Genomic DNA, 122,085 nt, shown 5'->3' with positions numbered 1-122,085 from the left:
TAACATCTACTCTGGCTTTTGTGTGCACCCCAAACAGTTTTAAAGTTGCTTTATTCAATGTTTAGACACTCCATGTTACTCCATTCAACTTCAAACTCCCATGTTAGCCATGTGAAAACACACTTCCCTGCTTCTGGTGACTGATGTTTATTTTCCTAATGCCTGAGGGGACAGTCATTTTTTCAATTCGTTTTTTCATTTATTAATTTTTTGTAATTGCTTTGAAAATGCAAAAATAGAATACATATTTTTAAAAGATAATTGAAAATGATGGGCCCCTCACACATTAAGGACATTATCATTCACCAGAACCAGGGACGTGTTAACATTGGAGTTTGAAGTTCAATGGCTGAGCTTGTATATAGGAGGGGGGCATGTATGATCAAATGAAATATCAAAATATTGATTTAAGCAACTTAAAAACTGTCATCTGTTAGATGTTAAAATGACCTCGGAAATGTTATAAAGTGAAAACCCCCTTTAAGGATACAGTATAGTATAGGCTTATGCTATTTTTAATTTAGCCCATAATGGCATTCCCAAAATGGAGACACCAGAGTTAATGTGGTGTGAAATTAGATTGAACTGCATCTCAAATGTTAAAGTAGCAGCAGACCATCCTAAATGTGGATAATTAACATAAGACACGGCAGAGGTCGTACATTTTATTCACAAAATAGCATGTCTCCAAGTGCATGTCTGTATACTGTATATACATACATACATACTCACAGCACACTTCCAAGAACAACTTATAGGGGCTTTTCCCCCCTGATGAACATAATCTCATCCATATACCAAAACTATAAAAGGTTTTACACAAATTAATTTGGTCTAAGCGTTCAAAGAATTTGAGTTTCAGTGGGTGGCATCATCTGGAGTACGTGTATTCAATGTAGCGGCACCAAGACATGATGAAAATGAAAATCAGAATTGCACAAATCCTTACTAACTACGGTGTACTGCAGAGGGGGGGAAAAAGTGAATTATTTCTGCTCAACTGATTAATGTGATGCCTCATTGGCCAAATTGCTGTCATGCTGGGAGGATTGCATCAAAATCAATGTCAAGAATGACTTGCATAATGTCATGAAAAAAATGCAATATTGTGATTTTTCTGGGAATTACTGGAAATTATGATCATGAGGCCCTTCTGTGGGCGGCTGAGTACTGTTATCATTACCCTTGTGATTCATCAGGCCTTTCAAAACTATTTAAAATAATAGCCTACATGGTAGTCTTAAATCCTGAAAAGCTGATGTTTCACAGATACATGATGATCATTTGGGTAGATTCGCTTCACCAGTAGGTCCAAACCCGAACAACTTCAGTCCAGACATCATATACTCTACTGCGCTGGTTCTCACCGTCGGGCCAGGGGGCCACCAGCGGTTAAAATGGACCCTTACGGGTCTGTAACTTTGAGAGTGTACAATGGAGATAATTATCTCTGGGACCCCCAAATCTACACCGTAAAATCCACAGTGTTACTTTAACTCTGAGAGTGTACAAACGGAACCAAATGGACCCTTACAGGTCCATTTGTTTCCGTTTGTACACTCTCAGAGTTACAGACCAGCAAGGGTCCATTTAGACTCGATGTTGAGAACCAGTGCTCTTAACTGTAGCCAGCTATCAGATCACAGAATAAAGTCAAGATCAGAGTGAGGCTTAAGTATCTCACTGAGATCCTTTGTCGATGGAAGGAAAGGCATATATAAATAGCATGGCTACCTTGTCTGTTTCTCATTGCTTCTGTTATTTCAGTGCCGAGGGGAAAAGGAGGTCACTTGATAGCGGCAGCCGGCATTGTGATAAAGAAGTCACTTCAGACAGTTGCTTCTCAGATAGGACAGAGTGTTCAGTCTAAATGTCCTTGCAACCGCTGAAGCTAGAACAGCATGATCTTTTTTAAGATGCCCCTGATGTGTCCATGCTTGTTAGGGCGGGGGGGATCCAGGGGGGAGGTCCAGGGTGGTGATAAGGCAGGCAAGAGAGTGAGGGAGACCTATAGCACTTAGCAGACATCTGGTCTGTCAATGGGAGCAGTGGGGTTTCCTCATACTATCCCATAATGCCACTGTAAAACCAAGCTCAGGTCACAATGATCTCTTCCTCCCTATACACACTTTGTGTAGATTTCTACGACTTGCATGTGGGGATGCACTCTCAAACACATACGCTCAAACATACAGAATACGTTTCCTTTCTCATTGTCATACAAAAACAAAAAAACCCAGAGCATGCCAGTGCTTGCCTTGTGCCAACAGTTTTTGGTGAGAGCTCACATGAGCCACTGCTCTTTCTCTTTGTTGAACTGTTCGGCCCAGCGGCGCGTGAGCTCCAAGTAGTGCTCGGGTCCGTGCGGCTGGTAGTCCAGGTACAGACGGGTCACCGTCTTCCTGGGCACCGCCCTCTCTATCTGCGTGCCCTCGTGCCACTCGTTGAACGACGTGATGGTGACGATTTCGGGCCGCACGCTCTGCGCCGCCTGCAGAGCCGTCTCGTAGTAGCGTCCGTTGACACGGTTGCGCGTGTTGTGGTTGTTCCACGGCCGTATGCTGGTGTCGATGTAGCCGGGGCCCACGCTGGGAATGAAGATGAGGTTGTTGCCGTCGCAGAACGCCTTGATGGCCTTCCAGTTCTGGTGCGAGGAGCCGAAGGAGAAGCCGTTGGAGGCGAAGTAGGTGTACATGCCGTCGAAGCCCCCAGAGAGGATGTCGTGCTTGTGGCGCTCCTCCACGACCAGGGCGATGAAGACGGCATCGTATGCCGAGCCACGCAGACTGTGGGACCCAGGAGAGGTCAAGAGTTCGGCCCAGGACTCCGGAGGGGTCAGGTAGGAGTCGTAGATGTAGAACAGAGGAAGGCTCTTCCCCGTGCTCGTCTTGTACTTGTAGAAAGCTCCATGGTCGCCATACCTTAAAAAGAATCATAATAATAATACATTCATTAATTCAGGTCATAATTGTTATGTTTGTTCTTAAATGTTTGACAGTTTCAGGAGCTACACATACAGTACAATGGCCAAAGGTAAAATAGGTCTGTACTTATGAAGTCATCAAGCAGACCTCAATTATTATGGATGGCTATTCCAAAAGACAATTCTCTCAACAGTGCATGAAGTCATAATGAGGTTCTCTTTTTCTCCCCAGTGATGGAGGGTGCACCTACCTGTCAATGATATATTTGACGTTGTCATGGACTGTTTGGTCATTCCTTCCTCTGTATGGCTGGATATGAAACGCAACCTGGAAACATGGGCAGATACAGTATGAGTGCATCATCAGTTTTGCATTTGTCAAATTGCTGTCAGAAAAAAAGATGCTGTTGAATAAACCATATAGAGCATGTTACTGTTAAACCAATTGAGAAACTGTGTAGAAAGTAAAATCCTGAGAGCTAATTTAACTGAGTGTAAAACTGGATCTGTAAGGATCCATATTTATACTCCCAGTCTGTGTAGGATATGCTTGAAAAATGAGCGTTGCTTGAACTTGCTTCCGCTCCATTTGAGTGGCATGATAAGTGCCGTGCTGCACTATGACTATGTAGCACAGCATCTGCCCTAAATGGTCGCCCTCAGGAGAATGTCAGTTAATGGCTCTGTTAGAACTAGCTGTTTGCCAAAACAGCCAAAGTACACAAGACCGGCAGTGAAACATACGTAAAGATGTGCTCAAGTTGAATATTTCAAGGCAGCAGTGGAGAATTCCATGACTGAATTATATATGATCAAAGCGAAATGCTTTTGTGTAGCAGATATAGTACACATGGGACATGCCGCGTACAAGTATGGCTTAAAGGGCAACTTTGTTTTTTTTACAACCAAGGTTTATGTTTTAGCTTGTAATTAAAGTAAATAAAAGATGAGTGTTCAAAAAAAATCATTTACTGCTTTCTGTAGTTTTAGCAATTTTCGCGATATTTTTTACAGTGGGCGGGGGCATTCGGGCAGGTGGCTAAATATGTCTTTTTAACACAATAAAAAAGGACCCGTGGTCTTTGATGGCCAGATGTGCGTTATAGGGGGCTAGAAGAGCTACTGTAAATAATAATAAAGCAATCGCCGGGTTATTGTGTAAAAAAAGACATATTTAGCCACCTGCCCGAATGCCCCCACCCACTGTAAAAAATATCGCGAAAATTGCTAAAACTATAGAAAGCAGTAAATGAAAAAAATGTAACTCATCTTTTATTTACTTTAATTACAAGCTAAAACATAAACCTTGGTTGTTAAGAAACAAAGTTGTTCTTGGTTGTCCAAAGCTGAGTATGGATGCCACCACCATTAACCACTCTAGTCTTAGAGAAACAGAGAGTTACAGCTGTACTCTGACCGTTTTTTTCTGTCTAAACCAAATCTCTTCGCCAAAAATAGCTGATCTACCAGCTATTTTGGTGAATGTTCCCCCCAGAATAGGCAAGTGGTTAACCACTTGAATCCTAGTGTCCCTATTCTAGGGCTAACATTTGGCTATTTTTGGTGATATATTTAGTGTTGAGTGAAAACAGGAGGGAGCCTAGTATAGAGCCCTTGGGAATCTGGTCAACTAAGTATAGGGTGTGAAATAGCCATTACTATTTTGATAACTTTAACTGGTTCAGGATGCGTATTGGCCATTAAAGTGACATCAGTGGGTGAGGTTCATTTGAAAAAGAAACAAAAGCCCATTGAATTTTCTTTAACGAATATAAATGGGACTTCCACTGACAGTGAGCGTGTCACTATTGAGTAAGTGCAGTAATGGATTAAGCTGGCTATAGCTTAGTGTGGTATTTTAAACCCTGTGACCCTGTATAGATAATCCAAGAGTTGTAGACAATAAAAAGCAAATCACTGCTGTCACTAATTTTTGGCGTTAGAAAAATAAAAGTGCATTTTGAGGGTGTCAGAAGCTCCCTGTACATTTCAATTTGAACAGAGAGGGAGAGAGAAAAGTGGTGATGGAAAGAGAAAGAAGGAGAGATCCTGACTGGCTGAATAAATCAATGGTTAGGAATCTGTGATTGAGGAGTCAGAACTCCTGGTAATCTGATTAATGTGTCTGCTGGATTTCATATAACAGCACAGTCTGCAGTAATAAAGTAAGATAAACCGCTGAATCTATTTCAAATGGGCATGCTATTACAGGATTTTTAGGCCTTTTTTTTCTCCTATGTAATTATTTTCCTTCGTGAAAAAAGAGCTGTCGCGGTCTCCTGTCCGCTGCGGTTGAGTGCAGCGACTGGAATGGCCAGCTCATGCTCATTTTCCGGTCTTGACATGCTGGGTCATTACACCGTGGCCATTTATTAGTAAATGAGACAGAGCCAAGCATTTCAGGACCACACAAACATAGACGCCATGAGCTAAAGCACACTTCTCGCATGAAATGTGCCACGGCAGAGTGGAGTTTAGTGGCCATGTCATGCAATTAGTATCATTGGAGTGACTCTGACTCATACACTTTCACAGCAAACCCAGACACAATGAGTGAAATAACGCTCCATCATGACCTTTGAGGTCACGCTTCATAACATCTACTGGCATCTAACATCATTGAAGACTGTCAACTTCCCTCCACTGTCAAAGGCATTACACACACACACACACACACACACACACACACACACACACACACACACACACACACACACACACACACACACACACACACACACACACACACACACACACACACACACACACACACACACACACACACACACACACACACACACACACAGCATTACATGCCAACTGTGGGTCATACAAATGAATGGAATCTAGCTGGATTCCGCTCAGTGCAGCTGGATGCCCCGGCTGATGGTATTGCTGGGGCATCCATAGGCCATAGTTCCCCTTTTGCATGCAGTTAATGTGGCCTACTTACAGGCTGGGACATTTAACAGTGCCCCCAGGGCGCAAATTGTTCGCGGAAGCAAGCTGAGTCAGAGACACCCATAAGGCACACCCCCACCCTCCTCTCTCTTCCCTGCCCAGTCTCCTTCACCTTTGCCCATTTTAGCCCAGCTCCATCTCCTCTCTAAGCATTTTGATTTTGTATACATCAAAAAGTAGTCATGTTCGTTGCATTACCCAATGTGAGGGCAGGGGCACTTAATTTGTTAGCAGCATAGTGCTGCAAAAGTATGATGCCAATTGGATTTGCGTCATGCTTACTTGGCAAGTTAAGTTAAGAAATTCAAAATTATTTTGCATGTTGCAAGGAGTTGCGTCGCGAATCATTGGTGTGGACTGGCCTTTAGTGTTCGACTGGTAATCAGATTTTCAGGGTTGGCCTGAGTGGGGAAGTGAATCTCTGACCCCAGCTGTGTTCTCTTTCTCTGCCTGCTGAGTGACCCACATGACCACAGTGAATCACACGCTGTGTCTTGGTCTGATATTGTTCAGTCAAGCGGGCCAGACTACTGTATGAAAACCCATTATTTTTTTCCCATAGAGATCTCTGAAAATATTTATATAGGTTTATTGTGGTTGCATTTATATTATATTTATATTTTTTCCAGGCTTAAAATAATAATTGGAAATCTCTATGGGGAAAATTAATGGGTTTTATATCTGTGACACCACAAAATGGCCACCACTGCTATGCCCTATATACTGTAGGTGCACTTGCTGCTCCAAGCGGTGCTGCTAGTTGAATGACAGCAGAACATTGTGCGGGTACTTAGTTGGCAGATCCCAGAATGTGTATAGTTGTACAAATGTAGAACAAAAGTTTGGCTGTAAAGAAATCATGCTAAATCAGCAGATCTTGCTGGGGAAAATAAAGGTTTTGTTATTATTTGATCAGTCCCTTCAACAATGTAACTTCATTTGAGGAAAGTGCAGCCTAAACTAAACTCCTTATAGGCCTGATGCCGCAGCTTTACAGCCGAGAACGCTCGCTTTATTCTCCGAAGCGTCTCTCGGATCAGCAGGCGACCTGCTGTCTCCTTGCTTGCGTGTTTACATCGGATATGTTTTGGGCCTGTTGCCATGGCTCCCAGAGCCATCTCTTTCTGCTGATCCTACTCGTGTGTCCTGGTGAGAGAAAAGTAGCCTCACACAGGCCGTTATGTTTTACTCTCTCAATGGACCAGAGCAAGGCAATTATTGAATTGTTGCATTAGCAAATTTGCATTAGTGTTCCAAATGAACAGAGCCAGCGTTTTTGTCCTCGTCAGCATTTTGACAAGATTATGCAAGGGTTTTAAAGCACTCCAAAGATAAATGTCCTTGTGTGCAGTGGCAGTGGGAGGAGTTGGTCAAAATGGAAAGATACCCTGGAAAATGATATGTAGAAGTGTCCCACTCAACATCATATATTATGCACTGTACTCTGAAAAATGTGTCTGTGGTCGGTTGCCTTAAGCATCTCAGATTTCTCCTTAAAAACAATGAAAAGGTTTCCTTAGAAGAAAACTAACCTTAGAAATGATATAACCCTTTAGCGAAATCTAGCAGAAAAACTAAGTAGGTTTTGTGCAACCGACCATGCTTTTCTCACTTGGTCACTGCACTTTTGTGGGACTGAGTAAGTAAATCCCCCTTCATTCAACCTGAATGAGCCATGATATTATGACACACAGTGTTCTTTTACAGGGTGGCCCTGCAGGAGGCTAGCCATCTATAAGAGGGTCGGTGGGTGTGTGTGCATGTCTGTGTGTCCGGAGCTAATCTCGCAAACCTCTGAACCGATCTGTGCCAGACTTTGTATGCACGCTGCCAGTATAGGCCACAGAGGTATCTCCTCCACGCATTCATCTTTTTCACATAGTTTCATACTTTTTTTAATATTTAACTTTTAATTTAATTTGATAATGGAAGTCAATGGGATCGGATGTGCCCAAATTTGGTGTCATACATACATTGATACATCATACTGTATATGAGTGACATCACAGGCTGTCTGAGATCCACAAAGGAGCCAGGCCGTTCCCATGTGGATCCTGAGATTCGCATGATGAACCCCCATACATCATACAGCTTGATGGGGTCATCGCTGACAATAAAGCGTGGCTTTAATGCAGCCGAATACATTTTCTCCTGACAGTATTATGCCTACAACCACGGCAGAGTCGTATTGCGTGCCTAATCTTTCCTTTCTTGCCTTTTCGCTCCAGCACAGATGCATTATTTCTGTGCCTGCAGCCAAACGGTGGAAGAAATAAATGCGGTATCGGAGCTGACAGACAGGGTTGAGAGGGTTTGCTGGCCTGACAAACCACTGACACTAAACAAAGTTGATTGCAGAGGACCAGGCCAAATGCTTCTGAACACATATGTTGTCTGCCTATGGGCCAGGTCATTTTGTTTGCATTGCCATATTTTAAAACCTGTACTCTATCCACGAAAAACGCATTAAACATGGAATGCTCTTTTTCAGCAGATACAAGCCTTTGACTGTTTCCCCACTCAGATTGTCCCCAGCAAGGCCACGGTATTCTGAGTGACAACCTTTCAGCCACAGCCTGCTTTTAACCTTTAGTAGGGTACCCTTGAATTACTTGCATTGCGATGAATCGGTTTGCTTTGTATTGGATGCGTCCCGCTCAATTTGTTGATGACTCTGCTGCATGTTGAGTTATGGATGTGCATACTGTTACTGTGCATTGCACAATGCCTCATCATCAGGCTCGTGTGAGCAAATTTGCATTCAGAACACATTTACATTTACACTCGGCTGCTTGGTGTAAATTGGACATGCACTCTGCTTTTTACATGGCACTCATTCTAACCCACTAGGCTGAACTGCACTTCTAAACAGAAATGCAGGCTTAACTCTATCCGTGCAACAGTAAATTCATTTGTTCATTCTTTATTTTGAACTCAAATGATCAAATGTCATCTTTTCTATCGTCGGTGTGTAGCCGCATCCAATCCAGACGTGATGTGCTACCAGGCATAAGGACTGGAGTCTCCAGTTCGTTGTCTGATACTCTGATTAATACTTGGTGGCGCATCGGGTTGCGAATCTATCTACAAGCTCACAGTGCACAACTAAGTTAAATAATAAATCAGGCTTTAGGCAATACTGACATTTCAAGCATTCTGATCCACTCCTGTGTCAAACTGGAGCAGCCTTGAGGTAGGATGGCAGAGGGTGACTTCTTTCATACCCGGGCCGCCTCATGTCTTTGTTTAACCCATTCAATCCGGGAAGAAGGCATCTGTGTCATTTTAGATTTCTTTGGCTATTCAAAAATAGCAGATATACAAGCTCATAGGGCTCATCGTGAGCTTGTAGATCTGCTATTTTTGAAAAATCATGAAGATTTGTGCAAATCTTTGAACTTTTGTCATTTGTCAAATGTTCATTTGTCAAACATTTGACAAATTTCTTCTAAATCCTAACAGTTTTCTGAAAAACTATTGTTGCCATGTCAGTGGTGCTCAAACGTTTTCACAAAGACCCCCAAAATTATGTTTTTGGCCACCGACCCCCATCAAAATATGTTGTCCCAGGGGACCCCCAGAAGCAAAGATTTGAATAAAAAAATGTTGTTTAAAAATAATTCAAAGATTTGCACAAATGATCAATATTTTTCAAAAATAGCAGATCTACAAGGTCGTAGCGCGGCACTCTCGCGCTACGACCTTGTAGATCTGCTATTTTTGAATAGCCAAAGTATACAATAATGGTTATAGCTCAAATCTAAAATGACAACAGATGCGTTCCCGCATTGAATGGGTTAAACATGTACTGTGTTGAACAAAAGTTGTTGCTACATTATTGATGGTGCCTGGCTTAATGGTTAGGGGGGAGTTACAGCACGGCGGTGGTTTACACAGACACAAGAATAGCTTTTCATGCATACTGTATGCGTAAACATAAGTACACTTAGAAGTTGATTGTTTTTATGGCGAGACGCCCGCCAAAGGAGCTATAGAGAAGAGTGGTTCCATGGGGTCCCCAACTAAATTAGTTGATATAGTATCAAGATCAGTTGAAACATTTTAACCCTACTGTATATACATCAGCTATTTGAAAATAATGGCAACTATATATTTTATTCATATTATATATTTAAAAAAAGAAAAGAATTGCAAACAAAGAAAAAAACACAAATCTCGGATGGGGGTCCCTGGCACAAAATATTTTCAGATGGGGGTCTGTGGCCAAATACATATTAATTTTGGGGGGAACCACTGATGTAGAAGAGCATTTGTCCGTACGTACATAATATATTATATCCCGTTCTGTCTCTAATTTATTCATTATAATGGTTTTCAATGGGGTCTGGGGACCCCCAATAGGTCCTTGAGGAGTTAAGGCTCTGTAACACTCTTTTTCCAGTGTAGATAGGGGTCCCAGAGATTACAAAATGCATCAAACTGCGAGTCCTTGAAATAAAAAAGGTTGAGAATCATTGATGTATTATCTCTCTCACACACTTTCCCTCTCCCCTCTTTCTTTCTCACACACTTCTCACTCTCTTTCTCACACACACACGTCTCTCCTATCTCCTTTCCTTTCTCTTCCTTTCTCACTTCAGCATGGGTGTCTGACACAAATACATTTGTTTTCACAAGCTGACAGCCCTGTAAAGCTACTGTTTACAACAGGAGCACAGAGGTCTCTGTTTATGAAACACTGCCAGTTATGTCACCAACGATACAGTAGGCTATAATGGGGTCACAGCTGCACACATCTGTCTATCTCTATCTCTCACTTATTTTCTCTTTAGTTTTCTCTCTCCCTCTCATTCTCTATTCTTTCCCTCTCTTTCTAGAACTCCTGCGTTTCCTTACTTTTTCTTTCTTTCTGTCTTTCTTTTGTTCTTTTATTCTGTCTTTCTAACTGTCCTATTGCTGTACCCATCCATTTATAACGCCCAACCCCCCCCCCCCCTCTCTCTCTCTCTCTCTCTATCCATCTCCATTGCTATATCTGCAGAGCATCTGACATTGAATATCGTGTTACAAGGAAGCGGTCCACGTAAAACTTTTATGAGCCTTCAGCGCTGTGACAGAAGGCAGAAGAGGAACCAGATATTGGAAACGGTTGTTCTTCCTCTCTTTGCCTTGCCATTTTCCAGCCTAATTGGCAGGAGGTCATGTGGTTTCCCCTCTATCCCCCATCCAGCCCATCTATCCCACTGACGCGTTGTTCCCCAATTGATTCATTCCCACTGACAACTCATTGAACAGTAGCTCTTTCTCTTTGACCTCATTTTTGTTGGTGGTGTTTTTTTTTTTGCCTGGCTAGTGGTGGGCGCTAATGATGGCAAGGCCGGTCGAACTGTACATCCAACACTTTGGTCCCTAACAAAATCTCAAAAACTACTGGCTGGATTATCGGAGGATGAAACCTACTGGTTTTCCTCTAAGCATTTTTCCACGAAATGTCCTGAACATCCACGTCAGCTACGCGTGTACACCTAGTCCACGGCCACGCCTAGTTCAGACCACAGCGAGCATCTGGTTTCTTAGTGCTTTGTCTCGCCTCAAACCTCGGCGAAAACGTTTAACTTTCCTCAACGTTTTGTGGTTGTGCGGTTTTTCAACTTTTGTTGAAACACGCATGAACCAGCTGTATTAATTTGCATCATCATCCTACAATTCAACCTCCGTCCGAGTTTGTCTTTCGCTCTCAATCTCCTCTTTTAATCTTTAGTTGTCCGGGGAAGATATGGACATATTGTCTTTTTTCATGGAACACTAAGCTTCATATTTATTTTATACTGTAATTCGCAACATTCACACCTGGAGTGCACGTGTCCTTACATACTGACGCCTATTAATTAGCTGCCATTGTTGAAAATCCTGCCACGGACAGATGGATACTGAAGGCTTGGCCTCTCAGTCAGCCCTGCGCCAGCTGTTCTGTACTGGTGGACTGACAAACCTTTAAATCGTTGCTGTCGGGTGGAAACCTTGTATGTCCATTCCTTTTGTATTATTATTTAAAAAACATTTTAAAAAAATAGTGAAAATAGCCGATCTACAAGCTCACAACGCGTTGACACATTGTAAGCTTGTAGATCTGCTATTTTCATTACTTTTGTGTGACACTATTGTATGATGAAATAAAGCATTAATGAAAAAAACATTAAAAAGTATGGAGATACAAGGTTTCTGCCCGACGACAACAGACTTTTGGTCGAATGATGCCAGTCACTCTTTTGGCAGTGGTATTGTTGTGTTTTTGTGATTGTTTGGTCTGTAACATGTGATTTTCAATTATAGTAGTCACATGTGTTTTGTTGTTTATTATTCTGACAAATTCCAGTATTGACAATGGCAATATTCTGCAAATGTTTTCTTTTATTTTTTTCTTTCTGGTTTATATTCATTTGAGATTCAGATGCCTGTTTATTTCTGTTTTATAGGCAAATCAATTATTCAATCCTTCAATTATTCTACAACCACTCCTGTTATATAATATATATACTGTATACAATAACTGTTAATACCATTCAAGGGACATACAGTAGCAATTGTGATCATTGTGCCCGACCAGCACACCCATTGTGTAATCCAAACTGAAACTGAATCCCTTTACCCTATACCAACAAATTGCACTTTACATTTTAAATAAGAACAGTAGTAAAATAGTAAAATATCAAATCTCAAAACATATATTAGCCTATACCTGATTTGATTATTTGATATTTTTCACTTGATATCATATCAAATATGCAAAGTGCGTAATAAGGACAGAGTTCCTGTTTCTCTCCACTGAGGCAGAAATGCTCTGTACTGCATGTTGAGATTGCACGAATGCATCTTGTTACAACCTTTTTACATCTCATTTCCTACTATATTATTCCGTCTTGCCCTCTCATACGCACACATGTTTACACAGTAAAATACTTTGTACGCTCTTTGGAGTTCCATGAACTCTAAGGATTTTACTGTGGGCCCGACAGCGGTCCGGGCTACAATGTAGTGGGTTCGAGTCCTGATCCCGACGGCCTTTGCTGCGTGTCACTCCCCATCTATTCTCCCCATTTCCTGTCAGCCTACTGTCCTATCAATAATAAAGGCATAAAAGGCCAAAAATAGATCTACTGTGTGTGTGTGGAAAGAACGTGACTACGTCATTTACCTTCAGGTTGTGTCTGTAGGCGGCATCCAGTACGGCTGGCACCACGTCCTCAGTGGGTTCTCCGTTATCATCAGGCACACCTTGAGGATACCAGGACACCACCAGAACCCCTGAGGAAGACACACACCATATTATAATGCAGTGGTTCTCAAAGTGGGGTCCAGAGACCCTCAGGGGGTCCCCAGCAAAATGTGTTAATACATCATCAAATCAGTTTTAACACTTTAACCTTATTTTATACTTCAGCTATTCAAAAATAGCCTTGTAGATTGGCTACTTTTGAAAGATTTTGAAAAATCTTGAAAGAAAAGTAGAATTTAATTGTTTTTTTAACACAAATGTTCTCTTCTGGGGTCCCTGGCACAACATCTTTTCAGATGAGGGTCCGCGGCCAAATGCATTTTTGAACCATTGTTATAATAATGCCCCCCAGGAAGACCCAAAGACGTTAACCTTGAACCAAATAATCTAAGGGAACTATCTTCAGAATGGAGGTGAAGTAAAGCTCACTCACATAACCACATGCGTGGTCCCTAGCGGTTGAAGCGTCCCTATTCTGGGACGAACATTCTGCAAAAATCGCAGATCTACAAGCCCACAACGGGTTGGGCTATTTTCGGCATAAAGATTTGGTGAAGAGGGGAAGAAAAGGAGTGGATCCCCTGGTGGTCGCCAGACCCCCACGTTGAGAACAGTGGAATTATGCAACTTGTCATTTTGGGACTATTTATGATGTCTTTGAGGGTTTCAGCTACTGTCTCATAAATACCCCTGGTGCAGAAAACTAGGATGTTTGACCATGCTAAAGACAGCTGGAGCTGGGAAATGCCTTCATATCTGACAGCTGACATACAGTATGTGGTGGAAAAAGTACTCAAATTCTTTACTTAAGTAAAAGTACCAATACTGCAATATAAAAATACTCTGTTACAAGTAAAAGTACAAAATTAAAAATGTACTTGAGTAAAAGTACAAAAGTATTGGCATCAAAATGTACTTAAAGTACCAAAAGTAAAAGTACTAAATATTTGAAAATAGCAGACCTACAAGCTCACAACGCGTCGCATCGCGACGCGTTGTGAGCTTGTAGATCTGCTATTTTCAAATAGCCTATGTATAAAATAGGGCTAAAGTGGTTAATGTATGTTTCATTATATCATAGTTTATATCTGCAAAGTAACTAGTAACTAAAGTTTTCAAGTAAATGTAGTGGAGTAAAAGTACAATATTTGCCTCTGAGATGTAGTGGAGTAGAAGTAAAAGTATTGGAAATTGGAAATACTCAAGTAAAGTACAAATACCTCAAAATTGTACTTAAGTACAGTACTTAAGTAAATATACTTAGTTACTTTACACCACTGAGTATCACCCTGGCCAAGACACAGCAGCCCCACTACTGCTGGCACACCGACTCAGCTCGTCTCCACTCGGAGCTGTGCGGAATATTTGATTACAATATCTAACAAGTCATGTCTGCTGTATACTGAACAGTTTTGACCATGGCCATTATTTTATATTTATGGTGCTCCCGGCCATGAAGCGTTGTACAATCAGTCATCAACCCGAGCAGTGCTCTTTAAAATTTGGCTGGCTATCCAGGCCTCTGTCTGTGCCAGCAGGCTCTGATTAAATGGATTGTTTTTAACTAAGTGCCATTAGCTGGCCCTCCAATTGATCCATATGTTACTGTCATGCGGTTTCAGAGCGATGGGTGGTCAGGTCATCATTCTGGATAATAAGTCCCAAGACAGATATGTACATAATTATGTTCAACTGGCGTGGCCTATCGACCATGCTCACTCAGGAACTTCTTCCAGTGTGAATATTACTGTAAGGTGTGTTGGATAGCCTATACAGCTGTGCTATTTTAAGAGTTAGTTTCACAAGAACTTACTACCTGGAAAAAACTGCTGTTGTCTCCTGGCATCATTACCTTTGTTGTCCGCCTGATAAAATATAGAACCTATAGGAGAAACCATAAATGCTTCTAATTTTAATACTGGGTATTGTGTGATTCTTGTGGTATCTGGAATTAGCCAAAACTACTTTACTGTTTTAACCATTAACCTTTGTTTAGGACATGGACACTTTGTTGATAGAAAAATACCTTGATTATCTGACTACATTAAAGGCATCCTTAAAGATTGTACCTCTTTTTACAAGTCAAGAAACTTCCAGGATGACTCAGGAGTCAGGACTGCATGGGGCATATGAGAGCAAGGAGCTGTCCGGTGAAGCTGGTGCTGAAAATGATTGTGCATATCAAGCATGGAGGGAACAGTTCAACTCTCTCATTCTACATTTTCCTCCTTGAAATGTAAACGTTTGAGAGCCACCAGTGGTGTAAAGTAACTAAGTACATTTACTCAAGTATTGTACTTGAGTATAATTTTGAGGTATTTTTTTTACTTTACTCGAGTATTTCCAATTTTCAGTACTTTTACTCCACTACATCTCAGAGGCAAATATTGTACTTTTACTCCACTACAATTATTGGAAAACTTTGGTTACTAGTTACTTTGTAGATTTTGATTGTTATTACAAACATACATTAACCACTACTACAGCCCTATATACATTTAGGCCATTTGAAAATAGCCGATCTACAAGCTCACAATGCGTCATGATGCCAGCATTGTGAGCTTGTAGATCTGCAATTTTCAAATGATTTGTATATATTTGAAAACATTCTGCATAATGAGTACTTTTACTTTTGGTACTTGAAGTACATTTTGATGCCAATACTTTTTTACTCAAGTACATTTTGAATTCCGGACTTTTACTTGTAACAGAGCATTTCTACATTGCAGTATTGCTACTGTTAAATAAATGTTAGTACTTTTTCCACCACTGCTGGAGACGCACAGTGACATCTTTCCTATGACAGTGGTGGTGGTGATCCCTACCTGCTGCGGATGCTGCGATCTGCTCCATGTGCGACTCCAACACGTCCGGATCTCTGGAACTGTAGGGATTCAGCTCCGGGTAGAAGCTGGACCCCACGTCCTCCGGCGGCATGTGTCTCCCTCTCGGGTAGCTGGCGGCGATCTTAGGGTCCCAGTGCGGGACCAGGACGTGATCCCAGTGCACGTACTTCCCGTCCATGTGCGGGGTCCCATACCAGATATAATAAAACATATGGACGTCGTAAAACACGGTTCCTTCGGGGCTGGAGTTGGACAAAACTACTTTGGCGTTGCGGGCCGGGGGGGACACCACCGCCGTATCCTGCGGTGCCGAGCGCCGATGATCCATCTTCCCCCCTCCTCCGATCATCGGCATGAGTTCGAATCCCGGAGCCAGATCCGGGAAGCCGTCGCTCGGTTTCAGGGTCTTCAGCCCCATCATGGTTCCGAAGACGAACAGCGTGAATAGAAACAAGGCTATGCATGCTTTCTTTCGTAGCCGTGCCATCTTCAGGCGAGTCCTCTCTGTCTAGAGCAAAACGTGGACTGGATGGATGGGGTGTAAACAAGTCGTCCCTGTCCCTGTCCCTGTCCCTGTCCCTCCGCACCGGCTTGAAGTTTGATTCACAACCTATAGGCTTGAACGTATCGTGCTTGACATGATCCAACGTTGCTGTTGATATTAAGGACTATATCTACAGCATCTCTATTAATTGATAACTTGAAAAAGCAGTTGTTACTATACATGATTGCAGACGTATATAGCCAATAGATTCTTTTTTGTTATGTCGCAGTTCAATTTGGCTAAGGGTGTTTTTCCCCCCCTCCTTCTAAGACATATTCAGTCTCATATTTTCTTTTTCTTTTCTTTTAGCTTATGAGGTCTTTAGGGAAATGAATGATCTTCCAAAAAGTGCGCATTGCGTTCCATAGATAATCCCGTATACGATATCCTTGTCTGCCTGTTCTTCTTGCCTTTCGCCAAGTGGAGAGAAAGAGAGAGAGAGAGAGAGAGAGAGAGAGAGAAAGGGGGGAATACTGCTGGATCGAGCCCTCTGATCGTCTCCGTGTTGTTTTACAGTAAGACGTTCCGCCCATTGATAATTAAACCGCCACGTCAGAGGCTAGTCTTCCACTGCGTTGCTCGTTGGCTGCATTCTCCTCCCGTCCTGCTCCAATGCATTGCGGTGCTGGGCAGGAAAATCTGACAGATGTAGTAGGCTAGACCAGTGGTTCTCAACCTGTGGGTCGGGATCCCCAGGGGGGTCCCCATATGATGGGGGGGGGGTCCCAAGATGACAGTTAAGTGACAATTTAAGGACTTAAGACCTTTTTAATACCTAAAAAAGACCATTACTGCATCAAAAGTAATCAACAAACTACTATCAAATCTGGTCAAACATTGGCCAAATTGTCAATTAATATAAGTAAGAGGCAAACATTTTGAAAATAGCAGATCTACGAGATCGACTTGTAGACTTGTAGATCGACTATTTCACGTTTTTTTTGTACTTATTTATCTGTGGAAAGTTGAATGCCTCAACTCCTACATTCCAAGTGCTTATCAAGGTGGGGGGTCCCCAGTTCAAATATGATTATTTTGGGAGGTCACTAACAGCCTGAAAAGGTTGAGAGTGAACCTGTAGTAGTAGACTATAGTGCGCGCAGACCGTCCTCGTCCTCAAGAGCAATCTTGCATCATGGTCTCTCAGGTCGCTGTCCATGGTAGCATTTCTCACCATCAGTGATCGCTCTTCATACAGCCTGTAGGCCTACCTGCTATACTGTATGTGACAGTCTGGAGGCAAACAGGAGAGTTGGTCCTGCATGCCTCAATGACTTGCATAGCCGAGAATGTGACGTGGCTGTCTGAGTATCCACTATGTAACAATGAATGGGTTAACTTAGCCTCGGATCAAGACTGTGATAGAAGTATTTGATCGATTTTTACATTTGCATATCATAGATACGAAATGCATACCATCGATAAAATACATATTATAGTCTTGATCCAAGGCTATAGGGTCAACTGGACAGCATTTCAAGAAGCGCACACTTTGGGGTGGGTCTCCAATTCTCATAAATCTTGACACCTGTAGGCTATTGCACTCCTTAAACCTGTTAAGTACCATTTATTTGTAGAGCACCTTTCAGTCACAAAGTGCTTCACAGGTTTAAAATACACAAAAGCATATCATTAATCAAATTAAAAGACCCAATAAAGCAATCACCAGCCAATGGAACAGCAAATCACAATACAGGATAGGCCCATTATTTCAAATTAGAAGCGCTTTTAGATGTTTAGATGTTATGAGAGGAGACTATTTAGAAAGTTATAGAAACGTTTTGTAAACATGTTTTTATGACAGCTATGACATGCTAAACATTTAGGAGTAGCCTAAGGGAAATAGATTAAGGATGCAAATCCATGTACGGTAGATTCTCCAAGCACTAAAAGAGCTCTGGCTAACAGATAGGTTCTGCTCATTAAAGTGAATACTTGGTTGTTTGGCCTACTAAATTGTTTGCACAGTCACGTGGTGTAAACTTGTCAGTACGCTTGTTCAAGAAATAAAGCTAAAGGTTCCGTCACCACTGGGTCATCCTGGCCTGGTAGTCAACCATCACAATTTTGACAACTTGGTTCAGAGAATCTCTGTATCAAAAGTCATAGCAATCTTTCACGTTTGAGTTTCTGCTCCTGATATAACATTCAGTGAGGTAGGCTACTAGGACTACCAACCAAAAGAGGTATTGCAGTGGTTCTCAAAGTGGGCTCCAGGGGCTCTCAGGGATCCTTGAAGGGGTTCTAAATTGACCCTTACAACAAGTCTGTAACTCTATTTGTATGCTGTCAGCGTTAAGGGGGATGCTTTAAATCTTAAACGTTTGAGAACCACTGATATACTGCCACCTAGTGGGTTGTTATATATAACACATACAGCCTAGTGTGGTGGATATCCTCATGGTTTGTCATCATGACTCATCACAGCGCCAAGGACCTGAATTGCCAGTATCTGGTATTGACACTAACTAAAGTTTTCAAAAAAAAATTGTAGTTGAGTAAAAGTACAATATTTGCCTCTGAGATGTAGTGGAGTATAAGTACTGAAAATTGGAAATACTCCAGTATTTCCAATTTTCAGTACAACTTGTCCAATACTACTGGTATTTTTGCGATATGTTTCGTAAGCAATGGTGTAAAGTAACTATACATTTACTCATGTAGGCTACTGTACTTTTACTTATGTTACCCCGCTATAATGATCAACAGGCAGGACTCAAGTATAATAGAAAAATATACAATCTTTATTAGCATTTAGTAAAAATAAGGAATTTCAATAAAACATAGTTTTATTCCAAATTAATTTAAAATCTGAAGTGAGCAATGACATACAACATAACATTTCCCCAAATGCTTCCCACAAAAACCAGCTTGCTTGTGCTCCACTCCTGAGAGGGGAATCAAATGGGTGAAATCACACGATAACACAGCGCCTTACACTTGACCTCAAGGCCAACACTGCAACCAACACTGCAACTCTATAGAGCACAACAAACGAAAAGGCCCAATGCCCTGTTTGCACACGGCAGTCCAAATAGTGTACAAAGCCCCTCACCTGTATGGCAGCCTAATACAAAGGGAGTTCAAGCAGAGCTGGGTTACAAACAAATATAACAAATAGAAATTTGGTCAAACCAGCCAACCAGCGCCGCACTCTACTTATCACCATAAGTCTAACTCTAGGAGCAAAACCATGCTTGATTGCGGTAGCCGGCCAGCTGATTTGTGCCATGTACTCAAACTACAAAGGAAACACTATCAAGAAAAAGGAACAGCGGTCAAACCTAGGCCGCTCACTCCACATGACCCTACAAACAAACACCAAACACTGTTAACTCATAATACACACATACTGTATCCAAATAACATATTAAAAGTAAAGATAAAACAAACTACATTACCATGTGACTCTGTAAGGTTGCATGAGTGACTTGGTTCACAATTGCCACACTTCCTCAACTGCAGCTGTACACTGAATGTCAGCACATAAACATGTAGAATGTTACACAGAATCACACATCACGTGCAGAAATGTATAAAGCTCTTTTCCATGTACATAGAATTATACTCACATTTCATATCCAGTTTACATGCACAATTCCCTGGAGAAACACTCCTTGCATGTCTCAAACACATGAACGGTACACACCTGATGATATAAACATTTTCCATTTCCCATGTATAACAACAAAAGTAAACCAACACACTGTAAAAACAATAAAACACCAAACAGGCTTACCACGCTTCAAGTTGGCACTCAAACAAAACCTCCTCCTCTCACAACACAGTAACCGGCATGGTGTTGTGGGGACCCACAGATTGGCAGCCTGAGCCTCGTACCTGCCTGTTCAGAAAGGCCTTATATACCTGTGTCATAAGTGACCTGTGTCACTTATGACATCATATAATCTATGCCTCCCTCTAGGGGCTACACTTACATCTCAGAGGCAAATAATTGTACTTGTACTGCTATACAATTATTTGAAAACTTTAGTTACTAGTTACTTTGTAGATTTGGATTATTGCAAAACACTAACCACTTTGGCCCTTTATACATTTCTGCCATTTGAAAATAGCCGATCTACAAACTCACAATGGTAGCATGCACTGTGAGTTTGTATCTGCTATTTTCCAAAGATTTTTATACATTTGAAAACTTTGGCTTTGGATAAAAGCGCTATATAAATGCACCATTTACCATTTATATCGGCTGGCTTCAAGACCTATCCACTTATAGAAGAACTGTCTGCTCCTCTCCGTTTCTCTGTCTCTCCGTTTGTCTCTCCATCTCTCCATCCCTCCTTCTCTCTGTCTCTCTGTCTCTTCGTCTCTCTCTGCCTCTCTCTCTCTCTGTCTCTCTCTCTCTCTCGTTCCCTCCACACAGACAATCTCTGCCTACAGGGCGGGTTGATATTATAGACAACTTTATCATCGGAGATGACGTAACGATTATGTCATCTTATGTCACCCTTAGCACTGCCTGTGTCCTATTTATGCCCATGTATGGAGTTCCATGTTAGCCATTCCCAAATATGGAGTCCAGGAGGCCAGTCTATGACATCAGTACTATAACATCATATTAATGACATCAGATCTGACTGATGTCCCACCAAGCCCCCAGAACCCCAGTGGTTGGATTGAAGCGAATTGGACATGCTGGCCATTCATAGGTACTGCAGCTTAAAACGGCTGGGGCCACTGTACATGAACGAGCGAAAACGGTTTCGACCAATGGGCTCGACTCACGAGCTTGCACACAAGCTTGCGCACAGGGCTGCGCACCTCTGTGACGCAAAACGCGTCACTTCTGTGACGCAAAACGTGTCACAGTGGCCCCAAATAGGCTAAGCCCATCACACTTTCCAACCCGGAAGAAGGGGTGAATTCGCCTCATGCGCCAGGTGAGCAACTCAATGCAAGTGGATGGGAGGGGATATCCGGTGCCCTCTCTATTATTTTTAACTCTATGTGTCCCCCTGTACGTCACTCCCTCAAGCCCCCGGTGATACGCATGATGATTCAGACCGGTCAGACGGTTCTCAAGATATACGAGGACACACAGACAGACACACGGACAGACACACAGAATCTCTTCCGTGTTATATAGATAACAAGACCAGGAGACCTGGTTCTGCCAGACCCAGAATAAATTCCCTTTTATGCCCATGTATGGACGAAAGGGGGACGAAATTCAGAGGTCCCTTTTATGCCCATGTATGGACGAAAGGGGGACGAAAAAAAGACAGACTTTTATGCCCATGTATGGACGAAAGGGGGACAAAGCCTCATGTAGGCCGACCCCTTGGGTCTGGCAACAAAAACAAAGCCTCATGTAGGCCGACCCCTTGGGTCTGGCAACAACAAAGAGGGACAGACCGACCGACCGACCGACCGACAAAGCCTCATGTAGGCCGACCCCTTGGGTCTGGCAATGATAAACTAGGCCGATGCCGGGTGGGAACACATGCCCCCCGGTTATGCAATACCTGTTGTACCCGTCATACTTCTCAGAGTACCAGTTGTACCCCTCTGTCTGTCTGTGCCCCTTTTATGCCCATATATGGAGATCTCTGTATGTCAGTTTCGGAGCGTTAGAACCTTCACGCCATATTAGGGCATCAGCTTCCCTGATTGGCCAAGCTTCATGTGGTATTATACAATATAAAGTGGTAGTCCACCAATGTCTTCAAATTATTCTGGTTGCAACAGAAATAACAAGCCTGATACTGAACTGAATTGCATGTGCGTTTCCCCCGTAACTGTCAGGAACGAACCCCTAAAGATCTTTTACAGAGTGAGATTCAATTCAAAATCACTTTGATCCACAGTGGTGCTGGTGAGTGAAATGTTTGGCCAGATGAATTCTGTAAAAGGAGCATCGAGGACGTTCTGCCATGCAGCCGTGGTGGTGGGGAACAAGGTCTACTCCTTTGGAGGGACACAGGGGTATGGAGCTCTGTCCTCGGGTCAGATTGATGTGCACATCTTGCACACTGATAAAGACTATTTCTGCTGGGAGACATTGCCCCCAGGGATTGTTAACAGTGAACAGCCTGAGGTTCCCACTAAGCGCCTCCAACTCACGGCTGTGCTCATAGAAAACACCATCTACCTGTGGGGGGGGTATAAATACGGTGGAGAGAAATCTGGGACGGAGGAATGCAACCAACTGTGGGGATTTGATGTCAACACTCACACATGGTTAAAGCCTCAGACTTCTGGGGATGTTCTAAAGGTGATGTGTTGCCATTCTGCCTGTGCCCTGGATAAGGTCATGTATATCTATGGAATTTGGGAGGAGTGGCAAAAAGACTATTCCTCCATTGCACATATTACGATCTACAAGTTGGACATCGCCACAATGATTTGTACTTTAATTAAAGCCAAAGGCGACCAACCACCTGTTTCAATAAGCCACTCTGCCACCATGATCGGGACAAAGATGTTTGTATTCGGGGGCTCCTCGAGGGGCGAGGACGGAAACGGCTGGTACAGCGACATCACAGTGTTTGACACAGAGACCAACGACTGGAAGAGCATTCCTGTACCTGAAGATGAACAAGTTCCCACAGGACGTGATGTACATTCAGCCTTTGCCTACAAAGGAGAGCTGTACATATTTGGTGGCAGGAACTACGAAGAAGAAGAGTTACAGTTATTCAATGATCTGTGGAAATTCAATCCAGAGACCTCCTCCTGGAAGAGGTTTGAGCCCAAGGGGAATGGCCCATGTGTGAGAGAGGGGATGTGCTGTTGCATGGTGGGAGGTCGTATCATCTTCTTTGGAGGAATTGAAAAGTCAAAGGATGTTAATGATGATGTTAATGACCAGGTTTCATTATCATCATCCAAAGAGGATGATGATGACCTGTGTTTCTTAGATTTGGAGGCCAGGTTTGACAACGCCTTGCAATTTGCGAGCTTGCGAGCAAGATCTTGGAAAGAACACCAGCCGCACAGCTTCATCACATCTCCAACCACAAGCTCTATGAACCTCTCCAATTTGTCAACAGAGCCCACCACAGCACGGAGACCCCGTCCAATCTGCCAACAGATTGAACCATCTCACTGCTACTGACTCAGGCTAGCGTGGTTCTTCTTGGTCTCTGCATTCCATCCTCCTCAAGCACCCACCTCAGACTCACCGGATCCGTTCTCATGGTTCAACTCATACTCATCCAACAGGCAACAGTTTGACTCCATCAATGGATACAGCTCCCACGTGCCACAAGGTTCTGTACTTAGTCCCCTCCTTTTCACCATTTACATGATCCTCCACCATGGTCTAAATTTCCATTGCTATGCTGTTGACACCCAGCTGTATCTCTCAGCACTACACCAGCCATGTGCTCCCTCCACAGTCCATTGTAAACTGCCTACTTGGAATAAAAACCTGGATGACCATCCTTTTTTCACCAGACTGACTGAAGGACGCTTCTGTGAACAATGTCAACTGGCACTGGTTTCTCATCCGGTAATCTGGGGTCTACTCGTGGCGCCCTGAGTAAAGCTATCAGGAGGTTGAAAGATGGCTTTCACTGCAAAGATGGAAGACCAGTTCAACAGCGGTGACATCAGGGGCACGTGGCAGGCAGTACACACCTTGACGGACGGCAAAGCAAAAACAGAAGTGAAGTGAACCCGCATGTGTCCCTCCTAAACAAACTGAACATCTACCGCTGGTTCGAGACCAGTTCCATCTGCGGCATCCAACCGGGGTCATCAGCGACTGAGAGCACTTACATAAACCAGACAGCCAGAGACCTATAGCTACACCCAAACGACTGGATACTAGACTATCTGACAGATCGACGCCATGTGGTGAGAATGGGCAGCATCACATCTGATCTTTGTAAGAGAATTGATAGAAATAGAGCTTTCAGTCATTTGCTACAGTATGTATTGAAAAGAGGATCAGAGAAAACACAGTATTGTTAAAAAAAATGATTTGTGTAAGATATAATAATAGAAGGGTTTGTCTGTAAAATAAAATGGAGAACCTAAGTATCGTGATTCTAATCATACCGTGAGTTGAGTGAATGTTACATGCCTAATTATATATAATTTAACCATTAAGATCTGAAGCCGATTCTACAAATGTCTTCTGAATCCCAACAGTATTCTGAAAAAACGTATGTTTCTATATCAGTGGTGCTCAAACTTTTTCATGTCAAGGACCCCCAAAATTACATGTATTTGGCCACCGACCCCTATCTCAAAATATTTAGTTCCAGGGACCCGCCAGAAGCACAGATTCGAGTTAAAAATGTTCACTTTAAAACAATATAATATTCAAAGATTTGCACACATTTTCACGATTTTTCAAAAATAGCAGATCTACAAGCTCGTAGCGCGGCACTCGGTGCCACGCTACGAGCTTGTAGATCTGCTATTCTTGAATAGCCAAATAGTAAAATAATGCTTTTTAGCTCAAATCAAAAAGTGACACAGATGCAGTTCCAGGTCTTAATGGGTTTAAAAACTGCGAAAATAGCCAATTTACAATCTCATTGTGAGCTTGTGGATTTGCTATTTTCACTATGTATATATTTTGTTTTTGAATAATTCTTCATGAATGTAATCAAGGCATAAGGCCAAACTAATAGAGCGTCGCAGTTCCCGCCCACTTCCTGTTTTTTTTGGTGCCGGAAGAAAAAACTCAATGCATTTTTCCATTGACATTTCCAAAAATATTTATATCTATTAATTTAAGCCTCGAATCAAGCCATCATGACATGACATGAATCATGACCATAAACGTTTGATTCTGTGATTTTTTTTTTGTTGAAAACGGCAAAACAAAGGGTATTTATTAAATATAGTATATCATATAATTAAATATAAAATAAAAAAAAATCACAGAAAAAAACGTTTTATGGTCATGATTCATGTCATCTCGTGATGGCTTGATTCGAGGCTTAAATTAATAGATATAAATATTTTTGGAAATGTCAATGGAAAAATGCATTGAGTTTTTTCTTCCGGCAAAAAAACAGGAAGTGGGCGGGAACTGCGACGCTCTATTGGGCTCTGAGCTGGGTGTGACTGCAGGTGCCCAATTAGCTCAGCACAGCAGCCATATTGGAAAAACGTTGGGCCCCTTCCAAAGATACTAATGAAGGCTCTGTTCCATTCTGGTCAAACACAGTCAGGGTGCTAATATTGTGCATGTTGGCTCACAGGAAACACTCTATTAGACCAGTGGGTCTCAGAGTGTGGTCCTGGGACAGGTGTGTAACACTGAGAGTGTACAAATAAGGGTACATTTGGTTCCACTTGTACTCTCTCAAAGTTTTGAGGGTCCTTGAAATTTAAACGTTTTAGAACCACTGTGCTACACTAAATGGACCAGAGCCTTCATTAGCATCATTGGTAATGCCTGTGAAGAAAGTAAGGAAGAGGCCCAATTTCTTTCCAATATGTCTGCTGTGCATAGAGCCTATTAGTTTGGACTCAGGCCAGGTGTGATTGCCTAAATCAGCCACCACCCACACCACACTGGTTTATTTCTACATAGATAGGCTTGCACTTTTGAATGTATTTTGATACATTCGCTATGATAATGTATTTTGTTTTTGTTGATTATTTACATTTCCAACTTGTATACATAGTCATGTTCATAGACAGAGATATGTATGAATAGAAAAATCTATAGTTATCAGTGAATGCATATAAATCAATGTAAATGCATGAAACTTTTAGCATTACCATAAAGTGACATCTCAACCGTTGGTAGAGGCCTATATTTGGAAAACTGTTGGGTCTGTTAAAAAAAAATGGATTGTTGTTACTATTGCCCCAAATAAATAAAAAATGCAAAGAAATAATTTTTCCAATGATTTTTTCTTGGGGTGACCTTTAAAGGGTTAAGTAAAGAAGTACGTTTTTCCACCACTGTGTTAATGATAATTATATGATTATGTGTTGTTTGGAGGTATATGGCTCCGCCTCCGGCCCTCGTGGGTTTGGGCCTATGCCTCTACCCACAAGGGGTCGTCGTGGCCGTGGAAATGAATTCCACAGGTCACAGAAGTGGCACTTCTGTGGTGAAAACAATAAACAAAAATGTACCCGAAGCTCAATGTATTTATGCGTTCATAAATAAGATGTTTAATTTATTTCTAAATAAACATGGCTTTGTGAACTAACTTTCTTTCCTAGGGCCTATCTTAATTTATTTTTATTTATTTTGTAATAAGCATGCCTACGTTGTGGTCTCTATGGATACAAATATATAATAATAATAATAATAATAATAATAATAATAATAATAATAATAATAATAATAATAATAATAATAAAGTGTGCTGGATTATACTAATTAAAAGCTAATTGAAAAAGATAAATTCGTTTTGGGAAAACTTTTTCACCACTGCATTTTTTCCCCTACTTATTAGATTTAATAAGACTTAATATTACTGCTATTTAATAAAAGTCTAATATTTATTTATTCGTTTATTTATTATTGCTTGTCATACTCATTTAGACATTTTTTTGTCTGTCTGTCTGTCTGTCTGTCTTTCTTTCTTTCTTTCTTTCTTCCCCCTTTTAATTCTATTCCAAATCATTCCACTTTTAGGTATAGGCTAGGTTAAAAAAAATCACTCCCTCTGTCTCTCTTTGCTTCATCTATCATTCCACAAGGACAAGAGTCAACAGCCAGCTTAACATAATGTAATCAATCACTATTGATCCGTGAATTCGTTTGACCAGCTTGGTTTGTTTTAGGTTACAATTTTGGCCAGATTGTATGGAAGGAAAACGAACTGGATGCTTCGTTTTTCGTTCAAACAGGTGTTGGTTTAATTCCGTGTTCATGAAGTTATCTCGGATATTAAAGCAGCGCCTTCTTTAAGTCTCACAAATTATAGTCCGTCGCTGTTCTCCTGTATAAAACCCTTCCCCCCTCCATGGTTCATGATCACTCCAAACCATTCATTAGAACAGTGATTTTGGGGGCACCATTTAAGGACTTATAAGAACTTTTTAATACCTCAAAAAGAAAGAAAAGAAAAACACCATTAGGCTACTGCATCAAAAGTAATCAACAAACTATAGGCTACTGTAAAAAGTGGTCAAACATTGGCCAAATTGTCAAATAATATAAGAAAGAGGCAAAAAAAATTGAAAATAGCCTCAGATCTACAAGCTCAGAACGCCTTGCAGGCATTGTGAGCTTAGTTGTAGATCTGCTATTTTCACAATATTTATCTGTGGAACCGAGTCAAACTAAATTGAATGCCTCAACTCCTACAATTTCAAGTGCTTTCATAGAGCTGGGTCTAAACGTGGAGAAATGGAAACGTAAAATGCTGGACCCCCTTGAAAAATTACACCTAAACATGATTGAGAAATGAATCTCCCTCCTCTCTCCCCCAATGCTCTCCCTTCAGGGCACCGTTTCCCAAATAGCGGCTCGGGACCCATGTTTGGGTCGCGGACACATTTTTATGGGTCGCGAGTATAGGAATACGTAGGCCTATCCCCCTTTTTTAAATTTCCTACATTAAAAAAAAACATATTTATTATTTCAAAAGATTTTAAAAAGTTGAAACAAAAAGAAAAACATTTCATGAATTAAAAACAATGCCAACATTTAAAAAGAAATACCTAAAAAAAAGAAAATCGAATAATTTACATAAATAAATTAAATGTAGCCTACTCACTCACTCCTGAAAATAGCCGATCTGCAAGCTCACAAGGTGGTGCAAAGTTTAAGTGACGCATGTGAGCTTGAGCTAAAAAGTTTGGGAACCACTGCTTCAGGGGACAATACTTTTTCTATGAACTGGCTGGATGTTTTGATTTTATGTTTTTAGGGATTTTTGCTTTATGTGTAACCTGCAGAATTGTGTCTGATATGTGTTTATGTTTGTGTTTATTTGTCTCTAGGGGACAATAAAGACACTGAACTGAATTATGTAGTTAAATAACCTTCCAACTCACTTTTGCAAATTAACCTATTGTTTTGGTTTATGGTGACTTGAAATATTATACTTTTACTCCACTACAATTATTTGACAACAACAGTTACTAGTTACTTTATATATTTTGATTATTATTACAAAACATACATTAACCACTTCAGCTCTATACTCTGTATATCTACAAGCTCACAATGATGCGATGCATTGTGAGCTTATAGATCTGCTATTTTCAAAAGATTTTTATACATTTGAAAACTTGTGAAATGAGACATTCTGCATAATGAGTACTTTCTAATGTTGGTACTTTAAGTACTTTTGATACCAATACTTTTACTTAAGTAAAAGTATTGATACTTTTACTTAAGTAAAAAGATGTGAGTACTTTTTCCAACACTGCTAAACAAGGAGATCAAGGGCAGGACATGATCCAGCCCAACAGTTATAGCACTTTGGACGTCTGGCCAACTCTCTCTGATCCCTCCTGACCCCCACCACCCACACACACACACACACACACACACACACACACACACACACACACACACACACACACACACACACCCCCACACACACACACACCCACACACACACCCACACCCACACCCACACCCACACCCACACTACCACACCCACACCCACACCCACACCCACACACACACACACACACACACACACACACACACACACACACACACACACACACACACACACACACACACACACACACACACACACCACCACCACCACCAGTCAGGACTGTAGATTCACTCCCCATTTTCCACCACAGTCTGAAAACTCACCTTTTCAGACTCTAGGGGTCCCCAAACATATAAATGTGGTGTCTCCATAGGACTCAAGCTTTCAAAAATACACTAGGAAGTATTTCAACACACAACATAAATGTATATGTTTATGTATTTATCAAGATTTATGATTCTTTTGAAAAACGTTTTTTTTTTAAAATTATTATCTGAATTTTGGGGGGGAAAATATCTTTAGCCTACAGCCTACACAGTATATAAAACATAAAAATCGTGAACCATAAAAATTGTTCCATGATCCCATATTGTTTGGGAAACACTGCTCTAACTCCTCACCCACCCGCTCTTATTTCTTTTTTATTATATAGTGTTGCCTAGATCTAGATGCTTATATGTTGGCTACTTGTGTTATTTAGACATAATTGCTTGTTCACAAAGGCTAGGTATGTTATTAAAGGTCAGGAGAGGAAAAGTCATGCATTTAAAATGGGATAAACAGCCCCAGAGTCAATGACAAATTAGATATTACAGTGACATTAGATTTCATGTTATTTAATAGCAGGTGCTGTTTGATGTTTAGGCTACCTAATTCAGTATATATATAGTGAGGTTTTTATAGCACTTACTTGTTTTCTTTTTACTTGACCATTTGCCCTGTCATTTGTTGACACTTTACTGTAATATATATGCACTTTGTAAATCAATTTCAATTCAAAGGACCTTTAGGCATGAGAAACATACGTTTACATTGCCAAAGCAAGAGTCAAAATATTATAAAAACAGTTTGTTAAATAAATACATAAATACAAATAGATACCTTAATTGTAAATGGACTAATAGCCTGTGATAGCTGTAAACAGCAACTTGGATAAGCTCTGCTAATTTTCTCTTTTTTGAATAATTGAATACTTTATTACGAGTTTTGCTTGGTCACTGATTGGTCACTCTCCACATATGACTGGTCACTCTCCACATATGGGCCCTTCCCTTTTATAGAAGATTCAATCAATCTGTATAATCTGTGAATCACGTGGACATAACAGAGGCAGCAGGGGTGGTCCTGCTGAAGATGCCAAATGGTCATTCGTATTGACCAACAGCACTGACCACCACAACATTGGAAAGGGGGCTTAAAAAGACGTCTCCTTGGGGGTCCCGATCGGTGAAACTGGACTAAATTTCGAGAGAGGGACCAAAAACATGGCAGAAGGTAAGGCTCATACATTTTGGACAGAAACTCAGTATTTTTGGGTTATTTTGTGAATGGATGGAGTCAAGTGACTCTAAGGGGGGGGGGTTGGGTTTCCTTGCATTGTCCTTTAGATTTTGGGGGATTCTTCAACAAATTCTACTGCAGTGACCCCCCACCCTCATTGTTTGGGGGGGAGGGGGGGGGTGGGTAGGTTCCCAGCCCCCTTTTGTTTATCTCGCTCTCCCGCTTTCCCTCTTGCAGGGTAGCTTCTGCCTTTTCAGAACATTTTGCATGAAAGTGTGGATCTGTGCGGATTACTTGGCGTGAGGGTGTAGGATACTGTAGCGTGGGGGCTCATTGTGACTCAAGGCAGAACCGAAGACATGGGCTCCGTTTCGAACCAGGAATTTCCAGGTTGAGTAGCAAACAAACTTAATGTATTCCTTAACCTTAGCGTCTTTTTTTTTTTTTTTTTAAGTTTCTAAATTGATCATCCTGAGCAGAACGCATTATTATTATTATCAGGGTAGAATGTGTAGCGCGTTCAAGCATTGTTTACAAACGAACATGACGTTAATTCACATGGATAAATAAACTACAGGTGCTTGAGGTTATTATTGTTTTTTAAGTCGTTGGAGCTACAAATAACACATTTAGATGCTGATCATTGTATCCGTTCATCAGATTAATTGGGCCTTTAATGAAATATCGCCTACATTCGTTGGCAGCCTATAGCTAAACCACCCATGCGTTTGTATGGTAGGCTAGTATGTCCGTGTTTGCTTATATGGATCGAAGAAAACTTTAAAAGTTTCTTCACCGAAAGTCCAAACGTTGAGCACAAGGTCGGATCGGATTCGGATCGCGCCCAAACCAATAGGCCTGCCGTTTCATTCAGAATCTGATGATCTCTTATAATGTGTGTGAAAAATGATTTACAGGAGTGTGTAAGACGGAGGAGGATGAGGGACCGAGCGCCGAGGAGGACTCTTCTCAGTCGTTCCACGGGCAAGGCGTGTGCAAGTGGTTCAACGTGCGCATGGGGTTCGGATTCCTCTCCATGACCAACCGAGAAGGAGCCCCCCTGGATGAACCGGTTGATGTCTTTGTCCATCAGGTATGGGGGGTTGGGGGGGGGCAATCTGTCTTGTCTGTCGGAAGATCCTAATTATAACGTTATTCAACCACTATCAAAATGGGAAACGATGATCAGATCAGCCCAGAGTAGTGCTGGGTGGGTGTTACTCTTCTCAGGGGCAACACGTGTTTTTCTAGGTCCCTCATGGTTGTTGTATGGATATGATGTAGGCCAGTGGTTCTCAAACTTTAAAGATTTCAAGGACCCCCCCTTAACTCAGTATACAAATGGTATACAAATTGAACCAAATGGATCCTGACGGGTCCATTTGGTTCCATTTGTATACTGTGTCAGAGTTACAGACTTATAAGGGTCAGTTTAGAACCCCCCCCCCCTAATAAGAGAACCCTGAGAGTCCCTGGACCCCCACTTTAAGAACCACTGATGTAGGAAAATTTAGCCTACTACATGTTCAATTCAGTCATAAGAGGGCATTTTGATTCCCCATCATAATAACAGGCAGGCAGCAAACACATTTCCTACTGTAGCCCTACACAGAATTCTCCTCATAGTCTTTTATGGAGTTATATATGACAGTATGATGAAATACAATGAATAGGGCCTGCATGTTTAACGTATGAAACAACCCATAGATTCTAATCTAGATTCTTCTCTAGAGGTTGGGTTCTGCGAAAGATGGGGTACATTGTGTTTGGCCTCATGTGCTTCCCCCTTCCCATCTTATAGTTGAACGGTAGCCCACATTCCCTATCTTTATTCAGTTTCAGTCATTCTTCTCCTCTTGCTTGACCAGTGGCCCTGGCCTGTGGAAAACTACTCAGTTCTTCCAGGTTTATCCAAAGCCTCCATTCACCTTTTTTTTTGCTAATGGGGGAGGGGAGACACTTCTCCATAGTTCCCATGTGTGAGTGAGTCCCTTCTATGGCTGCATGATAAGATAAAGGCGTTAGTCTGTGAATGAGAGGAACCCCCATTCATTCACCTCAGGTTCCTGTCATAAAGTGATTAAAGGCTCTTTGCTGTCTGCTAGTGTCTGCCTGGCACTGCATGTGTAAAGAGTTGGAAGAAGGGAGGGAGATTTGGGGTGTATCTTAAACCACTTCAAGCCATATATAGGCTACTCGTCGTCTTACAACAAATTGTGAAAATAGCCAGTGTACAAGCTCGCAACACAAGTGCTTGTATCTGTTATATTTTTGAAGTGTAGATTTGGTTGTTGTTGTAATTTTGGCCTAAAGTGTATCTTTACGCACACACTCACACACTCTCTCTCTCGCTCTCTTTTCCCTGATGTTGGTGCTTCCAAGTTGTAAAGGTGTTGTATCTTTCTCCAACTTGCATGGACTCCGCATGACCCAGGTTGGAAGTCAGACTGCAGTGACCGAGTCACTCTGATTTGTTTGTCCGTTTCCTCTTATGAGCTCCATGTTTAAGCTAGTGTTTGGTGATGCATATTTATATGTACGTTTTTCTGCTCCGTGATTGTGATTGAAAAGTATTTGAGAAACCGGAAGAAAATTGTGGTGACCTGCATTGCCGAACTAGGGTCGAGGTGACCAGGCCCGTGGATAGTAAGTCAGTGGAATCTTACTACTCTATTTTTTTTTAGGTTTGTTTCGGGATTCGTGATTGTTTTCCCCCGGTAAAGACGGTGAACCAAGAGATACTGTAGGAAAGGCAGGAGAAAGAGGAGGATAACATGCAGCAAAGAGCATGAGATCCGGGTCAGATTTGAACCGGGGCCAGCTGTAGGAAGGACTGTAGACTTCTTTGTGGGGTATGCTCTGGCTCTTACCATGAGCCACTGGGGCTACTTCAAAAGATGTCTTATGAATCAAGAATCCAAGTGTGTGTGTACAAGCAGCAAAATATTGATGGGAGCTGTTCCGCAGAATTGTGCTCTGGCACAGTTATGGGCATTTTAAGTCTTTATACATAAACACAAACAAGCAAATGCAGCAAGAGTGAACATTAGCAATGCAGCAACCTTTGGCCAACCTTTCTCAGTGCCAGACAGTGAAAACCACCTTTGCTTTTATGTCTTATTTTAGGCTGCCACATACTTCATGCCTGAAGGTGGTCTATGAACAAAAGCTTGCTATATAAAAAAATGAAAAATCAGATTTTTCACAGCTTTGAGTGTGTGGTGGCAATTTGGTTTCTCTCACCAGATACTCAATAGGATTGCACAATACACACCCCCATAACCCCCAATCTAGATTCCAGACCTCACAGCTAGACCAGAGAACTGAACACTGCTGTGCTGACAAATATTTTGTTTAACCACTTAAGCCCTGTACTTCGTCGTACGACAAATAAGCTAAAATAGCCGATCTACAAGCTCACAATGCATGGCTTTGCGATTTTATTGTAAGCTTGTAGATCAGCTATTTTCGCTATATAAAAAAAACACCAAAAGATATTTGAACATTTGCCCCAAATAGGGATACCAGGGTTAATGTGGTTGTCATTCCCTCCAACTGTGACCACGCTCGGCATTCCCTAAAAGTGGAGCGTGTCCAATGATTTCCTCCCCTATCTGTCACCACGCCCGCTGCCATCAGAAAAGATGGTAGCGCGTGTGTCAATGACAGATGTATGGGAGTTATGGCAACAGCAAGGCCCTGGCCCTAGGAGGAGAGGGGAAAAAAATGAGTGGCCGCGTGCCAGGGAACATTAACTCCCGGGGTCCACTGGCCTTTGTGCAGGTGGACAATAGAGCCATGCATCCCACTGGAGCACTCCCCTCGGCCGTGACCGAGCCCCTCTTTGTCCCCGCGGCAATCCTCCTATTGTCTCCTGCTGCCCTGTGATGTCTTTCTCGGCTTGCAGACCCTTTGTGGGAAAGCGCACAGTAGACCCCCGGTGTTGCTTCTTGCCTCACCACCGGGTTCTCCAGGTTTAATGTTATATATCTTGACCCCTCTACCTGTGTGTAAAACGTCTCTTTGCTGCGTGATGGTGGGCTAATGGGAGGAGACGCAGCTCTTATTGGGGGAGGGGGGGGGGGGTCACACATGTGAGAGGAAGCGGGTTAACGGTCACTGGGGCTAAAATGGCACAATGGAGTACTGAGCAGGGCCATGCTGCTGGGCAATGTTATGGATGACCAATTGCGTTCCCTTCTCTTGTGACTTTGCAGCAGATGCTGATCCTTCTCGTTTTGTTAATGAACGTCGGAGGCTTAGCGGGCCATGGCACTTTCATTTTCTCGCCACAGACGTTGGTGATGCTTTCCTAGTGGCACACAAAGGCCAAGAACTGTTAATATGAATGGCTGAGATTGATCAACGAGTCACTATTGACTGATGCATCTGAAGGGGAATGTGCCTTAACTAGATAGGTAGCCGAGTTGAATGCCACTGAGAGGGTTGGTAATATAATGCATTTGAGTCCAGGAATTTCTCGTAAGTAGAAAGAGTTGTAACTGATGCTTATTCAGCTGTTGCAAGTCAAGTTGGTCAAATGTCATAAAGATGACCGTTGACTTTCCTCAGAAGGAAATCCTTTTTCCTGACATGAACTTTAATGCTCTTATTTCGTCTGCTAGTGCTTAATGAAAAATGCACTGTGGAACCATATGAACTCACTTCCAGCCATACACAAAAGATAAATACGGGTGTGCATATGGAAAAAAAACAAGTTTCATTGATAATTTGCCTATCAACCGTTTGCTGCGTTTGTGGCAGTTGAACCTCACCTTACAAACAAGGGGCCTTTAGGGGAGGGAGGGGTTTCATGTGTTACAGAGTCGCTCTGTCTCTGGCTTTAATGCCCTAATGCACACCATACCTTCCTTCCACTCATTCCTCTCTCTGAAGTGGTTCCTTTTGTGTAAAGACCACTACCGTCTTGCAAGAAACATTTCCCAGGTCATCTCAGGTGAATGCAATGGAGGAAGCTTCTTGAATACCAGTCAAGCCTAATTTATGCTTCAGGAAAAATGTTGCATTGATTTGCACTCTTTCCAGCTGAAAAGACATGTTTGTTGTGCGATGTGTCACCACCACACTTTTACGCCAAAGCATTCACAGACAATGCCACAGTTGGTTAACTTCCCACTGTGTTGTAGCCATTCATCCAAAAAGCTGTGAAATTAAATGGCTGCCAATCGTTGAAACTGAAATGGTTTGGGCCAGTTATTATTTACCGCTCTCATCAAAGCGAGACGTCAATCATTTCGATCGAGAGTGTGCCTGCTATCTTACATGCCTCTCTTCTAAACAACAATCCGAGGAATGTCCAGCAGACCCCCAACCCCCCATCCTTTTCTAGCCCCCATCCCCTCTCACCCTGCCCCCCAAGCCATAGCGCTGCTATTCCTTGCATCCTGCAGTTTAGTAGTGGTGGTGGTCAGTGTGTTAGTGGAGCTTTGTGAGGTGGGTGGGAAGAGGGCTGGGAGGGGGGTGGGGTGGGGAAGGGGGGTGGTAGCAGTGCGGAATGCTGCTCTTCCAGAAGGGGGGATGGGTTGAAGGTTATATCCTTGTCAGGTTTACCACTCTCAAACACGGAGGAAGCACAGCGGCGGTATTGGGCAACCTGCACCATTGTGCAGGCCCAACGAGGACAATCTGTCTGACAGGGTGACAGCCAGCTTTGTAGTGTTTGTTTATTTATGAGGCGAGACTAAATGGTGACCGTAAAATAGCAAATGCCTGATAAGTGCTGTCCGGGCTCTGATGTTATCACTGGTGTTGAGATTCAGTTACTTTTGGGGGGGGGTTCTCGAGGGTCAAAGTCTCCCAGCGCTCGGTGCTGATTTGATCTCTGATGCTGTAAGATGATGTGGGCCTGATATTGCTTTTGACGTACGGCGTTCTATCAATCACACACAATAACTTGGTGAAGTGTGTGAAAGGGTTCCGAACTCATTGGTCTTCGTTCTGTGATGCTTCTCAAATGGATTTTTAGATTAGTCTTTCCACACACCCCAGCACAAGTGGACATTGCTTTTGGTATAACATGATGGTATGGACTGCATTTATATAGTGCCATCATGGCCCTCTCTCTGAAGCGCTAAGTGTTTTGCTCAAGGATACTGACAAGTAGCCAGGAGGAGAAGGGGATTGAACCAGGAACCTTGCAATTCCGAGATGGCCGCTCTACCTCCTGAAATAGTTCTGTTGCATGCATGAACACAACAATGGGTAGACGGACATTGGCATTTTATGCTTATCTAGGCCGGTGGTTTTCAACCATTTTCATATCGAGGTCCATTATTTATTCGGTATTTGAGCCATTTGATGAGATTTAGACTCTCAGACCCAAAACTTAGAATATTTTGTTGTTGTTGGATACGATTTTGTCCACAATTCCATGCTGTATTGATTTGGTACCATAGGAGAGATAACAGGCAAACGTTGATGAAAATAACAATTCTTTAATTAAGTAAATGCAGATGATTAACAATAATTTAACTCTTGAGAGCGTAAAGTTTAATTTTACGCTCTCAAGAGTTCTAAGAGATCTATAAGGGTCCATTTGGTTACCAGCGCCATCATTTAGCTGGATGGTCCCCAGACCCCACTGGTTGAGAACCACTGCACTAGGCCAATGCCTGTTGGGAACACCCCCGCTTATATGCAATACCTGTTGTACCTGTTGTCAGAGTACAGTCAGCCATGCCCCAATGGGAGTACAGGCCAGTCTATGACATCAGTACTATCATGTCATATTGATGACTATTTATGGAGAACTGCTGATCTGACCGCCTTCACACCAGGGCACCGCACTCCCTCTGGTCCTCAGTGATACGCAAGCCGAGTTTGAAGAAGATCGGTTGAGCGGTTCTCGAGATACGCCTAGGACCGATGAACACGCGCGCGTGCATGCATGCACACAGAGACTAGGCCAATGCACGTTGGGAAATGGGTTTCAATAGGCATTTTCTGGCCAGCCAACGTGGCTGACCAGATGCTATTTTGCCGGTCAAATGTTAAAATCTCCAGCCATAATGTAATATCCTATGTCCTGTGGCCATGCGTGTTTGTAGATGCTAATGCTATACGTGTGTCACGTGTACCACCCAACTGACAGCTACCTCATTACTGTAGCACATAGAGTACAGTGCTTCTTTCCACTACTTTATCACATGCACTGCCCTGTTCCATAGTTTCCTAAAGCATAATATAATAATCATGCAGGGGTGTCACTTGCTAAAGGGAACAGAAAGTTGTCAGGAAGGACCAGTGATATATCTTTAAGTTAAATCAATTAGCCTGGATCTGCTCATTTTGGTACGATACTCGACACCATCATACTACAGTATAAACCAACTACACAACTACTGGACATGTTTCGGGCTTTGCATCTCATTAAGCCTTAATGTAGTAGCCTATGATCAGCTTTTATGTTTACTTTTTCATAATCCTTTATTGTGTCGCCAAGTTTTGCCCCACCTTTATGCCCATATGGAGATCTTAATCGGTCGGCCATTTCTCGAGATACACGAAGGACAGATACACTCAAGGCGCAGAGATTTCGTGCATTGATGGATAGATTTCAGATGGTCAGTGTCGAGAGACGGGAAGCCCAAGGGCAGAAGGATCGAGGAAAGACAGGACAGGAACCCGGGTCCTCGCATTCACTAGGAGCACATGGTCTGTGCATTTAACTGGCTGAGCCACGAGGAACCCCCTGTGATAGGACTTTTAGATTTTCATTTAATCCCTAACCACTAACTAGTCTCTCATTTTCACTCTGTTGACACAACAATTCATGAACAAATCCTTCCCAATTCTTGTCCCGTTCAGAGTAAGCTGCACATGGAGGGTTTTCGAAGCCTGAAGGAAGGCGAGGCAGTCGAGTTCACCTTCAAGAAGTCGTCGAAGGGCCTGGAGTCACAGAGGGTCACGGGTCCAGAGGGCACCCACTGTGTAGGCAGCGAGAGGAGACCCAAAGGCAAAAACGTCCAGAAACGACGCTCTAAAGGAGATCGGTAAGTGCGATACCCCTTTACCTGTGGTCTAAACAGGGGGAAAGCATGCATTCATAAGTGTGTCTACCACGCAATGTAATGTGCTACAGGTTTTGCAATACAATAGATTCTATTCTAAAGATGGTGCCACAATGTAACAGTACAGGGGTGTGACATAATAATTCCAATTCAGAGGGGGCAGGTCAGGCCTCTCCTGCTTTATATCACATTGATGCATTTATAGGTAAAAAAACAACAACACATTTACATGATCAACGTAATCAATGATTCGCAGCGGCCCTGCATATGACAGTATAGCGATGCTTCGCTCATCAATGTTTCTCATGTAAACATGATGGTAGCACCATCAAAATAAAGATGACATATAATGATCACCTTGATCAATGATCAACTTGATCACCAGTAGCACAAACCCTGTGAAAGTTGTGTATGGTCTGTGATGATAAACCATGCACCACGCTGAAGCCTGATGTATAAATCTTTCCATTGTATCTGAGACCTACACTCTTTTTGAAACGCTCTGAACCTTGTAGGTTACATGTCAACTATATACTATATACTATAGTAGTAGACTCCTGTTACTGAACAAGCACTCTATAGCAATGAGTAACATCAGAATATAGAGCAATTTTACACTTATTTTAACAAAAGAATGTAACTTACTCTACGATTTTTAATTTACACTGTGAAAGAAAGGATTAGTGTATTTTTACATAGCCTCTGTGGCCTTCTTTCTAATGTCTACTTTCACTCCTACGTGTCGTCCATGGATGCACTTTATCAATACTAGATGGTATTTCGCAAAGAAGCAAACCTACAAACTCTCAAAGTAATCCATATGAAAACACAAAGTATGTCTTAGTATGTTACATTGAGTTGGTCCTGTGGCCCAAGAACTGTCAACCGTTATGCCAGGACCGAACAGATGGAGTGGTCATTTTCTTCTACAGATCATCTTTATTTTCATTGCAATTACAAGTTTGGTCTTAAAATTCATTCTAGGCACGATAAAATAACAAAAAAGTCTTACATTTAAGTTTTAACTTCATGACACCTGCACATACCCTGAACTGAAACACTCAACGTCATTCGACCATAAGGGATAGCTGAGAGGTCAGTCTATAGCGTCTTTTATCCACAAATGCCCCATGTTGGATCAGATGTGCAGCAGTGTTTTAGGTCCCCAACCCCCCCAACCCTGGTTCTAGCTGGGGTCACACCAGCAGGTTTGACGTATGACCTGGATCAATAACTGTTTAAATCTGTAGGCCCCTGGTGGATTCACACCCACTGGTTCTCTTCTCCTCCAAAAGCTCTCCCCACCAACAAGCTTTGTTGCTCCAAACCTTGTCCAGTGGTGAACCAGAGCAAAATGCACATCTATGTTCAAATAACATGACCATTAACCACTTAAACCCCATATTCTTGATTGTACATCAAGTAGCTAATCTACAAGCTTAGCGTTGCAATGTGACTGCCATTTTTGGCGAATGTTCGCCTATTATGACATGCCCGAAATAGGGACGCTATGGTTCTTGTGGTTAATATTGTTCGCCTATCTATCAAAATGGCTCCTCTTTCTGTAAATGTAATCAGGCCTAGAGTCAAAGACGTGTTGGTTTATTCCAACAGCTCTGATAGAATCAAATATGTATCATGTTGCTAGTGTACCAAACCATCTGCACCTCTTACTTTTGTATTTAGTATGAAGCAACCAAAACCTTCACTTGTCATTACTACAATACCACATAAGCCTACCTACCACGTGTGACAGTAGAAAGCCTACAACATGTCCATGCTGGTGCAGAAAATGTTGCTCCAATTATGTGTGATCTCATGTTTTGTCTTGAACTGAACTTTTTTTATGGGTCTCTTAGAGGTTAGAGCACGTTCACGAACGTAGGGTCCAAGGAAGCCTTTTGATTTTCCAAAAATATGCAGTCAGTGGTCAATGTGAAACGAGGCACGTTCTTTTTCCACATATTGGAGACATGTTTCTTTTTGTTCTTTTAAAGATACAAGCTGAGTGTGGGGGTTGGGGGCATGATGTGTGGGGCATGGTTTTGGGCCATTCTTTGGTTATCAATATAGCGCGGGGTTAGAGGTGTATCAACTTCGCCCCCCTGTCAGTTGTGATTAGAGCCAGAGAGTAGTCGTGTGAGAGCAGAGATCATTACCGCCTCAAAGAGTCCTGGGAGGCCCTCTGAGGCTCAATACCTCTCCCCTCTGGCATATTACACTTTGCAAAGGAGAATAGTGTCTTTTAGGTTGTTTGTTTTTTCAATGTTGCAATTTTGTCGTGATTTTTAGGTGGTGTTTGTATTTTTTCATGGCTAAAGATATGTTCAAGACAGCCTTTTGGAAGCAGTAGGAACAGATACAGTTTTAGTCTGACATAGAATGTGTGTCTTGTGTTCCTGGCACCAGTGAGCCACTGTTTCTACATTTCGTAGACCACCTTAGTGTGTGTGTGTGTATATATGATGCAGGGAAGGGGAAAAGAGCTCCTGTCCGTTTAATTGATAACAGATGCAGGAGCCCAGGCAAAGGAGGGGGGGGGGGGGGGTGAAAGGTCAGTGTTGTCATGGCAACCATATATGAGTAAATGCAAGAGAGGATTGGGGGCTGGGATGGGGTTGGAGGGGTTAGCGGACCTAAGGGGGGGGTGGGGTCAGGGTTCAGAGGTCATTACTGCAGATTTTTTAGAACAAAGGAGCACTTCCCCTTTCCTGCGCTCGCTCCCTGATCGATGCAGATGTAGGGAGCTTCTGCTGTGATGGTATAGACCTTGACGCCAGCCCCAAACGGCCACTGGTATACAAAGACCAACAGACTGACCCATCCTCGGCAGCCGCCTTGTCAATGCCTCATCTGCTGCTACAATAGTGTAAGGGGTTCCGCAGTGGCACTGACTGACCGCCCCCACGCCCACTGCCCATCTGTCTTTCGCCGCCGCACGCGTGGCCTTTCTATAGTCCATGTTTGAACAGAGGTGTTTGATGGAACCCCCGATGGCTGCCATTGACCCTCTCGCTGTGTCCACTACTTTGGTTCAATGCAGATGAAATGGATCTATTACTGTGGTACAATGGAGCGAAATGGGAGGCAGGAAAGACAAATGGGGCGATCTTAAACTGAAAGCTGAAGATGATATAGGACAGGATGTGAAGATCACGCCAAGCCTCTTGCAATGTTGAAGCCCCTCCAAAACATGAGTGTCAAGTCCCGCTTGAATTCTGCATTGCACTTGCTGATCAATAATGTTTCATATCTATGAGTTCTCAAGGCTAACCACTGTTTGAAAAAAAAGTTACTGTTGTATTGCAACTATACGTAGTGGGTAATCAGATTTCACAACATCTGCATAGATTTGATGCAACTAAAAAGCCTTAGACTCTGATGTATCAATGTGCTACACTAGCTAGTGTGACCTGGAATGCCCTTGCAAGACCATGACTAAAAGTTGGAGCTTCAATGCAGACCAAGTAGAATATTGCCATCTAGTGGCTAACTGGAGGAGCAGCAAATATTAATTTGTACCACAATTGGATATAGTAAAAAGGATTGATCCTTTCATGTGTTGTATATTCAAAAGCTTTTATTCAGTTTTCATCAATCTACATCAAGTAGAGCAGTAATCACAACAGGAAGGCAATTATCAAATTCAATATCAAATGAAAACTACAGCAATAATGGTAATAACCCACCCACCCCCTGAGACACTGGCCAAATTCACACTTAGAAACAAAAAAACTAAAATAAAAAAACACAGTAGATATGTCAAACAGAACTAAAATGCAGATTATTGTAATCTTTCATGTGTTGTAATACAATGCTCTCTCATCCTGTAGGTGCTACAACTGTGGGGGCCTCGACCACCATGCCAAAGAGTGCAAGTTGCCTCCTCAGCCCAAGAAGTGCCATTTCTGCCAGAGCATTGACCACATGGTCGCCAACTGCCCAATCAAAGCACAGCAGTCCTCGCCAGGTTCTCAGGGAAAACCCTCCTCCTTGAAAGGGGACGGAGAGGAGGAGCAGAGCCACGCTGCCCCGCCTCCCGACGCCTCTGATTAAACAGGGAAACGTACCACCGGTAAGCCAGGTGCCAGGAACACAGATGGCAATCAATCTGCTTTACTGGAGAGACGGGGGGTGGGGGGAAGACCAAGTTCCCCTTTCACCTGCTGAAGCTGCTTTTGGAACTACCTCAGGTTGAAAAAAGAAAAAAAAATCTTAACGCTGATGAAGAATGTTGCTGAAGTTATTGTTTTCTTTTTGGTGTAACACTCAGGAATGTTCAGGAACAGAAAATACTGCTGTATTATTGCACTCAGGAAGTATTTTAAATGTTTTAGTCACTGCTGTTGATTGAGGGTTTAAGATTGTAAGAAATTATGCCATATGACAGATTATTATTTTTTCTGTATTTTCTTTTGTGTAATACTGTGCCTGTCTTGGACTCTATTGATACATACATATATCTCTCGGAGTCAATCGTGTTGAATATATCGCTACGCTTTTGCTGCCTTACCATTCTTTTTTTTCTTTTTTCTTTTGTCTCTTTCCTGATTGTTACACCTCACTATCCGACAAGGCAGAGATATGACAGTACCTCTGTAATGAATGTTCGTTTGCATATCGCGTATGGGAAACGGGTGGGAACATGAAGTGCACGTGGGGCGGGGGTTGAGGGTATAATAGCTATAGGCAATGTATTGGTATCTGCCAATGTTGCAAGTGACCATCCAGATTTCCTGGGGCCAAATGAATGTCAGACCAGAAGTCTTTGCCAACTTTTGGTTGAAGTTATTTGTGTCATTTTATTATTTGCGGGCCAGCATTTTGTTGGCTTTCTTATGATGCACGGCCTACCTCATTGGTGCATGTTTGGTTTGCTACTCGGCTTTTATGACGACCACTGATAGTAAACCGAATACTTTGCTCATAGTGCAGCTTTAGAGATTGTGATGTGAATTGGGATTAAATCAAATCCTTTTTGCGCTACAGTAGTTTTAAGTAGGCATGTGGATAGTAGTGATACAAAAATTGCAAAGAAGGTTTTTTTTTTCCTTCTGGAAACTGAAAATGTTGTGGCTCCTGAACAGGTACCAGTACCCAATTTGTACAAACTCAGAATCCAGGAGTTTGAAGTCACGCAATCTTTATTGGCTAAACGCCGTCCCAGATCCTTACCCTGACCTTAAATCCAATCGACAAATCATACCTAAACTTAACCACTTAAACCCTATACCTGGTTGATCACAGTCCCTCAGGGATACTAGTGACTTTTATGTTTTTGCTCTAAATTAAATATCTTCGCTGAAAATAGCCGATCTACATGCTCACAACGCGTGAGCTTGTAGATCTGCTATTTTCTGCCAGAAGTTTTTCCCAGAATACGGATGCTTGGGTTTAAGTGGTTAACCTAATGCCGAAGCACAACCATTTCAACGTACCTGAAGTTACGTCAGCTCTGTTTGACTCTGGAAGTTTGTGCAATGCATCGTGGGTATGTCACTGCCGGTTCAGGAGCCACCATCAACTGAATATACGAGCTAAACCAATGTAATGGCACTATGTTCTCATAGTTATTGCTGCTGTGTGAAATGCTGCCACTTTCTAAGTATTTAACATTAGGATTTGATAGAATTCCAAACTTAAGTGATACTATGCTATACTATACTATAGACATGTATGTCACCTCTAGTAAGATACTTGACATGGACTGAGTGAGTTACTGAGTGGTTCAGCTAGCTCTCCTCTTGATACTTGAATAAACTGAAGGCAGAATCAGACACAGTGTTGCTAGTGGGAAGGCGGGGTTTGTCTTTTCATCAAGTGTGGTCCATGACTAGGTAGACGTTTTAAAGGCATTTCATCCTTTCACCATAGTGGAGGGTACTAGGACAGGATCACCGGCCCTGTGCAGAGAAGCATGTAGAACTAGCTAGCTAATCAGCAATTTCTCCCGTTTTAAAGGAGAAGCTGACAAAACTTGTACACTCAATTAATATATTTACTGTATGTAAAATTATTTTAAAGCCTTTAAAAAAAGAAAGAATAATCATCCTAGTTATTTATTTTCATCCAAGTGTGCTGCAGCTTCTCCTTTTCGCTTCTCCATTATAAGCCCTCTCTGCGATGAGTGTTCTCTACTAGTTATCAGTAAACTGCCAAATGGCATTCATAATCATAACGATATTTGACTCAAGCGTTCATTTGGGTCACACATCTAGGCATTCATATTACTATGTACAAGTATCAATATCTGTACCTGGTAACTATTGTGTTATTGAGTCATTGTTGCTGTCATGATAATTCACTGCTGTGTGAATGCAGTAGGCTTGATAGATTACAGTACAATAGTTCCAATGTACTTGCAAAGTGGGTACACAGTATTATGAGCTCCTAAGTGAACTGTGACTTTTATTTTTCATTGTGTTCTGTTTGCCTTGTATGATTTCTGTTTATGCACAATGAATCCTCCAGAAAGGGGGCACCCATTGTGAATACCTCTCTTATCTATGCCAAAACCAATGCAATGTTACTCTGCACTACTCGTGTATGATGCATTAATTTCTTTTTATATATAGTATATATTCATTTTAATCTTCTTTACTTTATACCTTTTTGGATGTGTTCCATGCGTGTTTTTTTTCTTTTTCTTTTTCTTTTTTTTGTAGATGATTTTGCTAAATTACGTACAGTTGATTTCTGGTTACAAAAAAAAGAAACAGGAAAAAAAAAAGTAGAACCTCCACTCTCAGGCTTGTCTCAGGAATCAGCAATCTGAAAACTCAGGGAATATTTCAGGTTGTTGGAATTGATTGTTTATTGAAGGAGTTAAGTAGGGTTCATTCACGACAAAATAGGAATGCAAAATATTTGTCTATTAGGGTTTGTGTTAACCACTTATGCCCTGTTTTATACTTAGTTGTACGAAGGTGTCGCCTAGAAATGGCAAAAATAGATGAACTACAAGGTTGTGAGCATGTAGATCTGCTATTTCACTATTTTTGAAGCGTTTTGAAAACTTTTGCCTATAAATGACATGCCCGAAATAGGGATGTCAGGTTGAAAAGTGGGAAAAAGGAACACATGAGTGTTCCAAACTCCAAAGAGATGGACTTGTGTCCATTTTTGAATGTCTTAGCTTATCACCAGTGTCCTGCAGAAAAGCAAACCAATGCTGGTCAAAGAATCATGTAGTGAAACTGTTGAGATGATTTACAAGCATATGGATTTTTATGAACTTGTTCTTTGTCAACTTTGTCATCTTAACAAGTCGGCTGATGTTCTTTATTTTTCTCAAGCATTTCTTTGACATAACTTGCCATGATATGAAGAAAATGTTCCACTATTGTATTTTTCCTCTGTAATCGTCGTAGATGGGGATGTAGTAGAATATCGTTATGGGATAGGGGCTGACAATATACAAATCGGGGGTCGTCTCATCTCAGAACATGGCAAATACATGGTATTGCAGACTATCAATGCTTATGACAAGAAAGAATGTGTAATATGCATTCCTGTTTCATTTCCAGAAAAGGCTGTTGGGTGGGAGGGGTTCACAAGTTTAACAAAATTGAGCAAGCAAGGATATGAAAGTGAGACTCACAGTAAATGCCCTGACTTGTAGGAAGGGTGTACTTTTCTCATTGTTTCAATTGCAACACCTCTGAACTAAATGCTTTTCAATACTTCAGATTAAAGGGGAGACTTCATGAAGAGTTATGTCATTTAGTTTTCAGACTTTTCAAAGCTGTGAGACCGATACATACCCCTATTCAAAATGTAAACTGATTACAAAAGGTTATTCTGCTCCTTTTGATATCTATTGTTTAAGCTCAGGTGACTGAAACTAACGGCAGCATATATTGTACTGTTTGTAAAATAATTCCACCACAGTGATCCAATGTAAAGTCCATGTTCTAATCCCCCAAACCCATTTTGACTCCCCATTTAACGTGTTACTGTGATTTAATTGTTGGGTGTTAGATGGGTTAGATATACCTTAAAAGTTTCATGGACATGATGCTTAATTTATACTCTGTATAAATCAGGCTTGTGATCTGTGTGCTCAGGGTGATGTTTGAAGCGCATCAAAGCATATATCACATTTTACCTTGTGTTTGGCAGATTCTTTTTTTAATAAGATCTTGTTAGTGACCATTGGCCATATGATTTGTGATGTGTCTTTAACATGTAAATGGCTGAAGCTATTTCCAAAATGAATGTGTGCAGTTATTACTGAAGAATGTATTAATATTTACTGCCAAACTAAACATCTAAGTTGATCTCAGGCAATTCAATGACTTTGTCGACGGTAAGCAGCATGTAGGCTGTTCCAAGTATAAACTGTGATTGTTTCTATAAAATGTAAAGATCTTCTCAATTTCCTAATAAATATGTCAATATTCACATACCGTTTTCTTTTTGTCTAATTGAGTGAATTTATTGTGGCGGTAACATATGGGCACCTCGATGTAAAATTGGCTATTTTGCCCAAAATGTAAAAAAGAGAAATTGAAAAATGGTCTTAAGCAAAGTATACATGATTAGAACATACTTAATCATTCGACAATTAAGGTCTAATATTTATACAATTGCTACAAAACCTGTACATTCAGTCATTTTGGGGCATAAACAAGAAGTTGAAGGATAAAATGAAGTCTGACAATGATGTACCATGCATGTTCACATCATGTATACTTTACATTACTTAATATTTTATTTTATTTTAAATTTTGGACACAATAGACAATTTTACATCGAGGTGCCCAGATGTCCCAAGTGCCCACTTATCCTGTATCCATCGTGACGACCCACTAGAGGCGCTGTTCTCTCCATTTTCGATAACGGCATAAAATGGGTTAATCCAACATGGCCGCTTCCTACACTTCATGAGCGGTGTAAACAACAGTCATACAGTCGTAAAAATGAAGCTCCCTCGAGCTGCACGCTTACTAATTCAGAGCAGTTGTTCCAGACATCAGACAACTTGCAGAACCTTCGCGACTGTTGTGCTAAAACAGCCAGTTACAGCAGCAGCAGCACCACATAGTAACACATGTTCAGGGGTTCATACACAGAGGTTGTACTCCTCTACTGGTCCTACTGGAGGAGGACATAGTAACACATGTTCAGGGGTTCATACACAGAGGTTGTACTCCTCTACTGGTCCTACTGGAGGAGGACATAGTAACACATGTTCAGGGGTTCATACACAGAGGTTGTACTCCTCTACTGGTCCTACTGGAGGAGGATGCTGCTCTGCACTGGTCTACAGGAACCATGGAGACCCTGCTCAAGTTGTACAGTAAGTAAGGATGTGTTTGTAATGGTCTTCTTGACTGACAGTCGTGCACTTTATGTGATTATTATTCATGTGGCTATGGGGTCAAATAGAAATATGCATTTTAAAGGTAGGATATTGTGATAGTGTTACTGATGTAACTGATTGTTAAAAGTTTTTTTTTTAAAGTTAGAGCTCAACATGTTGATCATAATCATAGAGCTAAATAATGTATTTGAACCAAATCTGCTTATAACACTATAATTGCAGTTATAAGCACTTATACATAATACCATCATATTCATAACACATTATGATAATCCCTTTGAATGAATTTATAAGGTCAAGTATCATAATGCTTAGTAATTACTGGTTACTCCCTTTTTCTTTTTGCCAGGATCAGTGTATTAGGCTATACATCGCATAGTTGTACAGTTAGTACTACAATATAATATTTTTTATAATGCATTATAATCACTGTTATAATTATAATGCATTATATTATGATTATAGTGTGAAGTCACTAAAAGTGATGATTGCTTGGTTTAAGTAAGGTGAAAAAATGTGCATTAAATCTATGTAAGAACAACAGCGACTACTGTACCTTTCTTTTTGTAAGTCGATCTGGATAAGAGTAGCTAAATGTATAAATTGTAAACACCAAACATTACTTTACTTAAAGCACCTAATGACAACTTAGTGACTTATGTACTTAATGTTTATAATGCATTATGGACGTGGGCTTCATAGGAAGTGGTACCCTACGTTTTCAACAAGGTTTTAACATGTTTGATGGTTGCCAGGTTGGAGAACGTGGACCTGCCCTCCATTGGTGCAAAAGATGTTCTTGTCAAAATGCTGGCAGCCCCAATCAACCCTGCAGACATCAACATGATTCAAGGTACTCAAATCTGGTAACTTTGTGGAGGTTGACATGTGGTTGTATTATGCTGATGAATTGAATACATAGGACCACAATGGAAACAAGTCCCCAGGACTTTTTTTTGTGTTATCCTTTTAGCCTAAATGTCTGACTGTACTGTGCTGTTACATTTCTGTCTAATAAAGTATTCAATCAAAAGGGTAATCAATTTGTAGCTTATTTCTCCTTTGAATTTGTTAAACTTCAGTGTAAGTCAGATGTCATGGTCGGATCTTAGGGTGTGGGTTGGGTTAAAAATGTTAGACGACAGTGTGGAATTAAGAGTATTAGTGATTATGATTTTTAAAGTGTGGTTCCAAAGAATACATTATAATCCCTTCATATTTGAAAATACAGTGTTCGCTTTCAGGGAAATTTGTTGTAATTTGACTGTCTATTGAGAAATTTGGAAAATCCACACTAATCTAGTCCCTAGATAGCAAACAGGAAGTCTTGGGAAGAAGTGTTGCAATAGTAAACCTTTTAGCTTACCAAAATGTGTCAATCCTGACAAACACCTATCTTACAGGGAAGTATGCCAGTGAACTGATATCCTAGTTCTCCTAATTTCACTTCACTATTTAGCTCATAGAGAAGTGATAATTAGACAAAAAAAACATTTAACATTTTTACCTAAAACAACGATGATGATATACTGTAAATGATGATGATTTTCACCAAAATAGAGACACCAGGGTTAATGTGGTTAACTTTCTGTTGAACACTGAATGGATTGTTTGATTAATCATTTGACCCCCTTCTTTCCAGGCACATATGCTATCCTCCCTGACTTCCCAGCAGTGGGGGGTAATGAGGGCGTGGCTGAGGTTGTGGAACTGGGGAGCCAGGTGAAATCTCTCAAAGTGGGAGACTGGGTTATTCCCAAAGACACTGGGCAAGGTAAATTACCAACGCCATGTACTATTGATGCTATTGATTGATGATCCAACCCAAAATATATTTTTATTAATCAACGTTGTGGCCAGTTGACCCGCCCACCTGAATCCGCCGATAATTGCTTGTGAAGCTTACCTGAACCCACCTGACCCACGGGTCAACCTGCGCATCACTACCATGTACTATCATAGTAGATAGAATATGAAGTATTTTCTTCGTTACATTGTATGTGGTGTCACAACGCAATTGCCCCTAAGAGCTTTGATTTATTGTAGAAAAACATCTTAAGTAGATGTTTGCCAGCTAATACATCTTAAAGCTGCGCCTCAACCCATTTTCAGCTTTATCTTCATATAATTGGATGGTACCATTTCTGTCTGCTCGCTCTGCATCTCAGAGGTGGCCTGTGGACAGTTCTGAAACCTGCCTACCAATGACATCATCGGTGGTCATTTCAAACCAAGATTTCAAACTCTTTTTTTTTAAATTATTGATGCAAGGGCTTCTATTTCAGCAAGCCAACTTTCCAGGAAGAGAAAGGCTGTAGTTTCCATTAGTTTGGACTCTCCACAGATTATGTAATTTGTAGGCAGGTTTCTTAACTGTCCTCAGCCCACCTCTGAGAAGCAGAGTGAGTTGACGGAAATGGTGCCATCTTAGTATAATGAGCATTAATGAGGACCAAATAAACGAAGATAAGGTTGAAAATGGGTGACATGTTTTTTTAACAGCCAGGCCATTAATTCTTCAACATAGCATTTTTCTAGTATGCATGAATATTCTAGCGAGACGGGAATACTGTACATGTTATCACGGTCATGTGCACTTTGAGGCTTTGAAACCTGCACTGAGTCTCTTCTATTTCTGTCTTTGTATGTCACTCTCTGGAGCCAAGTTTCAACTACTGTAAATACCCAAGTAGTTGTTAGTCTAATTGTGAGACTTGATAATGAATTGTATCCAGGGACCTGGAGGACAGCAGCAGTGCTAGCAGAGGAAGATGTCATCTCACTGCCAAATGACATTCCCTTGTTGTGTGCTGCCACACTGGGGGTCAACCCCTGCACTGCCTTCAGGATGCTGGCTGACTTTAAGGACCTCAAGCCAGGTAATTATAGTCAGCTGGGCTCCTACAGCAGTCGGTGGAGTTTCTTTTCACAGCCGGCAGCATATTGACTCAATGAAGGTTCAATGAAGTTCAGTTACAGTTAAATGTTTTCTTTTTCATATATTTAAGTTTAATATAGGCTATATACTTAATATCTTTTCTTTTGTATTTCAAAAAGTTATTTGTGTTTATTTGTTTTTAATTTAATTGTTCTCAAATAGAAATTGTTTTTGAAAATGATTTCAAGATTTCACACTTTCTCATTTTGGGTTATTTGTTTTTTGTCTCTAGTAATGTCAAGCTGCCATGAAAACCCAGTAGAGTCTTTAATATAATGCTGTTCATGTGTTGTCCTTTCAGGTGACACAGTGATCCAAAATGCATCCAACAGTGGAGTAGGTCAGGCTGTTATACAGATTGCCGCTGCAAGGGGAGTCAACACCATCAACGTTGTACGAGACAGGTAAACCTCACACCTGACTAATGCGCGTAAAAGCACGATTCCGTAGCAAATATCTGTCAATTAATGACTGGCTATGAGTTTGACCCTCCACACGGCAGTTTAAGTCCATGAAGTCTTTGTCTACTGATTAGCATGTTTTCAGTGCCTAATATAATCATTAGCTGGGGGTTATCAGTCGGTCGCTGTTAGCAGTGTTATTGGCGGCAGGTGGGGTCGTCTGTCAGGAACTATCAGCGCAAATGTTTCATGAGTGTACTGAACTTCCTCATTGCATCTCCGTCTCTTTGTAGGCCAGAGTTCACGCAGCTCAGTGACCGGCTGAAGGCCATGGGGGCCAGCCATGTCATCAAGGAGGAGACGCTAAGACGGCCTGAGATGAAAGAACTATTCAAGGTCTGCGCGTCCATCATCATCTGCATTTATAAAGATACATTTTTTGGCTTTTTGTGCCTTTATTGATAGGATAGTGAGTTGACAGGAAATGGGGGGTGACACGCGGCAAAGGCCGTCGGGATCGGGACTTGAACCCGCGACGCGCTGTCAGGCTACGTTTGGAGCCTAGGTGCCCGGACCACTACGCCATTAGTCCGGGCCATCATCTACATTTTAACCACATTCTGTGCCATTCTGGGCATGTCATGTAATTACATGACATAATTACAAACATTTGTCGAAAATAGCAGATCAAGCTCACAACACATCACGTTGGGGGGGGCAGATATTCCATTGTGAACTAGATTCCAACTCTGCCTCCAGGAAGGTGAGGTTATTGGTGTGTTTTATCAACCTTGCCATTCCCTAGTTCGTCCCTCAACTTGTCCCACTCTGAATTATTCACAAACGTATTTGATTCATTTCTTTTACGAATCAACCCCTGGGGGACCCCGGTCATTGTTGTTTACTAAGGGTCAAATACCTAATGGTCTCGATTTGGTTGATATTTCTCTTTCTAAAAGACGTGTTCAAGACCCAAGCTGGCACTGAACGGCGTTGGGGGCAAGAGTGCAACGGAGCTCCTCCGTCACCTACAGGTTGGAGGTTGCATGGTGACCTATGGAGGCATGGCTAAACAGCCTGTCATTGTACCTGTGGTAAGACAAGCTTCATGTTGTTTTTTTCTAGGGCTGGGACTTGATTCAAAAAATGTATCTAATTAATTCTAAAGGCTTTGTTGTAATTAATTAATCGCATGTTTAAACGCATATCAATATTTCACCTGAGAAGCCATTTATTTTCAGTTAAAACAGATTTTGGTATACGAGTGAATCAATGAGTGAATACATAGGTTTAAGCAAAAAATATGTAGTTTTTTTTATCAAGGTGGTGCTAAACAGATCGACAAATCAGTGCAAGTTTTACCATAAAGTGCAGCAATTTTAGGAATATATTCAGAGATTCAGGTAGCCTATATAATTCAAGGACCTTCTGTAAACTCAAGCACAAGTAAAGCACAATACTTTCAAGTATATTCCAGAACAGTGGAAACCCTGACCATTAGGAGAAATAAAAATAATGTCTTGATTGACCTTATTGTCCAATATCCTGTATGAACAAACCAGACTAACAAAAACAAAACTCTCTGTTGCTTCAAAGGCCATAACACTACCAACAATTTGGTTAGTCCATACTGATTTTAAAATAGAAATAAGATAAGACCCCATCAGTCCAACTCTCCCTCAATATCCTTGGCCAAAATACGCCTGAAACTCGTCCAGTGAGAAAGGTTCTGTGGTGCAAAAATGAAGTGCGATTAAAATGTGTTAATGTTTTTAAATGCGTTAATTTTCTGTAATTAATTAATTAATCAGTTAAAGTCCCAGCCGTATTTTTTTTCATAAGTGGTGTGATAGTGTTGCTGTGTCCTACATCCTCTAAACTAAGTGACCTTACTTCCTCCAGAGTGCTCTCATTTTTAAGGATGTGGAAGTGCGTGGCTTTTGGGTCACACGGTGGAAGAAGGATCACGCAAATGGTGAGTTTGTCAAGAAGAGAATGTGTACAAGTACTCATTATGTACTACTGTATAAGCAGAACGTCTTTTAACACAGTGGTTCTCAAACTTGTTCATGTTAAGGATCCCCAGATTTATATGTATTTGGCCACGGACCCCCATCTGAAAAGCTTTGATTTGTGTTAAAAATGTTCCAAATTATTCAATATTTTTTAACAAATTTAAAAATATTTTCTAATATAGCAGATCTACAACGCATTGCATCTTGATCAGCTTGTAGATCGGTTGTTTTTTAATAGCAATAGTATAATATAGGGTTAAAAGTGGTGAAAGTGATTTTGATGGGGACCCCCTGGAAACCCCCTCAACCCCCCTAGGGGTCCCTGGACCCCACTTTGAGAACAAACTGTTTTAACCCATTCAAACCGGGAAAGCATTTGTGTCATTTTAGATTTGTACGTTGGCTATTCAAAAATAGTAGATATACAAGCTCACAGCTTGTACATCTGCTATTTTTGAACATTTTTGGAAAATCTCGAAAGTGTGAGAACTACTGATTTAGAAAGCATTTGTAGAATTGGCCTCAGGTCTTAATGGGTTAAGATGCATCCCAAACAGGAAATTCTGCTATGTTTAGTTATTTTTCTTATTTTGCCTGTCCCTAGACGAAGGGGCCTTCAGAGGCATGCTGGAGGAGCTGTGCTCCCTGGTGCGCCAGGGGAAGCTGACCGCACCGGGCTGTACTGAGGTCAGCCTGCAGGACTACCGCACAGCCCTGGACTCCGCCATGCAGCCTTTCATCTCATCCAAACAGGTCCTGGTCATGTGACCCGTTTGAGCTCTCCCCGGAGCAATAAAAACTGCACTGTCAAAATCCCAGCGTGTGAAGAACCAAGACCATAATGTATTATTGTTCAAAAATAAGTTGCTCAAGCACACAATCAATAAATGTTCATCTTCTGTAGCTCAAAGTGCACAATCAGTTGCAATGGCACTTGAGTTGGTTTACAGGCAGTGATCAAAAACACTTCCTGTGGAATTACAGGAATAATCTAGCAGCTATGACAATAAAGTCGTAATTGGCAGTTGGTTTATTGTGTATATAGCACTGTATGTTCCTCAGGTAAGAATGCACTCACTTACCATATTTGGCTGAAAAACAAATGGCCAATATGTCAAAGCACTTTTCTGTTTTCTGCTTGAATTAAACATGCGATAAATGATTTAAGAATATTGAAGATAAATGTGCTGTTTTCCTGGTATAAGTTACATTTTACACATACCTGACTGATTTCAGCATTCGTGTTGCATCACTGGGTGAAAATGCATAATTGGTAGCAGTGGCTACCAATTATTAAAGACAAATAATAATGGAATTATTATTTAACAATAGATTAAAGACAAATAATAATAAAAAAGACATTGCTTATATCAAAAGCTCTTTACTTGAATCGTATGATATGGCAGGCAATGGCTCACTGAATGGCAAAAGGTTCAGTGACAGGTGGTAGACTGGGATCGGTTCGCTTTGCAGTTTGCATATCTGGTCTAGAGCAATCTGGGAACCCAGAGCCAGTGAGAATGAAAAACAGCGCCCTCTGCTGTTTGTACTATCTCTCACTGGCTCTGGGACAATGACGACGCAGCACCTGTGCGCAAGGAAACCGGGGTTTTAGTCTGCCTTCACGCTCCACTTCCGGGTGGTGCGACTATGTTTTCATAACCACTAACAATATTTCTACACGGAACACTAACACCACTTCTCTCAGAGAACATGGATCGTTTTGGTTATAAGCCCACTTGTTTCTATGATGAAAGAGCAAGTTAAAATGTGAATATCTTTCCGTGGTTTGTCTGCTCCGCGGACGCTATTGTTAAATTAGTTTTGGCTTGTTTCGAGTAGGGAAGGATCAGCGGACACGTAAATCCCGCCCACTACATTTGATTGGGTAAAGCGCGGCCTGCTTCCTGATCTGAAGGCACGCCCACGCCCACACAGTGCGTACACGTTATGACGAACCTTCACGACAGATTCCAACGCAGAGCAGAATCTGTTCTTGAGAGATTAGGTCTAGAGTGGATACAGAAATGGACTGTTTTTAAAACTCGACCCACCCGTCCAATTATGAGAGACCTACCTGACACGAAAGAATGTGTTAAATCAATGAGGGAGTGGTTGACCCGTAGACTGACCTGCGGCGGACAGTAGGCCAAATGGGCTCTTGACCAGATATGATGATCACTGCACAGCAATTAGAAACCAGTCTTTCCACAGGTACTGCAGATGGCCTGGTGATGCAAGATTAGATGGGTGGTGATGTTTCAACTTCAATGCTATTTTACAAGTAATTCAAGACAACACCGAATGCCACAGTGAGGACTGGCAGCAAGGCAGTATGAAGTGAAGTGGCTCCTTCTTTCTCCAGACAGTGTTCATAACTGTCAAAGTCTACCTCTCTAACAGCACACACGTGGTCAATACGGCAGTCACTGTCGCATTTTGTCAGGTCGTAGTTGACTGAGTTGAACTCGTAGTATTTCTGTAGGTAGCTGTGGTCGTTGGCCATGTTCTCCAGCACCTGGTGCATGGAGGCTGGAGAGGCGTCTGCCACCCTGAAGCTCTCTGTCAGGCGGTACTCCTGCTCCCAGTGAGCCTGGGCTTGGTTGGCACGGGTCAGGTTCAGGTAGTATGTCACCACATCCTGTGGGAGTTGATATAGGAAAGGCCATGAATGAAAATTGGACTACAGTATGCATGAGCAGATTCTACATACTGTGTACATGGCACGGTTACACATTCATGGTCCCTCAGTCAAAAAAGGGTGTACTTAACCCCATTAACCCTCTTGTCCCTCTTTTGGCACATTAAGTGAAGAGAAAGTCCTTTTCTTACTTTAACTAGGAGTGTTTGAGTGTCGTATTCAAAGATACGGATCCCAGGGTTGTTGGCTCCATCTACGACCCCAGGCAGTGTTGTCTTCCATGGTGAGACCCCTGGGCTCAAGAACATTGCACTGATAGGAGAGCCTGTTGCAGAGAGAAGGCAACATATTGAAACTCCCTAAACATATATACTGAGGCTGAAATTAACAAGACCATTATATGAATTATTGTTCAAAATGAGTTGCTCAAGCACACAATCAATAAATGTACGTGTATCTTCTGTAGCAGGCTCAAAGTCCACAATCTGTGGCAATGTCACTTGAGTTGACATACGGTCATTGCCAGTGATCAAAAACTGTAATTGGCAATAGGTGTCATTGTTAAATAGGTTCACTGGTGTAGTAATATTGATGTACATGGACTTTTCCACCCTCATAAAATGAAATAATTAGGTCTACATCCTCATATAACAATTAATTACTTAAACCTCAGCATCCATATTGTGGGGAAAACCTTCACAGAAAATAGCAGATCTACAAGCCAAGTATAGGGTTTAAGTGGTCAATAACAGTACAATTATTTAGAGTTAACTAAGTGCATAGTTGATCGTATTCCCAAGGGCTCTATAGGCCCTCTCCTGTTTTCAATCTACACTCAAAATATTTGATTATATTCTAGTGACAATAGCCGATCTACAAGCTGTGAGCTTGTAGCTATGCCATGTTTGCCGATTGTTAGCCCCAGAAAAGGGATGCTAGGGTTCAAGTAGTTAAAATATTGGATTTTACTTGAATCAAAGCCAATGCATACAAAATAATAACAAAGGAAACAAATGTATATGAATACCTGCAGAGTTGTAGAACATGCGGAAGCTGTCAGTGTGATGATGACCAAAGAACTGGCCAGCGATTACAGAATGATGTTTCAGGATCAGCTCCAAATAGCGCTTATTGAACTCCGCGGTAAACCAAGGCATACTCCTCTTCTTCTCAAAGAAACCTGGAGGAACGTGGCCAATGATGTACACCTGAAAGACACAAGACACAATCTGGGAGATGCTATAGAGTCTATAGATATATGATTCTCATCATTTTTCATCTCAAGGACCCTCAATTTAATAATAGTATTATGCCACGGAGCTCGACACGATACTTTATGTCTGAGATCCCAATTCATACTGTACAATTCTCTACACACTCAGGTCATTTGGTAAAATAAGAATTCTAAAGTTTCATTTACTGTAGATGCTGTACTGTTTTGAGTTTCACACGGAAGAGAAGGAAGTTTACCTTCTCCTTGTTGTTGCCTGCCTCTGTCAGAACCTGATCAGCCCATTTGAACTGGCCCACTGGGTCTGCCATGTTCTGGGTCTGCTTGTTCTGACTGTAGTGCAGGTTGGTGTTTAGGACCAGGACCCTGAAGCCTTCTCGATTCAACAGCTTCTCACTGTAATATCCACCTATACAAAAGAAAATGTACATGTTAAATTCAACAGTGCATGAGCAGTTTGTACATACTGTGTACATGCATGGCAAGGTTACACATCCCTCAGTCAAATAACTGTAGATACTTTCAATTGTTAATATATATATTATTTTTTTTGATGTACAATAATAGTCTACTCATGCTAAATATATACAGTTCTTGATATCATGTGAGCTTACAAGTGTAGATCATCTATTTTTGCAACATTTGGAAAAATGTTGAAAAAAGGTGAATCATTTAGCCATTTTTAACATACAGTAAGTCATCTCTTCTGGGGATCCCTGGCACAAATCCTTTCCTTCAGAGGGTCTGCGGAATTTATACATATCAATTTGGGAGTCCTTGACGTGAAAAGGTTTAAGAACCTGCTTCATACTGTTGTAAATTGGTTATTTTCGGCACACAAATAAACTATATATCAGGCTTCAGGCATCAAGTAAAACTGTACATCCACCGTTTTTGAAGGTTTCAAGTGACTTTGTCTCCATCCAGCCCTCCCACATCTGTGCAATCCGGTCATAGATGTAATTTGGTCCAGAAGGATGCTGGTTCTTAGGGTGGTAGTCATGGTTACCCAGGGCTGAGTACACCGTAGTGTCTGTGAGATGATAACCAAGAGCATTTGACCATCAGTTCCTCAATGTGAACACAAGTGCCTGATGATACGTTTTATCTGCTTAAATCAAAGGATTTATCTCTCCCAACTTTAGGCCGACACCATGTAGCCTAATATCCTCAGCGTCAATTTAGCTCAGAGAGTAAAGCATTAGTATAGTTTAACACAAGTTCTGAAGGTCAAACTGGTATCAGGACAGGGCCACCTTCACAAGATGAGATCTACAGTATGAGTTAGAGATGTACCGATACCATTTTGTCCTTCCCGATACCGATACCGATTCCGATACCCATAACTTGCGTATCGGTCGATACCGAGTACCGATCCAATTAAAACGTTTGAGAACCACTGATCTAGGAATAAATAAAAATGTATCAATATATATATAAAACAGCAGTGCAACATCAGCTGAAGCATTCAAAATACAAAATAATTGATTACTGTAAATGACAAATTATGTGGTATGGGAACCACCGATTTTAGGAATTATGGGCAGCTTTTCCGATACTGGTATCGGTATCGGAACAACTCTAGTATGAGTGAACAAACAACTCAAATCAACACTGGAGTCAACTCCAAATAACCGAATTAGTTAGGAAATGTGTATGAGGTGAACCTGACTTGGAAAGAGTTGATTTATGATGTGGGTGAGATTGCTGACTATGTAGAGAACTGCCTCTTCTCCCAGATCCTCATTTGGAACATGTGGGGTGTCATCTCTGGAAAGGTAAACAACAGATGGTGTAAATTAGCCTAACTGAAAGCTTAACACGTCTACACGTGTTAATCTTTGTTATTTTATGGTGTTACAGCTGTACCCATATATTTATCCCTAAAGCAGCTAGATCTACATACCCCGTCCAGAAGATGAAGTCTGGCTCTGGCAGGATGTTCTTCATGGCATACAGTGTGGAGTTAATAAGGGTCCATGGTGCATCACAAACATAGTCGCCAAATTCCCCCGCATTGTCCGCAGGACGCTGGCCACTGGACGCACACACCCGTTCAGGCTGATCGCTGGGGTCATAAGTTGGGTCCCAGTGTAGATCTGTGATGTGCCAAAACTTCCCTGCAGTAATGAATGCGTGATTACAGTATATCATCATATAACCCAGCAATTCTCAAAATAGGTCTTAAACACATATTAGCTCTATTTAAATTTTCAGCTACTCAAAAATAGTAGATCTACAAGCTCACGATGCCTCGCAATGTGACGTGTTGTGAGCTTGTAGATCTTCTGTTTTGTAAGAATATTGACACATTCTTCTTATGGTGATCCTTGGTACAAAATCTCTTCAGATAAGGGTCCACGGCCAAATAGGTCTACACATCAATTTGGGAGTCCTTCCTTGACAGGAAAATGTTTGAGAAGATATAGCCATATCTAAGTTGCTCTGGTAAATGATAATTCCTAGCTAAGTATATATGAAATAATTTGGTTAAAATCTACCATATTTATACTAGCATACTACTCACCAGACAACGCAAAAGCTCCACAGCGGAGAAGTACACATGATAGGAGAAGAAGGCTCTTCATTGTAGGCATGTTAACAGGAGTATAGGCTAATCTCGAGAGCAACACTGTTATCTTTCTGTTGTGTCCTGGTTTAGTCAAGATAAGATACAACGTGACACTTCAGAGGGCGTACTCACTATTGTGCAGTTTCTGCAAATATCTCACCTGCCTATTGTAGTTTAAAGTCACATGCAACATCTATAAAGTAGCGTATAATATGTGCAATATCTACAATAGTTACTATATTTCTGATCTAATTCTAAAATGGTGAACCATACACTTCCAATACTGTTCACCTAAGTGTTTCATAGTGCATGTACTCGTACATCCTTGTGACAATAAATCTCTTGAAATCCTGCTTACACTTGGTCTGACCCTATATTCCTTACTTTGTACTTAGCCTGCTATATGCCATATACAGTAGCGTATCATGTTTCTATGTGTCACTACAACCAAGTAAAATTCCTTGTAGGTGAACACTAGATTCTGATTCTAATTCAATTTGACTTGCCTTTAGACATGATATCAGTAATTCAATCAGATGCAATAATGACCATAAACATTTAATCCTATCTGTTTATAGACTCACAAGCCAGTCTCTAAACTCTTCACTCAACTAGTCTCCCAGCCTTCATTGCAGAACCAGTCCAAAGTCCTTACCAGCCCCTTGCCAGCACAAAAGAGGACCAGGTAGTGGCAGAGAGAGAGCCCCTCCACACCGGACATCCCTCCCCTGGGGACTGCCTCACAGGTGTTCATTATATTCTGGTATTGTGTTATTATTTGGAAAGGCAGGGAAGTTCGCACACTGTAGCTCCCAGTAGAAAATGTATTTAGTTACAAACAAACTTTTCCGATACTGGTATCGGTATCGGAACAACTCTAGTATGAGTGAACAAAAAACTCAACACTGGAGTCAACTCCAAATAACCACATTAGTTAGGAAATGTGTATGAGGTGAACCTGACTTGGAAAGAGTTGATTTATGATGTGGGTGAGGTTGCTGACTATGTAGAGAACTGCCTCTTCTCCCAGATCCTCTTTTGGAACATGTGGGGTGTCATCTCTGGAAAGGTAAACAACAGATGGTGTAAATTAGCCTAACTGAAAGCCTAACACGTCTACACGTGTTAATCTCCCTACCAAATACATGTTTTACACGAGACAGCAGGTGTCTCATTGTTATTTTATGGTGTTATAAAGGCAGGGAAGTTCGCACACTGTAGCTCCCAGTAGAAAATGTATTTAGTTACAAACAACGTTTCGACCACTGTGGGTCTTCATGAGGTCTTCAGAGACCTGCTACAGTGTGCAAACTTCCCTTCCTTTCTTCCTAAGTACATATTGTTGTGCACGTGCTTCCCTCTGGACTCTATTCGTTATTAATTGCCATGGGGGATGCGTTGAGGGGATTTGTGATGAATGTTGTCAGTTTATGTAAACCATTCAACCCTGTCCTGTTAGTACCTAGTCATGGTCTGTTGTAGTCTGTTGTAGTTTTTGTCTAAATGTTTCCCTGAAAAATCTCAAAATAAATGATTGAAAAAAAAGTTAACCATTCATTTTATAGGAGAAACCATGAGTGTGCTGAGAGGTTACCCACTGGGGGCTGATGACAACAAGGTAACTGCATCTATCAGAGGAGGCAGGTGGGCATGTGGTCTGTTATCACTCCGTCCATGTTCCCTATGAACACACACAGACAAACTGGATAGAAGAGGGAGATAGAGTTGTGTATAGTCCAGAATCCAGAACTATTTTTATCAACATTATTCAGACTCAGTGTTTATATTCACAGACGACCTCAAGTCATCAAGTCTTCAAATGCTTTCAGGGTGTACATCAGTTTATACAGTATATCACAGTTTGTGAAATAAGAAAAGATTATCAGACCAATTTTGTCAGTGGCCTATTGGCAATATTATTGGCCCTGCAGTGGATAGCTTTAGTTTCCAGAACTAGCTAGATCTGGTAGATCATCATCCAGAAGAAGGGTTATCAATACAATATTTAGCATAATGTAGGCTACAGAATGAAAAGGGGTTTTCCTACATGCTTATATGGGTTCCTGCTCATGTTGGTGTGGAGGGAAATGAGCAGGTGGTTATTCTTATCTGGTCAAACAAACAAATTAAAGCAAAGGTGAAGCTAAGCCATTCATTAGGACATGCTCAATCAGTATGGCAGTATGATAATAAACTGAAAGACATATAATATAGGCCTACAAACTTTACAAAAGGCTTGGAAACGAAGGAAGAAAATATAACTAATCTGAGAGAAGGCTCAATAGATCATACAGGTCTTGAACTATATAGAATGCAAGCACCCAAATGGAAAAATGAACACACCATTCGAACATGAACTAATTAATTTCAGTGGAATCCCCTTCAGTCACAAAACACCACAAATTCTCATTGTCAGGTCTCAAGTTATACAGTCACATTATGACATACATAATCTCACTTATGTTTGAAAAAGAAACACATTTAGTTAAATGATTTAAAAGAGCATGTGGTTCTCAAAGTGGGGTCCATGGACTCTCAGTGTTCCTTGAGGGGGTTCCAGATATAGTGTAGGTCTTTAACTCTGAGAGTGTACTAGACAAGTCCATTTGTACACGCTTAACATTATGCGGATCCTTGAACTTAAAAAGTTTGATTGATTGAACAGTTTGCAAAAAGTACAGTTGCACGATTATATAATGATGATGCTAACACCCTAAGGGCTTGTTTCCATTGTGGTCTTGTCTATCAAGACATTTAAAGACATACAATAATATACAATACATCATCAACACTAGTAGCAATAAACGTATAATGTACAGTAATAAACAGTTGGGGGGAGGGGTCATTTAACTCATTTCTGAAGTTATTGTTTTGCTTTTTGTTTTGGAATCTTTTGTTCCACACTCCAGTCCAGTTGGTGGCGGTAGTGCAACTCTAAGCTGGTTTGCCACGGAAAACTCCAAAGAAAAAAAAAGAGGCGTGTGGTAGCCATGACAACTGGGTGGTGTAGGTAGCCAATCGCGGCACGACCATCCTTTGGGCTATGGAATCTAATAGCATAACTAGGTTATCATTGGACAAGAGATTTCGCGGCAGTTCTGGAGCGCGCATCAGGCGCGCATGCGTCCCTTGTGTCGACTTCAGTGTTGCCATGTCTGATTGTTATAAGCGACTTTGGTCTAGTTTTTCTGTAAAGTCTCTTGTAAATATTGGTTAGTTGCGGTCTTGCGGATTGCGTTTTTTGGGCTTGTTTCTAAAGTGTAGTTACTTATTTGGGCTTGTTTCCTAATGTTGTTTAAACCAGTGGTTCTCAAATATTTTTATATTCTATGTCAATGAAGGTCAAGGACCCCCAAATTAATATGTATTTGCTGTCTGCAGACGGTAGACCCCCATCTGAAAATATTTTGTGGAATTTGTGCCATATACCCCCATACAAGATTTGTGTCAGAAATATTCCACATTGTGCCCGCCCCTTTCCCCCCAATATTTCTTTGAAAATAGCCAACGGCGAAGACCGGTCTCGCTTCTTTTGGGCTTGTTTTCATAGACCTGGTTGTGTGTTTCTGTCTCAAAACCTGGCAACACCGATCAACTTAGCGCGCGGAATTGTAGTCTGAGGAAAAACAGTCTGTCTGTCAGTCTTCTGATCACTTACCTCTTCTTTGAGCTTCTATCGTTTAAACTAGATCTCAACATCATGTGGAATCAAGGTAAAGTTACACACATGAACCGTTGCTGCGTGTTTACGGGGAATAGGATGATTTGTTGATGTCTAAAATGATCCTGGCTAGCATTAGCCAGCACGATAACAACATACCCTTTGTTGAAAATAAACAACGTTGTTGATTAATTTGTTTAGCTCAGTGGTTCTCACACGTTTTAATTTAATGGGATCCCTGTGTGGGTCCATTTGGTTCCATTTGTACACTCTCAGACTCAGTTACAGACATGTAAGGGTACACTTGGTTCCTATTTCCTAACTATCAATCATTTAGTCAGGTGAACCACCTCAAGGACCCCTGTCACTCTCAGAGATCTGTAAGGGTACATTTGGTTCCATTTGTACAGTCTCAGAGTTACAGATCTGTAAGGGTCCATTTGGTTCCATTTGTACAGTCTCAGAGTTACAGATCTGCAAGGTTCCATTTGTACAGTCTCAGAGTTACAGACATGTAAGGGTACATTTGGTTCCTATTTCCTAACTGTCAATCATTTAAGCTGGACCTGTGGACCACCTCAAGGACCCTTGTCACTCTCAGAGATCTGTAAGGGTCCATCTGGTTCCTAAGTATCTATCATTTAAGCTGGACCACCTCAAGGACCCCTGTCACTCTCGGAGACATGTATAAGGGTCCATTTGGAACCACCCCCAAGGACCCATGGAGGTCCCCGTGACCTCACTTTGAGAACCACTGGTTTTTAGCTAGCCATGGTTCACATGACGCTTGTATACAAGCGTCATGGTGCCGAGTCCCCCTGGTCTAAAGTTGTGTTCGATTTTTTCACATTGCCATCTCTCACATAAACATAAACGTTCAGATTTCAAATATAAAGTGCTTACCACCGAGCCACGGATGTTACAAGGCGATGCGGACCGCGATGAGTACCCGTATCTCCCGTATTGTTCAATAAAAAGCATTTTAATCCCATCGCAGGCCATTTTCTCCAAATTGTCTCCGATACTTTCAACCATGCGACACTAATGGTTGGGAGGTGTATTGCACTCTGATACATTACAAAACAAAAAAAAAAGAAAAAAGAAAATGGCCGGCGATGGGATTAAAATGCTTTTTATTGAACAATACGGGAGATACGGGTACTCATCGCGGTCCGCATCGCCTTGTAACATCCGTGGCTCGGTGGTAAGCACTTTATATTTGAAATCTGAACGTTTATGTTTATGTGAGAGATGGCAATGTGAAAAAATCGAACACAACTTTAGACCAGGGGGACTCGGCACCATGACTGTCATGGTATGACAGTCATGTTTCAGGGCTAGTTTTTAGCTAACTCTAGGTCTGTTTTCAGTGGTCAGTTCAGTTGACAGGGATGTCATTGTTTACAGGAGGAGGAGGAGGAGGAGGAGGATATGGTGGTGACTCCACCATGGGTGGTGGTGGTGGTGGTGGCTACACTCAGTCCCCAGGAGGGTTTGCATCGCCGTCCATGTCCCAAGGAGGGGAGAAGAAAGGGGTAACGTGACATTCTTCTTACTCAATTTAGCTTAATTTTACTCTGAGAGTCTTAACAATGGATACATTAACATGATAGAGGAGTTTACTGTGCAGTGAGACGCATCAGACTTGACAGTTTGAATACTATTAAACAAACATTGCCGGGTGGCGCAGTGGTTAAGTCCCTGCCCACCGCCACGGGAGGTTGTGGGTTCGAAGCCACCGTGGTGCATCCGGCTTTGTCGGGCGTCTTTTCGAACACAATTGGTCCGTGTTCGGGGGAGGGAAGCTGGGGCGGGGAGGGTGATATTGGTACTGTACGTACACTCCCCGCTGACAGGGCGGCAGCTGTCAGCGGGGAGTGTTGGGTGGGAGAACTAGGACGAAGGCTCTACGTCCTCCTGGTGGGGGCTCCTCACTAGCAGGTGAGTCAGTAGGGTACAACAGCAGTGACGGCACAGAAATGTGTGTGGGAAGGAATTAATTGGCATTACTGCCAAATTGGGGAGAAAAAGGGGTAAAAAATAATAAGCTACTCTAAATTTAGGGGAAAAAAGAAAGAAAAACAAACAAACATTGCTACCACTTATGTAACATAACTGCCTTCATCCATTCTAGCCAAGCACCCAACCCAAGAATTGTTGATTCCTGCACTGTAGTTCTAGCCTGGTAAACCCTCCCTCCGGAAATCTCATTTCTATTTGATTCCTGGAGTGAGTCTGGCCTGATCCGCCTTTCTGCAATATTGGCTGTGTATGCCAAACGGCCGAGCCTATCAGCGTCGTCGCTCATTGTTCTGTGATTGACAGCTTACGTTGGCCAATCAGGTGGCGAGTTCGAGTGAGCCCAAAACACGAACGGCAGCCATCTTTTTCTTGTGCGGCCAATTCTCCGCTATTTTTTTACTTCAAAAAGCTCTCCAACTTCTATTTTGAGGCACGGAATTTACTTATAAGATATCGTTTGGATAGAATTTAGTTGTTTAACTTCATATATGTGGTCAATTAATCATGACAAAGCCTATTTAAAAATAAAAATTTAGAGAACCGGTAGGGGCGGGCAGTGACACCATTGTATCCGAAAAAGGCAACCCATTTTGGGTATGGCTGTCTCAAAAGTCTCGTTGCGTCACATTAAGACTGGTGAACTGCTGATTGGCTGAAGGGGAAACATTATCATTGGCTGAAGGGGTTGTCAGTCAACGGTATTACTCCCGCCCAACTCCAGCACAGCCAATATTGCAGAAAGGCGGATCAGGCCAGACTCACTCCTGAAATCAAATGGAAATGAGATTTCCGGAGGGAGGGTTTACCAGGCTACTGTAGTTCCAGCAGCTGCACACATTTGGTGAGGGATGGAAGTGGCCCTTACACAGCAAGTTTATTAACCTGTGTGCGTTTGTGTTTGTGTCCACAGAGACAACGTGCAACACAGATCATCCCGTGCACAGTGTCTCAGTTAATGTCTGCTGCCCAATCTGACGAGGTCTTCAAAGTGGGAGAGGTGGAGGTTGCCCAAGTAAGTTGTGACGGGTGTAGCACTGCCCACTGCCAAGACATACTGTATGTAGATTCTTCAGAAGGAAAATAAACTGTTGTCCTTGATACTGGCCCTGTGATTGGGAGGTTTCGCAAATCATTTCATTTGAATGTTTCATTTCCAAAACCAAAAAGATTGATTTCTAGTTTGCCTCTGTAGTGTGGTAACCTTTTAATAATGGTATGTAAGTGTTGAGGGAAGTAGTGTAGCCTAGTGGTCTAGCTACTTCATGTCTCACACACTCTGTTTGGAATTAATAAGTCACAGCAAAGAGGATACAAAAAGTGATATTAAAGTTAAGTAAACGCAAGAGGCTTAAAAGAGTGAATCGAGTTCAAGTTGAATGATGGACTGCTGTTTTTCATTCTAACTGCTGAAATGCATATGGATAAATCTCAAAACCATGTGGCCTATTATATTCATAAGATGATCAGAGATACGGTCATATTAAAATTGTCTCACCCTGTAACGACAACTCTCCAGAATGATTACAATTCCATCCTGTGTTCATTGTTATGTTAATTGCCCTAGTGAGTAGTGACTGGGAAAACAAGGTGTGTTAATGTGAGAGTGAGACAGGTAATCCATTTATTCTGGAAAGAGAATTGTACTGTATATAGAAAAAAAAAAGATTTTGTATCATGTTAATTTGCATTGTATATTGATGATTATTTTTAATCATACATTTAGGATGTGGTGTCGTATTATTTTATTGTTCTGTGACTCTTTCTTACGATGTAGTATTGTAAATACTATGAAAAAACACACGCAAAAAACACTTTGCCCCTAACATGATATCTCTAAAAACGTAGGCATTGATATGAGCGGCTGTGCAATTTATATGAAAACCGATAACGAGTCTGAATGTATGCTCTTGATTTGGGAAAGTCACGTCTATACTGAGTGACCTCAACTGTTGATCTTGTTTCTTGGTGTCACTCCTGAATATCTGCTTTACTTCCAGGTTACTGTTGTGGGGGTTATCAGAAGCATAGACAAAACCATGACCAACATCCAGTACAAGATCGATGACATGACGAGTGCTCCTATGGACGTAAAGCACTGGGTCGACGCAGAGGTGAGTGTTGGCTGCTGTCTGTGGCTCTGACCATTTCTCTCATTAATGGTCCCTTATATAGGGATGGGGGGTGGGTACACGGTTAAGCATGTACACCAGTCGTTCGGAAGGATCAAGGATCCCCCTAACAAATGTAACTATAAATAAAAAACATCAGGTGGATGCACCTGGGACGTATCATCTGTGTTGTAGGCTGGGGTCGACGGGTGTTTCGGGTCTCGCAACATACACCCTCGCCCCGGGTGACCCAGCCGGGGTTGATCAAGCCCCGACTTAAATCCCAGTAGCTACCCACGGTCAGTCCTCTTAGGGAAAGACAGGGCCCCTCAGTCCGCTTCTCCGGAACTACTCTGCCAGGACCGGGGGAGGCTCTGGCTCTGTGGATGGCCTCCTGTCCGGGCCCCTCCTTCGTCTCACCAGGTCCAGGACCTGTGCGTTGCACCAGACTCCCCCGCTCCAAACATAACGTAACCAAATGGACCCGTAAGGGTTTGTGCACACGAACTGTCAGCAGTTCTCAGACTGGATTTAACACATGAATTAGTTCTAGAATTGGTCCTTGGTTCTAATATGGGACGCATCCTGCTTTTTCTACCAAAGCGAGGTAATGCCGACGTCCACCTCTAGTGACGGACCTGCAAGGGAAATGGTTGCACCAGGCTTTAGGTCTCTGATGGGGTATGTTGAACCGTCCTGCTCGGTCCATTATGTTAACTTCAAAACAAGCAGAAACTACTAGGAGTGTCACGAAAACCGATCAATGAAAATGAGAGAGAATTTGAACGTGACACTAAAATCGAAAGTCAAATTGCTTTCAAGAGCTTGAACGGCACCTGCTGTTTGATGTGAAGAGTGTGCACTGCAATTAGGAAAAAAGCCACTAGATGGCAGAAGGGTACATCGTTTACAACCGAGATTCTCAACCCTTTTCATTTCACAGGCCCCAATTTGATATGCATGGTTAGACTACAGACCCCCATTAGATTTGGTCTCTTAAACCCGTAATCAAAGATATATTTTTTTTATTGTTGGATATGTCTTGGTTCAGAATTCCATAATCGTCTGTATTGTAGATAGAGAGATAATAGTGAAACTATTCAAAATAGACAATGTTGTACTTTTTCTAATTGTGCTTACGGTACTTGAAAATGGTAACGCAATGATGAAGTTTAAGTATCATGCTAGGGAACCCTGTCAAGGACCCCATGTTGACAACTGTGTGAGCAAAAAGCCACCAAGATAGATGGTCTTATAAAAATGTTTTGACAGTGTGAGTTTAAGTGAAAAATTAGATCATGGTTTTGGAGAATCGTGACGACCCTAATAGGTCTGGTGTAATTTTACGAGACTTTAAGTTTCTTGTTCTGATCAGCCATTTAAAGTTGTCCTGGACAAAGGGTGTGTGTGTGTGTGTGGCCCCTTTGGTAGGAGGGAGTCATCTAAAGGGGCTGTTGATTGATTGATTTTTTGTAGTACATATTAAAATGATCTGGACTGGCCCAGACGGTTGGCGTAACCGTCTGTGCACCTCCTAGGCTGGTAATCCAGAGTGTCGCGTGTTCGACTCCCGATCCCGACGACCTTTGCTGCGTGTCACCCCCCCCATCTCTCTCCCCATTTCCTGTCAGTCTACTGTTCCTATCAATAAAGGCAGAAAAATACCTCTATATATATATATATATATATATATATATATATATATATATATATATATATATATATATATATATATATATATATATATATATATAATAAAAACAATTTTTTTTTTAAAGAATTCTGGACTGGGATTCTCAAATTTAAGCAGTTTGCTTGCAGTGTGAAAGCTCAGAGGAATGAGTTGATATATGTAGTACCTCTGGAATAAACATAGTCTAATTTGAAAGCCACTGTCCTTATTATCACATGGTTGTCACATTTGTTTTTGTGAGAAATAATTCTGAAATCTAGAGTGAACTGGTTGTGAGGGTGCAGTCATATTGCCCTGACGTTAACTTGTATTTTTGACCAACACAGATCAATGGGACTTTTTTTTATGTAAAGATCTTTCAGCCCTGGAGAAAAAAACTGTGGTGATTGTGTCTCCTTCTTTCTTAGGATTCCAGTGTGGACAGCGCTGTCCTGCCCCCTGGCACTTACGTCAAGGTCTCCGGCAACCTGCGATCCTTCCAGGTGAGTTCGCTGTCTGGTGGGAATACGGTAGGCTCTATGCACCGCAGCCGTGTTGGAAAGAAATCGGGCCTCTTTTTCTGCCTTCACAGGTCTTACCAATAATGCTAATTAAGGTTGTGTTACATTCTGGTCAAACAGAGTCAGGGTGCTGATATTGTGCATGTTGGCTCACTGGAAACACTCCAGTGGGTCTCAAAGTGTGGTCCAGGTACCCTCATGGTTCCTTGAGGGGGTTCCATATAGTCCCTTACGGGAGTGTAATTACAGGTCCATTTGATTCCATTCGTATATGCTCAGAGTTATGCGAGTTCTTGAAATTAAAGAGTTTGAGGAATTAATTGGCATTACGACTAAATGTGGGTTTGAGAACCATTGTGCTACACTAAATGGAACAGAGCCCAGAGTAAGGAATAGGCCCTGCTGTGCTTTAGCTAGAAACCGAATACTATTACAGGTCCTTTAAAAATGTTTTAATAATAATGACCATTTGACCACTTATTATATGGTAGGATGGATGGGATGGATCAGGCAGCCTTAAAAATTATCAGTCCAAACAACCTTAAATACATTTTGAAGACTCACCTCTTCAGACTCCACATCATCCCCTAGCACTCTCCCTCCCTATACCCCTTCCTGCCACCTTCTGCCTCGATTGATGCTAGCGATTGACCAACATATGGCCACCAACCATGCAGACATATCTTGGTCACTCGCTCTCATGTTTTTGTTACTTATGTTTGTTTTCTTGACCACAATGTTTAAAAATGTTATTTAGATTGCATGTAATTTAAACAGATGCTAGTTTCATTGTTTACCTGGGATCCTAGTTTCTTGAGGCACTACACTGTCTCTCTGTATGTGATTACCTTGCTCATTGTAAGTCTCTCTGGAGAAGAGCGTAAATGCCTAAATTGTAATTGTCTTTTATATAGTTGTTAGTAGAAGTCACTTTCAATAGACTACTGGATTTCCGGTTCAGTTCAATGCAAAACCACAGATGCGTGCAAAGTCTGACTAACAGTGAGGGGCCGAGGGAGGGAGGGTAGAGTGTAAAGAAAGAAAAAAAGATCCTCATTGTAAGCCTGTAGTTCCTCTCTCTCAATGACTCTAATAATGTGTATACTGCACAGATGTGTGACAGTGACATGCGTCTTGTCTTTTCCTTCTCAGAATATCAAGTCTGTGGTGGCGTTCAGTGTTAGGCCCCTGGAGGATATGAACGAAATCACCTCGCACATGCTGGAGGTTGTGCAAGCGCACATGGCTCTAAGCAAACCACAGAACACGGTGAGATCCGATCACAAAAGAATTGCACACACAATGACAAGGTTTTACTGGCCACTTGAATGCGCAGCAGTCTAATATGGTAAATGCTAAGTTATAATAAGCTGCCGCTATAAGGAAACAAAAGTCAAAGTCATTAAGTAAATATGAAACTTACTGCCTAATCAATAATTACAGCCTAATTGTTGATGATCTATGCATGTAGACAATTTTTTTTTTAATTATTTGTCATTATTCCCATCTCTTATGAAGGAGTTTTGTTCATAGAGGTGAAACATTTTTAAGGATGACTATTTCATAGCTCCCAACATTCACCAAAACACCTGCCGGTTGCAGATGAACATAGGACCATATTTAAAGTGGACGCACTACTAGTCAGCTCCACGGGACATGGCTGTGGAATGATTACAATATAAGAAGTGAAGAATCTGAATAGTTTTAATTATGTTTGAATAGCAACCTGTCAAAGGATCATCCCAATATTCTAATATTTGGAGCCTGCAGTACACGAAAAGGATTATTTTATTACTAAAATTGCATTTTATCTGTCAATTTGATTATTAATTTATACTAGAGTTCGCTTCTTCGACAGGAAAAAAACGAGTTTGTTTGTCTTGTGATAGATGGATAGATGCAGACAGATGGGTAGGGGTGGGTGGATGGATGTGTGTGTGATGCAGTCTATGTGTATATTTATATATTTCATGTGCCTTCAGTGTATCTAGAAATCCGTAATGGGAGCAGTAGGTAATTATTAAAGCAACAGGATTACTCATTTATTTCTAAAATGACTACTAGACAAATGAAGTTCTTAGTGGTTGTGGACGGTGTAACTATAATATGTGGTCACCGCTTGGTTTTGGTTCTCTTTCAGTCATCTGGTGGTGGTGGAGTAATGAACTCGAGCAGCAATCCCATGTCACGTCCTGGCAACATGGGAAGTACAGGGGGATACTCGGGTGCCAGTGACATGGCTAATAACGGGCTGAACCCAAATCAGAACCAGGTCAGTGGAGACATTGCATTCCGTTTTTTTTTGGTCACTGTCACATCACAGGTAGGGCTGTCACGAGTCACGATCATGAAATATTAGCTGACTATTAATTGTCATCCTCCTAGAATTTGAGGCATATCCCCCCACGGGTATGGACTAGTGTAAAACATTGCGATTATGATTTAATTGTTTATTTGGCTTTGAACATTGGGCTGTTAGGGCTATTTCTTTTGCCTTTTATAGGCTGATTTTATACTTTAATTTCTTTTTTTTTTCTTCATTTTTTTTTCGGGTGTGGCTTTTCTGAGCCTTTATTTGATGGACACGGTGACATCATACGCAAGGCTCTTTCAGAAAGGGGTCATCTATAAGAGGAAGTGAATGCCAGTCGAATCCATACATCATACATACACACGTCATAGACAACTGGTGTCATAGACTGGTCACATTGTTTTATTTGCCAAAGTGCTTTCATGTTGTAAGTCGTAGAAACTTTATTTCCCCCGCACCGTCCTCGGGTCCTGCCAGCTGCAACCCATGACCTACACTGTATTGCCTAGGCCAGTTGGCCTGGCGAAGATGTGCGCTCCACTGAACACACCTTTCTAGTTTCCTCTGCTTTCTCTTATCATATTGGTTTTATTTATTTAAATGTATTTTATTGTTTTAGAATACAAATTTAAAAAAATATTTTATTGTGTTTTAGCATACCCATTATCACCACAAAGGATGTCCTCAAAGATATTCTGGTTACTATATGCACGTGTATACCACACAAAGCTTCATTCAACACAAAAAATAAAGAAAAATACAAATGAGAGAAGCATGAGAGGGAAAGCAGAACATGAGAGAGAGTAGAGGGAGCTCGGGTGGTAAAGTCCCTGCCCGAGGTTGTGGGTTCGAATCCACCGTGGTGCATCCGGCTTTGTCGAGCGTCTACACGAACACAATTGGCCTGTGTTCGGGGGTGGGAAGTCGGGCGGGGAGGGTGATATTGGTCATTGCACGTACTCCTACGGGCTGGGGCGGCACCGGGGAGTATTGGGCGGGAGGAGTAGGATGAAGGATCTACGTCTTCCTGGTGGGGGCTCCTTACTGGCAGGTGAGTCCGGAGGATACGACAGCAGTGACAGCACAGGAATGTGTGTGGGGAGGTATCAATTGACATTATAACTAAATTGGGGAGAAAAAGGGGTACAAAATGATTAGGGGAAAAAAAGAGAGAGAGCAGAGGAGTGATATGCAGCAAATGGTTCAGCCTCCGGAAATCAAACTGGGGCATCATCAGGCATTCGATCCAATGTGGTACACGCCCTCACCACTCCGTTGTCAGTAGCAGTGTACTTTTACCATTTAAAAATGTATAATTTCACAACAAAAATCAAACCGTTCATTAAATAGTGTATTATAATGTCATGCATTGTTTTTTGCATTGTATTACAATTTATAATATGATTCATTTTTTTTCACTACTATTAAATTGGTTGCCTGCTGTGCCCATCTCCTGTCCAGGCACTACAGATGAAATTTCACTTTGTAACTAATACTGGGACAGTTATTAAACTCTTCAGTGTCCCTACTAAATTGAACTAAAATACGCCAAAGACGGGTAACTAAAAATGAAGCTGGTTTCATGTTCTGTGATATTCCACAGGACAATTTGTTTATTCTTCCTCCTGATGCTTAGCTTAACATTTAGAGGACAATATTTTTAAGACAATTTTAAACAAATGTTTTTTTGAATTATCCAGTGTAATCCACCAGTGTAATGCACCAAACTCACAGAGGCAAAGGTATGTGAAATGAAAATAATTGTTTGTGATTCTGTACTAAGGTGCTGAGTTTGATCATGGGTTGCCAAGATGCTGAGGGCATCAGCCTTCAAGAACTGAAGCAGAGACTCGGTGGCATGAGTATGCCTGTCATCAGGTAAGACCTTCTCGTCTCCAATTCATTATTCTTGTAGCATTTGACTCTGACTTAATCATGTCAACTCACAGGACGGCAGTAAGCACAAATGTTATACAGGACAGGTGTCTATGCAGACAATACTAGAGCCATATGGTCTGTCAGGGAGCTATATGTACCCTAACAGAGCCAGCAGTACAAGACTTCCTTTTTAGTAAAGCTGTTTGTGGTTTTGTTTGGTTGCCTTTTCTGTGAGAGCGCTTCTTTGTTTAAGTACACACTGTCTAAACATTATGCGTCACCTTTTCACTGTCTTCGACAGGCAAGCAGTGGAGTTCTTGAGCAACGAGGGACACATCTTTTCCACCATCGACGAGGATCACTACAAATCTACAGATAATGGCGACTAGCCTACATCACCCTGGTCTCATTGCTCATACCACACAGAACAACATCAGTCAGAAGCTGATATTGTATCTAAACCATTAATGAGCAGTCAGACCACCACACTCTTCTAACCCGACCTGTACAGTTATACAGTTTTTTTTTGTTCAAGAACTACAGTGGGACGTTTGTTTCCACATCTGTTCTCCTGTTATTCCTTCTGCTATTGTAGCAGGTGAAACAATGGTTTGGATCTAAAAAGTAAAAACTACTAACTAAACGGTTAGTAGTTAAAGGAAGGCTTGTCCCATTTTCTTTATATATTTGGTCCTCACTAACCAAACTCACTAAATTAAGATGACACAATTTCTGTCTACTCACTCTGTATGCGTCTCATAGGTGGGTTATGGACGGTTCAGAAACCTGTCTATACAGGAACTGTCCACAGCCCTCTTCTGAGACACGGTAGACAGAAATAGTATTATCTTGTATTGACTTTTAGTGAGGGCCAATTATCTGAAGATGGGTTGAAAATGGGTGACGTGGTCCTTTATTATTGCAATTACATACTGGCTGCCAAACTCTTATAAAGAAATGTTGTTTTAAAAAATCTGGGAAAATAATTGCTCTGTTTTTGAGGTTTTCATGTTTATGTAACTTTATTTGTCAAATAAAAAATACTTTTCAAATAAGTGTTTTGTCTTTGTGATTCTGTTTTTAAAGGTGAATTAAGAATGGCTAATGCATTACAATGAGTGACGCTTTGTGTGACGCTTTGTGTTTCAAGGAATGTAACTGTTATTCACAGACATGGTTTTTCATGTCATTTCAGAAAGTGAGTGAAAATTGAGTACTGTTTAACTAATTAAGTATTAATTTTGGGGAATCATCAATATGGTGCTTGTGAACCAAACGAATTGACTCCAATTACTGTTATGAGGAACTGCTGTTTATTTACAAAATGACTCATCCAAGAATTACTGTTATTAAAAAAAGAAAGGCAAAAATGAGGAACTGCTGTTTATTTACAATGACTGGTGCATATGTCACAGTACGTTTGGAGAACCAGTACGATTGAAGACAGAGCGCTCGTTTTTAGGCACGGGGCTTCGGGGCGATGCGGGGCTTTTCGAGACAGGGTTTATTAGCGAGGCTCGCGAGGAGGAGTGTGTGTGTGTGTGTGTGTGTGTGTGTGTGTGTGTGTGTGTGTGTGTGTCAGGGAGAAACTAAAACAAAAGCCAGCAGAACACAATAAAAGTATCTTAACAGTCCACCTGATTCGAATGCTATCTGCATTGAATGGGGAAATAGGCGAGTTTATTAGACCTTTGAATGGGCGAAATAGGCGACCTACTTACCTACCCACGATTTATCAGACCATTCATTGGGTGTTATCAAGACATACTAACCTACCAACTGACATGACTTAATAGTTCAGTTTAGGTTTCGCTTTTGGTTTTGGACCCTGACGGAGGCGCGCAGTCACAGGCGAACTGGAACCCCGTGAAGGACCACAGAGGGAGCTAAGGCGACCGAGTTGCCGTCCTGAACGGTGTGACGTTCGCCTGTGCCTACTCAGCGCCGTTTGAGTTATGTACCGATAGGCACAGAATCGTAAATATTGTTGTGCGGACTGCTCCGCCTCCAAGTAGGTCAGTAGCTCCTGAATGAATGGTCTGATAAATCGCGGGTAGGTAGTAGCCTATTTCGCCCATTGAAAGGTCTAATAAACTCGCCTATTTCCCCATTCAATGCATTGATAGCACTCGAAGCCGGTCACACACGCGCGCACGTGTGTGTGTGGTCGCGGCAATATATGCTTGTGCACAAGCCTGGCTTGTGGCTCCCTCTAGTGTTGCTTCTACAGAATTGCTGGGTGGGTGGTAAAAACGAGCGAGCCTTCTTCAATCGTACTGGTTCTCCAATCATACTGTAACATATATACACGTTTCAGTTTCAATGAGGAATCAAGAAGACATGATCCAGTCCATGCACAGTATGTGTCAAAGTGTCCCTGAGCAAGACACTTAAACCCACTGCTCCTAATAGGATGGGTCAAATGCAGGGTACAGATTTCACTCATGTGCAAATGTGCAGTGACAGAAAATAAGTAAAATGTAACCTATCTGTCAAAAGAGAGAACCTTATAAGACAGGCAAACAGATACTTTTAAATGCCCAAAATAAAACAATTGGAAAAATAGTACCTGTCATTTAGCATTCTCATAAGCAATAAATAAAACAAATAAAACGGTTGCTATGAAATTCCCCATAAACATTTCCCATATTCAAGACTGTCAGGAGTGGAATAAAAACTTGCCAAAGCTCTGTATGAACAAATACAGGGACAGTTATATCATCCATATACATTTAATTTCACAGTTAACTGTATAAAAGCTTACAGAGCATTGCAAATATAGCCAGATTTAAAAAAATATTTATTTTACTAAGTACAGTCAGTATGTACTAGTTCCTCCATGCACTCATGATATCACTGCAATTCCGTTCTGCTACATGTACCTATTCAACACCCCCCAAAAATTTCTATCGATTAGTCACCCCATGGAGACTTGAATTCATGGATATTTTTTAGTTTTTGTTGCATTCCTAAGCCAATAATTTGATGACCGGCAGCGGTTCCAGTAGGTAGGAGACACAAGGAGTCTCCTTTGTGTCTCCTACCGGAACTGCTGCCTACCGGTCCGCTGGTCGTCAAATTATTGGCTTAGGAATGCGACAAAAACTAAGAAATATCCTTGAATTGAAGTCTCCATGGGTTGACTAATCGATAGGAAAAAAAATCTATGTTTTGGGTGATCTATCCCTTTAAGTAATTTCCCTATAATTATAAATTAAACAGATTGTTGTATAGATATGGACTAGTATGTAATTATCTGAAGTATCTATGAAAGCAAACCTACTTTTGTGAAGACTGAATAATGAATGAATGAAGCAAATGCCTTGTAATGCAAGTGGTAGATTCAGAGGAACATAGAACTCTCCTGTGCTCTCTTGATCATTTCACTCAGATCCCCATCCAATTCCTCATAGTCATGGTCGCTGTCTACATCTGCATGGGCGTCAGATAGTATCACTGTAGGGAAACAACAGTTCAGTTTTAAATTAAATGAAGCAAGGGTAATCTAAAGCAGTGGTTCCCAAACTTTTTCATGTCAAGGACCCCCAAATTCACACTTATTAGCCCGCGGACCCCCATTTGAAAAGATATGCCCGGGACCCCCATAAGAGAAGAATGTTACGGCTCTAGCAGTGATTCTCAACCATTTTAATTTCAAGGACCCCAGTTTGACATGCATTAGGCTACGGACTCCTATTTAATGGAATTTCTATCTCTGGGACCCCAATGTTTATTGTAAAATCAATGTTAATTTAACTCAGAGTGTATACATTTATATTTATATACATTTATACACTCAGAGTTACAGACCCATAAGGGTCCATTTGGTTCCTATCTAATTCCTAACTATATCCATCATTTAGCAGGGGATTCCGTCAAGGACCCCTGAGGGTCCCCGGACCCCACTTTGAGAACCACTGATCTAAAGAATGCTGGCTCTCCCATAAAACATTTGGGCCTCTAGTGTGTTTATCGCCATGCCATCGCAGTTGATGGGTTTGACACAACAACGTAAACTGGAGAGACAAAAATCTTGATATACTGTTGGTGGTATAGGCTACAAGCGAGACACCACAGGCACAGACCACAGGCACAACATTTCTACAGTTCAAGACCAGATCAGATCAGAAAACTCACTTTAAAATAAATGTGAGTACAGTCTATGGTAGATCAACTGTGCTTAGTTATTTTGGCTATCGTGAGAGTGGAAGCTGTACTTTGTATAGGGCTTGTTTATTTGCGTGTTGCGTAAGGCTACTTAACGCTGTATAGATATACAGTAGACTTTACAAATGGCCCTATGGCCATAGAGCTCAGGGTGTGTGCAGGAAATGAATGTGTAAAAAGCAAGAGCTACAACTATGTAAGGAGATGATTAGGGTATGTCTGTGGTACTGCATATATCCTGGCGGGCTGTGTCTGCGTTGATGATTTAACACACGCAGGCTAGTATGTAATCTTTCACTTTCTCAGTCAGTCAATCTAAATTGTTCAAGTTCAAACTGAGAGTGCCCATATATGGGCATATACTGGGATATCAGTGATCTCCATATATGGGCCTAAAAGGGGCAAAGGCATAGGGACCCAGACAGACAGACAGACAGGTACAACGGGTACTCTGACAATGGGTACAACGGGTAAAACAGGTATTGCATAACTGGGTGGGGCACGCAATCCCAACTTGCATCGTTTCCTAGTAGACCAGTGCCCGTAGTAATAATAAAAAGAAAATGAAACCTCTGTCTGTCCTCCATTTTTCTCCTCATGTGGGTTGACCAAAGGATGTGAACTTGCACACGGGCATTAACCAGTGACGTGCAGGGAATGAGGAAGCCAATTCTTCACTGTTCCCAAATGTAAGCTGTTTGTTAGCATTTTTGTGAACTCTCACTCAATTACAGCTGGTGGAGATGGGGATAGTGACACAGTGCCAGGATTAATTGATCGTCAGAGGTTTCCAAATGTCTAATTGTGCTCTCCTCTTTATAGTAGCATGCTGGACCTGGGCTCAGGGCAATACACACACGACACCAGAGAGAATGCCAGTAGAGAGAGAGGGATGACTTAACGAAGGAAAAGCTATAACAGACTTAGAATTTTCGTGGCTGCCGGGTGGAAACCTAAACTGTCCAAAACTGTTACTTTTCAGGATTCAAATAAAATAGCAAAGAAATTACAGATCTACAATCTCAAAACACATCGCAATGCGGCTTGTAGATCGGCTATTTTTGTTTCTTTTGTGTGAGACCGTAGTATGATAAAGTAGGGCATTAATTTATGAAAAAACTAAAAGTTAAAATACGGTATGGAGATTTCTGCCCGACAGCAACAATATGCATTGCAAGCAGCAGACCCAGCAAGACTGGGCTACACATATAGACTTGGTGCACCAATGTGCATGTGTATGGTCAATAAAGCACAGAAGCTTTAATAACAAAACTGTCTCATCATTTGCATTGGCAGCAACCCATAGTAGCACTCAGTGTGCTACAGTGACACAACGACCAGTCACCAGGCGGGGAATTTTATACAGTTAACATGGCAGTTCTCATGCTTTGTTCTCCTCAGTGGGTTGGTATATCCATTTGAAATATAAGCTTATTAAGTTACGTTCATGGGCTATGGGGTCTGTAGTGGCACTGGCAGTTGCTCAATTTGCCCCCAGCTGTTTAGCTAATTTCATCAAATTGTCGTGAGGTTTTTGCAATACAATATAACGCAATGAGCAGAGGAGGAAGTGAGACATCTTATCTTGTCTGGGTGGCCAGCCAGTGACGTCAGTCATCTACGTCTTCTACGACATACACTGTATCATGAAGTATGACCACAAATCTTCAGCCTGCCGAGGCTGAAAAAAATTCAGCCTGCCGAGCCTCGTTGACTTCCAATTTAAAATTATAATATTTCAAAAAGTATGAAACATTATGTGGAAAGCAGAGCCACAGTGTAAAAACCCTGCATTGCAGAACCAATTCAAAGTCTTTAGAGCGGCCCTTCATATTGGGGCAGTGACATGCTGTACGTAGGTATTGGTAGGCGTAGGTTTGTTAGCAACTGTTCTCACCTCCGTTCTAGCAACTGCCTTGCATTTAGAAGTCACCAGACAATCAGTAGGTGAGATCTCTGATCGTCTGGCATTGTGGGAGGCTATAGGGTTAATCTGACTGCCTTCTGCACGACTGCCTTCTTCTATTTATCGATGATATGGATGCAACACAAAGCCTCACCTTTTTTATCAGCCGTCACATAGGTGTTTGGTTTGGCATTGCCTGAGGTTTGTTCAGCCATGGTTTTTCTGGGGCAGATTGGTGGAGGTAAATCATCATCCTGTGCAGTAACAATAGAAGTAAATGTCAATATGCATTTATTATATTATGACACACTTGTTAAGCTCAACAAACCTAAAAACAGGAACTGGACATGTTTGCACGAATGATTTCCTTGAAATCACATTAGGCTGTTGTTATTTTTAAAGTGTAAAATCTACAAGCGTATAAGACACTGTCTATCTGTGAGAAGGATTTATGTTCCTCTGGGATGTCTGCAGAGTGTGATTTACCGGTGGCAGAGGGGCAGGGGGTCTCTTTGTGACGTTAAGGGTCATGCGTTTTACTCCTTTCATCAGGTTGTTGGATTTTGTCGTATGCTTTACATCTTTTGGACAAGGCTTTGGCACATCTTCGTCTGTCATGCTGTGTGGTTTTGGTGGAGGCTTTGGCTTTGCCTTTGCCACATCTTTGAGATTGTCTGTCATGGATGTGCTTTTTTTGCAGGGTTTTGAGGCCTTCTCTTTAGACTTCAAAGAGGAAGACGTATTCCTCTTTGGAGGTCGTGGTGGCGGGGTTTCATCTGAACTAGTCTGCCTGCGGAACTCATAATAGAAGGAGTCTGTCACTTCGGTGACCATTTCCACGTGGTCCGCTGGGAGTTGATCCTTGGGCAATGGCAGGCGGTCATGAGTAAGACAGATGAACATGGACAGCCAGCGAGTTGGGATCTCAAAGCAGTGCTGTGGGCTTTGTGGTAGACTTGCCTGGATGGTGGGCTCCAGAGTAACCTCCTCTAGCCTAAGAGATGGGAAGCTGACCAGAGGATCCAACTCAAGCGCTGCGTCACGACTCACCACCTTAACATCCAGGGGCAGTGTAAAGTCCTTTCCCAAGTCCTTGAGCCTATACTTCTTGTTATCCAGTATCTTCTCCACAAAGTGACACTGCATGTACAAAGGCAGAAAAACCTCCTCATTCTCTGCCTCCTTTTCAACGCCCTCTTCATCATCATCATCATCATCGATCTCCTGGACACGCCGACAAACGACAGTGTCGACCATCTGTTTCTTTCCCTCCTTGCCTCCACAGGCCAGCTCCACCTTCTCATAGCGTAAGACGTCCAGCTGCTCCCCAGCGATGAGAGCGGGCAGGCCCTCCTCCTCCACCTCATCGCTGTGTCTCGTCACATTCACCCTGAGACCAGATGTCTTGGCCAAAGCAACGTGCAGCTCGTACACGGAGCTAAATTCCCTTGGCCGTCGCCGAAATCGCCCGTTGTATTGCTGAGAAATGAGGAAGTACTGCTGCGACTTCCGTCCCTTCATGCTGGAGGCCAGGACCATGGCTGAGGTCCCTTTCCTGTGGAGGATGAGCTGGCTGCCCTTGTGAAGCTGTTGTAGCCACTTGCAGAGGAACAGACGCTGTGGCTCTGGTTCCTCGATGACCTCTGCCATGGTGGGGAAGGAATCGTCCGGCTGAGTGTGGGCCTCGATCAGAGTCATTGGAGTCACAAAGACCATGTCCTTACACTGTTCACTCGCGTCAACCACTTCCACTTCCAAGGTGGAGGGGAACTTCACAACGTTTTTTCTTACTGTGGGACAAAACATGAGAATTAAAGTCAGAGGTAGCTGACGCTCCAATATTTACAGATACAGTAGGTGGCATGGACTGCAATGCAATGGTGTTATTCACAGCCAAGCCCAGAGTGTCCATTAGTCAATTCTGATCAACAATTTGTATTTAGCCTCTGTATTGATTGATTGATTGATTGATTGAATACTTTTTCAGTCATAACAGCACGAGGTACAGTCAGACATTATGGCTAAACGGATTACACAAAAAAGTCCTGGGTACTTGGTTCCATTGTGGTCTTATGTATTCAATTCATCAACAGCATCATTTATACTTCATGGAAGGCATTCCTTTAGTATCTTGCTACTATTTTTGTTGCTGCTGCTTTCAGTTTGTCTGCTTTATTATCTGTTACTAGTACTACTCCTTAATGTCAGCTGCTGTTTTAATTCCCACTTTTTCTTCCTTGTTTTTCTCCCTTTGTTGATATATTATATTTTATTGTAATTTGCTTATGTGTTATTATTGTTATTATCATCATCAGGCGTGCTCACCAAGCATGCTTACAAGCATACCATTATTACTTGCATGTACATCAGAGTAGACATGAGTTCATTTTAGGTTCACACCACATAGGCAGGCACTCACGTTGCATAATGGCATGGACCTGATAGACGGGGCTGAGGATGAGATGCCGGTCACTGTGATTGCTCTTGTTGAATCGAAATCTCCGCTTTTGCAGGTGGGGCGAGGACATGATCTCCTGGAGGGTGAACCACTCTTCGCTCTCACACTCATAGAACTCCCCCCGGCAGGACAGAGGGATGAGCACCTCCGCCAAGGCTCCCTGCTGCCCCTGGATGCGGCAGCGAATCCCAGTGGCCTTTCCCTCCTTCCGCTCCACGCAGAGAATGGTCATCGCTTTGTTGGCACCCACTGTGAAGCTCCCCACTGTCAGCTCACTGCGGCTGGTGAAAGAGAATGGGAGGCACGAGCCCAGGTCCAATGGTCTCAGACTCATCATCTCTTCTGCCGAACTGTAGGCCATCTCCTCTGGAACCACCTTAAACAAGCCTGAGAGACCGAAGAAAGATCCCCATCATTTGAAGTGTAATGACTTAATAACCCCAAAAGGTAACAGGATAGGTGGACACCAACGAGAGAGTGGGCACCTCTGTGTTAAATTTCCAAAATGTTAAAATATAAAATATTTGGAAAATGTTTTCAAGTAAAGTCAAGTATACATGATTAGAATATGCTTAAACATTTGACAATTAAGGCCTAATATTTCTACAATTGCAACAAATTGCTACAAAACCTGTGTATCCAGTCATTTTGGGGCATAAACAAGAAGTTGAAGGATAAAATTAAGTCTGATAATGATGTACCGTGCATATTCACATCATGTATACTTTACATTACTTAAGAGTCTAGACCATTTTGGACAAAATAGCCAATTTTACATAGAGGTGCCCAGATGTCCCTAGTGCCCACCTATCCTATATCCCTTCAAAATACTGTACATTTGTTCTGCAAAAAAAAAAGAAAACTAAATGTAAATAATACTATCTCCTTATAGTTCATCATTCAATTTACCAAAACTCTGGAATAAATTACCATACACTTTGTAAGTCACACTGGATAAGAATATAGACTAGACTTAGTATCTTTGTACCAAAGAGGATTACGGTCTGAACAGTTTATCAATTTGTCAGCCACGGACTGTGACGTAGGCCTACCCTTGTGGCCAATGGGCAGCTCAAATGTGTCCTCGTTGCTGACATCTTGACAGGTGACTGATAGTAGCTCTATATCAATGACCTTCATTAGGTCCCCAGTACACAAGCACACCTCACACCCTGAAAGCTCATATATGGACCCTTGAACAGAGAGAGAGAGAGAGAGAGAGAGAGAGAGAGAGAGAGAGAGAGAGAGAGAGAGATACATCAGTGCCAAGTCATCAGAGACATATACTTCCCACGGATTACAATCACACAAGGACTAATGACATAAAACTCCCACATCTGTTGGTTGAAGTACAACAATGTGCAAAGTAAACACAGCAGCAAGATTTGTGAGCTGTTGTGACAGGAGAATGATGTCTTATGGAATACACCACCTTTAGGACTAAAAATTATTAACTATTTCTGAGAGAAAATGCACAATTCTTATAGTTTAAGAAAGCTCTGTTTATTTTCAATATTTATTTGTACTGTTTTTGTTTTAATTTGATTGTGTTGTTTCACTTTTGCTTTGGCAATGTAAACGTATGCTTTCTCATGCCAATAAAGCTCCATTGAGTTGAATTGAATTGAGAGAGAGAGAGAGAGATACAGTAATTAGATAGAGACTAGATAATGGTAATATAATCACAAATTATAGAGACAAACAATAATAAACTTCATTTGTACCACTTTTCAAAACAAGGTCACAAAATGCTTTACAGAGGACAGGATAAGATCAAACAACATAGGCAGCTTAGACGCGGATACGTATGCAATAAAACGATTACACACATTCACAGTTCACACCTTCTCTCTTTTTTAACTCCCACAATGTGAAATATCTTTCACTTAAAGGTAGGGTAAGTGATTTACTTTGGTTAGAATAAGTGTTAAATATCTCTATATTCTGATATTAGGCCTACTCATTACTATGGAGTGTTTGTTCATTAAAAGGAGTCTCCCATGTCTCTCCAGCTCTTTATTAAACAGAAAATGCATTTTCAGTGCTCTCTCCTGATTGGCTTTAATGTTGTCACGTACCTGAAAATGTACTATATTCTGTTTACTAAAGAGCTGGAGAGACCCCTGTGACCGAACAAACACTCTGTAGCAATGACTTCTATCAGAATATAGTACTTTAACCTTTTTAACAAAAAAAAAGATTTTACCAAAAAATATCACTTACCCTACCTTTAACACTTTCAATTTTATTCCACATTTTTTCTTTCAGAATTTCACATAGTAGCACTATTAATATTCTGGATCTTACAACTGATGCAATGTTTTATGTAGCTGATCTAATTGAATTATTTTCGTTCATGATCACCCATAATATAATTTTATATTATATATAGAATATCTGAGACTCGAAGCCGAAGGCTTTTGTCTTTTGTCTTTTGTTCAATCGAATTGATCTAACAAGAATCATGTTCTTTGCTTCACTTTCTTGGCATTGTTCTCACCTAAGGTCAAACCCATGATGCACTTCAAGAAACATAAGAATTAACCTAAATATTTACCTTGGAAGTATACTCCAGAGCAAACCTGTAGAATCTTTGGTAGAGATGATTTATCCAGTGATGCTATAAGATCTTGCAGCGACAGAGCCATGCCTGTGGCTGCCATTACTGCAGTTTCAAATGAATGCAGGCAAGATGAAGGCAAACAAGCAGCTCTTTCTTTCAAAAACCACAAAAGTGAAAGAGGAAGTTAGTTGTTCACAGACAACATTGTCATATTCATATGGGCTTATTGGTGCTATAAGCCTCATCACACAGTCACAGGGAAGTATATTAAAATATTTCAGAATAATTTGACACTGACACTGCTCATGTATACTATATGACCAAACATTTTAGTGTTGTTTGTTCCAGGTAAATGGAAATTGTGATGCAACATCTACAATGACATTCAAGACAATTGCTTGAATCCAATTTTGTGGTTTGCAGAGGGCCATTTCCGGTTTCAGAATGAGAAACCCCCAGTCCCCCCCCCCCCCCATCCCACCATCCCCCACACAGAAATGGTTTGTTTGCGATCAGTGAGAGGAAGAACTTAACTGGCATGCACAGAGCACTGACCTTAAAGGATTACTTCACCCCAAAATGACTTTTTTCTATGAATTACTAACCCTGTGAAACTTTTTTCACTTTGTCACATTCTTTCAAGGTGAATGAAGAATACAAAAAGAAATACTTGATGAATTGAAGAAAATAGGGGTCCAAGATTATCAACAGCAAAATTCTGTCTATAAACGGCAATCCACTTATACACTAGGGGTGGGACGATATGGGTATCTCACGATACGATATCTATTGCGATATTAGGCCCTCGATAACGATAATATCACGATATTCGATATATTGCGATATATTGCGATATCACGATATATTGCATGAAATTTCACCAACGATATATCACGATAGTCCTTGTATTCAATTCATAAACACTTAAAATAGCACCAAACAGTTCAAAATCATCATTACACAAATACAGAGTTTTTAATATAATTTTTTTTCGGCAGTATATCGATTATTTATCGCAGGAGAAAGTATCGCGATATATCGCGATATATCGCGATATCGTCCCACCCCTATTATACACATGTGTGAACTCAGCTTGTGCTGAACTCCACGGCCGCACGCATATACAGGTGTTTCTAGCTGAATGGAAGCAACTTGCAATGTTACAATTAGTACAGTATCAAAGGGGGAGACGTAATCCATATCAATGCGTTTGCTACACAATACCATTAACCACATTAACCCTCTTTTGGGCATGTCATTATGGGCGAACATTTTCAGAAATAGCTCACGACACATAGCATAAAATAGGGCTCCCAATCAATTCCAAAGGTGTTTGATGAGTTACGGTCAAACCCCATTATACCCTCTCACTGGGGGTAGCTAGCTGGGAGGAATGGGATGGATTGTCCTTCTGAAACAGGAATGACCTCTCCTAATGTTTTTACCTCAAAATTGGAAGCACACCATTGGTCAAGGATGTCATTATAGCAGGTGCATTTCTATTCATTGGAACAAAGGGAACTGACTTTTGACCAATTTACCATATAGTGATTTTAACCCATACAACCATTAGGTTGTTCCTTAGTGGTGCAACATGTTGCAACACGTGTGTGTAATGTATAGTGTGCAATATAACACCTCGACCCAAAAGAACAGCTGAAAACCCGCTGAAAAACCACAATCAGCGATCAAAAAGATGTCAACTACTGTATTTTTCTTTCAGTGGATACTGTGAAATGCTGGTTAACATTTGACTTAAACTGCAATTACTGAGTAACACTGGATACTGAGTTAAACTAAATACTGTGAAACACTGAGCAACACTGAATACTGAGTTAAACTAAATACTGTGAAATATTGATTAAGAGTTAAACTGAATAATGTGAAACTGAGTAACACTGAATACTAAGTTAAACTTAATACTAGGAAATGCTGAATGTTACTCTGTATTTCATAGTATTCAGTATCTCATAATCAGTGTTTCACAGCATTCAGCTAAATTCAGTCAGTAGCCAGTGTTACTCAATATTTCAGTTCACATTTACACACACACACACACACACACACACACACACACACACACACACACACACACACACACACACACACACACACACACACGTGTGTGTATATATATATATATATATATATATATATATATATATATATATATATATATATATATATATATATATATAGTACATATATGTTCAGTTGAAATGGAGAAATGGAGAGATCATGACCAAAGAAAGGGCTGTAAAAAGAAGAATTTGATTTCAGCACTGTTAAATAAACCTAAACAAAGTAAACAAAATGCGTATTTCGATATTTGATATTCACTCTAATTCTTATTATTTATTGTAAAAGAAGTTGAAATTTGTGGTAAGTTTGCACAAAATAATTTCACCCACCCATTTTATGTCAGGACTGATGCTCTGGTAAATCACATTAACTTCAACTTCAACTTCAGTTTATTGTCACATCACAAGTTTACAGCTGGTATAATTAAACCTGGTGTAAATTGTGATATGACAATAAACTACTAGTTTATTGATTAAGATTAGCTCCAGTCTCTGTGTGTGACATTCAGTGGACAGACCTGATGAAGACCTGTTTGGTTTGAAACGTTATCAAGCTAAATAAAATGTTCTACTGGGGAGCTAGACAGACTTCCCTTCCTTCTCATTCTGTGGACTGACACACAGACAGGGGCAAAAACATAATCTCTGCCTTCGGCCTGGCAGAGTCTCAGAGATAACAAGCTACTGTCTGAACTTCAGTTGTTCCATGTTCTGCTTGACCATAAATAAAGAAGGCTTACTAGAGTCAGTATTCACCCTAAGGTTAATTGTTAAATCACATGATTAGGCCTATTACAGATGTAAAAGGTTGGGTGAAATTATTTTTCATGTAAGCTCCCAACATTTGGCATATAACTACTGTACATATAGGTCTACTTGATAAAATACTGTGCATTACAAAACTGTTCTTTAGCATTTACAAAATATATATGTTTGATATTCCACAAGAGAGACCTGTAGTAATAATTGAATTATAACATCCCATCATCCTACCCCTGCAAGACAGTACTGGTCAAGACGTTGTGGCTGTGGCCAGTGGTGTAAAGTAACTAAGTATTTACTCAAGCAGTCTGTACTTAAGTAACATTTTTAGGATTTTTTACATGTACTTTTACTTCTACTCCACTACTTTGTATACATTTTATACATTTGAAAACTTGTGAAATGGGACCTTCTGCATAATGAGTAATACTTTCAAATTTTGGTACTTTAAGTACATTTTAATACCAATAATTTTGTACGTTTACTTTTTATGTACATTTTTAATTCCGAACTTTTACTTGTAACAGAGTATTTCTACATTGCAGTATTGATATGTGGATGTAAATGTGGGTACTTCTTCCACCACTGGCTGGGACTACAACTCCCACCGAAACAAACTGGCATCTTGGACTCTTTTACCCAGCATGCACTTCGGGTTTAGAACATGAAGCAAGATGGCGGCTAAAATAATCAGAGAAACCGCTCCACCTTTTGAGTGCCCATCATGGTGAGCAAATCATGTCATCCGAAGTTATTTTGCCAAATGCATTCAGCGTTATTTACTGCAAATGTAATCATCGTTAAGTTACTCAGTTGATATCGACTGACCGAGGAGCCATTTTTGCACACTCCAGGCAGACGTGCAGCTAGCTAGCCCACTAGCCGTTAACCCAGTACTAGTAACGATACCAAATGTAACGCAACATGCAACATGACCATTTTATATATCGCCATATTATAATGTTCTGATAGCTTCAGGATCCACCTAACAGTAGCTAAGACGACGCTGTCGCTGACGCCACTGTACGCTTCTATGTAATGAATGAATGAAAGGCCAGACACGCAGACTATCATTAAGATCTTTTACACCTAACAGATCAGATGAAATATTAATGTAGAGACATGCATCCGCCATCCATAGATCTGTGGCTGAAGAAGTTCAGGTCGATGATCTTTCTTTTTTTCCCCGTGTCGACTCGAAAAGGGTTAAGTTGTTGTTGTTGCTTTGTTTCTCAGGGCAGGCAAACCGCCCCCAGGGCTGCATCTAGACGTGATGAAGGGGGATAAGCTCGTAGAGGTAAGTAAACACATATTCCTCTTACTATTACAGCCTTGCATTTGTTGTATTTGCATAGAACTGCTTAATGGTGAAGTAAGTTATGTATTTTTGTTAAAATAAATGAAAGTATTATACAAATATTATTATAAAAGTGTTAAATGGGTCTATATTCTGATGGCAACCATTAAGAGTAGAGTGTTTGTTCAGTAACCAGCTGCATCTCCCTGTGTCTCCAGCTCTTAATTAAACAGAAAAATGCTTTTTTGGGCGGTGTAGCCGGCTAGCCGCCCCTATAAGTGGGGTTGGGACACCTCATTAGCTGTATTGTGATTGGCTCATTAGTACACCCCTAGCTGTACTGTGATTGGCTGACTCTATTGGCTGACTCTATTCAGCACTGTGATTGGCTAGCGAGACACATGATGACATTAATAACCTAACCTAACCTATAAATAGGATTATGCACTTTGAAAAATTATTTTTTTCGAAGTGAGCTTCCATCACTATGATGACCACTGTGATGACCGCCCACTTCACAATGGGTGTGATTTTTTTTTTAGGTCAGGATACCAATTTCATATCAGGAGAGAGAACTCATACAGGATAAACAAGTGAAAGTGAGCAGACAACATTGGAATTGGAACACTATAACATTTGAAGCTGATAAATGGGTACTCTCTTGATTGGCTGAAATTGGCAACTCACCTGAAAAATGTATTTTCTCTTTTTAAAGAGCCGGAGAGACGGGAAGATACCATGTTACTATCTAGCCCTGAAACATGACTGTCATACCATGACAGTCATGGTGCCGAGTCCCTCTGGTCTAAAGTTGTGTTAGATTTTTTCACATTGCCATCTCTCACATAAACGTTCAGATTTCAAATATTAAGTGCTTACCACCGAGCCACGGATGTTACAAGGCGATGCGGACCGCGATGAGTACCAGTATCTCCCGTATTGTTCAATAAAAAGCATTTTAATCCCATCGCCGGCCATTTTCTTTTTTCTTTTTGTTTTGTTTTGTAATGTATCAGAGTGCAATACACCTCCCAACCATTAGTGTCGCATGGTTGAAAGTATCGGAGACAATTTGGAGAAAATGGCCGGCGATGGGATTAAAATGCTTTTTATTGAACAATACGGGAGATACTGGTACTCATCGCGGTCCGCATCGCCTTGTAACATCCGTGGCTCGGTGGTAAGCACTTTATATTTGAAATCTGAACGTTTATGTTTATGTGAGAGATGGCAATGTGAAAAAATCGAACACAACTTTAGACCAGGGGGACTCGGCACCATGACGCTTGTATACAAGCGTCATGTGAACCATGGCTAGTTACTATCAGAATATAGAGATTTAACAAAAAAAATATTGTTTTAACAAACTAAAATCCCTTACACTACCTTTAACTAAATGATTGACCCATTAAGACCTGGAACGCATCTGTGTCATTTTTAGATTTGAGCTAGAAAGCATTATTTTACACTTTGGCTATTCAAAAATAGCAGATCTACAAGCTCATAGCGCGGCACCGAGTGCCGTGCTACGAGCTTGTAGATCTGCTATTTTTGAAAAATCTTGACAAATGGAGCAAATCTTTGAATATATGTTTTAAAGCGAACATTTTTAGCTCCAATCTTTGCTTCTGGGGGTCCTTGGAACAAAATATTTTGAGATGGGGGGGTCCACGGCCAAGTCCTTGACAATTATGAAAAAGTGTTGAAGACCACTGATATAGCAACATACGTTTTTTTAGAAAACCGTTGAGATTTAGAAGACATTTGTAAATTCGGCTTCAGGTCTTAATGGGTTAAAATGATCTCGAGGCAAATTTCAATGTGCCAAGTAGATTGTTATGGAGTGAGTCCATTGTGAGTTGCACCAGATACACACCTGACAGTCCAGTTCCATGGCTGCCCAGGTTTCTAAAAGGTGCTACAGCAAAGTCAGCCCTGATCTTTAAGCTTTTCCGTGCGAAGCGACACTGTTGAGTTATGACTCAGAGGCACAGATGTCAGGTAGAAACCTTGTATCTCCATATTCTACAGGCTCACCACACGTGAGCTTGTAGATCTGCAATTTTACTATTTTTGATAACATTTTAAAGTGAAAGTGGTTAAGTGGGACTGTTTTTTATAAATATTGAACCAATGAAAAGTATTTAGAGGTTGCGTGAGTAAAACATGATAACCACATCGGATCCATCGGATGGCATATTTTCATGCCATATTTTCGGAATGGTTTGAATCATTGAACACCCCCCTCTCTCTCTCTCTCTCTCTCTCTGTCTCTGTGTGTCTCTCTCTCTATCTCTCTAGAAACTTATCATAGATGAGAAGAAATACTACCTGATTGGTAGGAACCCAGATTGGTGTGACTTTACCATCGACCATCAGTCATGCTCTCGTGCACATGCTGCCCTCGTCTACCACAAACACCTGAAGAGGCTGTTCCTCCTAGACCTCAACAGTAGTAAGAAAGCATTCAAAATCGCATTGTAACTCAGCTGTTGATACGCTGCTTTTTAACCCATTAAATCCGGGGAACGCATCATTTTAGATTTCTTTGGCTATTAAAAAATTGTGAAAATTTGTGCAAATCTTTGATTATATATATTTGCCAGACTCAAGGACCCCTTGGGTCTGGCAAATATATATAATCAAAGATTAGAAAAAAGCAAAATTCTCAATCTCAAACCATTTTTTTTTTTTTGCCAAATGACCAGTCCTTTAACAAATCATATCCCAGCCCCTATCCCTGACTGATCCACGGAAGGATTCTGCATTGGTTTCCTTTGCTTCCTAGTGGGCTTACATGAGGCTTTGTATCTGTTTTCTCCATATATGGGCATGGTCACTTTGTCCCCCGGCCCCAGCCAAAAAAGTCTGTCCCCCTTTCGTCCCCTTTCGTCACGAACTATTCATGACATCATGAACTTCAGTTATAAAGTGGTTTGTAGGTGTGTTACATACTAGGACTTCATTCTGGGTCTGGCAGAACCAGGTCTCCTGGTCTTGTTTTATAAAGCGAACATTTGTAACTCAAATCTTTGCTTCTGGGGGGTCCCTGGAACAAAATATTTTGAGATGGGGGTCCGCGGCCAAATACATGTTATTTTGGGGTTCCTTGACATGAAAAACCACTGATTTAGCAACATACGTTTTTTTTTTTACGGTTAGGAGTTGTAAGACATTTGTAGAATATATATTTTCTACGATAAAAAAAAAAAAAAGCAGATCTACAAGCTCATAGCGCGGCACTTGTGCCGGGCTATGAGCTTGTAGATCTGCTATTTTTGAATAGCAAATCCATTCCCCGATTGAATGGGTTAAATGTATGACCATCTTGACTACAGATGAATGAATGAATTATTCAATACAATATTCTAAGCACTGTATGACATTTAAAACTGCAGTTGTTGCCACCCGCAGTGGCAATCGTATATCACAGAATTTTACTAAACAGAACCCTGTCCAGACATATAGAAATAATTGATTGATTGTGCCCTTCTTAGCACATGGCACCTTCCTTGGACATATTCGTCTGGAGGCCCACAAACCTCAGCAGGTTCCCATAGACTCCACCATATCCTTTGGGGCCTCGACACGGACCTACACCATCAGAGAGAAGCCCCAGACCCAGGGATCGACCGCAGCAGGAGACAATAAGACGGGAGAGGACGAGGAGCTGAAAGGATTGCTTGGGCTCCCAGAGGAAGAGACGGAGTTAGAAGTAAGTTTGTGGAGTTTCTTGTGAACTACTACTACTTGTCAAATGGTAAATGGTGCATTTTATTTATACGTTTAGCGCCTTTCTCCAAAGTGCTTTACGATGTGCATTACATTCACCCATTTACACACGTATTCACACATCGATGACGGAGGAACCAATATAGGACAACTACCAAGTACAAATCCATGAAAACAAAAAGAATGTGTTGTTTTCATAGTCTAGGACTGGGCGATATGGGGAAGAATGTAATAAATAATAAATAAATCACAATAACCAGAAGACCATCTTCTGATATCTATAGATATCACAATATCTTTGTGGAAAATCATGTAAAATTGTTCAGTTGATATCAGGAGGTGAAATGGGACTTGCTTTGTAGTGTTAAATTAGACGACACAATTGTTAATTACAATTCACAATACAGCATATGCTACGTGTCTCAGAAGTCACATAGACACTAGACAGTCTGAGTTGCCTTTGCACCTGGCAGATGACGTAACAATTTTTTATCATCCTTTTCGCCTCCCTTGTGGTCACCTTTTCTTTGCAATCTACGCTCTTAGTCTAGTTCTGTTGTATGTGTCCTTCTCACGTTTGACCACAAACGTTTCACGTCCTGTTCTACAAAAGCAGGGTGTAGTCTGTGAAGACTACAGGAAAGAGACGGCGGTTAAATCAGACGGGGCATCAAGGCCACTGTGGCCTCGTGGTATATCATTTTTTTGAAGGACAAAAGGCCAAACTGAGGGGCAATGGCGGCCTTGGCCTCCATGAAATCCTGCCCTGCTTACAACGATCCTAGTTGGCAATGTCATTCACCTTCAGGTTTTATTATTTTTTTTACTTTGTCTTTATTTTTCAGACGACAAAACATACATTCAAAAAGGACATTACAAAAAAGAAAAAGAAAAAACGGAACAGAAGAAAAAGACAATACAGTAAAGAGCAATACAGTAAAAGAAAAGAAAAAGGGAAGGGACAATACAGGGGGGGGGGTATACACTATTTATTTACTATTATACAAATGCCATTTCTCCCAACGTTTCTCAAATATCTCTGCCTTAATCCTTAGATTATAAGTAATTTTTTCCATAAGACATATTTCTTCAATAGTATCACACCACTGCTCCTCTCTAGGAGGGTCTGTTTTCAGCCATTTCCTTGTGATGGCTTTTTTAGCTGCCAGTGTCAAGATTTTGAACAGCTAAACGTCCTCATGTCCTATTATGTCCTCTGGTGTCAATCCGAGATATAAAATCCGGGGATCACAGACAATCTTGTAACCCATTATTTCCTCCAAAATCCGGAGAACACTGTCCCAGAATGACTGTATTTTCTTACACGACCAGAATATGTGTGAATGATTGGCGTTCAGATGCCCACACTCTCTCCAACAATACTGCTGCTTACTCTTGATTTTAGGTGTAATAAAAAAGCGTATTAAATTCTTCCACCCAAATTCCCTCCATTGCTTAGAGTTTGTTGAAGATGTGTTGTACACATGGAACGCCACTCACTCTCAGACAGTTCAATATTAAATTCAGATTCCCATTTCGATTTCACATACATTGTATTTCTTCCATGTTGCTTTTGCAAGCCTCTATACAATTTGAAAACAATCCTTGGAGGTGTTTGTTTATATGCACCCGTCAATACACCAATCACTTCATTTCCTTCCACTGATAGTTCTTTTTTAATTTCTGTATCATAGAAATGTCTTAGCTGTAAAAATTTGAACATGTCACCATTTTCCAAGTCAAACTCCCTCTTGAGTTGATCAAATGATTTGAAGTGTTGACCCTCTAGAAGTGTACACATAGCTGTTATTCCTCTGTCTCTCCATCTTTCATATGTCTTATCTAGTTCCCCAGGTCTGAATTTTGGAGTATGGGAGGGCCAGATCAGGAGTTTACTGTCACCTGTCAATTTATACTTTTTAACCACATCATGCCATATTCCCAATATTTAGCTTATAATAGAATTATCTCCCTTAGACTCTTTTCCACTTAACATGGCCTGAGGGGGAGCTCGACCCACACCCACCTCAATGTCCTTCCACCTGGATACATAATTTGGGGAGCACCAGTATACGATGTACCTAATTGTGCCGCATAATAGTATTCTTTGAAATTTGGCAGTGCTAGTCCCCCATTTTCCTTATCTAATTGAAGAGTCTTGAATCTTACCCTGGGTCGAGCTCCTGCCCAAACAAACCTGGAGATCAACTTATCCCATGTAGAGAACTGTGATTCTGGTATTTTAACTGGGAGTGACAAAAAGAGATACAGCAACCTTGGTAAAATATTCATTTTAACCACTTCAATTCTTGAACTGAAATCCAATATTATTGTTGACCACTTAGCTACATCCCTCTTTATCTGGTCATTTATTACATTATAGTTTGTTTCATACAGTTTGTCGGCTTCCTGAGTGATTAGTACCTTCAGGGGTTTTTAAGTGATCATCATTGAGTCTGAACCTTTCACCCATCAGCTCTGTGCATAACTGTAGTCCCAGGTTTCCAGAAGCTTCGTTTGATTGGCTCGGCAGCAGATTTGAACGGGAAACACAAATGACTCCTTCATGTGTGTTTCCCGTTCAAAACTGCTGCCGAGCCAATATGGGAAAATGAACCGTGTGGAACAGGACACGGGTATGGCACCTTCTGGAAAACCCGGGACTACAGTTATGCACAGAGCCTATTCTATCCCGAAAGGTTGACAATGACCACGTTATATGTTATTTCACCCCTACGTTGTGTCTACATTCGAACAGAATCTGACAGAGTTCAACACGGCCCACAACAAACGCATCTCCACTCTGGCCATCGAGGAGGGAAACCTAGAGATCCAGAGGCCCAAGAGGAAGAGGAAGAACTCCAGGGTGACCTTCAGCGAGGACGATGACATCATCAACCCAGGTACAAATGGCACGCTGAAGTGACACTGTACTTCCACCCAGACACAATCCCAACAACTTAAGCTCTCTGTACTTGTAACAATGACTGAGTTTACATGGACAATCAGATTGAAATAATTCCGATAAGACCGGATCGTATTCCAATTGAGGTGTTTACGTGATGTATTTTTTTTTACATTCATGGAATGATGGAATGATTCATTCGTCATTCTGATTATTAGTGGAATATTTAGTGTCCCATGTAAATGCAGTCATTGAGAAATATCGAAGCCCATGCAAAATGTGAAACATGAATGACAAACATGAGTAAACTGTAAATGATGTGACTGGAAGTTGATATATTTTGGTGTATAGCTTTACAAATTGATCAACATTTAGCTTGAATAACATCGTATGGAATGTATATATTTTTGTCATAGCTTCCTATCAAGAAATGTGCCTGTTGAACACATTTCTCCAGATGTGCGATTGTGCATGTGGTGATGATCACGGCAACAATATTGATTTTTTCATGTTAAATAATTGCAGAGGATGTGGACCCCTCTGTTGGTCGCTTCAGGAATATGGTGCAGACTGCTGTTGTCCCTATCAAGGTAGGTGTTGATTCTCTGATATGCTCGGTGAAATTGAAGGCATAGTGCTAACCAATTTTTAAGTTTAACGTAAAGCTGCATTGTGCTGTACGTGACCCCTTCAAACCCCCCCCCCCCCTCTACTCTACAGTCTCTACTTATTTGTGTAAATAGAAATATTTTTTGTTTAATATTTTCCTTAAGTTGCATGAGAAGCTCGGGGACCAAGCATTACAATGTACACTTGCTCATTGTACAATTGACAAATAAACTTGAAAAATCTGACAAATTAAATAACTTTTACTTTTGTTATCATGTCACATAAAAAGGTACAGGCATGTTTTGAATCGGTAATGGATGATTCATGCAGATCGGATGAGAAAATTGTTTAGTCTTGTTTTCGTTTCGTTTTTGGGGGGGCTACTGAAAGTGGAAGTGATGTGTGCCTATGCGAAGCAAAAAAGTGATGTGTGCTTAGTTTAAAGCGAAAGAGTAATGCATGCCTACTGACCTGATAAAATGTATACCGTAATCTATAATGCATATACTACATATACTACTAGGCTGATACGTTTATGACCTAATGAGCAGGTAAATGTAGACCATATTTTATGAATATGCCAGTATATCTTCTAAACTAATAATATAATATAATGTATGACATTTATTATCTTTTTAAATACTTTTATGTATGACATTTATTAAGCTAATACATTTACATTGATGAGAAATGTTGACCGTATAAATGTATGGCTGTTTCATCTTTCTTGTTGTCTTCAGAAACGGAGAGTTGAGGGACAAAACACCTTAGGACTTGAAGACCTCGCCTCGAAACGCATGCACTATGGCCTGAACAGCGGTTTGTATGGCGACCTGCCCCCCACCAGCCACGAGAATCAGCCCACTGGAGCCCCCTCAGGGGCCACCATCCTGGGAGGGCTCCCACACCTCTTCCCTAACCCGGCCCCGGAGGTGGACATTGCCCCAGGGGCCCCCCAGCCACCCGTCAAGCTCAACCCCACGCCCATCATGGGCCCCTACCTCCCCGACAGCCACAACGAGCCACGCAAGAAGAAGTACGCCAAAGAGGCGTGGCCGGGCAAGAAACCCACCCCCTCCCTACTTATCTGATCCTTCCCACCCCCCCCACACACGGGGGGCTGACTCAGGTTACCAGCTGTGACATCAGGGACTGTGACCTGATGAGAGGATGGAGTCATTCGCCTCTCAGATATGATTTTCTTTTATATAGTTCTCTTTGTTCGGTTGTGTGCGTTTGTTTTTTTTGGTTACTCCATCATCACAATAAATAAATATATACATTGTTCAAAAGGCATTCCACCAATTGCCTGGGGATTGTAAGCTATCATCTGTAGCTCTGCAGAGAGAGTCCCGTGAGTCGCTCTGAATGTTGTGGAATCTTGTCCATGGCGTGGAGTTGGAGTAAATTCTTCTAAGAGTTGGCAGCAAGCGTTTGTGCCCCAGAGCGTTGGTTTGGCGTACTCGCCATTGTCAGGCATCGTGAATATAGTGTCACTCAGAGTTACAAATCCTTTTATACTGTATGGTTTTGTTGTATTGTTTTTGTTTTTTCCAACTAAACAAATGTTTGATTTTTTTTTTTTGCTCACTCACTACCTTTTTATTTTGATGTATTTTGATAAACTATTGAGCAAGGATAAAACGCTTTTATACGAGATGTAGAATTGTCAACGACTGAAGCATCTGGATATGAAATGAGTTCAGTTTTAATCAAAAGAGGAACTTTATTTTATTATCAAGACGTTCTAAGAAATAATGTGGCCATCATCTTGGTTTTCAATGTTGGGCCAACATGTCCTAATTCAGGAAGTACGTACGTATATTGAGGAGTTTATCCTGCTAGCCACTAGATGGTGACTTGTGCACAGAAATCAAAGATACAAATGTTTTCTGTTGAAACAAGCTGTAGTATTCTCATCCAAATTGTGTGTGTGCTACCTGCTAGTAAGCTGTGTTGGTATACTGAATGTGAAATAGTTATGTAGGCATTCAAAACAGCATTTCAACTATGCTGTGCACTACATAGTACTGTACATTTAACATTAAGTTTGTACCGTATGTGTACTAAGCCGAATTTGGATATAAAAGTTTATGAAGACCCACTGACAGTTTGTCAGGCTATACACCGTTTTGGAAATTGACACAAATGGTACTCCTTTCTTGGAATCAGAAGGTTGATCTCTGAAAGCCAAATTAAAAAGAGGGGGTTTTACTTTGTCAGTAAAGTTATTGTATTTGTATCAGCTTTGTATTGATGTTGTGCCCCAAACTTTAGGCCTACATTTGGACGAGTGGATTTTGTAATCATAACTGACTGTAAATAATTTTTAAAGAAGAAACTTTGACTCAGAGCTCCTTGACTTGAATATTTTCATTCCTGGTTAAAGTGAGACGGTTTATGTTGCGAGTTTACATCAGATCTATTTGCTCACTGTGGGGCACACCCTGACAGAAAGCCTTTCATTTCAAGCCCCTGTTTAAGTACGATGTTTCACTTGTAAAACTGGTCAGTTTATTCCACCTTTAACCTTATAAAGGTTTTCTAGTAGTATTGCAACACTGAAGAATACAATGTCCTTGGCACTGGGAGCACATCTATCCAAAGACAATAATGGACACCAGAGGTAAACATTGACAGGTGTCTTCAGAGGACTTTGGAAGTCTGTTTTTAAGTGTTGGTGCTTCTCTTATTGGGGTAAAGGCAAAGCAATAACAAACCAATCAAAAATAAGCCCCACCATGACTCTGCCATGAAAATCTGTTGATGGTCTGACATTGTTGGCAGCTGGTGTATGATCCATCAAGCGCACCATGGAGAATAGACTATAGTGACCTAGGTCAACAGGTAACACATAGTACACTCAAAACAGCTTCACTGTTTACACAACGAACAAGTAGCTCCTCCTGAAAGAGGGTTGGTGGATACATCATATGGAGAGTTGAAGATTGTGGGAATAGAAGTTACATTTATTATTCACTCTTTGAAAAAACAAAGTGCTTATAATTGAGTAAAATGTTTATTCAAAATGTTTCACAATGTGCAAAGTGTGACTCATCAAAAACATAGATACAGTGCAAGTCAAAATGACAATTATATTTAGTGTTAAATTCCATTTCAATTGCTACAGTGCAAGTCAAAATGACAATTATAATTAGTGTTAAATTCCATTTCAATTATTTTGTTATTTAAAAAACCTTCGTCACTGTATGTGTTATTATAATAAAATAGACTTGATCAGCACATGACAAATATTTAAACCTCACATTTCTCAGATGGCCAAGCACAACAAGAGTTCAAACTAAATATAAACATCAGCTAAAATAATATATGTACTGTATGTCTGTGTCAGATATGGTTATTTCTGTAACACATAAATTATACTAACCGTGTTAGTGCCACCCGAACATCCAGACATGACTGGATTTGTTGAATTTCCCTTTAGGGTTACACGCAGTAGCAGTGTTACCGCGAGGGCGAAGAATGTGAGCACCCCAGGCTCCACGGCTCACTAGGGAAGGGCTGTTTTTGGTACTTTTTCCATTATATTCTTTTTCAATGAAGATGTACCGACTAAAGAAAAAACATTTAACAATTTTGCCAGAAACATTGGAAATTTTGAATTTAACATGATGACATGCTGGAATCGATCTGGGCTCGAGTTGCTTATTTAACCAAGTTATGCCCACGACAGCTAGTAAAGTTCTTGCCCACCAGCGTGGAGACGGGTTTGAGTCCTCCACAGTGCATCGCCTGTCACTCCATCAGCGGTGACACTGAACCATTCTTCAATCCATGCATGTAGACTCTAGAGCAACGTGTGCTGTCCTTGGTTTGTATGGCAACCCGTTTTCTTTTTTCTGACTTCAGAACAAGCTTGTCTTGTGGCATGCTTGGCTCAATAAGTGACAATTTGTGTTCATGATAGGATATCATATCAGCTACACTACTTTACTGGATACAGTCATGAATTCTGAAATGAAATCAGAAGGGCCCCTTAGAGAGTATAGCTCTGCCCCTAGTTACACAGGTTTGATCCTAATGTGGATGCCGTTAAGAGAGCGGAGCACAAGTCTTGGGATAACCATGGGTTTCTGGGTGGGGTCTTCTATCAGCTCATACCTCCTCAGTGTCTGGGCCACCACCACTTTCAGCTCATTCATGGCAAAGTTCTGTCCAATGCAGTTCCTATGGCAAGAAGAACAAATAAAAGGAATAGCAATGAGAACAATGTGAGCAGTGAAGTACTAATCCTAGCCTGGGATCAATACCATTTTTGGGTTTCTGATCCGGTCGGAGCGCAAATAACTTTACGTCATCAGGTGGCCGGAACCGAGACTAATATGTCTAGCGAGACTAGCGAGACTAAACTAATTGATTCCCACCGGTTCCGGTTTTCCTTTTTTCTAAACCGGATCACATGGCTAGTTTTAGAACGAATACCAGGCTTTCCTCCCCGGTGGAAAGGCTGGTGACGCGAGGTTAACTATTTCCTACTAAGCACTAATGAAAAGCAATGCTACTGGTGGTATTGCTTCACTTATAGCACACAGCCTTGAGAGAACTGGGCATGCAAATGGGAATAGGAACAGACACAACTGAGTATGTAGGTATTTGAACAATCAGAGAACCCATCGTCAAAAAAAGGAAAAAACAGCACCCTCACCTTCTGCTGTTTTTTTCCTTTGAATTTGACGCTACTGAATTTGAATTTCAGTAGCGCAGCTTGGAATCTGTTCTTGAGAGATTAGTATTTGAATGACAAGCACAGGCTTCATTCTGTATGATTCAAATCTTATTCAAATCTCCATAATTACTGCCCTATCCAGATACAGAACATTGAGGTGCTGCAGAAGGGACAGTTGACTGTTTTGTTAAAGGGATACTTCACTTTCAAATAAAATAAACATTAAAAAAAATTATTAAAAAAAAATTAAAGAAGTTATGGCAAAATAAAGGCCCCCTCACGCATTAGAGTGCCCTACTAATGTGTGAGGGGGCCTTTATTTTGCCATAACTTCTTTCATTTTTTTTAAATATTTTTTTTTTATGTTTATTTTTATTTGAAAGTGAAGTATCCCTTTAATAGTTGTTTTTAGTTTTTTGCTTTTGTTTGTTTTGCATTTGGATATTGCCCTCTCTGCACCTTTTGCATACCTGTCCTCACTGGAAGGCGGTCCCTTATTTTGTGATCCTTCTCAAGTTTTCTTCCTTTTCTTAATTCCCTTCAAGGGGTTTGTCTAAGCAGTTTTTCCTTGCCTGATTGAGGGTCTAAGTGCTTTGCCGGTTTCCTTTAACCACTTAAGTCCTATTCAAAAATGTATGAAAAGAATTGCTGACCTACAAGCTCACAAGGCCTCACATTGCAACTCATTGTGAGCTTGTATATAGTATATTATTTATGAAATAAATTGAAGAAATTGTGAAAACATTTGATATGTTTTGCCTAGAATGACATGCCCCAAGTAGGGATGCCAGGGTTAAAGTGGTTTGTAAAGCCCTTTGAGGCTGTAACAGCGATTATGGTCTATATTCTTTTAAAGGTATACTTTACTCTTTAGTGAAAATATATATGTATTTATTTTTTTACCATTTGGATCACTTGTTTCACATACTTCACAACTTGCATTGTTTATGTTAACCTGTAATGAAAACCTAACAACGTCTTTATTGTTTAGTGTCATTGAAAAGGGGACTGCATCTTGTTCACCTGGACTCCCTCGAGGTAAATGAATAGCCAGTGAATACCGTAGTTAGTAATATGAGAACCCGTCTTTCCGGCCAAACCACAAGGTACCTTAATATAGTATCTGAGTTACAGGGTGTTGTGGGGACAAACCTCGGGCCAGCAGAGAAGGGCACAAAGGCATGGGGTGACCTTTTTGAGGTGTTCTCGGGCAGGAAACGGAGTGGGTCAAACACCTTTGAGAATGCAAGATAAGGGGATAGTGGTCAACAGGGTACACAATAAAATGTATAAATGTAATCCCAAAGAGTGTACAAATGGAACCCAAATGGAGTTAGAGCGGCTTGCTGTCTGGTGCGAGTCTTAAAACAGTGTAAGATGACGTTTTAGTGAACCAGTCATGAGGGTGTGCTTACATGAGGGTTTTCCCAGACAGTTGGATTCCTACATATTCCATAAACACTGGTGCCGACGAGACAACCTACAAAAATTAAAACAAAATTAAATAAAAATATGATTTATTTTGAAACAAACAGTGAACTATACTGACAATCTTTTTTTTATTACTATTTTATTATTGCAGTATTTAAATTATGCAAGATTGCAATGGAATTGCTAGTAGTTTACGTGCATGTAGTACAAAGCTGAAATGGTGCAATACAATGAAAACTGGGTCATTGAACCATGTGTGGCGCCGCTACACAGAAAACAAATACAAGTTAATATTTAATCTTTATATCTTATACTGTAGGTGAGCTACAAGATAAAAGGTTAGCATGCTCATGAGAAAGAAAATACTTTTAATTGGCTCCAGCAAACAGCGATCTGGACAAACTCCATTCCATTCTGTTCATTAGTGTGTAATTAGCAAATACTCCACTTACCTTCCGGCACACTCCTTCCATCAAAGAAGGTCATAGGTTTGGTTATCTTTCGTGCCATTCCCGGTACAGGAGGGTAAAGACGGAGGGATTCTTTTATGCACATGGTGGTGTATGGGATTTTACTGAGATCCTCCCTAAAAACAAGGCAGATACCTATTATGTCAGTGTCAGAGACCACTTTAGCTATTCAATGACTTTGGGAAAATAACAATAATTTGAGTTTGCATTCTATGCCTGGTGCACTTAGTCTTGCATAGCTAGACAATCACAGATCTCCGCCTACTGATACGGTACATCTGGTATCAGTATCTGGAGTAGTGTTGAGTGGATATTGCATGTCTTGGATGAGAGTGGATCAAAAATTGGCATGTAGCCTTGTAGCATCACCAGGAGGCCGATATCTGTTATACATATTCTTTTGCTATTACTCCTACAGATTTTGTACAAACATCATGCAAATCGGTACACATTATCTCTATAGTCATGTCATCAAGACGGTCCGAGTTTTCATATTTCATCCTGATTGGCTAAGATTGACTTCTACTACCTGGCCTGGCGGAGACCTGTTCTCCGAGGAGCACATTTTTCTAGTTTTGTTTTGTTTTACTTTAACTATGTAATGGTGGAATTCCGTTTGATTGTTAAGTGTGAATGTTTGGTCCGCAGGAAGAGTAGCCTTCACTGCAATGAGGACTAAAGAGGATCCGTTATTAACAATAAACAATCTGGTGATCTAAATTCAATGTATGGACTAAAACTGGGTGCGGACACAATTTGGAAATTTAAGTTACAACTACATTGCAGAACCAATGAAAAGACTTTAGCACAGTCCATCATCATTGGGATTGTGATATGACTGGTTTTCAAAGCAGTAGGCGTAGGTTTGTTTGCAGCCATTCTCGCTGCTGTTCTAGCCCCTACTAGTTTTAGATTTTCCCAAACATATCAGTAGGCGCTAGGCGGAGATAATCGATCATCTGTAAGTGCACTTGAGGTTATCGACAAAGAGATTCATCAGATAATCATCGACTTCCACAATATGGTGACAGTCTTAACACAGTGACCACCGTACCACACGACTGTGTCCTTGCCATCCAGGGCATGTAGGATCTCGTCCCTGCAGAGCTGCTGGTGCTCCGGGTTGCAGGCTAGGCAGTAGAGGGTGAAAGAGACGCCGCTGGCTGTGGTGTCGTGGCCCTCGAACATGAAGGTGTCAACCTCTGCCCGGAGGTCTTCATCCGACAGACCCTGCTGTGCCTCATCCTGTGAAAAAGATGGGAAGAATGTAGGTTGAAATAGTGCCTGACGTTCAATATAATAAACAAACACAGGAAATAAGTTATGTATTTCAACAAACATGGCATATAGCTTGTATTTCTTTGCCAATACACCTCAAAATCCAGGCTGATACTTTAACTCGGGTCCATGTTTGAATGTGTACTGTATAATAGCATTTAACCCTAGAACACTAACGTCGGGTGATTTTCACCCACACAATTATGGTTATGTGATTTTCATTGTGTTGCTGATGTCTGAGGTGGGTGGGTCCTTGGGAATCTTCAGGTTGCTCAGTTACTGTACATCATCGAAGGTAGGCTTGTTTCCCTGCCCCCATCCCTGTTTTCATCTAAAGGCAGGTTTGAGTGTAGGATTGGGTGAGTCATATAGGGAGACTGTGCCTTCACTAGAAAAGGCACACATTCCTGAGACACATGCTGAGACACACAATCAGGAATGGGTTGACCAAAGAAGAAGTTTCCAGCTCCCTTTTTATTTTTTCCCTTTTATTTATTCCCACATCTTTCACAGATTTTGCCTACATGAGGTCTTATTACGATATTGAGGTCATGGTATTTTTTAAAGGTGGTGTTTTACATTTTTTGTGATATTTTATATTGAAACACTAAAGAAGAGTACCTCAATTTATCATGAATTGCTTTTAGATTTTTGGGGGGCTTTATTGGCATTGCAGCCTAGGGTGCGTGGACCGTCACGCTATGGCCGAGATCGATGAGAAGTATTTTACATGGAATATATTACATTGGGTAAAACATACCCAACGTTAGTGATGGTGTGATAATATTCACCGTTAGTGTTCTAGGGTTAATAATATTGTAAAATCAAAGGTACTGAGGATGTGACATACTCTGGCACACAGAAGGAGATCCAGAAAGTCCATGTGTTTCTTCGTTTGGGTTCTGCCCTGATCCTTCACATCCTGAAGAGCTTCTTTCCTCTTTCGTATGACTTCCTCTACAAAGCAATGAATCATGGGAGTGTATTAGAAATGTGCTTATCTCAGGTGTACATTAGGTGAACATGATTGGGTGAAGTCACATAACAGGTGGTGAAATACCTAAGTAAAATGTTGCTTATACTGTAAATTTAGCTGATAATGCCTTCCTGTTCTTAGACTCTTTTCCACCTGTAATTGCGTGACGTGCCAATAAAGGTGATTCTGATTCTTTGGCATCAATGCACTGAAAATATGCATGGTAAATAAAATAACTGCTGACACAGAATTCAACCACAGCTCCTTTTGCATTACTTTGAAACAAACTAAAATTAAAACCCACATTCCATTTATTTCAGAAATATGGTAAGATGGAATTCAGGAAACAGCTCACCCCCCCCAAATTGAAGTACATCATTATGGAAAACAAGCCCTCATCGGATGAAGATCAGCCTACCTGTATGACTGTGAGCCACCTTGCATGCTTTCCTAAATCTGAAGCCATGTGGGCTGAGGTGGAAAATAGCGTCGATGTGGTATGGAAAGGTCCGGAAACGCAGATTAACCAGGTCGCTGAGCTCATACACCGCCTTGATGTATGCATTTGTTCCACTGTAAACATGTTAGAAACACAAGTTCAATTTGGCTCCACTGTACAATAAACCATCTTATAAACCTACAATAAAAACATTACAACTATATATAAACTATTAAAATGTGGAAGATTTCACAACGTTCAAGTTGGAGACTTTGCATCAAATTGATGAATGTGTTTTCCGTGTAGGAAACAAAATACATCCTTGCAGGAGTACAAAAGAATGTACAGAAAAACATCAGCCATGTTACATGAACATATTAAGCACTTAAAGGGCAAGACCACTTTGGTAGAGGTTTGGGTTGTGTAGTTACCTTGCCATGATGTAACTCCAAAGGTGGGCAAGAAATAAAAAATAATTGCTCCATTGATTAGAAATTGATAATTCAAAATATGCTCCTCATTGACTTACATTGTACGGTAAAAATGCTCCCAAAGTCACTCTTTTAGCAAAAACGAACGCAAACAAAGTTGATTCAGACAATATAGAACATCACCAAACCCAGTACTGGTTTTTTTTTAAATAAAAATGTCAAATTCCTGTTGATTTTGCCATTTTTAATAAGTAGAAAACCCGGACTGGATCGGCGGATACGGATCCAGATCTTCAAATAGTAAAATCAACAGGAAGTTGACATTTTTATTAAAAAAACAAACAGTACTGGGTTTGGTGATGCTCTATATTGTCTGAATCAGCTATGTTTGTGTTCATTTATGTGCTAAAAGAGTGACTTTGAGAGCTGTTTTACCGTACAATGTAAGTCAATGAGGAGCATATTTTGAATTATCAATTTCTAATCAATGGAGCAATTATTTTTGATTTCTTGCCCACCTTTGGAGTTACATCATGGCAAGGTAACTATACAACCCAAACCTCTACTAAAGTGGTCTTACCCTTTAAGCCTTATCCGTCATGGCTGGGAAAAGTGGAAGACAAATTAATGGGAAAAAGATGGGGTTTCTATTTTTCAAATAAATATAAATTGATTATTTAACATGAACCACTAGAAGGACCATACTTTGGAAGATTTTTTTTTAACCCCCAAGTATTCAGAAACAAACGAAATAAAAGAAAAGAAAACAGAAGACATAATATCAAAATGACACAACAAAGCCTATTCCATATCCACCCCTTTTTTGTTATTTTTATTATATATTTTTTGTATTAAGTTTATTATGCATTTGCTTCCTCAGAAAGGATATGTATATGGATACAGGAATGAATACAGAATGAAATTAATTGAGTTATTTTAGTTCATCCCCTTTTTTTTAATGTAAAATGTACTTAATGAGGTATTGTCTTAACATGTTTTGACTCAATAAAGTATAAAAAAGAAGCCTTACACCATGAATAGCGGAAAAGGACGATCTATAAGCTCACAACGTGTCAGCACTCAATGCGATGTGAGCTTGTAGATCAGCTATTTTTGTGTTTTTTTTATCTAAAAATGTTACATTTACATTTGTTCAACGTTTTTTTTTAAATGTGTCCAAAATAGGGACGCCAGGGTTAATGTAGTTATTGGTTAACCACTTAAACTCTCTACTCTTAAAGAGCCGGACTTGAGTTACGACTGCACTTTGACCGCTTTCTTACCAAATCTCTTCGCCAAAAATAGCCGATCTGCAAGCTCACTTGTCGCAAGTTGTGAGCATGTAGATCTGCTATTTTTGCAGAATGTTCCCAAGTGGTTCAAGGCGCATGAAGTCAACAATAAAGGTCAGAAAATGACCATGGAAGTGTGCTCACTGGCTGACTGACCTCTCTGTTTGACAGTTGCTTTCACAGCTGAAGGCACACTTCATGATGCTGTCCAGTGTCATGAGACTGACATGCTCAAACAACTCAAAGGACTCGTTGGTCTTGGCGTAACCCTCCCACTTGTCCTAGAAGGGGGAAAGAACAGATGTCACCTCAATAGGAGCTGGACAAAAGGGCAGAAATTAACATCAACAAATGCCTCTTATCCCACATGTACAGTAGTTATTCAGACACTCAAATCCACCCAAAGTGTGTAGGAAATTATGTTCTGTGATAAATTAGATAAATATAACCTTGTTAATCAGTTATTATTAGTTAATTAGTTATTACAATCATAATTAATTCATTATTATTTCACGTATGTTACGTTATGTATGCACATACAGTATACTATTATGGGTGGTCAAAACTGAGATGTGTGGGATTTCCCTTTTTTCCAGCAACATTATGAACCGTTTCTATATTTTACTGTTAAAAAAAATATATAAAAATAATAATAATAATAAAAAATAAATAAATAAATAAATCTGAATGTGTGAATTTAGCTATTATTTCTATTTCCATTTATAGATGACATGATTTATTTCATCTTTGGACTGTAGCTTTGACGGTAGCCATACCAGCATAGTTTTGGTTGAATCTGACATCAGCTTTACATATGGCTTCAGAACATCGTAATGGAAACCTGGGGTCAGCAGCCTTCTGTGGCGAAACCACTTCTGACCTTTTGACACCAGCAAACCATCTCCTAGACAGCAAGAAACATGAAGAAATGTCCAGCTCACACACAGTCAAATCCTCAATGTTAATTTAACCCCTTAACCCCTTATGCCCTATCTTATACTTCCTGGTACAATAAAAATAGGGACACCAGGTTGAACATTTTTGTTCCATGGTGTCCAGGTTGAAAGTAGTTAAGTCGGAATTTACAGTGCAAAACGATACACATCAAGTTCAAAACAACTGTTGCTAATGTAAAATGTTGTTAAAACACAGTACGTAGATGCCTACAACTTGTATAAAGGCACACTTGTATAAAGGCACATAATTACAGATCTCTTATATACAGTGTGAATATCATTCAGATTCCCAGTTAAGCTTTGATAGTTGTGGAAATATATGGAAAAGGCGAGATTGTCCTACCGATCCATGGGAGAAGAAATTTATATGCAATATCATCTTTTGGCTCTAGTGAGAAAAGGAAAAAAACAGAAAATGTTTTTCAGCTATTAAAAAAGTGATTAATGTACACTGGACACTGGTTTGATTAAATAACATACAATTTCTCTCTCTCACACACACACACACACACACACACACACACACACACACACACACACACACACACACACACACACACACACACACACACACACACACACACACACACACACACACACACACACACACACACACACACACACACACACACACACACACACCTGTTGTTGCTAGTATGGTTTTCGCATAATCTGGATGATGAATATTGAGGAAGGCAACAAAGGGACCAAACCACATTGGAAAGGCCAAGGGGTACTGCTCCCCCCATGTCACCAGCTTTTCCATGTCTGTCCCATCTTGTTTAAACTGCAAGTGAAGCAAGAACATGTATCCCATTTAAATTAACCTCTAATATTAGCACTGATATAACGTCACTTGTGCACAAAAGGGTAACGTAGATAATGATTTAATTCATTTAATATCAACTTTACCCTCCTTGTATTTTGAATAGAATATTAGCCATATACACAGACAGGGTGCAAAACATAGTCTTGGCCTGGCGTAGCCATGGTTCACATGACGCTCGTCTGTCACAAGCGTCATGCAACCACTCTGTCTCTGTTTTTTGATTTGTTTTACATTCACAACTGCTACATCTACATAAACGTTCAAATTTAAAATATGAAGTGCTGACCCCCATGTCACGGATGTAACAAGTTGAGCCGCAAAAGGTATAAGTACCTGTAGATTCCGTATTGTTCAATAAAAAGCTTTTTAATCCAATCGCCGGCCATTTTCTCCGATGCTTTCAACTATGCGACACTACTGGTTGGGAGGTGTATTGCACTCTGATACATTACCAAAAGAAAAAAATGAAAATGGCCGCCGATCGGATTCAAATGCTTTTTGTTGAACAATACGGGAGATACGGGTACTTAACGTGGTCCGGCTCAACTTGTTACATCCGTGGCTCGGGTAAGCACTTTATATTTGAAATCTGAACGTTTATGTACATGTGAGAATTGTAAATGTAAAAAAGATCGAAAACCAGGACCAAGTGGGTCCATGACTGTCATGGTAGACAGTCATGTTTCAGGGCTAGGCCTGGCGGAGACAATTATTCCCATTTGAGGGGCATTGGCTGTGATGTGGTGCTCACCGTGCTATCTATGTAAACCAGTGACGCATCTTCCCTGCACACTGTTGTGTGTCAGTCAAAGACGAGTCCACATCCCTTTACGTGGACCAGAAACCAGTGGTGGAAGAAGTAGGCTACTCAGATATTTTACTTGTGTAAAAGTAGTGGCAATACCACAATATAGAAATACTCTGTTGGAAGTAAAAGGCCGGTGTTCAAAATGTTACTTAAGTAAAAGGACTAAAGTATTGGCATCAAAATATACTTAAAGTACCAAAAGTAATGCGTTGTGAGCTTGTAGATCGGCTATTTTCAAATAGTCTATGCATAAAATAGGGCTAAAATATCTTTGTATTGTATGTCTTTTAATTTATATTATCCCAGTTTGTTTATTTGAATACAATAATGACACAATTTTCTGTGAAAAAAATAAAAATAAATAGGGCTTAAAATGGTTATATATGTTTTATAATATAATAATTTATACCTGCAAAGTAGCAAGTAAAGTTTTCAAATAATTGTAGTGGAGTAAAAGTAGAATATTTGCGTAGTAGAAGTAAAAGTAGGGAAACACTCCAGTAAAATAAAAATACCTCAAAATCGTACTTAAGTACAGTACTTGAGTAAATGTACTTATAGTTACTTTAGACCAGGGGTCTTCAATGTTTTCAGGCCAAGGACCCCCTAGCTGAGAGAGAGATGAAGCAGGGACCCCCTCCTCTATATTGTATAAAATTGTGTTTCAGACTAAACTTTTTTTGTTCTCTTATTGGTCTGCTCTTTTTTCCCTCTACACCTCTTTGCCAAAAAATAGCCGATCTACAAGCTCACAACGCCTTGCCGCAGTGCCAGGCGTTGTGAGCTTGTAGATCTGCTATTTTTGGCTCAAGTTCTCCTCAGAAAAGGGACATTAGGGTTCAAGTGGTTAAGGTAAAAAAAAACAAAAATAAATCATAACACAAAGATTTGTAACCCCTGTAGTAACTCTGAGGACCCCCTAGGGATCCCGGACCCCCTGTTGAAGACCCCTGCTTTAGACCACTGTTCGCAACACAAACAAACACGACAAAGTTCTGCAACATTGTTTCAGCTCTTCTAGTCAGTTGTATTCACCTCCGTCACGTGTCCCATCAGCCAGTGTCCAGGCGGTCCGGGGAAAGAGCTCAAATGGCGAACCCACTGTCTCCTCTTGATGATCAGTTGAGTGAGTTTATAAGCAATGACCACCAGACAAACCAGTGCAAACAGATGATGCAGGCGAGGCAGGTCCAAAGAAAGCCACGATGTCGCTGCTCTGTTGGCATTTTCAATCAATCCCATTTCTATTTCATGAATGAAAAGGGCCACACGCAAAACAAAACCTGACTCAATCTGCTGCGATGAAAGTTGTTTGCACCAAACAACTGTCGCCTTGAAACCAAGAGGCTGTGTGTCTGTATGACAATCAACAACGGTGACACCAGAGGGCGAGAATTACGTCATGCTGGATGCTGTGGGTGGAGCTGGAGCCCAGTGGTGGGAAAAAAAGTACTCAAATGTTTTGCTTTAAGTAAAAGTATCAATACCGCAATGTAGATATACTCTGTTGCAAGTGAAAGTCCTGTATTGAAAATGTACTCGAGTAAAAGTACAAAAGTATTGGCATCAAAATATACTTAAAGTACCAAAAGTAAGTACTCATTCGGACTATTTTCAAATGGCCGAAATGAATATAAGGTGTGAAGTGGTTAATGTATGTTTTGTGATAATAATCTAAATCTGCAAAGTAACTTGTAACTAAAGCTGTCAAATAATTGTAATGCAATTGCAATTGTAAAGAGTACAATATTTGCCTCTGAGATGTAGTGAAGTAGAAGTAAAAGTAGTGAAAATTGGAAATACTGAAGTAAACGTACCTCAAAATCGTACTTAGTAAATGTAGGCTACTTTACAGTTTACACCACGCAAAAATCGGACAATAAAAGGCTATTAACTGACAAATGTAATAGCAAATATAATTTCCTATATTATACACAACCTATAACACCCATGAATCAATCATACAAAAATAAATTAAAGGTAGTGTAAGTGATATCTTTTTGTTATAACAAAAAGTGTTTTGTTATTTTTAGTTGGGTTGCACCAATAAGAAATACAAATTTAATGGAGTTTTGTTACAATTTTTGGGAGGAGGCAGCACCAATTTGCCTGCTGGGAAATGCACCCCCTTTCTCAGGCCAGGTGAGTGCTCTACTTCAATTGTCTATGTCAGAGAGAGACACAATTTAATACAATGTAGTATTGGGTTTGAATCCACCGTGGTGCATCCGGCTTTGTCGGGCGTCTATGCGAACACAATTGGCCCGTGTTCGGGGATGGGAAGCCGGGCGGGGAGGGTGGGGAGGGGAGTCAGTAGGATACAACAGCAGTGACAACACAGAAATGTGTGTGGGGAGGAATTCATTGGCATAACGACAAAATCTGTGAGAAAAGGGGGGTAAAACAAAGTTGGCTAGTGTGGATGAAATCATATTATGTTATCATGATTGCTTATATGTAACCTTATTATCAGTACATTATGTTGTTCATCTTATGTTATTCATCTTTGTACCCTATGATACATTATATTTTACATGACGTAGAGCCAAGATGTCTCTCCTAGGCCTGATAGCTATTGTTTATGGTACAGCTTGTCCTTGTAACATGACAGTATAATATGGTCTGATTCCTTGTGCTCGAGGCAGAATGTTTGTACCACAGGCCTGTGCGTACTCAAATGTACATCTCCCCTGTCCGCTAATGTATTAAAGCACCAACCCCCCACCTTCTAAGTACTGACTCTGACCCCCTTTATTTCCTAATACACATTGACCACTGAATTCCACGACACTAGTTTAAATTAATCAAGAAATCAAATTAAAAAATTGTCTATGCCAACTCCAAACAGCCCCGAAGACAATATGGGAACAATATTTGACCCCAGTAGTGACTTTGATGTCAAGTTGTTTTTATACAATGTCACTGTTGTTGTTGAATTAGGAGTTGCACAATGTTTACAATGTTCATCTGATGTTGATTTGGTTCTCTTGTCTTCATCTGTGGTCTATAGTTTCCAGTCCTGCTGCAGTCTCTTCAGGACGACAATATCTTCTGGCAGAGGGGGGGGGGGGGGGGCGTGCCAGGTCTGCAAGTTGGAGGATAACTAGAAAAAAGAGAATGCGAGCACTCGACAGTTGAACAGTTGAACAGTTGAACAGTTGAACAGTTCACAGTTCACAGTTCACAGTTCACAGTTCACAGTTCACAGTTCACGTTTATCGGGGGCACGGTTCTGGCAGAAATGGTATAGGCTATCTTTAAAAAGATCACCAGCACTCACTTAGGATCTCTTATTTATTTAAAAGGCCCATGCAGCAGCAGATCAAACACACGTTTTGGTGGACGGCCTTCCTCAGTGTGATTAGTTCAGCCCACAAACATGCTTGTGGGGGATCCCACACGATGTATGGACTCAGCAGCACTTTTACAGGGACCAAGCAGCTCTTTGGGTTTTGAACTGTCTGACACACAGACTGAGCGAGAGAAGTCAGGCTGTTACCCCCCATCTAGAACAGAAGTTGACAGTGAGTAGGGTTTCCTACCATCAAAAGGCATATAGAAGCTGTAGGAAACTCTGACAGGAAGAGGTTTGACAGACCCAAAGCCACAACAGATTCCGAGAATCAACAGCTTCATTGGTTGTGTGACACAACTGTCAAGCATGGAGATCCAGAGTAACTGTACCCTGAACCAAATGGGCTCTGTACCACAGCATTCTCGGGTGCCACGCAATACCCTTTGGTATACCGTACATATAGTTGGTCAGAGGTTCATCCTACAACACGATAATGACCCAAAACATGGCCTCCAGACTATGTCAGAACTACCGTAGAAGGAAAAGAACAAGATAATGGGCTTCAAATCATTGAATGTCCAGCACAGTCTCCTTACTTAAACCCATGCATGGAGCTGGTTTGGGATGAGCTAGGAAGAAGAGTGAAAGCAAATCAACCTACAATTTGTGGAACGTTTGCAACAATTCAATTCAATTCAATTCAATTCAATTTTATTAAAGTGTCAAATCACAACAAGTTGTCTCAAGACACTTTACATGTAGAGAAGAGACCCGACATCCCACCCTGAGCAAGCAATTTTGCGACAGTGGCAACGAAAAACTCCCTCTTAACTGGAAGAAACGTCAGGCAGACCCTAGGCTCTAGGGTGGCGGCCTTCTGCCTCGACGTGTCGGGGGAAAGAAGAGAGAGAGAGGGAGAGACAGACAGAGGAGAGACAGAAAGAGATACAGTGCAAGTAGTAACAACAGTGTTGGGAAGAACAATATTTGATTTCCAAAGAACGCCATGAGTGTGTTTGGTTATATATCTGGAAAAGGTGGCTACTTTTATAAGGTGTAAAAGTGTAGATGCAATTTGAGACTACATTGAGACATTAAAATAAAAAAATAATTTGACTGGTAGGATTATTAGCAATATATCAACAATAACATCATTTTGTGTCTTGCTATTGGATCCAGTGTTTTACCTAATCTACATCTGCACAGAAATTAGGCTTTTTTAAAAAGTGGTTACAGAAAGAAAGAGAACTACACAAACATTCTGTACAAGACCTCTATAGACCTTTTCACACTTGACAACATTAACATTCTAAATGGGTCCAAGTTTGTCTCCCGTTGCATTGTTTGTGAATATCTGTGACTGCCAGAAAATAAACTTGGACACAAACTGTTCCCTAGTAATGCTTTTCCACTGACAAAGTCTATTGAAATTAAGAAGTTACACATTTAACCGATGAGAGCCCTTTGAATATTCTCAACGTAAGACATCTCGAAGATGAAATATGCTTACTGTATGCATTGCTAAGCATTAATCGCATGCGTGGGTTTTCCATGGGCAGGGGACACATTTTAGTGCGCATTGCACCTTACATCTCAAGTTTCCTGTGTGGTCTAAAGGAAAAAAACAATAAAGTGCATTTCATCATTATTTCTGGTGATGCATTATAACCACTGTGTTATACATGACAACTGAGGAATGAGTAATGAGGGAGGAAATGCAAACAGGGGTGTTTGTTATAGCACCAACGTCACCAACACCATAACTACTGAACTGCTTGTCGAGGTCCCTCGGTTGTGACTTTCTGATTGAATCACACAAATAACATACAGCACTTTATAACAACAAACACCCTTTCAGTCAGGAAACATATGTACTGACATATATTTGATTTAAATTGTTTTCACACGTTCGTACGCACGCACGCACGCACGCACGCACGCACGCACGCACGCACGCACGCACGCACGCACGCACGCACGCACGCACGCACGCACGCACGCACGCACGCACGCACGCACGCACGCACGCACGCACGCACACACACACACACACACACACACACACACACACACACACACACACACACACACACACACACACACACACACACACACACACACACACACACACACTCAAGCAAGCATGCGCGCATACACTGCTGTGAAAACCAAACCCTATACCCAGAGTCAAGACGTAGGCTATGTGTGGGTGTATTCTTTTTCTTTTTTCTTTTACATATGAATTAGCTGACTTCCCATGTGTCATTATGAACTAGGTAAGCACAGAAGCTTCAGAAAACAAACTCCCTGCTTTGGCCAGGTTAATAATCAATTGCCCAATAGGTTAATATTTTTATTTATTTATTTTGACAGAGCTTCCATTTTTTAAGCCACAATGAAAACAGCCTTTGTTTTCCTGTTGATTATTTGGAATGCACTCTCATCCGCCTCAAGAAATGGTGAGTATCACTGACTGAATGACACAAAATATTTTATGAATGCTTAACATTTCAGTAAATAATTAAGCTCTACCTAGTTCATCAGTCAATACTTCTTATTTTGTCAACTGAGGACTTTAATTGTCTGCTATCCTTTCCAAATTTGCCAAAACAAAAGTATGATTTTAAGAAAGGAAAACTTTATCAAGAGTGGTACATTTTATAAATGGTGGATATCTTGTTTTTGGATAGCTTGTTTTAGAATGTAATTCTTAATAACGCTTAAACCCCTAGGTCGTACTGTCTTTTCTCTAATGGAGAACTTGACTATCTCAGAAGCTGCACATCATCTTCGCTTCACAAAGGGGTGCCGGGTTGTGATACCTTGTCCACATTCTCATCTGGACTCTTTCAAGTGGCTATACAGCAGTTATGGAGATGATAAACCAATATTGATATTAAGAAAGGGCACGGAAGGAATGCAGTCGTATGGCACTCTCCCACAGCACAGAAAGAGCCGAATGAGTCTTATGAAAAACGGTTCATTGACCATCAGTTCTATGACAGAGGAGGATCAAGGCATATACACATGTGAAGTCTGTAACAACAATAAATGCAAATATGAAAACAACACATATTTTCTGGAGAAAGGTGAGTTCATTTGAAACCATAATGTTTTTCTCTGTCTCCTTCTCCATCTTCTGGTGCAGTTTACTCCTAAGTAGCCTATGATTCTCTCTCTCTTTCTTCCTATCACTGTCAGTATCACTGTCGATCTCTCTCAATTCATTTAGTTTCAAACATATTCTGCAGGCATTCTCTCTACCTCTAAATCTTGTCCCATTTACAGAAAATATTACAGAAGTTACGGAGACGTCCTACATTATTGCTGGCAGCATGTTCACACATACATGTCCAGGTGAATTTGCTGAATCAACATGGACATTTAAACAAAGCAACAACACTGCTGAAGTAAACTTCTCAGATTGGGCCCTAAAAACTAAAAACAACTCCATACAGTTGTTTAATGTCAATGGTTCAAATGCGGGACAATATATCTGTTGGGTAAGCAGATGTGATGGGCACAAACAGAAGCTGCTCTCTATCAACTTGTGTGTTGTAACAGGTATGGGGAATACATATTCAGTACAAATAAAAGCAGCATTTTTTTAACAATATTGTATTGTCTTACTTACATATGTCTATGCGATATTACAGTTTCACATCACAATGTGAATCCCTCCTGTTCTGTGATATGTGACATGGCAGCCAATGACATGAAACCACAGATAACGGCGGTGGCGACAAGTGCATGGAATATATCTGTGATAGTAGATGCGCTTGGGGCATTGAAATGCAATGCAAACAGTATGGTTCAAAGCACTGACCCACCCTTTACCAAAAACAACACAAACGGTTGGTATGCCTTGTCCCAAAATGATAATAATTTTCAAATTTTGCAATACTTCAGTAGAACAAATAAGAACAATCAATACTTGGCCATTTTTTTGTTTATAGATAGGACGACACGGCCAGATCAATACGTGAAATCAGTCATATGGAGTACATCGGCAGCCTTGGCCATGCTGGTGGTATTAGCAATTTTTATATATTGGCTACGGCAAAGAAAATGCACAGGTAAGATCCTGCATTGATACTGGTCATTGAAACCCAATTATTCTTTGTTCAGTAGTGCAGATCCAATGACTTGAGCATTGATTACATAATACTTCAAAGGCCAGAAATGGGTGTTTGACATTTGTCTATTTCCAAATGGGAAATCTTCCATCTTACTAATCTATTTTTGATTATTTTATTTTTTATCCAAAGCTTCTGATTTTCATCTGCCTTGCTGTGGCCAGGATGGCAGCGTAAGTGTTTGATCATGTTGATGATAAACAATAACCATGGTGATGATAACATCATCTCATACAGCATTATTTAGCATTTATTTTGTAATGTGCTAAATGACACTTAAACCATTTAAAATAAAGCAATTGCTATCTTATGCCTTTACAGATGGAAGAACCCCCTGTCTTCTATGCATCTATTGTCATCAGGAGACTTGACAAGCCAAGAAACATGATTGAGAATGACACTAGCTGTGTGTATAGTCAGATCAACATTTAGAGAAACGTGTATGTATGTAACTCTGTTAAAAAATTGCAATAAACCTTCCAAGGTGATGTCTCCTAGACTTTGTATTTTACTCATATTTCTGAAGTAGCTTCGTAGTAGTAATCATGGCTCACACTTTGTGATTTTAAACTACAGTGCCAACTAGCATGCACCTGACCACAGTACAATAGCGGCGGCAGTGGCTCAGGGGTAGAGCGGCCGGATGGCAACCGCGAGGTTCCCAGTTCGACCCCGGGCTCCCCCAGAGTTAGTGTCGAAGTGTCCTTGAGCAAGACACTGAACCCCTAATTGCTCCCTATGAGCAGGTTGGTGCCGTGCATGATTTCCTCCGCCGTCGGTGTATGAATGTGAATCGGTGAATGTAATTTAGGAAACAGATGTACAGAATAGACCTCTAACATTCGGCTCACATCCAGCAATGTTGTAGTAATGATGATAATAATCATTATGATAACAATAATGATGATGATGATGGTGATGATGATGATGATGATGATAATATTATTATTACTAATAATAATCATAATAAATAATCATAATCATAGTAATAATAATAATAATAATAATATTTGTATAACTGTGTGTAGTCTTCCACCCATTCACATGCTTTTAACTCTAGGATGTGTGAGCGACCCAGTTTAGCGGTTGTCTGTTGGTGAGGTAATAATTATGTGAGCTTTATTATGAGATTGTGCTCTTGTTTCTATAAATACCTTTAACATATTTTTCATAATTTGCCTGCTTTTCTTTGAATAACGTCCTTGCTTGCACTCATTATTAGTAGCATTTGTGTGATTTAGTAGTGTGAGGGCTCCCCCTACTGGCTGTTAAATATATTAATCTCTGCTTGGCAGTGTGCCTTGATCTGTTATGTAATGTAACTCCATATTATTTTTTCCAGTGGTGTAAAGTAAGTACATTTACTCAAGTACTGTACTTAAGTAAAATGTTGAGGTATTTTTTACTTTACTGGAGTATTTCCAATTTTCAGTATTTTACTTTTACTCCACTACAGAGGCAAATATTATACTTTTACTCCACTACAATTATTTGAAAACTTTAGTTAATAGTTGCTTTGTAGATTTTGATTATCATTAACCACTCTTCAGCCCTATATACATTTTGGCCTTTTGAAAATAGACGATCTACAAGTTCACAATGCTTCGGGATGCTATGTATTGTGAGCTTGTAGATCTGCTATTTTCAAAAGATGTGTATACATTTGAAAACTTGAAATGGGACATTCTGCATAATGATGAGTGCTTTTACTTTTGACACTTCAAGTATATTTTGATGCCAATACTTTTGTACTTTTACTCAAGTAGGCTAAATGTTGATTACTTTGACTTGTAACAGAGTATTTCTACATTGCAGTATTGACTATTGATACTTTTACTTGAGTAAAACATTTGAGTACTTTTTCCACCACTGTTGTTTTCCCTGTGTTCAACTTCTTCATTGCACATATCTTCTGCAACTAAACCTATGGAATGGAATGGATGCTAACCATAGAGGATGCTAACCTTTTAACTCTATGATGCTAACAGGTTTACCCGGCCTGACCTCCCTCCCCTGTCAGCATGGGGCGCGGTCTGGAACATCAATAATTAAGTGGGTGGAGCCTAAGCTGTACATGGATCTGGGCAGAGCCAATGGTTCTGGATCTTTGGTCTGGATCTGGGTGGAGACTAGAGCTAGACTTGCTTTTCTTCCTGAAAATGTCTTGTCGCAAAAACGTTTTTAGTTTTTAACCTCTGTCTATTAGACATTTATAACATTTACAGTTACTTTGAGCTTGTATTTTCCCCCGTCTTTAGTTATAGTTAGTTAGTTAGTCAGTCAGTCAGTCAGTCAGTCAGTTAGTTAGTTAGTTAGTTAGTTAGTTAGTTAGTTAGTTAGTTGTTTTCTGTCTCTGTTCAGGACATGTTCCGTTTATTCTTACTCATGATCCTTGTCTCCTGTTCCTCTGTTGGTGGTAAGTAGGCTACTATTAGCACCTTCGTTGTTTACATACACATTTAAATAGATTGCTGAACTTGGGGATTGAAATTGACCAGCATTGACCAGCATTGACCCGAGCAAAACGATTTCCCCTTGTGGATTATTAAAAACATCTAATCTAAATCTAATCTAAAATCATGTTTACCCACATTTCGCAGCTAAATCGTTATTGTAACTAATCCTGCACTCTGCTTGCATGTGTGTATCCCACAAATAAATAATACAAACATTTGATGGATTTGTTTGCAGACAACTCTCATCCCAACGGTTACAGGATAGGTGGGCACTAGGGACATCTGGGCACCTCGATGTAAAATGTGCTAGTTTGTCCAAAATGTTAAAAACTTCTAATATTTGAAAAATGGTCTTAAGCTATGTAAAGCATACATGATGTGAACATGCACGGTGCATCAGACTTCATTTTATCCTTCAACTTCTTGTTTATACCCCAAAATGACTGGATATACAGGTTTTGTAGCAATTTGGAGCAATTGTAGAAATATTAGACCTTAATTGTAGAATGTTTAAGCATGTTCTAATCATGTATACTTTTACTTTACCATTTTTCAAACATTACATTTTTTAACAATTCGGACAAAATAGCCAATTTTACATCGAGGTGCCCAGATCAGGTGACATCGATGTCCATAGTGCCATCTGGGCCTAGTGCCCAGTCTGCCCACCTATCCTGTTAGGCTGTTACCATCCTGTGATGTTCAGGTCCATTCTATAACCGTATCTCTCTGTCTGTGTTTTAAGACTCATTTGGAATTCCGTCAAATAAAGAGGCATGCTATGGGGATGATTTTACCATGTCTTTAAATGATCTGGTGGGCTATCGTCGAAACCTGTTCTTCACTCCAGCTAAAGGAGGCAGCCAGAGGATACAAGTTCTGTTGGAGAATGGGACAGTAAGACATGGATTATGTTCTACACTACCATAAAAAAAGTATATCAAATTAAACTAAACTGATTAGGGTCTGATTAACCACTGCTTTATACTTCACCATACAACGGTGTCATGCGATATACAAACTCCCAACAAGTCACATCGTGAAGCGTTGGGTTGGTGGGCTTATAGGGCCGAATTACAATTGACCCTGGTCTCTGACCATGCATTTGTGTTCTCTACACTTCCAGTTGTTGGACCCACACTATGAGATATCCTCTTCTCGGTTTATCATACGGGAGGTGACAGAGAGAGACGAGGGGGAGTTTTCTTATACGATGCATGGCGGCCTCGAATTTAAGGCCCTGAGACTGAAAATCAACGGTGAGATCATATGACACTTAAATCTTGTCTGTTGTTGTAACCACCAACAAAAACATTTATAATAATAAGTGTGTGTGTGTGTGTGTGTGTGTGTGTGTGTGTGTGTGTGTGTGTGTGTGTGTGTGTGTGTGTGTGTGTGTGTGTGTGTGTGTGTGTGTGTGTGTGTGTGTGTGTGTGTGTGTGTGTGTGTGTGTGTGTGTGTGTGTGTGTGTGTTATTTTTAGATTGTTCAAGTAAAGTGACAAAGGATTATGGAAGTGACTACCATTTCAGGATCTCCAATACTGCATATTCGTTGGAATTCACTCCTCTGAAAAGCACAAATCCACCGGTGCTGCTGTGGAATCGCACCAGCAACCATTATGTCAGTAAGGGAGGAGGCGGGGGAAGGCTGGCGAACAACAAATGGCAGATGGAGAAACTCACCCAGGAATACAATGGCTACTACACCTTCAGGGACAAAAAACACAAGTTCATTTCCAGGAACAAGATCACAGTTGAAGGTTGGTGAAGTTGATGTGATGTGGAATTGGCTGCCATTGTATCACTAATAACCTGTTGAAACTTAATTCCATACTTTTAATAGTTTGACTTAACTCTTTAAGACCGGGAACGCATCTGTGTCATTTTTAGATTTCTTTGGCTATTCAAAAATAGCAGATATACAAGCTCATAGCGCGGCACTGAGTGCCGCGCTATGAGCTTGTAGATCTGCTATTTTTGTAAAGTTGTGAAAATATTCAATTGTTTTGTAACTCAAATCTTTGCTTCTGGGGGTTCCTGGAACTAAATATTTTACAAATGTTCGCTTAAAAAAATATTTAATCCAAGATTTTGCCAAAATTTCACGATTTTTTCAAAAATAGCAGATCTACAAGCTCATAGCGCGGCACTCGGTGCCGCGCTATGAGCTTGTAGATCTGCTATTTTTGAATAGCCAAAGAAATCTGAAAATGACACAGATGCGTTCCCGGGTCTTAATGGGTTAATGAGTTTGACTTAAATGCAATTTCTATCTCATATACAGAGCAGAGAAATTTCTTTTTGGACGCCGTAGAGGGCCAGGAGCTCGAGATCATCAATTTTAACCCGTGGATGGACCCCGATTGGTTCGACCTGACG

General features: G+C 40.9%; 9 protein-coding genes and 1 long non-coding RNA gene across 14 annotated transcripts in view; 6 read left to right on the top strand and 4 right to left on the bottom strand.

Annotated features, from left to right (window-relative positions):
- Nucleotides 1-2,284: 2,284 nt before the first annotated feature.
- On the bottom strand, nucleotides 2,285-16,454 carry LOC308084131 (glycoprotein endo-alpha-1,2-mannosidase-like protein; the record flags this gene model as incomplete). Its single annotated transcript, XM_080426652.1, has 4 exons — nucleotides 2,285-2,921; nucleotides 3,175-3,251; nucleotides 13,041-13,150; nucleotides 15,947-16,454. The coding sequence occupies 4 exons, from the start codon at nucleotides 16,452-16,454 to the stop codon at nucleotides 2,285-2,287; spliced, it is 1,332 nt and encodes a 443-aa protein (XP_080282778.1).
- Nucleotides 16,455-30,774: 14,320 nt separating this feature from the next.
- Nucleotides 30,775-42,501, top strand: lin28aa (lin-28 homolog Aa; the record flags this gene model as incomplete). The annotated part of the gene is made up of 4 exons (XM_080426472.1): nucleotides 30,775-30,805; nucleotides 31,333-31,508; nucleotides 38,243-38,427; nucleotides 42,279-42,501. 4 exons carry the CDS (start codon nucleotides 30,775-30,777, stop codon nucleotides 42,499-42,501), a joined length of 615 nt encoding a protein of 204 aa, XP_080282598.1.
- A 4,810-nt stretch (nucleotides 42,502-47,311) lies between these two features.
- LOC308084002 (enoyl-[acyl-carrier-protein] reductase, mitochondrial-like) lies at nucleotides 47,312-54,414 on the top strand. 2 transcript variants are annotated; one of them, XM_080426465.1, is made up of 10 exons: nucleotides 47,312-47,521; nucleotides 47,660-47,746; nucleotides 48,526-48,623; nucleotides 49,413-49,544; nucleotides 50,506-50,649; nucleotides 51,010-51,112; nucleotides 51,403-51,505; nucleotides 52,069-52,203; nucleotides 53,012-53,084; nucleotides 53,729-54,414. In XM_080426465.1, the coding sequence occupies exons 1-10, from the start codon at nucleotides 47,331-47,333 to the stop codon at nucleotides 53,890-53,892; spliced, it is 1,230 nt and encodes a 409-aa protein (XP_080282591.1). In that variant the 5' UTR covers nucleotides 47,312-47,330; the 3' UTR covers nucleotides 53,893-54,414. The 2 variants fall into 2 exon arrangements, with proteins under 2 accessions (XP_080282591.1, XP_080282590.1); XM_080426464.1 differs by having other exon boundaries at nucleotides 47,312-47,746.
- A 988-nt stretch (nucleotides 54,415-55,402) lies between these two features.
- Nucleotides 55,403-59,114, bottom strand: smpdl3b (sphingomyelin phosphodiesterase acid like 3B; the record flags this gene model as incomplete). The annotated part of the gene is made up of 7 exons (XM_080425844.1): nucleotides 58,903-59,114; nucleotides 58,669-58,766; nucleotides 57,886-58,029; nucleotides 57,236-57,405; nucleotides 56,793-56,973; nucleotides 55,957-56,090; nucleotides 55,403-55,765 (listed from the first exon to the last, which is right to left on the bottom strand). The coding sequence occupies exons 1-7, from the start codon at nucleotides 58,944-58,946 to the stop codon at nucleotides 55,403-55,405; spliced, it is 1,134 nt and encodes a 377-aa protein (XP_080281970.1). The 5' UTR covers nucleotides 58,947-59,114.
- Nucleotides 59,115-63,159: 4,045 nt separating this feature from the next.
- rpa2 (replication protein A2) lies at nucleotides 63,160-74,769 on the top strand. Of its 2 annotated transcripts, none has more exons than XM_080427061.1 (9): nucleotides 63,160-63,281; nucleotides 64,652-64,764; nucleotides 66,162-66,263; nucleotides 67,249-67,362; nucleotides 69,460-69,534; nucleotides 70,705-70,821; nucleotides 71,693-71,824; nucleotides 73,647-73,741; nucleotides 74,043-74,769. In XM_080427061.1, the coding sequence occupies exons 1-9, from the start codon at nucleotides 63,269-63,271 to the stop codon at nucleotides 74,128-74,130; spliced, it is 849 nt and encodes a 282-aa protein (XP_080283187.1). In that variant the 5' UTR covers nucleotides 63,160-63,268; the 3' UTR covers nucleotides 74,131-74,769. The 2 variants fall into 2 exon arrangements, with proteins under 2 accessions (XP_080283187.1, XP_080283186.1); XM_080427060.1 differs by having other exon boundaries at nucleotides 63,177-63,281; nucleotides 64,637-64,764.
- Nucleotides 72,644-84,945, bottom strand: themis2 (thymocyte selection associated family member 2). 2 transcript variants are annotated; one of them, XR_013933084.1, is made up of 7 exons: nucleotides 84,830-84,945; nucleotides 83,325-83,465; nucleotides 82,234-82,659; nucleotides 80,301-81,604; nucleotides 79,969-80,068; nucleotides 77,025-77,197; nucleotides 72,644-72,985 (listed from the first exon to the last, which is right to left on the bottom strand). XR_013933084.1 is itself a non-coding variant. In XM_080427059.1 (6 exons), exons 1-6 carry the CDS (start codon nucleotides 84,933-84,935, stop codon nucleotides 77,085-77,087), a joined length of 2,190 nt encoding a protein of 729 aa, XP_080283185.1. In that variant the 5' UTR covers nucleotides 84,936-84,945; the 3' UTR covers nucleotides 76,792-77,084. The 2 variants fall into 2 exon arrangements, 1 of the variants encoding a protein (XP_080283185.1); XM_080427059.1 differs by lacking the exon at nucleotides 72,644-72,985 and having other exon boundaries at nucleotides 76,792-77,197.
- A 3,385-nt stretch (nucleotides 84,946-88,330) lies between these two features.
- Nucleotides 88,331-98,575, top strand: ppp1r8b (protein phosphatase 1, regulatory subunit 8b). The gene is made up of 7 exons (XM_080426071.1): nucleotides 88,331-88,405; nucleotides 88,915-88,975; nucleotides 91,277-91,430; nucleotides 92,473-92,690; nucleotides 95,466-95,610; nucleotides 96,138-96,202; nucleotides 96,962-98,575. The coding sequence occupies exons 1-7, from the start codon at nucleotides 88,353-88,355 to the stop codon at nucleotides 97,310-97,312; spliced, it is 1,047 nt and encodes a 348-aa protein (XP_080282197.1). The 5' UTR covers nucleotides 88,331-88,352; the 3' UTR covers nucleotides 97,313-98,575.
- A 1,497-nt stretch (nucleotides 98,576-100,072) lies between these two features.
- On the bottom strand, nucleotides 100,073-111,178 carry cyp4t8 (cytochrome P450, family 4, subfamily T, polypeptide 8). The gene is made up of 12 exons (XM_080425359.1): nucleotides 110,854-111,178; nucleotides 108,824-108,968; nucleotides 108,525-108,569; nucleotides 108,002-108,129; nucleotides 107,382-107,506; nucleotides 105,482-105,636; nucleotides 104,938-105,044; nucleotides 103,864-104,054; nucleotides 102,792-102,925; nucleotides 102,324-102,388; nucleotides 102,061-102,143; nucleotides 100,073-100,409 (listed from the first exon to the last, which is right to left on the bottom strand). The coding sequence occupies exons 1-12, from the start codon at nucleotides 111,058-111,060 to the stop codon at nucleotides 100,244-100,246; spliced, it is 1,551 nt and encodes a 516-aa protein (XP_080281485.1). The 5' UTR covers nucleotides 111,061-111,178; the 3' UTR covers nucleotides 100,073-100,243.
- A 4,673-nt stretch (nucleotides 111,179-115,851) lies between these two features.
- LOC308084261 lies at nucleotides 115,852-117,793 on the top strand. Its single transcript, XR_013933069.1, has 6 exons — nucleotides 115,852-116,202; nucleotides 116,402-116,677; nucleotides 116,770-116,967; nucleotides 117,070-117,189; nucleotides 117,382-117,422; nucleotides 117,571-117,793. It is a non-coding gene; the product is annotated as an uncharacterized lncRNA (long non-coding RNA).
- Nucleotides 117,794-119,366: 1,573 nt separating this feature from the next.
- Nucleotides 119,367-122,085, top strand: part of LOC308083306 (uncharacterized protein) — a 6,416-nt gene continuing 3,697 nt past the window's right edge. Inside the window, exons 1-6 of one of the 2 annotated variants that reach the window (XM_080425584.1) lie at nucleotides 119,383-119,506; nucleotides 119,574-119,665; nucleotides 120,451-120,602; nucleotides 120,832-120,964; nucleotides 121,188-121,466; nucleotides 121,991-122,085. The exon at nucleotides 121,991-122,085 is cut by the window's right edge and continues 259 nt beyond it. In XM_080425584.1, coding sequence (XP_080281710.1) covers nucleotides 119,614-119,665; nucleotides 120,451-120,602; nucleotides 120,832-120,964; nucleotides 121,188-121,466; nucleotides 121,991-122,085 — 711 coding nt within the window. In that variant the 5' untranslated portion in view covers nucleotides 119,383-119,506; nucleotides 119,574-119,613. Of the gene's footprint in view, nucleotides 119,666-120,450; nucleotides 120,603-120,831; nucleotides 120,965-121,187; nucleotides 121,467-121,990 lie in introns of both variants that reach the window. The other variant, XM_080425583.1, reaches the window with a different exon arrangement.

The sequence above is a fragment of the Gymnoscopelus braueri genome (assembly GCF_963280865.1).
Source record: "Gymnoscopelus braueri genome assembly, chromosome: 4".
Taxonomy (NCBI): domain Eukaryota; kingdom Metazoa; phylum Chordata; class Actinopteri; order Myctophiformes; family Myctophidae; genus Gymnoscopelus; species Gymnoscopelus braueri.
This window is presented reverse-complemented; position numbering and strand designations above follow the sequence as displayed.

What these genes read in the sequence shown, in the direction of transcription:
- LOC308084002 (XM_080426464.1), top strand. Translation starts at nt 47,331, where the DNA reads ATGAGCGGTGTAAACAACAGTCATACAGTCGTAAAAATGAAGCTCCCT. An exon ending in AGACATCAACATGATTCAAG is followed by an intron (nt 48,624 to 49,412) that starts GTACTCAAATCT and finishes CCTTCTTTCCAG; the next exon opens with GCACATATGCTATCCTCCCT. An exon ending in TCCCAAAGACACTGGGCAAG is followed by an intron (nt 49,545 to 50,505) that starts GTAAATTACCAA and finishes AATTGTATCCAG; the next exon opens with GGACCTGGAGGACAGCAGCA.
- rpa2 (XM_080427060.1), top strand. An exon ending in AGCACTGGGTCGACGCAGAG is followed by an intron (nt 67,363 to 69,459) that starts GTGAGTGTTGGC and finishes CTTCTTTCTTAG; the next exon opens with GATTCCAGTGTGGACAGCGC. An exon ending in ATGAGTATGCCTGTCATCAG is followed by an intron (nt 73,742 to 74,042) that starts GTAAGACCTTCT and finishes TGTCTTCGACAG; the next exon opens with GCAAGCAGTGGAGTTCTTGA.
- themis2 (XM_080427059.1), bottom strand. Translation starts at nt 84,935, where the DNA reads ATGGCAGCCACAGGCATGGCTCTGTCGCTGCAAGATCTTATAGCATCA. An exon ending in GGTCCATGCCATTATGCAAC is followed by an intron (nt 81,605 to 82,233) that starts GTGAGTGCCTGC and finishes TTTGTCCCACAG; the next exon opens with TAAGAAAAAACGTTGTGAAG. An exon ending in CCCCTGCCCCTCTGCCACCG is followed by an intron (nt 80,069 to 80,300) that starts GTAAATCACACT and finishes GTTACTGCACAG; the next exon opens with GATGATGATTTACCTCCACC.
- ppp1r8b (XM_080426071.1), top strand. Translation starts at nt 88,353, where the DNA reads ATGGCGGCTAAAATAATCAGAGAAACCGCTCCACCTTTTGAGTGCCCA. An exon ending in AGGGGGATAAGCTCGTAGAG is followed by an intron (nt 88,976 to 91,276) that starts GTAAGTAAACAC and finishes CTATCTCTCTAG; the next exon opens with AAACTTATCATAGATGAGAA. An exon ending in CTGCTGTTGTCCCTATCAAG is followed by an intron (nt 96,203 to 96,961) that starts GTAGGTGTTGAT and finishes TGTTGTCTTCAG; the next exon opens with AAACGGAGAGTTGAGGGACA.
- cyp4t8 (XM_080425359.1), bottom strand. Translation starts at nt 111,060, where the DNA reads ATGGGATTGATTGAAAATGCCAACAGAGCAGCGACATCGTGGCTTTCT. An exon ending in TGATGGGACACGTGACGGAG is followed by an intron (nt 108,969 to 110,853) that starts GTGAATACAACT and finishes CTTCACTTGCAG; the next exon opens with TTTAAACAAGATGGGACAGA. An exon ending in ATTCAACCAAAACTATGCTG is followed by an intron (nt 107,507 to 108,001) that starts GTATGGCTACCG and finishes TCCCCCTTCTAG; the next exon opens with GACAAGTGGGAGGGTTACGC.